The sequence below is a fragment of the Oryza brachyantha genome, chromosome 12, assembly GCF_000231095.2.
Source record: "Oryza brachyantha chromosome 12, ObraRS2, whole genome shotgun sequence".
In the NCBI taxonomy this organism is placed as follows: domain Eukaryota; kingdom Viridiplantae; phylum Streptophyta; class Magnoliopsida; order Poales; family Poaceae; genus Oryza; species Oryza brachyantha.
In genome coordinates, this window is record NC_023174.2 from 11,994,091 (window position 1) to 12,101,169 (window position 107,079).

The 107,079-nt window shown below is 40.3% G+C and overlaps 4 protein-coding genes and 2 pseudogenes across 6 annotated transcripts; 2 read left to right on the plus strand and 4 right to left on the minus strand.

Annotated features, from left to right (window-relative positions):
• The first annotated feature begins 24,829 nt into the window (after nt 1-24,829).
• LOC102721501 (ubiquitin C-terminal hydrolase 12-like) lies at nt 24,830-37,227 on the plus strand. Of its 3 annotated transcripts, none has more exons than XM_015843174.1 (32): nt 24,830-24,951; nt 25,187-25,283; nt 25,413-25,563; nt 25,671-25,828; nt 27,565-27,830; nt 27,909-28,127; nt 28,197-28,305; nt 28,391-28,506; nt 28,794-28,892; nt 29,596-29,705; nt 30,118-30,192; nt 30,819-30,897; nt 31,015-31,161; nt 31,248-31,328; nt 31,412-31,531; nt 31,785-31,907; nt 32,119-32,196; nt 32,307-32,395; nt 32,485-32,593; nt 32,848-32,916; nt 33,032-33,130; nt 33,574-33,629; nt 33,717-33,894; nt 33,976-34,077; nt 34,155-34,226; nt 34,375-34,440; nt 34,552-34,617; nt 34,719-34,802; nt 34,937-35,053; nt 35,739-35,813; nt 35,917-36,003; nt 36,635-37,227. In XM_015843174.1, exons 1-32 carry the CDS (start codon nt 24,922-24,924, stop codon nt 36,674-36,676), a joined length of 3,369 nt encoding a protein of 1,122 aa, XP_015698660.1. In that variant the 5' UTR covers nt 24,830-24,921; the 3' UTR covers nt 36,677-37,227. The 3 variants fall into 3 exon arrangements, with proteins under 3 accessions (XP_015698660.1, XP_006664029.2, XP_015698661.1); XM_006663966.2 differs by having other exon boundaries at nt 34,940-35,053; XM_015843175.1 differs by having other exon boundaries at nt 25,190-25,283.
• An 8,027-nt stretch (nt 37,228-45,254) lies between these two features.
• On the minus strand, nt 45,255-47,597 carry LOC102704761 (uncharacterized protein At2g34160-like). Its single transcript, XM_006664501.3, has 5 exons — nt 47,205-47,597; nt 46,370-46,418; nt 46,134-46,196; nt 45,902-45,966; nt 45,255-45,769 (listed from the first exon to the last, which is right to left on the minus strand). The coding sequence occupies exons 1-5, from the start codon at nt 47,493-47,495 to the stop codon at nt 45,671-45,673; spliced, it is 567 nt and encodes a 188-aa protein (XP_006664564.2). The 5' UTR covers nt 47,496-47,597; the 3' UTR covers nt 45,255-45,670.
• Nucleotides 47,598-58,920: 11,323 nt separating this feature from the next.
• On the plus strand, nt 58,921-60,301 carry LOC102705031 (serine/threonine-protein kinase STY13-like). Its single transcript, XM_006664502.3, has one exon. It carries the CDS (start codon nt 59,031-59,033, stop codon nt 60,138-60,140), a length of 1,110 nt encoding a protein of 369 aa, XP_006664565.2. The 5' UTR covers nt 58,921-59,030; the 3' UTR covers nt 60,141-60,301.
• A 1,165-nt stretch (nt 60,302-61,466) lies between these two features.
• LOC107305373 lies at nt 61,467-67,365 on the minus strand (annotated as a pseudogene).
• An 8,535-nt stretch (nt 67,366-75,900) lies between these two features.
• Nucleotides 75,901-77,803, minus strand: LOC102705586 (pentatricopeptide repeat-containing protein At3g29230-like). Its single transcript, XM_015842821.2, has one exon. It carries the CDS (start codon nt 77,801-77,803, stop codon nt 76,130-76,132), a length of 1,674 nt encoding a protein of 557 aa, XP_015698307.2. The 3' UTR covers nt 75,901-76,129.
• A 3,566-nt stretch (nt 77,804-81,369) lies between these two features.
• On the minus strand, nt 81,370-95,296 carry LOC102706152 (annotated as a pseudogene).
• Between the last annotated feature and the right edge of the window lie 11,783 nt (nt 95,297-107,079).

Consider the following 107,079-nt stretch of genomic DNA (forward strand, 5'->3'; position numbering starts at 1 on the left):
ATCTACTCCAAATTTAAGATTGAATAAATTTGGGCTTATAAATATAAGTAGAAGCCAAAAAATGTGAGGTCGTTATATTTTATGAAGGATGTATGATAATATGAGCTTTTTAAATTTTTCTATATATATGAAATTTACAGTTACTAAATTATTAATTTATGAAGTTTAGAATAAGATAATTTAGGTTTACTACTAGATAATTTGAGAGTAGATAGAAAAAAGAAGAAAGAGAATAACTCTCCATCTAGCCGTGATTTATTATTCAATGGATGGATGGAATGACTGCAAAAGTTACAGCCATAGTTACAACTTCATTGGATCCAGATCCCACAAAGACATGACAAATCCATGTACAATTGTATGTAACTTGCCAGCTATTATTCTTAGCCTCACACTATCTAGTGGCTGTTTGGATCAAGAAAGGATCTTTTTTTGTCACTTGTCACATCGGATGTTTGGACGTTAATTAGTGGTATTAAATATAGATTGATAACAAAACTAATTGCATAAACTAAGGCTATTTCATTAGACAAATTTTCTAAGCCTAATTAAGCCACGATTAACAAATGTTTACCGTAGCACACATTCACTAATCATAGACTAATTAGGCTCAATAGATTCGTCTCGTAAAATAGTCTAGGGCATAGGGTGAGTTTTATTAATAGTCTATCTTTAATATTTCTAATTAGTGTCTAAATATTCGATATGACAAAGACTAAAAAAAGTTTGCAGGAAACAAACAGGCCCTTACTTGGTACACAAGACTTATTTTCCTAAAGAAATCATTATAGAATTTTTAAAAATAATTGATAAAGGTTTGAAACTTTAAAAAACATCATAAGTTTGTGTCGGTAGGCTCCATTCTTCCTCCCAGATTTTCGGCTTTTTGATAGTTTTTGTGCTTATGTTTTTCAAGCCACTGAACGGTGTATTTTTTTCAAAAAATTTCTACATGAAATTTATCATCTCACATTTTGAGGTAGATTTTTAACTCTATGATAGCTAATTCTATCATTTATATCATTAAATAACTCTTATAAAAATCGAGAAATATTTCATCTTTCATTTTTCCAGTTATCTAAAAGCACAAACATAACCTAAAACCATTCTCGGTGCAAGATTTCATTATGCAGTTTTCAACAGTGTCATATTATAGAATATTTGAGTGAATAAGTAAAACAAGTGCTCTTAATGCAAAATTCTATTTTACTGTTTCATAAAGTAAACATATCACTTAAATGCTAAATTCAAGTAGCTAATAATAGTTGATTAAATATATGGAGATGAAACAAATTACTAAGGTTTCAATCCAATTTCATAACATAAGTATATGTGTATAGTAAGTTTTATCCTCATGAAACTCAACTCACATCTTTCATCATAAATTCTATGCTGCATCACCATTTTATTGACTATAGCCACGTTCGTATGGGTGGAGGCTAGTTAACTTAGCCCGACGTGGAAAACATAGTAGATTAATACATGATTAATTAATTATTAATTATTAAAAAAATATAAAATAGATTAATATGATTTTTTTAAACAACTTTCATATAGAAAATTTTTTAAAAAATACACCGTTTAGTCGTTCGGGAAACGTGCGTGTGAAAAATAAGTTAACTTGGAAGGACTGACGAACGTGGTTGATGTGGCATATCATTTAATTAGGTTAAAACCCTATAAAACCCCTTAGACTAGTCTAAGAAGCTAAGGGCATTTCATCCCTCGATATCTCACCTACCATAGTACCATGGTATCATCCCCCTCAACCACCTCCTCTGAAGTTCATTTTTAAAAAAAATGACTCTTGTGAAGTTATTATTGTTAGATGGCTCATGCTGTTTCAATGACACTCTTCTCTGCATCCATGTCCATTAACTGCCCCTGCCGAAATACTCCTACAATACGCAATAATTAATCGACTCAAAGTACTGCCACTTGAGATTTCTACAGAAAGCCTGTAACAAAAAGATTTGTTTTTGGATCTATTTTTAAAAGATAAAAGAAAGAAAGATCACTGAGCCAGGACACAAGCTGAACCCATGTTCTGACCGATTCTGAAGTCATAACTCAAATGAAGAACAACACCAACCATTTGCTGCCATCAAGCAAATAAAATCCTGAGAGCCTCACTGAATTTGTCCACATAAGAATTGATCTCTATAGATCAGAATGCTCTGTTCTGATTGACTACCTGATGCCAAAAAATAAAAAAAAGTTGACATCCTGGAACAGAGTCACATCAAATCCTGGAACAGAGTCGATCAGGAACAATGTCAGGAGGTCCATATAACATTTTTAAGGTGCAAAACTTGCAAGTTTTTTTTCCCAAAATCATTAGGCCCAGTGTAGTTCCCAAAAACATCACATTAAATTTTTGAACATCTAAATAAAGCATTAAATCTACATAAACATTAAAACTAATTATACAGTTATGTGGGAAATCGTGAGACGAATCTTTTGAGCCTAATTAGTACATGATTAGTCATAAATACTACAGTAACCAACATGTGCTAATGACGAATTAATTAGACTCAAAAGATTCGTCTCGTAGTTTCCAGGCAGAATCTGAAATTTGTTTTATAATTAGACTATGTTTAATACTTCAAATGTATGACCGTACGCGTCGACGTGATCTCTCCTCCAAAAAATTTTGGGAACTGAACGAGGACTTAGCCAGAAGAACAGAGAACTACAAGAACAACTATTATGGAGAACAAAAACATATCAGTGTCAATTAAGTGTTTTCTACGTAACGTGGTCACTGACATATGGGCCATCTTGACTTTATGTTAGAGAAATACCATTTCGTTTCGTATTTGCTCATGTGGTTCAGGAAAGAAATAAGTTCATTAGAGGTCACTCACATTAACGTAAGTTTACAAATCAAAACCGTAATACCAGAAATGTTAGACCTTAAACTTACAAATCCCGTTTAAAATAGGTCCTAGGGCAGTATGGAAGGGTGGGTTTGCTGACGTTGCATTTTAACCAGGTTTGCTCATGTTGACTAAGCGGTTACATGCTAAAAAATAAATATGACCCTACATGTCATCCTCACTCCCAACAACTTATGTCCTCCATCTCTCCTGGTGAAGAGGATGTCGCCGGAGCTACATGCAACGGTGTCCAGTTTGGGGGAGAGAACGACAACGGCGAGGTGTCGGCCGACGAATCGGGACGAGGAGCAGCGGCGCCGACCGCTGGGGGCGCGCGTAGGAGCCGCACAACGCAACGTGTAGACGGGGCAATCTTCATGCTCGGCTTCCGCTTCATGCCGTCAACTGCCTCCTGCTCCCTCTTCAATCTTCTTGCTCGGCTTCTCCAATGGCCGCCGCCGCAGCCGCCTCACGACTCCATTGACACCGCCTATCGCTGTCGCCGCCTCCGACAAGGCTGCCTCCGCCACAATCGCTGGCCCGACCGTCGCAAGCCACCGCCGCCTCGGTCATCGCCAGCCCGGCCGCCGCAAGCCACCAGCCCAACCGCCGCAAGCCACTGCCGCCTTGGCCATCTCCACCCTCGCCCGGCTACGTTGTCCTCGTTGGAAAACAAAGAAACTCACGAAAATACAGTGGACACAAATCACAGCACACAGAGTATTTTTGCGGCACCGCGCGCACGCAACTTGACACCTTTTCTCTTGCTTTTCTTGTTAACTTAATATGATGATACAAAGCTTTAAATAGACCACCTGAACATACACGTTCAGCGGTAGTGCCTTGCGCCTCACGAGCAGGAGCACGTTGCTACTGCATGCAACTCCACGCACTAGAATCCAAAGCACACTAACTATGCATGCATGCACTGCCTACACCACTGCTTGCTCCAAACGAGCACATAATCAAGACTTGGCTAATCACCATGCATGGCCGCTAATCACCTACATGCATGCATGATTTACGTATTTGGCTGTCAATCTACTACAAGCACTCTCTACCACTTAATTTGTGCTTCTCGGGAGATTAGCTCGCTACGCCACAGCCAACTAATGCATGCAGCTGACAACTTAGTCTACTCATATGACTAGTGCCATGCAACAAAATAAACATGATAATCTACAACAAGATTATTTCTAACAGTCCTGCTGCCTCGGCGACGTTCAAGGCGATCAAGACGCCGGTTCCCGTGGTGCTGGATTGCGCGGTGGCGTCGACCGGCCTAGTGGTGATACTGAACGCCCGACTCACGAGATGGGGCGGCGGCGGGGGCCAGCGAGATGGGGCGCGATCGGTGGCTAGCGGGCTAGGGGTGGCCGGCGTGGTCGTCGGGTCGCGGACTGGGGCGCGCCGACGACGAGCAGTGGCACTAGGGGTCGTGGCCATGCCTTTGCCATCTGCCTTGTGGCGCTCGTGGTTGTGGCCGCCGGCGTACGCAGCTCGGCCGCTCAGGCCGACCGCCTGGAATGCGCCTGCCAGCGATGGGGAGGGTAGCTGCTACTCGCGGGAGAGCCTCGCTGCCTCACCTCATCGTCGTCGTCGTCCGCTGCCTCTCCCGTCCTCCACGACGCCGACGATAGCATGCCCCGTCCGACCAACGCCAACGCCATCAGCGCCGCCGCCCTAGCCCAGACAGCCAAGCTTCGCCAGAGGGAAGCAAAAGAAGAAGAGAAACGAAGAAAAGAAGAAACTTACATGTCGTGTTGGTACCATGTTTTTTTAATTTTCTCCTTGCTGACTAGGATGTCACATCAGCGAAACCATTCACGCATACTGTCTTTAGACATAATTTATATGGTTTTGAACACTTAAGCGACTAGGATTTCTGATATTAATGCTCAGGAATGTATCATACACTCCACGTAGAGTTGAAGGACGGCAGGTGACTTATTCCTTCAGGAAAGCGAAGAGAGGACTCGTCGACGGGCGGGCGGCAGCGGCGCTCATGGATCATGGCCGTGGAGCTATTGGGCCTCAATGGAAGGGGCGAAAGCGAAGGGTGGGCCTGGATCTCGGCCCAGCATATGAAGTGGGCTTGTGAAGGCCCAAGGCCAGGCCCATTCATGGAGGCTTCTGTCCTGTGTTGGGCATGGCATGGGCGCCATGGCAAGGGTTTTGGGACAGTTGGGTCCATAGTTGAGGCTTTCAAAGTTTTATTTTATTTCCTTCTTTGTTTCAGATTATAAGTTATTTTAGACCGTACTTAGTTGCCAAAAATTTTTGGCAAAAGGGTCACATCAAACGTTTGACTGGATATTAGAAGAGGTTTTTAGACACGAATAAAAAACGAATTTCACAGCTCGCCGGAAACCGTCGTAGCACATGTGGTTACTGTAGCACTTATGACTAATCATGGACTAATTAGGCTCAAAAAATTCGTCTCACGATTTTCTCCATAACTGTGCAATTAGTTTTTATTTTTATCTATGCTTAATGCTCTATTTAAGTGTTCAAAGATTCGATGTGATATTTTTGAGAAAATTTTGGAAATTAAATAAGGCCTTAGTTTTGGCTGTTTTAAGATTGATTAAATCTATAGATAAAACTAATAATATTTTTGACCCTAGACAAAGAAATTACAAAAACAAATTCATTTGTGAACTTAATGAAACTAATTTGATGTCATTAATGTTTGTATATTTGTCTATAAATTTGGCCAAATTTGAAGTAGCTTGACTTTGACAAAAGCCATAGCTACTTACAATCTAAAAGATATGAAGTTCTAGTGGGAGCTAATTAATCTTACAGCTTTCATTCTAGAAAAAAATAATATTCGTGGCAAGAAAACAGGTTATTGATTAAGCCAGTTCTCATTGTTTGCTTACTGATTTATCGACTGAAGTCAAAATTTGAATATCTAGACTTAATTTTACAGCTGATTTTGGATTTTTTGTCTTAATTTATTTTCTAGAACTTACTTTAAAATTTCTAGGTATACACATGATTTTTTATCGACATATTATTATTTTTGTCGCTAATAAACAGTTACGGCGTATAATCAGCACTGGTGAAATGATGACGCATATAAAGATGTTTATCTAGTTGTATCCCTAAGTATAAGCATTGGGATCATTAAGTTTCAAACGATATAAACTTGCACCTGAACACATCGACATCGGTCATGCAATTTATCGTAGTTTCCTATAAATTCAGACCTGATTCAAAGCACGTGAATTCGTAGGAATTTCATAATTCATTTCTCATAGGAACATGGACTCTCGCTGATGAGACTCTCGTTGTAATGTGAGAACGAGAAATTGCTATTTTAGCTATGAAAAAGAGGACAATATTATAGCGATAGTCGCACCAGGCCTGTTTGAAATTTCTCCCACTCACATTATAAATCAACTTAACTATTTCAAGTAAAGTTTATTTGAAACAATGGACGAATAAATTCCATTATCTACAAAACAAATCTCCGGAAAACTTTTGTGAAATCCCTATAACGTTTTCCCAGTGGGACCTGGTCCGCGTTCGGCCGGGGGCTAAGTTATCTCGTTTTACAAAAATTTCCGCACACACGCTTCCCAAAACCGCTAAACGGTGTATTTTTTTAAAAAAATTTCTACAGGAAGGTTATTTTAAAAAAATCATATTGATCTATTTTATATTTTTTTATAATTAATAATTAATTAATTATATTTTTCACGTAAGATAACTAACCCTCAATCTCACCCCAAACGAACACGGCCCTAATCTACAATTCATGCATGACGATGCCTGTGCTTTGGTGGCCAGACACACCATGAATTAGGTGATCCGCACACAACTGATGTCTATCGGAAACATGTTATTTTCAGCTTATGTGCATGCGGTTTATCAATCTATCATTTATCTAAAATTTGTTCTAAGCTATTTTTTAAAATTTATAATATATGATATTAAACTCATCCATACAATTAATTTATGTCCAGTCATCCTAATCGCAAGGCAAGCGCCTTTTTGCTTTCTGATGTTCACCTGCATCCTGCATATTCCCATACTATCATGCGACATAGAGTGGCCGGGTGAAAACATTCACGAAAATTCACAATCAGCCTAGCATTGTTTCCTACCATTTCTGTTTTCACACACATATATATGAAAATTAGATCCTACTACTAGGTGTAGTTACCATGGGTGAACGCAGAGCATGTTGAGTGGGGCTCAAATTTAATACTTAATGTATTACTAATACGTAATTAAGTAAAAAAAATTTGAGCATATTATCAATTCTATTAAGGTGTCCCGCTCGATTTTTAGGCTAGATCCGTCCCTGGTAGTTACTCTTTTCATGCTTAAGGTGTAGAAACACATTGAAAGTGCATCTAGCCCCTAAACGAAGTTTTGGATGATTAATGACAATGCTATCCAAGCATGTGTGCGCTAATGAGTTGTGATTGCAAAGAAGATGAGAGATCATTTTGATTGAAGGATTACTTGATCAAACTTAGAGCATGTGTGACCCGAAGCGATGGCTCTACGAAGACAAAGGTGCTTGAAGACGTATTTTATTTTTTCTTTTTGAGTCGTAGGAACTCCGTACTACTAAAAGGGGTCACTGGAATCTCTGCATGCATCCTGGAGTAAGCCTAAGCCGAGTGGAGTAAGTTTAAGTCCAGTTGTAGCCTATGCCGTTTTTCTTGAAGCAGGGACAGGACGGTTCGGTACTTGGTCCGGTGACAGGATGGTTCGGTCCTTGGTCCGGCCCCTGCTCAAGTCAAGTGTGTGGACGGTCCGGCCCCAAGCCGGATAGTTCGGTGGCAGGACGGTCCGGACCTTGGTTCGGCCCCTGCTCTGAGTGAGTGAGTTAAGTATCGGCCGGACGGTCCGGCCCCCTAGCCGGACGGTTTCCAACGGCTAAGTGACGTCTGCCAGCTTATAAAAGGGGCTCTTGAGATCTAGCCGTTGGTGAGGCTTTCTGATCGAGTTTTCTGGTTGCTAGGGTAAGTTTAGCACCTCTCAAGCCTCCCCACTAACCCAATACACCTCGCAGAGAGATTACTCGTTGGATCATGTCTTATAGAGAGTGTTAAGGTTAGTGAGTGATAGAGTGTTCATTCTCGGGCGTTGATGGATGCATGTGGAGTCAAGGTGGCCTATTACTCTTGGAAATTGATCTCCTAGACGGATAGGCGTCACCCGCGAGCCTCCGATTCATGTGGATCGTCCGGGAGCAAGTTGTGAAGGTTGGTACCTAACCTCCGTATGGGAATAGGTAAGATTGTTAGTGGATTCTTGTGTTTTCTCGTAGAAGGCTGCAGGGTAGAGCGAATTGCAATCTAGGGCTGGGCAAGCCGCCTTGATCTTGACCTTGGTGGTCGATCGAAGGGGTTGTTAGTCCCTAGTTGTGAATTCGGAGACCCGTGTTGGTCTTGTGGGAGGAAGCCAAGAGAGGGAAAGGATCGAGAGATATCCCGCTCGCAGGAGCGCCTCAACGGAGAGTAGGATCGAAAGATCCGAACTTCGGGATAAATCTCTCGTGTCCTTGTTCTTATGATTTCGTGTTCTGTTTGTTCCTGCAATCTTTCTGCTATTTTATTACACACATAATCACATCACGTTCCTAGGAACATCACCGAAAAGGTAGACTGTCAAGTTTGCATTTTTCACTGACCGGACGGTCCGGTGTTCTAACCAGGACGGTCCGGCCAGAGCTCTCGGCCCAACCCGAGAGTGCTGACCGGACGGTCCGGCCATAGGCCCGAACAGTCCGTCCCCTGTACTGACCGCTGTGATTTGAAAGATTTTTTCAGGACACCTATTCACCCCCCTCTAGGCTGTCTCTCTGGGACTTCAATTGGTATCAGAGCCTATTCTTCTCAAAAGGCTTAAAAGCTTGAAGTGATCCAAGATGGGAGACAAGACTAGCGATGTTTCCAACAACAACAACCGTAAAGATGAAGATGGTAGAGAAGGCTCTACCAAAAAGGGAGCCTCTATTGAGTTTGATTACTCTAAACTCAATACTTCATCATCTAACATTTCTATCTCTTCCGGCCGTGCACCTTCCTTTGATGGTACTCACTATGGGGCATGGAAACATAAAATGAGACTTCGTCTAATCTCCTTGCATCCAAGTGTTTGGAAAGTTGTGTGCACAGGTGTGAAGGATATGCCGGAAGATGAAGAAGATCTCACTCCGGCGCAGAGCTCCTCATCCACCGCAATGCTCAAGCGGTAAGCGTGATTGTCAACTCCTTGAGCCCGGAGGAATTCAATAAGGTTGATCAACTTGACGAAGCCAAGGAGATTTGGAACACGCTCCGCATTGCTCATGAAGGATCAAGATGGGTTCGAGAATCCAAGATTGAACTTCTTGAAGAGAAGCTAGGGAGGTTCGTGATGGAAGATGATGAAATACCTCAAGAGATGTATGACCGGATGATGGTCATAGTGAACAAGATCCGTGGCCTTGGGAGTGAAGACATAACGGATCATGTGGTGGTGAAGCGCTTGCTCCAAGCAATTTCACCAAGAAATCCTACCTTGGTGACTTTGATCTGTGAGTCAAGCGGTTTCAAGAGAATGACTCCAAGTGACGTGCTCTCAAGGATCATCTCGCATGAACTCTTGGAGGAAGATGCCAAGGAAGTTAAGAAATACGCCACCAATGCCGCCCAAGCCAAAAACAAGGAGATTGCATTCAAGGCAAAGAAGACTAACTCCAAGCTTCAAGAAGAGAGCTCAAGTGACTCGGAGAGTGAGGATGAAGAACTCGCTCTCTTGGTTCACAAATTCAAGAAATTCCTCCGCAAGAAGAGCTATGGGAGAAAGAATGAGGACCGGTACAAGAGGCAATCCAAGAAAACATGCTATGAGTGCAAGGAGTTTGGGCACTTTATAGAGGATTGCCCCAAGCTCGCTAAGAACAAAGAGGGCAAGGGCAAGGCCAAGTATTTCAAGAAAAGGGTGGATCGTGGTGTACTCTGGCTCATAGGGGTATCCTGCCGTGAATGAGACTCTTGCCAACTCTGCCATGAATCCAGCCATTCCAAGTCCACGATGATACAAGGGGTGGTTGGCCATCTAAAGAACACAAGGATTTAGAATCAATGGATGCAAAATTTTATTTCAAGATAAACAAATCATAAAAGAAACAAAGTAAATAAAGTTTTACCCGTAAATCGATTTACTCACGCTTTTCAACCAAAGGGGTTTTGTCTTTTTAAATGACTCACGCTTTTGAAAAGCACTAACCCATTTTCAAAGCGCTCTGACTTTCGCAAACAATGCATAAACATGAAAAGCAGAGGGCTCTTAGGGTTTCCATTGGGCTGATCCTACGGTCAAAGGAGGCTCTGATACCAACTTGTCACGCCCAGAAATTTCTCACACGAATTTCTGAACTTAATTGTGTATTAAAATCCCTGTCTAGGACCAGCCAGGGGACACAAAAAGATAATGTTAATTACATAACCATCGTTCTTAGAAACAACTGAAAATAACACTTATTCTAACGAAAATGCAGCGGAAAGAAAGGTAGACTAGCTCCAGCGGGTACGGCTCCAGTCCACAGGCAAAGCTTCAACGGCAGACCAGCTCACTCCTGAGAGTCACCTCCATCGGACTCAACTTCTAGCTCTGGGGGAAAAAGTTGGGCAAGGCTGAGTACAAACCACCATACTCAACAAGTAACACGGAAAAGAGGGCAATAAATGATGTATAGGGATCATCAAGGACAGGCTAGGGTTAGTTGCAATAAAGCAGCAGTTAAACAAATAACAGAGATTAAAATGAATAAACATAATTGAATCAATTAAAGGGTAAGTAAATAACAGTTGTAAAATACCACAACACTGTCCAACGTTACACCACGTTGCGACAGGCCCAACCCCTACTCAATGTTACACCACATTGCAGTAGTCCCGAGTGAAAACCAGTTTACTCAAGTTATTAAAGGTTCACTAATCACAGTGAAGCTGGGAGTTCGCCCGTAACCGTGGGCACGGCTATTCGAATAGATTATACTCTAACAAGAGGTGTACTACTGTACCCACAAGACACGACTCCACTACACTTGAACGTGCGCTGACATACCACCATGGCATACCGGAAAGGAGACCGTGATAGGACCCGTCACATAACCCTCCTTATTTAATCGCACCGCACTTCAGGTTTCACCCCCTCCTTTACACCAAGTCGGACAGTCCTCTCTTGTGCATTGGTAGATCCGGAAGCAGCAGAGGCTTTCGTTACACCACAATTGCCCGTCCATACTCCATCACACCTACCCTTGCCTTGGTACGTCAAATAGTTCGAAGCCATGCTTCAAATCCCACCTTACCCATTTCGGCATGTGGTTAGCACTTAATTACTTCTAGGGTTTCCCGTGAATCGGTCCTTAATTGCCATGGGCGCGACTCGCAAAACCATGCACCCACAGCCCACCATTATCAATATTTTAGTTGACATTAACCCAAACCGGGTAATGAATCATTATCACAGCTATTCAGAACTAAGCATGATTAAATGTGATCCCATGAGCTACTTGTTCTAAGCACAGCTAAGCATTAACCTAGGCCTAACTCTAATCAAGTTACCCCTGGTCTAGCATGAATAAAGTTGGATAATCAACGCCATAATAATAAGGTTTACCCGAAAAATAAATACAGTAAATACTTTAATTAAAACAATGCATATTTGAATAAACAAAGCAGGGAATTTGCAATAACGGGTTCAATATGATCAAAGATGAGTGCCACTTGCCTTGCTCTGGCCCCTGGGGAACTTCGGCGATGATCTCGAAGTAAACCGGCTCGTCGGCGGGGTCCAAATCTAAGCGACAAAGCACAAAAACAAATAAAACAGGCACAAACTCTACTGAAACAGCAAAAGAAAGTATTTTTAATGGTTTCTTGACAATTTTATGAATTTAGTGAAATTTGAATGGACCTAAACGGAGACTAGATGAATTACTTATGAATTTTAGAAGTTTTCTGGTTTTTTACCTAAACAGAAAAGTCCTAAATCAATTATTGCGTAATTAATGGGGTTGCTGACGTCAGCGAGGAAAGAGGAGGCGGCGCTGACGGGTGGGGTCCACCTGTCGATGAGAGAGAGGGGAGGATGAGGGGCTGACAGGTGGGGCCCGGGGAGGAGAGAGAGGAGGGAAGGGGCAGTCGACGGCTGACGAGTGGGACCCACACGTCAGTGGCCCAGAGCAGAGGAGGAGGGGGAGGCGGCCTCGGCCGAGAGGGGAAGGCGACGCCGGCGACGAGCGAGCGGCAGTGGCGGGCGGCAACGGCGCGGCTCGACGATGGCCACGACGCGACGAGCGCGGCGGCGACGGCGCGACCGGCGGCGACGACGGAGATGGCGGCCGCACCAAGAGGAGGGCAACGAAGGACGGCGCCGGCACGGGGAAGAGGCGGCAACAACGCGCCGGGCCCGGCGGCGCTCCGGCGGCGGCGGGGCCACCACGGCGACGGCGAGGCGACGAAGATGACAGGCGGAGGGGCGACGGCGACGCCCAAGTTGCGCACGCGCGCGGCGGCGACGGCGACGAGCGACGCAAGGTGACGGGCGGCATCGCACGGTCCGGGGCGATGGCGATGGCGCCGGGAGGTGGAGGCGATGGCGGGCGCCGGCAGTGGCGGCTTGGCGACCGCGTGGCGACAGCGACGCCGGGCGGAGATGCGGCGGCGAGCGTCGGCAACGCACGGCACCTGGCAACGGCGCGGCGGCAAGGAGACCCAGCGACGGTGGAAAAAGAGAGGAAGAGAGGAGGGGAGGGCTCACCGACGGCGACGGAGGACGGCAGCAAGTCAGCGTTGAGGAGGAACGGGTGATGGCGGACGAAGCGAGGGCGGCGTCGATCCGAGCGCGATCGGCGACGCGCGGACGGCGAAGTCAGGCACGACGGCGAGAAGGGCGAGGAGGCGGCGAGGGTGCTCGGACGTCCTCCGGCGGCGGTGAAGATGGCGGAAAGTCGGCGAAGCCGAGGCGGAGGTGGTGACGTGGGTGGGCGGCGACGTCCGATGGTCAACGGCGAGATCGATCGACGGCGGCGAGGAAGCGGCGGTGTACGGGTGAGGCAAAAAGTGGCGGCGGGGCGGAGAGCTGGGGGTTTTATAGGGTGGCGGCGCCGGCTAGGGCGGGGCGGCGGTTGCGGAGGAGACCGAGTCGGCGACGAGCCGGATTCGGCGGCGACGGTTGCGGCGGAGGAGTTGGAGTCGGCGGCGGCGCGGCGCGGGCCCGGACTCGGCCTACGCGGGCGCAGGCGCGGTCGCTGACAAGCGGGCCCCGCCTGTCAGCGGCGCAAAGGAGGAGGGAGGTGGCGGCGGACTTCGCAGGCGGGCGTGGGCGCGCGAGCTGGGCCGGCGGCTGGCGGCCCAGGCGGATGGGGAAGGCGCGCGGGAGAGGGGAGGAGGAAACGGGCCAGGCGGCGGGAAGAGGCCGGCTCGGCTGGGCTGGCCTGGATAGGGAGATGGGCCGGCTTGGCTGGGCCGGCCCGGGAAGGAAGAGGGAAAAAAAGAAAAAGAGAGAGGAGGAAAATTGGACTTCGGCCCAATTTGAGAAGGAAGGGAAAAAGAAAGGAAAAAGGAGGGAAAAAGGAAAGCCCTACTTTTGCCGAGTTTTAAATTAATTTGTTTGGCCAAATTTTATACTTCTGCAATTTGAGTTTAAATCCTGTTAATTGATTTGCGAACCTCGATTTAATTAAATTAATTTCTTTGAGAGGGATTTTTCTGAGTTAATTAAGCCAATGGTTATTTACGAATTTCTTTTACGAACGTAGGCTTGGGACAAAACTCAGGGTGTGACATCTCTTCACCAAGAAATTTAAAAATGATCTGTTTGTATGCCAAATTTATGTCGACGACATAATATTTGGCTCAACTAATGTTTCATTTAGTGAAGAGTTTAGTAGGATCATGACCAAAAGGTTTGAGATGTCCATGATGGGAGAATTAAAGTTCTTACTCGGCTTGCAAGTAAGGCAACTCAAGGATGGCACGTTCATTTCGCAAACAAAGTACTTGAAAGATATCCTTAAGAAGTTTGACATGGACGGCGCCAAGCCCATCAAGACGCCAATGCCGATAAATGGACACCTTGACCTTGATGTTAATGGTAAGGAGGTAGATATCAAGGTATATCGCTCAATCATCGGCTCCCTCCTTTATCTTTGCTCATCTAGGCCCGACATAATGCTTAGTGTATGCATGTGTGCTCATTTTCAAGCTGCTCCAAAAGAATGTCATTTAGTGGCCGTTAAGAGAGTCTTGAGGTATTTGTTTCACACTCCAAACCTAGGGCTTTGGTATCCGAAAGGATGCAATTTTGAGCTACTGTGCTACTCCGACTCGGATTATGCCGGGTGTAAGGTTGATAGAAAAGTACCACAGGGACTTGTCAATTCCTTGGGCGGTCTCTAGTCTCATGGTCATCCAAGAAACAAAATTACATCGCCTTATCCACCTTCGAAGTCGAATACATAGCCGCCAGTGCGTGTTGTGCCCAACTCCTATGGATGAAACAAACTCTCCAAGATTTTGGATACACCATGACTAGGATCCCCCTCCTTTGTGACAATGAGAGTGCTATCAAAATAGCCAACAACCCAATCCAACACTCAAGAACCAAACATATCGATATACGACACCATTTCTTGAGGGACCATGAAACCAAAGGAGACATTTCCATAACCCATGTGAGAACCGAACACCAACTAGCCGACATCTTCACCAAGCTCTTAGATGAGAAAAGGTTTTGTGAGTTGAGAAATGAACTAAATATCTTGGATTCTCGCAACATTGCATGAAAAACGGCTTGACTTTTCAAATAGTCAAGTCAATTTCATACACATGTTAGAACAACATGAGTCTTCGTATTTCTAGAGGTCAATTCTTAAATAGAATTGGTCTTAAATACCAGGAGCAAGGCTCAAACATTCCCAAACAAAATTTCAAAATTCTTGTTTTTCAAACTTGGTTGCGAAAATTGTTGAGTGCTTTGCGAAAACTTGATTTCTAGATTGCAAAAATGGTTGCTGACTTGAGAATCATAGTTTTGTACTGATTGCTTGATCTGATTCTCAAGTTGAATAGCCAAATCTTCTTAGAGTCAATTTCGCTTTAGCCTCTTTTACTTCCACCAGAGTCCAGTCTGGACCGGACAGTCCGTCCCCAGCTGGACTGTCCGGCTAGCCCCCTTGGCATGCTTCGCAAAGTCTCAGCCGGACGGTCCGGCCGACGACTTCCTTATCTGCCCCTAGGCCGAGTAGAGAGAGGAAATCTCTCTCATTTCCTCTCTCCCTCAAACCCTAACTCCCTCTCACCCCCATAGAGGCGATTTTGGGTTTGCACCGTTGAAAAGGCTTTGGATTCCATGTTTTTCGCTGCATTGGTGGTGAGGAACTCGCCCCCAAACGCGGAATCGACATTCCCCAACTCCAGGTATTGGTTTCAATCTCTTTCTAGGGTTCTCACATTGTTTTAGCCCGATCTCTAAATCTGTTAGGTTCTAACAACTTTCGACCATAGAAAACCACTTCGTTAGATGTCTAGTTTACCGATCTACTAGCCAAAATCACATACTCAACCACCTGTTCTTGCCCGGACAGTCCGGTGTTCAAGGCCGGACGGTCCGGCCGGCCCTCTCGGTCTGGCAGAGCACTTGGACCGGACGGTCCGGCTCAGTTTCTCTGGCCAGACAGTGAGCTCCGACCGGACTGTTGTGTGCTTGTCCGGACTGTCCGACCCACAGCCAGTCCGATGAATTCTTTGGCTCCACCTTCCACCATACTTCAATTCTTTCATGCTTCTTGATTCTTGCATTTTTTTGTCCTCGGTCATGACTTCAGAAAAACGTCAGAAGGCTCGTCAGGAGCTATCTACAGAAACAGACAGTGAGGATTCCTCTCCTGTTGAATTGCCAAGAGGGAAAATGACAAAAGGAAAGAAGGTGGCAACCAAAGGGGAGGCAAGTGAGCTGCTATCCGTAAGCGCTCCATGGGGATTGTGATTGAGTCTCCTCCGTATCCCCGCACTCGCAGTTAGACAGGTCGAGAGACAGCTTCACCTGTCTCCCCCTCATCCCCTCCTGCCAAGAGCAAGAAAGCCAAGAAAGCTAAAAAGTCCAAGAAATCCAAGAAGCAGAAGGGGAAGGAAACAGTTCGTGGTAGCTCCTCTCGACCTTCCCGTCGTGAGTCGAGCGGCCGCCCCCTTGAGCTAGAATGGTTGTGATGCACTGTAACCAGTTTGAGACTCCAAGGAAGAGCATTGACTACATGAGGTGCATGGGAAAGACCAGAGTTGATCGTTTGAAGGCTCCAGAACAGCAGTACCTGTGTGAAGCAGATTACCGTTTCAAGACCCAAGTGCAAGTGGATTGGTACAACTCAGTATTCCTCGGCAGGACCAATTCCCTCACAGAGATGAAATGGGTGGATTGGGACTACTTGCAGGCTTCTACTAATCCGGTAGCTAAGCAAGTGATCAAGATGTGCATCGACAAGGATGTCGGTGGCATCATGTGCTTGGAGAAGGATTGGAATGAGGAGCTGATTGGACAGTTTTTTGCGACTGTATTTTTTGAGGAGACAGAGGATGAGACAGAACAGCAGATGCGGTGGCTGAGTCAAGGGGAAGAGTATACAGTGACCATGTCACAATTTACCACCATCTTAGGACTCGATGCACTCGATCTGAACCAGCCCAGCATATACGCAGAGTCCCCAATGTCTTCAAAGGTGGTTCGCACCTTGTATGCAGACCAGATGTCGGCAGGGGCACTTGGCTCGACCAAGGGGCTCCTTCCTCACTACGATCTGTTACTCAAGCTTTTGAAGACTACTGTTTCGCCCAAGAGCAGTGACAAGACAACCCTTACCTCCAGGCACCATACCTTGCTGTTGCGCATGAGGGAGAATGCACCTCCTTTCAGCATCATGAAGTATATCTGGTATGAGCTGCAGCAGATCATCCTGATGCCTCCCGTGGACTTGCATATGCTCCATACCTGCATCTGATGATTGAGACAGTCACTGGTCTGCGTTTTGTAGCTGACTGTGCTCACCGCAGTTACAAGCACATTCTCCCCAAAGTCAGCAAAGCGAAAGGAAAGTCCAGTGCCTCAGCTCGCCCCTCCTCTTCGCAGATTCCTGAGCGCCTATCTTTAGGATCGCTTTCTCTTTTCAAAAAAGCGCTCTCTGCTATCTTTGGGATCTGCAAGAAGACAGCAGTGAAAGTAAAATCCAACGAAAGAAAGATCGATAAGCTTCTGCGTGAGTCTGGGCATGAGATTCCCTCTGAGTCCGAGGATGAGGTCTACGAGGATCCCTTTGCTGCCTATGAGGCTGCTCGTACCATCGTCCGTGACGTCGGCGCGTCCTCTTCTCGCTCTGCTCCTGTTGATAGTGATGTCGACACCGAGGAGTAGGAGTACGTTGAGTAGGACGACGAGGAGTCCAAGGTGCCTGCAGCGGAGTCCTTAGAGGAGGCCGAGTCTGATGAGGGTGAGGTAGTAGACGATGAGGAGGGAGACGCACAGGCAGAGAGGGAGCCAGAGCAGCAGGCATAACAGCTACCAGAGCAGGCGGCCCCAGACCCTTAGGTTTCAGGTGGCCACTCTACTCAGCAAGAGTTTGTGTTTGGTGCACCTCAGATGGAAGAAACAGCTCAGCCAGAAGTAGCTGCAGAGGCGGAGGCCACTGAGAGTGATGGGATTCAGACAGAGGACGACACTGCGAGCATCGCCTCTGATGCCACTGAGATTGTCCCGTCAGATGAGGATTGACCATCTCATTCCCCTGCTTGCTCCCTTTTCTGGTGTATTGATGCCAAAGGGGGAGAAGTTACAGAATTGAGAGGGGGTCAAAATGATTCTGAGTCTGTGTCGGCCGGACCGTCCGCCCTGAAGCCGGACTGTCCGGCCCCTCCTTTATCCTGTGTTCTGAACTTTTGTGTTGCTGGGATGTATTGACTGTAGGCTAGCTCGCATTTAATTTCCTTGCTATGTATTGTGTGTTCGTTGCATGAACTCATATGCCTACGTTAGAAAAATTCAAGTTTCATGCATAATTGCTTGTTGAAGATAGCACACATCTAGGGGAGCTAGATTTATTGCATCTCTGCATGTATGATGTTTTATTGTCATGCGTTGATTAGTATTGTCTTCAATCACCAAAAAGGGGAGACTGAAAGTGCATCTAGCCCCTAAACGAAGTTTTGGATGATTAATGACAATGCTAGCTAAGCATGTGTGCGCTAATGAGTTGTGATTGCAGAGAAGATAAGAGATCATTTTGATTGAAGGATTACTTGATCAAACTTAGAGCATGTGTGACCCGAAGCGATGGCTCTACGAAGACGAAGGCGCTCGAAGGCGTATTTTATTTTTTCTTTTTGAGTCATAGGAACTCCGTACTACTAAGAGGGGTCACTGGAATCTCTGCATGCATCCTGGAGTAAGCCTAAGCCGAGTGGAGTAAGTTTAGGTCCAGTTGTAGCCTATGCCGTTTTTCCTGAAGCATGGACAGGATGGTCCGGTCCTTTGTCCGGTGACAGAACGGTCCGGTCCTTGGTCCGATAACAGGACGGTCCGGTCCTTGGTCCGGCCCCTACTCAAGTCGAGTGTGTGGACGGTCCGGTCCCAAGCTGGATAGTCCGGTGGCAGGATGGTCCGGACTTTGGTCCGGCCCCTGCTCTGGGTGAGTGAGTTAAGTATCGGCCGGACGGTCCGGCCCCCTAGCCGGATTTTTTAGGACACCTATTCACCCCCCTCTAGGCTGTCTCTCTGGGACTTCAATCAACACTTATTTCTGCTCTCACCCAGCAAAAAACACAGACACCGTTAAATCTCATACGAATGGTGCAACTACGTATGAAGTTTGTGGTTTCTGCTCTCAAACATGTATGATGTGTTTATGTATCTTAGACGTGAAGGGAGTAACTATATCTAGTAATATATATTTCTCAAAAAATTTTTAACATTATCGTTCTCGCCCAAGTAGGTAAATTGGTAAATATGTTTGATTCGTAACCGGCCAAATGTCGTTTCCGTACACAAGCGACCGGTTCCGACCATTTTTATACACAAATGCACACATTCAGTCACTCATCACTGGACCTCATGGTTCATGACAGTCTCATGCAAATGCAAAGCTTAGCACCAAACCAGGGCAGAAAAGCATCAAAGCAAGTCAGGCAGACACAACACACAGCAGCACTCTTTTTTCTGCAGGAGGGCATCCATGATCCATCCATGCAGCATGTGATCCCAGCCCTCCCTTGCCTCCCCAACCCTAACAACCACATGCAGCTAGCTAACCACCATCCCCTGCTCCTGCACCAACAGTGAGAGGAGGCTCCATTAAAATTGCCTTGAAAGGACAGGCAATGCTACGGTACCTCACACTCCTAATGGTATTAGTGTAGTAAATTTAAATCTAATTATGTAATTTTAATAAGTATATTAAAAATTTTATTTGAAACTTTGGTAATATATATCACCGATTCATCTATTTTAACATGATATATGACATACAAATTTATTGTAATGTTATATACTCTAGTTCCTATTTGCCCCTGTAAAATTTCTACTGCCGAGCCTTGGATCTAAAGTAATAAAGGATCACAAATGTTAAAAGAAATCCCAAAGGACCATGCATCAGCTGGCTCCCACCCACAACTTCAGCTCATTCCCTTTGTCCTGAGCTGCACAAAGAAGAAAAAAAAAATCAAAGCTTACACATCCATATTTATTTTTCCATTCTGCCAGGGACAGGAAGAAGACAACATCTAATGCAGCAACAAATTAAAAGGGGCTTATAGTGGTACAGTGGAACAGCTAATCACCATGTAATTAGGTGCTTGTTTTGGCCCTAAAAGTAGGCCTCCAGGACATGGGCTTGCCCAGGAGGAGGAATCTTTGAGGGCTCCTTTTAAAGAGAGGCTGTGCTGTGTGTGTGTATACCTTGCTTGCTTGCTGTGTTGATTGGGGAATCATGAGGTCCTTGAGAGGCTCAGACTTCAGAGAGAGGTGTTTGTGTGGTGTGATGGAGAGGAGGGCAGGAAGCAGGGTGTCTGGAATGGAGGCTGATCCAAGATCCTTGGTGCAAAATACCAGGGCATTGTAGCATGTGCCATTGGTATTCCTTTTGTTTTGTCTTTGTTTTTGATTTCGAGTTTGTTATCGAGGATCTCGGACCAGGCTTCATTCCTCACACCATGCTTCCAGTGGGAGAAATGGGAATATTGTGTCTCTGTGAGGTAGAGAAGTTGTAAGTGAATCAGAGTTTTTCGATGAGCTGTTTTGAGTTTTCAGCTTAAGGTTGTGTATTTTCTGCATACTGGGTTTTGTTTCCAGGTTCTTCTTAGCATGCAGGTGGGATCTACTTAATGTTATAAACATAGATATATGTGTTAACTGTGTAAAAAAATGTTAGCCATGCTTTGATATTCTTTTACAGATATTTTTCCTGTATTTTCACATATGCTTGTTCTTCGCTGCAGGGCTAGCACACTTTATCAAAATAGCAGGGAAGCCTCTTCATTTTCCCTACTTTCCACTTGAATTTAGAATGCCTTTTCATCTACATACATATGATCTTACCATAGTACTGTTCCTCTGCTCCTTGTTGTGTATGGTGCAAAACTGCAGTGTTTTCAGGCAGGAAATACCGAGCTGCAGGTCGCAGCAGTTCAGCCAGTGGCACATTTTAGCTGCCTGACAGTGTTTAGCTTGCCACTAGCTAGTGTGTCAGCTGCCAAACCCATAGTAATCATCCTGATGTGTATATTCATCAGAAGCTTGAAGTTCAGAGTTCAGAAGTGCTTCAGATGTGGATTTAATCAGAGAAGAGATTGCAAACAGGAGGGTGTGGAATGTCTGAAATTTGACTGGAGTCCTCCAGATGTCTGAATGTAAAAGTGTGAAGTTGCTCCATTTGTAAGATGGGAAGGAGATACTTAGGCAAGTTATTAGCACTTGTGTAGGCTATCTTCATGAATATATATGCTTGTTTTTGAATTGATGTGGTCACTTGGAGACCTGTACTTATGAGACTGCTTGACTTCATTTATTTATCTCCAAATTTCCAAATAGCAAGTTCACCAGTTTTTGTACTGAATGAGTAGTTAGGTATGGGAGCCTCATGGGAGATTGATCTCAAGAGGTAGAACAGTAGAAGGTCCAGATTTGGTCCTGAAATTTTTTGCTAAGCCCTGTGGTGAAGAAGAAGAAGAAGAAGCAATCAGTACACGTAAATTTTCATTTTGCACCTCTAATTAAAAGTTAAAATACTTTATTCTTTTTCCCAAAGTATTAATCATACAACGGCACTGTTTTCTATCATTACCTATCCTTAATTTTTCTTTGTATTCCGCATCATTATTTTTTCTGAAAGATCACGAAAACTTACTCTCGTATGCAATTGATTGAAACTTTCTGCCCTTCCATGCCTCAGAACGTTGCCGTTAGCACCTAAAAACTGTCATATTTTAGTCAAAATGGCCAACTTACGGTTAAACCATTACATCGGCTAATTCGTACTGTCGCCTCTTTTGTCTTCGTTATAACTAAATGAATGTTCATGTTTTGCTACATATAACAAAATATATAATAATATTCTCTAAAATAAATAAAAATATGTTTTTCATGAAACATCTTACACACCTTTTTTGGGTAAATATTCACCTTAATTTGATTTTATATGTAGCTATTTATTTAGATTTGATTATTTTCTAATATTTAATAAGGGTAAGAACCACTGCACCCAGTGGATTAACAAGGCAGCAGCCCCACAGTAAGTGGACATCACTATTATTAATCATCTTGATGTATGATATTGCCAGAAGAGAAACTTGATGTGATGGCCCTAGCTACTCAGTGACAGATTTGGACACTAAAACTTTAATTAAAATTATATAATTATGCTAACCATCCTCAGTAACATGAATTATAAAGTAGTATATAAATGTTAACATAACACTACTATTCATTAAAAACAAGCAAATTGTCACTAGTAAAGGTTAATTTATAACCAATTATGCTTCGCGTTCTCCCTCCGTTGGTGAATTTAGAGGGAATATTACCTGAGTGGAATAAGCCAACCCCATCGTGTGCTATTTTCATTCAAAAAAAAAAGGAAATACATGAAATTAAATGGATTGAGCAAGACCTTATCTCGGAACATTCTGGTTCTATCCTACTTGATTCTGAAAAGCAAATACTATCTTAAGGGCAACACAGACATTTAGGGCACGTATAATAGTGTTTATTATCCGACTATCTTAATTACTTCCTCCATATTTTTATGCATGACATCATTGACTTTTTAGGATTACGTTTGACCGTTCGTCTTATTCAATATATCCAAATATGCAAAATTATAATACATACTTAAAGTTCCTATAATAATAAATTATATTATAACAAAATAATTAATAATTATATAATTTTTTTGAATAAGACGAATGGTCAAACATGAACCTAAAAGTCAACGATGTCGTATAAAAAATATGGAAATATGGAGGGAGTACCACACAAGCGATTATAATGGCATGGATGAAAGAGAGGATGGAAAAGAAAAAATGTGATACACATGACAATGGCTCTAAATCTACTCTTAACATTCATTAAAGTAATTTTATTACATAAGGTGGATATAAGAAATGAGAAAAACAACACACAAAATGTTGTATTGATTAAGAGATCATACCTAACTATACCTTTGTATATGACCTTAATAAGATAAGTTCTTGTTGTTAATATGGATCATAAAAGATCTGACCCTATTCTCTAACTTTGAACATGAACTTATTAATTGACGCTATATAGTCTACCATCATCCAAAACATGTTAAACTATTTCGTACCAATCTATGAATGTGGGACATACTCATGCGACATATAGACATGCTACAGACGTGTTCTTTTGTGGTTGTAGTAACCGGTGCATAAAATATAGCAGCAACTTAGTATATGATTAATTACTTATTACCTATAAAAACTTGGAAAAGGGAATGATATGATTTCTTAAATCAACTTTCATATATAAAATATTTACAAAAATAAAGTTTAACAGAAGCGTGCACGCAAAGAAATAAGAGAATCTGAGTTAGTTAACTTGGTTGAAGAACGTGGGCCTACCTCCGTCCCATATAATTATATTGTGAATTTCTGTGTCCAACATTTGATTGTTCGTCTTATTTAAAATTATATTTTTTTAAAAAATAATTACATATAAAGTACTATTCATGTTTATCATTTAATAACAATCAAAATATATAACTTTTTAAATAAGACAGATGATCAAACGTCGAATATAAATAGTGTAAAACTGCACTTATTATGAGACAGAGGGAGTATATTTTTGTACTCCATCCGTTTTACGATATAAACATTTCTCAAGTTTTATACCGTAACATAAGCATTTTTATAAACTGCTATAACTTTAATCATTCCAATGATTCCAGAGTAAATTAGATGCTTACAAAGAAAGTCTAATCAATTTAAAAATTAAAAATTAACATCCAAGTGATTAAACGGAGTATTTAACATCTTCTTTAGTATATATCTTAAATACACTGTAAATACCTATATTTTGGAACATAGGCAATATCTAGGTAAAAATATATTGCCAACCTAACAAAATTAGAGTTTGACGCCTTATTTGTTGCACAAGAGTCATATTCTCCCCTTATTATTTTTCGTATCGATTGTGTTCAGTTAAGAAGGGAAAGAATTAAATTTTTAACTGCAAACAAATTTAAGATGGTTAAAAGTGAGTTCTCCTCTTATCATAGAAGAGGATAGTACGAAGTATGGTTGGCTACGAATCACACCAAAACAACCTAACAACTTAAACAAGTCTCCCTCTAGAAGTATAAACCAAAAGGGATAATAAAAGTCTTCCATCTAAATAGTCATGCATGTAGAACCAATTAGCTATTAGAGGACAAATAATTGCACAAAGATAGATCATATAAAACCATAGAAAAACGAGAGTTTGTGCACTGACCACCTTCAGTCTCCGTTCTTCTTACGAGAAGCTGGGAAACACCAGAAGGAAAACAAAAGATGACATCATAAACACACAAACTTTCCTTTCCCAGAACTCTTTCTTGCCGCCAAAACCAACTAGTACAAGAAAATGAAACCAGAAAATAGTGCCATTATATATACCGACCTTCCTTTTCACAATATTAGCAGCATGAGAAAAAAATAGTAACATTGGAACACATTTAACAAAAGAGCTAACTTACTGGTTATATGTTAATATTTATAATACATTTGCTGTAAGATTCGCTCTAATTTTCATCTCATATCTCTTCCTCCCACATATACATATAATATATTTTTCAAGAGTATGAGAACCGACCTTACATTTTTTATTCACTCACTTCTCCAAATTAGCTTATAATCAATTTATAATCCACTATTATACTTGTTCTTATAAATACTGACCATAGAAATGCGACATCATAGATACCGACTTTCCTTTTCCCAATCCTTACTAGCATAAAAGGAAAAAAAACAACATATATGTGATGTCATAAATGCCACACTTTTCTTTTTCCCAATCCCTTTATTAGCACCACAGAAAAAAGAATGCACAGAAATACGACATCATAAATACTGATCTCTCTACTAAAAGAAAAAACAAAAATGAGTGACGTCATTAACACCACATTTCCTTTTTCCCAAACCCTTTATTAGCAGCACAGAAAAAAAGAACAAACAGAAATACGACGTCATAAATACCGATCTCTTTACCAGCATTACAGAAAATAACAGAAAAAACATAAAGGGAGTGACGTCATTAATACGGACTTTCCATTCATACTATTCCCCGATCTCTTCCTTGGTGGAGCCGGAAATCCCCGAATCGCCCCTCGTCACCACCACGACCAATTTCCTCTTCCCCCCGTCCTCCGTCCGCATCAGCAACCCCCCCCCCCCCCTTCCGCCTCACGCCGCCGCCGCCGCCTCACCAGAACCCACCACCAGCGTGTGGGCGCCACATCCTCCGTCGCCGCGACAACGTCGACGGCTCCATGACTATGATGACCCCTCCCCCAGTCGAGGTACGTGCTGCTGCCCTTCTCTCCTTTCCCTGCCCCCCCCACGCGCGCGCGCTTCCGCCGCCGACCCGATCTCCGCGGCGTGTTGCCCGCGGGGGTGCCGCGTGTCCTCCTCCCCCCTCCTCGCGCCGGGGTGGTTGTCCGATCGGGGGGAGGGGACACGCGGTGGGTTCGCGCTAGGGTTTACGCGCGGTGCCGGATCTGGGCTCACCATCCTTCCCCTACGCCTCTCGCGCAGCAGCAGCAGGAGGACGAGGAGATGCTCGTGCCGCACCAGGAGCTCCCTGCCGTCACCGCTGCCGCCGCCGCCCCTGATGCTGCCCAGCCAATGGAAGGTGATACTGGAGGGCGCGTCACGCGCGTGTGCTTTGTTTTGGGTGGTTGATGGGTTAATGCGTTTCTAGCCCTTTTTTTGTGCCGCTGATCTAGTGTACGTGTGCTGCTGCTGTTGTTCCCGCTGCTAGTTGTGGCGCAGACAGAGCCTGCCAACACGGCGGAGAGCCAGCCACCGGAGGACCCGCAAACTTCGCGCTTCACGTGGACGATTGAGAACTTCACCAGGATCAACACGAAGAAGCACTACTCAGAACCGTTTGTTGTTGGAGGATTTAAATGGTAGGCTTCAGGTCTCTTGCTGTTGCGGTTTCTAGTGGAAATGCAGTGACCGTGCGAATTACCTCAAGTGCGCAGGGTTTTGATGGATGTTCTGGTTTTGCGTGTAGGCGTGTGCTAATTTTCGCCAAGGGGAACAATGTGGACCATTTCTCTATGTACTTGGATGTTGCGGACTCGGCAAGCCTCCCTTACGGATGGAACCGCTATGCTCAGTTCAGCTTGGCTGTTGTGCACCAGATCATTCCAAAGTATACCATTCGGAAAGGTATTATCTTTTTTCGTTTAATGTTATATTTTCCATGTCCTAAGAATGTCACTACTCAATGAAATAACATGGATTGAGGTGGTACACAACTGATCATTTTCTTAAGGTTGTCACTGGTCAGATGTAACTTCGATTGAGGTGATTGTCAGCAACTGTCAATGCTCTAATTTGATGGTCGTTGTGTGTCTTTTTAAGATGCTATGTGTTTACTGCTGGATGTAGTTTGTTGGCAATGGTATTTAAGCACATGGCTAGTTTCTAAAGCGATACACTAGTCAAAAGTTGCCCTAGATGCATGAGGGGTAGTACGATAAGTGGAGATGCGCTAGTCTACGAGCAAAAAGACTTAGTTTATCAGATCACACTGACAACTAAGCCACAAATAAGTTTATTATATCAGGATACATATATCATTAACACATGTAACATGTGCAAGGAACATAACTTCCTTTTGGAGTGTAGTTACTTTTAAGGGGCAGTTTTACTTCCTAGGTAAGTATGTTTTGTTTATTTTTATTATTTGTCTATTTGCATCTGATTATTGTCATTGGCCTGTCTCTGTTGGCCTTGCACTTCTGGCAACTAATGACCTAGCATTCCAACTCAAGTATGATTGCTAGTTGCTGCAGTTGGGTTTTAGTCGATGAACCAAAGCTCATGGAATTCAATTATTATGTTTACTGTCAACTATTAGTTGGACTGTTTATTGGTATTTAATGGTGATGATGTTTTTTCCTCTACACCTATGCACAATTCTTAGTATGGATTTTGGCTGAGTGCAACTTTCTCATGATGTTTATAAATCATAATTTCATACAAATTTTAATATTTTCATAATGTTTCATGGACCACATTCCAATTATGAGCAAATAACACCTGATATTTTTGCCTTACTTTTATTTTCTGTTCAGTTACGAGTGTTTTTTTTTTCAGTTTGAGCTGTTAAATTTTAAGCATGTATTTAGGAGTGTTGAAAATTTTCTGTATGGCATTGGAAAGTTACTTAAAATGCCAGTGCAATACGAGGACTCCTTCAACACCACTGTTTTCCAAAAGCTTGTCCATATTTGCCATGGCTGCCACTGCTATTAGTTAAGCCCAGAAAGCCTACCAGATATTCACCCATCTTACACTTTCTCCTGTCTTAATCCTATACTGGTGCCTAACCATCTTGTTTGCCTTTGGCCGTTGAGCAATTTCCAGCACCTTCACCATCTCCTCCAGTTGGCTAGAAGCCTAGAACACTGTATGAGGGACATGGACTTTGATGACTGCCTAGGACACCATCCCCACAAATCGGCCTGTTCCTTCTGTGTCTACTTGTTGCAATATAAGCACATCCTTTTAATTGCCCTCATCACAATGGCCTGAGATTTCCAACTTGTTTCCTCTCCTATAGATGTACATGAAAGGGAAAAGGGTCTCTTCAAAGCCCCTTTGTACCGTCGTACCCTAATTCCCAAAATTTGGTGAGTATTGACCACAAACAGGTTTAGTTTAATAGAGGAATAGAAGGGAGCGAACATACTTTTCCCCACTGGTATAATGGACATTACCACATGGGCTTTATACCTGAAAATGTATTTCGTTTCATGTCTCCTTTCATAGATTCTTTTGGGCCTATTATTTTCTGTATGAAGTGATGAAGTCTTTTGTGATTGAATTACATGAATCTTTCCATTATTTATGCAAATTTTCTGTGGTTTGAGGCTGTATGTTGGTTACATGTTCGGCAGATACTCAACATCAATTTAATGCACGGGAGAGTGACTGGGGTTTCACATCATTTATGCCTTTGAGTGATCTGTATGACCCAAGTAAGGGCTACCTTGTTAACGACACCGTTGTTGTGGAAGCTGAGGTTGCTGTTCGCCGAATGGTTGATTACTGGACTTATGACTCAAAAAAGGAAACAGGATATGTTGGTCTAAAGAATCAAGGAGCTACCTGTTATATGAACTCTCTTCTACAAACACTGTATCATATACCATACTTCAGGAAGGTCAGAGATCATTCTTTTTCCTAGTCTACATATTTTTTTAAGTATTTAAAGTTTGGACTAATTGAAATTTCCTCTCAGGCTGTATATCATATGCCAACTACTGAGAATGACATGCCATCTGGGAGTATTCCTTTAGCCCTGCAGAGCCTTTTTTACAAGCTCCAATACAGTGACAATAGCGTAGCTACAAAGGAGTTGACCAAATCTTTTGGATGGGACACTTATGATTCTTTCATGCAGCATGATGTTCAAGAGCTCAACAGAGTTCTTTGTGAGAAACTTGAAGACAAAATGAAGGTTCATATTATAATAAACATTTTTATATGTATATGTCTATGACATACGATTAACTCTGTGTTGACCCAGGGAACTGTTGTGGAAGGAACAATTGAACAATTATTTGAAGGGCACCATATTAATTATATCGAGTGCATTAATGTTGACTATAAATCCAACAGAAAAGAATCCTTTTACGGTAAGCTTTGTCATTTTGATTATATTCACATTGAATATGCGGTATCATTTGTTATTTAGCTGATACTCATGTTATGACATTGCAGATCTACAGCTTGATGTTAAAGGTTGTCGTGATGTTTATGCGTCATTTGATAAATATGTTGAAGTGGAGCGTCTAGAGGGTGATAACAAATATCATGCAGAGCAGTATGGCTTACAGGTACTTACAAATCCTGCATTCTGAAGATGAGTATTTAGATACATATGCAGTCTATTTGGCATATCACCTTTGTTTTTTCTTTTACTTAAAGAATAACTCTAATGCTGGTATGTACTTGCATACAATCTATTCACTGAGGAAGGGTTTCCTTCAACGTCGATTTAAATTAAAAGATGCTGGTCATCTGATTTCCAAATTAATGAATGACAATATAACATAGATGCTATGATTATTTTTTTGATCTTGTTACTGTAATGGCACTTGACATCCTATTATAATCATTTCAGGATGCAAAGAAGGGTGTCCTCTTCCTTGATTTCCCTCCTGTTTTGCAACTTCAACTGAAGCGTTTTGAGTATGATTACATGCGAGATACAATGGTTAAGGTTGGAATTGTGCCACCTTACCTTTAAGTTTTAAAATGTTCATATTTTCTTTATATCTGTCTGTACCACTATTTAATTATCCTGTTTCAAGCAGATTCTGCAACATACTGTTATTTTCTTCTGCAATAATAACAATATTATCATTTTTTTGGGGGTGGGAGGTTTGGCATTGACCTATTTGTTACTCTTTTTGATGAAGACATCAACCATGTTTTCGTATGTTTTATCATATGGCACTGTACTTCCCAAAACATACCCTTTTTTTGCTGAGCTGAATAACCCTTTGAAGAATTTGTGAAAAAAATAAAATAAAAATTGTATGTGGGATTATATCTAACTATCACCTCCTCATAAGCTATTGACAACAAAACTCACATCCACTACTGGGTTTTGCACAAATCAGGTAATTCTCACCTCTGGGAGAAAGCATGTTAGGGTGGTGAGGATGTAAACACTTGTTTACCATGTTGTAGTTTTGCTTGAGAACTCTACTAGCATCATAAGCAGATAGTTATAACAGTTTATTTTGGGCAGTGTTTGTTACCTCTTTTGCTAGGAGCAATCTATGTTTCACACCTTTTTATTTGCAATCTTACGCAATTAAGTAATTCACGTGATACATACCTGATACCCTCTTCTCATGTAAGAAATTATGGAAAGTTCATCAATAAATCGGTGATTGATTGAACACCCATTCCTGCAGATTAACGACCGGTATGAGTTCCCACTTCAACTTGATCTTGATAGAGATGACGGGAAATATCTTGCTCCTGATGCGGACAGAAGTATCAGGAACCTTTATACTCTTCACAGGTCTGGTTTTTTATGTTATATTTTTGTTAATTTTATGAGTTCTATGAATGTTTCTATGCTAGCCACAGCAGTCATATTTTTTTTTATCTATATATGTACAATGAGGAATTCAAAGCACTTGCATACCATGATATAGTTGAGGCACCATAAGGAGACTAGTTTTTGCCTGATTTGATATTTAGTATACATCATAGATTACATAAGATATTGAAGGGAACCTCATCTGTTAATTTGTATATTTGACTTGTGAGCACTGCCATATCACATGGGAGTAGATGAAACTGAACTGAAGAAAGCTGTATGAATTTGAAAAAATAGTTTCACACAAGTCTATTCGTTTCTATGACATGCCTCAGATAAATGTGGTATGTATTTTTTTGGGTGCTGATGTTGTTTTTGTGGTTTTACTCAGCGTTCTTGTTCATAGCGGAGGAGTACACGGCGGTCATTACTATGCTTTCATACGGCCTACACTCTCAGATCAATGGTGTGTATTATACCAAACAGTTTTTGTCTCATGTATCTCTGACTCTGTACTATCTTGACTTCTTGAGTTAAAGATATTCTGGGTTTGGTTTGTTTGGTTATGCTACCATCACAGCCATTTAGTGGTAGAGTAACTAGATTAGTTGCAGCTAGGGTTGATGTTGTTGTTTTGCATAACATTTGGCAGGTTTTTGTCACTGCACACCACTGTTTACTCATGGATGGGCATATAGTTTTTACTACTTAAGAAGAACTATAGTTAAATCTCCCCTGTTCACAACTACACATCCTGCCCCCCTGTTCACTACTACCCATCCGGCTTCATCCATCATCCAAGTCCTGTCTCTTCAATATGTAATCCCCAATTGTATATTTGCCAGCTTATATTGCATGATAAAATTAATATTTGAACTTTGAAGCATGCTAAATGGTCTGCCTGCACATCAACAGCTTAATCAGTTGCAATACCAAGCCATTTTCTAGTTCCTGATCATAATTTGTTATGCATGATAGCTATATATCTAGAAAACAATTTTGAAAATGCCATAACACATATTCTTTTTTTTCTTTGATGGGAAACATTGCCACAATTTATGTAGTCCTTTGGCTGTGTTGCTGTCAATTCAGGTATAAATTTGATGATGAAAGGGTAACAAAAGAAGATACTAAAAAGGCCCTTGAAGAGCAATATGGGGGCGAAGAAGAGGTCATTTTATCATTAACCTGTCATTTAAGTGCAATTTACTGATTTAGTGGTTGCAATGATTTCCCTTGTATTGTATATATATGCTCATCTTTTTTTTTCCTCTTTTGGATGGAACAGTTGCCTCAAATAAACCCTGGTTTCAATAACACCCCATTTAAATTCACTAAGTATTCAAATGCATACATGCTTGTCTATATTCGTGAAAGCGACAAGGATAAAATAATGTGTAATGTTGATGAGAAGGACATTGCTGAGCATTTGCGGGTAAGTAATGTGCATATTCTCTCCTACCTTCATATTCAGTATGTTCATTTTTTAGGTCTTGAGGGAACTCAACTGTGCTTTTGCAGATAAGGTTGAAGAAAGAACAAGAAGAGAAGGAACACAAGAAGAAGGAAAAGGCTGAAGCTCATCTCTACACCATCATAAAGGTCTTGATAAGTACTTGTTTCAGTTTTACTGGCTTAAATCTCCTAGTGAAGTTTTATAATGGCTCTATGTGCGTTGTCCCTAGGTTGCTCGAGATGAGGACTTGAAGGAACAGATTGGTAAGAATATATATTTTGATCTGGTGGACCATGAAAAGGTTCGCAGCTTCCGCATACAGAAGCAACTACCTTTTACCTCATTTAAGGTAATTATTCCTAGAACACCTCCTAGTTTTTCATGAAAAGGTTACATGGTTAAGTTTCTGGGATGTAGGCGTATAAGTTATCTTAGGATATCGCACTGCTATTTTTTTTTGTGGTTTTGAGCTCAAGTTCAAGGCCCTCCAAAATTAATTTTTGTTCCTTTGTTATCCAGAACAATACTGTAGCTTCCTATGTTATTTAAAATTGACTAGGCTTTAAAATTATTGTCTCATTTTTGTATGGTCTGTTCAACAGGAAGAAGTCGCAAAGGAATATGGGATCCCTGTACAGTTTCAGCGCTTCTGGCTTTGGGCTAAGAGGCAAAACCATACATACCGACCTAATCGTCCACTGGGCCCTCAGGAAGAAGCACAATCAGTGAGTATACATTGTTTACTGAAGTTCTTAGCCCTTCCAACTAATTAAATTAGTTGGAGGATATTCTTTCACTACTATTCCTAATTTGTTTAGTAAAATGAATTGTTCATATTTATTGTTTAGTCATAAATTATAATTTGTTAGTTTACTTTGTACCATTCTCTTTTGTGTGTGTAATTCTGTTTGTGATCGTCTTATTACTTATTGCAAGGTGGGGCAACTTAGGGAGGTCTCTAACAAGGCACACAATGCTGAGTTGAAGTTGTTTCTGGAAGTAGAGACTGGACTGGTATTAAAACACAACAATACCTGTTTATTATTTCTTTATATTCCTGTTTTGCTATCAATTATCTTTTCCAGATTTTAGATACTTGACCATGTCTATTTATTATTGTATAGGATCTGCGGCCAATTCGTCCTCCTGAGAAGAGCAAGGAGGACATATTACTCTTCTTTAAACTTTATGACCCTGAAAAGGAAGAACTTAGGTATATTCCCTATATATTTGATTTGTAAGCACCTTTTTTTTAAAAAAAATAGTACAAGACTCATGAGATGGAATCATTTTGTTGTACAGTTTTGTTGGCAGGCTTTTTGTGAAGTCTACAGGAAAACCATCTGAAATCCTGACAAAATTGAATGAAATGGCTGGATTTGCTCCAAATGAAGAAATCTGGCTATATGAGGTGAGTGCCATATCCAATTCTCCACAACTATTTGTTAATATCTTTATGCTACACAAAACCTTCTTATGTCAGAACACAATTGCATGGTCCACTAGTGCTCCTTTTACTTCCATAGCTTCAGTCTCCATGTGGTTATTATTTGAGTATACATTTGTTATTTTGTTAATATATCATAACTTTATGGCTTCAAAGTGACACAGTGATGCTCTTCCCATGATTAACACTTTGTGCTATTTGGCATTTTTATGCTGCAGGAAATTAAGTTTGAGCCAAATGTGATGTGTGAGCATATTGACAAGAAATTAACTTTCCGTTCCAGTCAGGTCTGAAAAATTCTCACTTTTGTACATCCAACCTTTATTAGCTTTTTAGTTCAAGATTGTAATTATTTTTCTAAACTTGTCCCATGCTCTATTGTTCTTTCTGATGCTGCTGCAGCTTGAAGATGGAGACATAATATGTTTCCAATCAGAAGCAAAGACCCGAGTTCGGTATCCAGACGTTCCTTCATTTTTGGAGTATGTACATAATAGGCAGGTACGGTCAGATGCACATCAAGTTTAGTATCTTAAACTTGGTCCTTTGCTTTATTAAACTATAATGTGCCAACGCCCCTTTTGTCCTTTAATTGACATCTGGTGAGCTGTTTAGCATTTTCTAGTCTCTCGTCTACTTATTTTTGATGTATTTGGTGTTCATGTTAATTATGATCCTCCAAACACTATAGTATATCTGGTTAATCAAGAAAATTTTTGTGCTTTTTTATTTATTCTTTATAACAATTTTGGAGGTGTTGCTAATTGCTATATTATGATATATGGATTTGTTCCACTATGTATAGCTAACAGCACTGCTATGATTTTTTACATTACTTTTTTTGTCATGTAAAGATATATGTGCATGACTGTTGCTTTCCATATGCAATACAAACTTGTTTACTATCTCTGAGTACTCTAGTAACTTTTCTTTTGTTCATATAGGTTGTGCACTTTCGGTCTCTGGAGAAACCGAAGGAGGATGATTTTTGTTTGGAATTGTGAGGGCTTGCAAATCTCTTTGTTTTTAAGTTTAAGCTGTTGTTTTGCAATAAACTTATATTTCCATGTTTCTTGTTTTCACTTAGATCGAAGCTTCATACTTATGATGATGTTGTTGAGAGAGTTGCACGCCAACTTGGCTTGGATGATCCATCAAAAATTCGTCTTACCTCACACAACTGTTATTCCCAGCAACCTAAACCACAACCAATCAGATACCGTGGAGTAGAGCACCTATTGGATATGCTTGTCCATTATAATCAGGTAATATTATTCTTTATTTGCTGAAATTAGCACTACAGGATTATGACAATTGCCTTTTGGTTGCATGCCTGGTATTTGCAGACTTCTGACATCTTGTATTATGAGGTTCTGGACATTCCACTGCCAGAATTGCAGTGTTTGAAAACTCTTAAAGTTGCATTCCACCATGCAACTAAGGATGAGGTTTGTCTGCCTGCATTGTACTAGCACTTATTTTCATCCTTGTTTCTAAAGTATATTTCTGATGAAAAACTTGCCAGGTTGTAATCCATAGCATAAGACTACCAAAAAATAGCACCATCAGTGATGTGATTGCTGACCTAAAAACCAAGGTGATCACTCATCTGTTTATTGTCTCTTCTCTCTTTTACCCTGATAACTGATAACTTGGTGCTAGCTATTGAGTTCCCTTTATCTTGTTACTATAATCTACTTTATTTTTTATGAAGAGTGCCTACAATCTCTCTCTTAATCTCACAGGTTGAACTGTCCAATCCTGATGCTGAACTCCGCTTGCTTGAAGTATTCTACCATAAGATTTACAAGGTCCATGCTCATTCATTTTTTTATTTTAAATGGTCCTTATTTTCTAAACACCGTTTTGAAATTATTGTTATTTTCCCCTACAATTATAAAATAATTTAACTTTATCTGTAGATATTTCCACCTCATGAGAAAATAGAGAACATAAATGATCAGTACTGGACACTACGTGCGGAGGAGGTTCGTGATATTTAACGTTTTTCTTGTTGATGAAATTGAAATAATGCCGTTTAGTGAGTATACTACTGATTTGCATAACTTTGCTTCCACAATTAAAACAGATCCCAGAGGAAGAGACGAATCTTGGCCCACATGACCGGTTGATTCATGTTTACCATTTCATGAAAGATCCTAATCAAAACCAGGTATTGCACTTTCCATATGAGCCTTTTTAATTACTAGTATAAAACAAATTGCATATGGAATTAGCTACAGCCTACAGATATGCTGATGAGCTTTTATACGATACCACTTTTGACATTGCCTTTATGACTAACAGCAGATTCAGAATTTTGGAGATCCATTTTTGCTGGTCATCCGTGAAGGTGAGACTGCAGCAGAGATATTAGAACGTATTCAAAGAAAACTTCGAGTTCCTGACGAGGAGTTCTCCAAGGTAATCTTTATTTTTATGTTTCCTAACTGTTCTTTTACTATATGTCCTGCGTGTATTGCTCTGTTATAGAGATGGAAGTGGAGGTGGCATAGATTAAGTTGGTCTATTGCTCAAAGAAAGAAAAACATAAATCCTCCACAGTCTGCATGTCTAAAGACGTTATCGGTGTCGAATTCAAATTTCAAAAATATGTAATGGTTTCACATTCAAGATCCTTAATTATGTTTATGTAGGAATATTAGCTGAAGGGTTAATACCGATGAAAATTTTCCTGTCTACTGATGTGCCTGTGGAGTTTCTATTTTCTCACAGTACAGAAATGTATTTCTTATTAGATCGTAAATAAAAACTGGGTAAAATTTATCGAAGAGAAGACATCCTAGGTTTGTATGCACTGCCAGGATTACCCATAACAAGGGCTTCTTTAATATTTCAATCTCAAGAGACAAGAAATGTGGGAGATAATAATTCTAATTTAGTACGCCTGAAATAAAGTTATAAGATCACTTAAACTTGATTATTGGTAAAAAGATTCAGAAATTTGGTAACCGCTGTAGGCCTTGTTTAGTCATTATTGTCTAACTGTAAATGTTAGTACCTTTTCTACTGTCTTCCAACTGATCATCTTTTCCCTTTAATTTTACTGTCAACTTGTATCTCCTGCCGGTAATGCATATGTTATCAGTGGAAGCTTGCTTTCATATCCATGAATCGGCCTGAATACCTCCAGGATGTTGATGTTGTATCTGCACGATTTCAGGCAAGTGCTAATTTTCAACATGTTAGGCAGCTAGGCGTGGCTAAATGCGTACCTCCTTTTCTTGTCCACTGTTCATTCCATGATGTATCTTCTGATTCTGCAGAGGAGAGATGTTTATGGGGCTTGGGAACAATACCTTGGCTTGGAGCATACTGACACAACACCGAAAAGGTCTTATACAGCCAATCAGGTAATCAGTTGGCATATTGTGAAATAAGCAAAATGCTATTATATATTTTCTTTGCTCTCAACTTGTCTTGGTCATTGATGTGTTTTTGACCTCTTTCGGCAACTCGTTCTGTTTTTTCTAACCAAGCCTGTATGGAAAATCTTCACTAACTTCTGCTGAGTATGACTTCATCCTTAGTAATGAAAACAGTCTGCGGGTCATTGGAGGGCTACTTGTGGGTTCCTGTATAATTCAAAACTGGAAAGAAATAATCAGAAACTAAGATTTGATGAAACTGTAAAAATGGTCTTGTGAATTTCATAAGGAATTTAGGAAATTTTGGTGGGGATTTGAAATGCCTTTTTTCTGAGAAGAATTTACTCTGGAACTAAGTTACATGACATAACAAACAATCAAATTTATTTGTGGATATTATTTTTGAAATAAAAGTCCAGATTAGTAGTACAATCATACACATTTTTCCTTTTCTTTTCTTAAAAAATATCATTACAGGTTATCTTGTTCTTTTCATTTTTTCCATTGAATGCAATATGCATGCATAAAAGTAAGCTGGCGGTGATTAATTGTCTTATGGAACTTACCTGTATTACTATACTAGACATCTTTCCATGTAATTGTTCTTTACGTGCAGAATCGTCACACTTTTGAGAAGCCTGTGAAAATTTATAATTGAGAAGATTTCTAGCTGGGCTTGAAGCCTGGAACAAAAGGCCTTGTCCGGACAGCATGCCAAAGAGGATGACAAAGTAACACGACCTCGACAGAAGAAAAATGGCAACAGAACATATGGCCACTTATGTGCCAAGGCCTATATTGTTCGTCGCTGGTTGACGGTGTTGGTTCAGCTTACTTGCGATGTAGTTGGCAGCAGGGATTTTTTTTCAAGGCTTTCCATCTTGTTCCCAGGGAAAAAAACGATTGTGTCGAGTGTGATGGCTCCTCTAGGATAATGTAGATGTTGCTTTATTTGTGTAGAGCAAAGCTGGTATATAAGAAAAAAAAAGATTTTGGTAGGGGCATGTATACAGAATTATAGCCGTGACTGATTGCTTTATTTGCTTCTCCTGTTTCTGGTAGCCTGGAGCATTGGGAGATCTTGCTGGTAGGCTGGTAGCAGTGGGAGATCGCATAATGGGGTTTGATGTTGGTTCCAATTTTCCATGTCTATTGACAAATGTAAGAGAATAATTTGCCAGATAGTGTAGCTTTGAGTTCCTGTCAGCAGAACCTGAGTCTGGCTGTTCTATTGGTTAGATTCGACAATCCGTGAAGGCCATTTTACAGTCTCATTTGGTTATAAGAATAACATTACCATATTAACAGGTTGAAAAACTGGAAATTTATTTCGTTGCTTCCGTCCTTCGGTTCATCGCCTGGCCAGCTCTACGTGATGTAAAAGAAAGTAATCATATGAGCGTAAGTTGGAGCTGGTCACTGTTGGTCGAGAATTTAACGCATTTAGAGAGTATACATATACAATGCTCTATTCGGGATAACTCTTGTTTCTTGTGTTAAACAGTTTTCAAGTTGAAAATAAAGGGTTCATGATTTTTTGGGGGCAAGAGATATCTGTTCCCAAGAATTATTCATTTCACATGGTCTAACAATGAAGATGTGCTGATGCTAAGGCTAGTCTCAACGACGGTTTCGTGGAGGCATCATTCATATTAATTAGGTGACACATCAATAAAAAAGTAGAATTGCATAAAACTATGAGAAGAGAGAAATAATTAGTTTTATGACCATGAAACATTTAATCACTGTTACCAAGTTTTCGGTAATACAGTGAAACTCGTATTGATGGGCTTGAGGCGTTTTATGTAATCAAACATTGTCTATATGCAATTAAACTTTCAGCAATTAAACTTTCAGCAGTAATTAAATGTTTTATTTAGTTTTGGAAATGGTACAATGAAATATTGTTGTGAGTAGCTGTTTCATGTATCGTTTCATCGAGTTAGCTGTTTTGAAAACTATGTAGTAAAACTATACATTAAGAATGGTTTAAGAGCCGTCTTAGGAAGAATGTATTGGTCTAAGAACCGTCTTAGGAAGAATGTATAGTAGAAATGATAAATGAAATTTTGTTAACATGACATCTAATGATAATGGGATGGATTAGTTTTATTTTTTTGGTTGAGGGATATATTGAGCCTAATTTTTTGTTTGACTATTGGAGAGAGAGGTGGAATAAAGTGACATGGTTACCTCCACATGGGGCGTTGGTAAGGTTATCTCCCACAATAATAACTTCAAATAAAACAATGCACTTGGTTCATGTTTAACAAATTAACTTAGAGTAATTATATAAAAAAATCAATACAAGTAATCAGGGTTCCCCTTACCGCGTAAGCGCCAAAACCACGGTATCGCGCTCTCGCGGATCCCGCACGGTAACCGCAAAATCCGTGATGAATTTGAATCCAAAAAATTTTAATTTAAACTCGTGCGGTTTTCGTGCCTTACCGCACGGTTTGCCGCGGTTATCGCGCGGTGAGCCGCGAAAACCGCGGTAACTACTTGCTGGAACAACACATGAGAACCGCGGCTTACCGCGTGGTTTTTGTAGCCAAAACCGCGGTTACCGCGAGAAGACCGCGGATGTGATGTCAAATGCAAAAAAAAGCTTTAAAAAATCTAAAAAATACATGAAAAATAGGAAAATATTTTGTGACTATATTTATGATAATAGGACATGTTATAGGGAAAACAAGAAAATTTCACATGATATTTTCTAAATTCTTGATATTGTAACATACAAACATACACCGGCATATTACCCTTCACCAAATAATTTACTCCAATAACAAGCAAAGACAACTTCATTTTGATTACTGCGTCACAACTATACCAACTGCTCATTATTACAAATAAAACTATTATGTATGTAGTAAGATGCACGTATAATTTTTCTCTATATATATTTTTCATATATCCATCGTTGTATATTTGTATTTCAACATTATATACCCAAATGTCTAGTGTAAATTAATAATGACTCAACACAATATATTCTTGATCATCTTCCTATAAAATATTACTTGCAATAGGCTATTTTTTAATTTTGTTTTCTGAAATACTCGTTTATGATTTTTAATTACGCCGGGAATACATTTTTTTCATTAATTTCTTTGACAAAACTGCACTATATATCAACATATACAACATATATTTTTCATTAAATTTCCTCAAATTTTTTAAATTCTCCTTAAATTTAAACTCGGTTACCGCGGCTTACCGAAGCCGTGCCTCGGCGGAGGGCGCGGTTACCGCGGTTACCGCGGCGGTAACCACCGTAACACGAACCCTGCAAGTAATATGGCTATGTTCTTTTTAGCGTATTATTTCTCGGCTTTGTGCTCACGCTTCCTGAATGTGGCTCAACGCCAACGATGTATTTTTTGTAAAAATTTTATATATAAAAGTTTATTATCAGATAGTGATTTTTAATTTTGTATAACTCCATTGTTTATACCACTAAATAGCTATCAAAATTAGATAACTTTTTTTAATCTTATATTTTTCATCCATGGAAAGAACAACCTATATATTAAATTGCACGTGCCATATTATCAACAGTTAGAGATATAATTAATAAAGTGAATTGCATATGCCATCTCACCAATAATTAGAGCCATAGAAATAACCAAGTGCCATCCAAACAAACATAAACATCACATAATTTAAAGCTCCAAGTCTCTCGTAGAATAATAGGGAATTTCTAAGTCTTACACATAGAAGAATATGCTAAATCTTACGCATAATAGTACTATTTAGTAGTACACCTATTACCAAATTCATGGTTGACATATAATGGCAAATGCAAGCTAACATTTGGTTCACAATAGCAAAATAACTACACATGTTTAAAGAGAGAACCCTACGTTTGACCGGGGAACTTCTCACTAATATATATAGCAATCGAATCCAGTTTGTTGGAAAATAGAATAGTATTGAAAGATATAGAAATGTGATGATTGGTCACCAAATAATGATAGTAGAAATATATGTGATTTTGCTCAAAACCTAGAAAGCTATTTGAGTTATAAAAATAAACCCGTAAAACTATAAAAGTTGTCAAATAGATCGGTAGAGACACGTTTTCACATTGCTAGCCTTATTTATAGCATTGGCTAGTTTGTCACTAGCACGATCAAATGCACTAGCCATCCCTTCATCATAATGGTCATTTGTCTTGGTTTTCTTTGGCGTGCTCGCTGATGATCTCCTGCATGATCTGTTGTCGCAAGGCCTTCATTCACATATTCATTTTCTGCACCCTCATATTTCTTCTGTAGCTAGAACTAAGCTTGAGTTCTTTGCATACTTTCTTGTAGTCATGGTGCTACCAACAATAGCAAGCATAAATCCTGTTTTGGCTCCATATCCAACAGCAACTAGGTAGAGTTTATTTATAATGTGATGAATATCTTGTCACCTTACATTCATCCTACATAAAAAGAACCGAATAGATTTGACCATGCAAACAATTAATCAAGTACGTTAATCTCACCTTCAATCAAAGTAGTAGCGGTCAGTGGAAGAAGATGGCGCGAGGGTGAGTACCTAGGACATTTGTGTCTTGTCTACAAAGAAACAACATCCACATTGTAGGATACCTATACCGCGGTATTCGTAGACTACACGAATACGTACGGTCAATAGGGTACCGAATAGGAAGTAGAATATATCTATATGGTGTCCGCTAGGAGTCTGGTGCATACCGGATTGCATGCCGTGTACTCCGGACCCGGGCTGTAACCGAATTAGGATAGATTTTAGTCTTGTTAGATTAGGACTCTATCATATCTGTAGCCCTTCCCCACTATATAATGGGGTACGGGGCACCCCCTTGAGGGCAACCAAGATTCATCTACGCAATACGATTGCCAAGCAGGAGTAAGGTATTATCTCGTCACGTCGAGAGCCTGAACGTGGGTAAATCGTCTCCCTCTTCATCTTAACCATTGAATTCCGAGCTCAATAGCCACACTGTAAGTTTATTGCCAACATGAATCGTCAACACACATGTTTTCTCCCCTCACACCACCCATAAATGCTCTGTCAACTCTTCTTCATATTCCACTGTTGCCCACCCTATGCCAAAGTCTACTATTGTCTTCCCCCTCGTTGATACATCAACATGCCAGACACCATAGTGGAAAAAACCGGACCATCACTGCCCACCCTCTACCAAAGTCCACTATTATCTTCGCTCTCGCTGATCCATCAACATGAGAAGACAGCCAGACACAATCAAATGAGCACAGAGGATTGTAGAGGGAGAAGCAAGAACAAATTCACTGCCAAGGTCAACTCTTGCCTCCCCTGACTCACTGATCCATCAACACGAGCATTCAAAATTACTACACGAAGAACTACAGAGTGAGATGGAAGAACATGAGTAGTCATGCATTGGCGCTCTCCCTGGGATGCACAGAGTCCACGAGTCGCCCTACAAATTCTTCTAAACACGCCATTGCACTCTGACTCCACCACAACTCCATTTTCACCGCTTCGAACCGAAGCCGTTGACATGTCAAGCCATAGGAGTCATGTCCACGAAGGTAGTGCCTCTCTTTTTTTTTTGGTTTCCCCTAGACGCTCAGACCTACCGCGGAGCAAGAAGGCCTCCTTAATCACCTTCTGGACCTATATTTTGGATTAAATATTTTGATTGCAAAATTGCATGTTTAGGTTGCATTGTATTTATGGTTTGTCCATGACTCACGTTTGGATTTGTCGGACTTTCCTAGTAGTCACATTTATATTATATAGGTCATTATTCTTAGCTCCACCTACACGCACATCACCGGGTAGTTAGCCTATAGGTTGTGGCTGTACCGTTGTACAGGTAAATGTTTGGTTACTCGATTACTTTTATTTACAACAAAGCAGGAAAGATCCTTTGAATGGCTTTAAGTGGAAAATGTTTTGTAAAACTTGGTGATGTGGGAGTTAGTGCATTGGTGGATTGACTAAGCATTGTCCATAAGGACCGATTCCTTTGGAAATTTATCCAAAAATAAAGCAATGCGACCACACGAGTTGAATAGGATGCCCCTGGTGGAGCAAATAACTAAAACATGAGTGTCTAGCAAGTTGACAGTTGAGGCATGCTGAGAGAGATAAAGTCACTCTCCTAACATAGGGGTTTGGCTTGGACTGTGAAATATGGTTGGTGCTATATGGTGTGGCTTGAGTAGAGATTGGTCCAACTGTTTGGTCCAAGATGTTTATGGTTTGGTTATGTTAAAGCCTTATAATGAATGCTCCTTTGCCGAACGTGTGTCTGATCCACACGTGTGGTTAAAGCATGATGTTGGTGACGTGAGTAAAGTATCGAACCTCTATAGAGTTTAGTAAAACTGTCTAAACAACCATTCTCATGATCATGGGTGATGCAAGGTTTTTCTCATAGTGTAATTTTAATTTTAAAACCCCTATCTTGTGGAAATAGTGTTAGGGAATGCATATTTTTGTTCCGAGAGATTGCCTTTGCGGTAAATCGTCAACTTTTGTGATTGGTAACGAGTATGTGTGACTCGGGGTGTTGGTTCATACTGAGTTGGCTAGGATGGCCGTTTTGTGAGCTGGGATGGCTCGAATGTGTTACACTTCGGTGTGCCGAGGGGGCACGGTGTTCATTTTCCTTTATAACTTAATGTACAAGGTGTTGCAAAGCAATATGAGAAGTAGAGCGAAGTGTGAACCTCCTCATTCAAGAACTAAAATTTGACTCATTAGCATTTTTGTATACAAACACCTTTACTAACTTAATGTGAAAACAACTATATCCTCATCTCGTTTTAGCCGGCATGTCACATTTTCCTTGGCTTGCTAAATACACTACTATTAACCCCTGCTTATATTTATATTTATAGAGCTAGAGGAGGGATACCTTGATCCCTCTGCCGCAAAGTACTTTCACGAGCAGTCAATGTGCATGTTTTGTACATGTGTCTATTTATTAGTACACATATAAATTTAGGCAATACTAAAAAGTCTTATCATATGGAACGAATGGAATGTCTTAATTTGGTCAAAGTAGTGAATCCAACGTACTTTTCTCCAAACACAATATTGGGCTTGTTTTACCCTCATGCTCATTAGACTTTACAACGGCTTCACCATCCCCCCTCCCCCTAAAAAAAGACTCTAGTTTCAACATGTTTCATAAATTCATGTGTGTCTCTAGTCGAGCGGTGAAAAATTTTAGGTGCTTCCTCATAATTTACATATAACTTGTCTTTCATTTTGGATAGACACTTATAGTTTTTTCACCAAAGATCTGTGGGGCATATTGTTGACGTCAAAATATAAACAATGACATGTTATACACGAAGGCGTGGGAGTCAATCTTAGACAGCTCCAGTGCAGGACCTAAATTCTTAGAAGGTGCGCAGGTGTGCCAGTCAATTTGATCCTGCAACTGACAAGATAAATAGTAAACCAAGCCAATCGGCTATCGAGCCAATTGGCAACTAAATATCCAACTGATCGAATGTTGGTGCTACAATATTTAGCCGATGGGATGAACGATCGGCTGTTGAAAGCCTGGATTGGCTAGAAACATATTAGACCAACATAATACACCAAGCTACTTATTAATCTTAGTCGATCAGACGAGTCCCTGTAACTAGATCGAACCAAACATATATAGATCGGACTTAACCAAGACAGTATGTAGTCGAACACGATATAATTATATGAAACATGAAGATCGATAAGGCTAATAAATAAACCGATGAATTACTTGGAATAATTAAACAAACAATGAATACTTTGCTGCGATCGGCTAAAACCAATTTGCATATAATTCTTGCAAGCCGATGTAATATAGATAACTGTTGATCTAACTAAATCAAGCCGATTGGTATAAAAATAACATAGTAAGGTAATCAACTACTTTATTGATACGAATATAATGAACATGTAGATCGGGAAATATCATCGGCTATAGACGGCGGACAATCAATCAAGATCTATGAAATATCTAGCCCAAATGACTAAGAATAATCATAGAAGATCGGACATAACTGAGATAGTTCAAGATTATGCCTAGCAATGTAGGACTTACCCCTCTGCCGGCGGAATGTAGAACGATTACCTTGGCCAGCGGAATGTAGGACTTACCCCTCCACCGGAGATCGAGACGATGCAAGCACGCGTCAGGTGCCAAGTTCCGCCGGAGTTGAAACCTCGGTTAGGAGAGTGACGATGTGCAAAGAGTAATTGATTTATTAATTAAGAAGTAGATGATTTACAATGACCCTGGGCACACATATTTATACTCTTGGGTGGATGCTAGTCCATGTTGGATACGACATATGACTCCTAATAGATAAAAAGAAATAACAAGCTTCTGTATAGATTTCATCTCTAACACACAAGTCCCGATCGTACTCTAACTCTCTTAGAGATAAAGAAAAAAAATCTAAACTAACTCTAATTAGCAGATAAAATTAAATTACACGGATTCTGATTATTCCCGAATCTATCTGTAATATTCTAGGCCCAATCGGACTCTATTTCTTATCCGATCCAGACTCCATCGGCTGAATCCGAGTTGTATTCCGCTTGGTCTTCTATCCGATTGCCCTGTTTCCTGTCCAATTCGGTCTTTAATCACAGTTTAATCTCCAACGATAATTATCCAAATTCTGGCGTTAACACATATGTCCTGTCTTAGGGGTGATTGTTTGGTTTTTTATGAAAAAAGTCAAACGACATATTTGCAAACAAAAATAATTTGTGAATAAAACTTTTATACACATACTCTTAGTGATTTAAAAGCTAATACTGGAAAATAAACTTCAGTAAAAACCCCCAAAATTAAATCCAAATTTAAAGTTAAAAATTTAAATTTTGGCTTATAAACATAAGCCGAAGCAAAAAACGGGGCGATTGTTCTTGTGGCTTGTGCATACGTAGTATAGAGGTCGGATGTGTAATACATCTTTTTCATTATGTAAAAACTTAGGATGTTCTTTTTTTTTTAAGCAAGTTAACTTTAAGCAAGGTGTTTTACTATGTTAATCCCTGAAAACAAGCTTCACATCAAGTTTGGTTATCTATGTAGTTACACTTTATAAGCAAGTTAACTTTGTGTACGATTGAATGAGAAGTTCATGTCATGAGATGGAAGATACAACTGAGAGAATTGCCAGAATAACTAAAATTTTTAGTAGGAGGCTCGTTCGGCTCGCTCGGTTGTAACAATGATCGTTAGCAAGCTGAAAAGTCAAGTGCATCCAAATTGACTAGCAGAAGCTGCACAATCACATAAAACCTTCATACATAAGCAAATGAACATCAAACTGAAAAGGTAAGATCTTATATAGGAGATCTCCAGTCCCACACTTTGGGAGCGAGATAAATTCTATTTCTACATCCATTCCATCATCATCATCATCATCATCGTCATCGTCGTCGTCATCATCATCATCATACTGACGCAGTTGCAAACTGTTGCTCAATTGAAGGTTTCAGTTGGACAGAGCTTGCAAGGAGAGAAAGGGAGACACACCCCATTTCATCCTTGACAAGGACTAAGGTACCCTAGTAGACTACTAAACCAGATCAATTCTGCTGCCTCCCACAGTCTCAAGCATGGTGTTAACCTCTGGACAGAGAGGCCCTGATCAGAAGAAGATGCTGCTGTTCATCAGACCTTGATCTCCTCCTCGGCTGATTTGGGGCGGTCCGATTTTTTGCTGGACATTATGCTGTTGAAGTTCTCTGATTTACACAGGAGAATCTCAATCTGAGACCAGAAAACACAGGTACAGAGATTAGATGTTGGTTCTCAACATTGATTCAGGTAGAGATTTGGAGATGGTGAGTTCAGACAGAAAAGGGAGATTGAAATGTTGAAGCCCAGAAATCTTTCTCTCACCTTGGCTTTACGGACAAGACGTCCCTTTGATTCATCCTTGGTGCCAATGGTTGATGTCAGGATCTCTGAACAGGGAAAGTAAAAGAAGGGAACAAATAAGTTTACTTCACTATTTTGACAAGTTTGACAGAAATTCTATGTTCCAGAAAAGAAAAAAAGCTTGCTTTGTCAGAAGATAACAACATCGATTTGATTGTTTTCCGACAAGTTACAACATAGAAAGGATGCTTACTCTTTTCAGTGGCCAGGCCATTGTTCTTGAGGATCTCAGCAACAGTCACAACAGTGCCAATTGCTGTATGAAAAGATGACTCAGAAAGATTCAGAGTGGCTACTAACTAAAAGATAATTTGAGAGGATGTACCAAAAATGCATGTTACCTCAGATATGAGAATAGAATGCATGAATCCATGCATTACATAATCAGAAGGAAACTTAAGAACAATTAAGTAGGTATGCCTGCATTACCCATTCCCAGTGCAGAGAGCTCGACCTCGTCGTAGTTCTGCATGTACCTCTGCATCCAGTATTCACATGGGTTAGAAATCTCAAACAATTCTTTTTCTAAAACGAAAAGGATGTACACAAGTTCAAAGAACTGAACTAAAGCTATGTTTAATGGTCAATACTGCTTGTTCTCAATAGCAACAGGCCGTCGAAAATTATTATTTTTTGAATTCAATCCATTGGACCATACTTGTTGAATTTAAAAGTTCTGTTACACAGGGTGAAAAAACCCTGATATTTTAACTTCATAGAACTGGGCTTGATAAATGACAAAAGGGATCACCATTTCATAGAGCAAAATAGCACTAAACGGTCAACGAAACTTGGATAAAATAAAATTAGATGTCCCACTATTCGGAAAAAAAAATGATGTCTCGAATTCCCAATTAGCTTATCCAATTAACATTTGCTTGCTTCCCATATATTATTTTGTCGTTACATTGATAGTGAAAACAAATACACCTTCTGTATTTTAATAGATGAAGTTGTTAATTTTTTTGACACACGTTTAATCATTCATCTTATTAAAAAAATTACATAATTATCATTTTTAATTAAACTTATTACTAAATATATTTTAACTATAAGTTACATTTTCCTAAATTTGTAAAAAACAATTTAAACAAGACGAATAGTCAAATATATGTCAAAAAAGTTAATGACATCATCTATTTAAAATACCGAGGGAGTACATAATAACGTCTGGGTTTGAATTTTGACTGCTATTTTCATTTTTTTTTTGAAAATATTCCATAAATTTCCACTATTAAAAAAAAAATTCAAAACTCCATTGTACCTTGGCAAGGTTGACGTAGAAGTAGAGCGGCTTCTTGTTGGTGGACACCTGGATCCGGTTCTTCTTGGCCGACGCCCCCGCCGTCTCCTCGTCGTGCTCCACCTCCTCCTCCTCCTCCTCCGCCTCCACCGCCGCCTTCTCCTCCCCGACCACCGCTACCTCCTTCTCCTCAGGCCCCACCTCCTCCTCCACCACCTCCTTCGCCGCTGCCTCCACCGCCTCCTCCTCCTCCCTCCTCAGCTGCACCTGCGCCGCCGCCTCCTCCACCGCCGCTGGCCTCACCGCCTGCATGGTGTCCCGCTCGCTCGCTTGCCTAGGTGGAGAGAGAGAGAAGAGAGATGGAGGGATGGAGAGAGGGCTGCGAGTGGGGCCATGGGGCACGGGCGGTGTACAAGTAGCGATGGCGCCGGCGGTCGCATGCACGGGGAGGGGGAGCAGGAGTCGCGCGGTTGCCCGGAGGCGGCGGTGGCGCGCCTGTGGTTATTTTGGGACCTCCTTGATCTCCTCTCTCTCCCATGCGATTTTTTTTATTTTTTAAACTTTTTAATAAACAATTTTACTACTAAACCTCCGGGCAAAATATTTTCACCATGTGAATTTTTTAATCATGCCACCACCATCTTGCCATGTCATTGGCAACATTGTCTTGCCAAGCCATTGACATTGACGTAGCAAGGCTGCCACGCCACGCCATACCGACTAGGAGACGTGACAGCGTTGTTCTGCTACGCCATCAACACTGGCGTGACCAAAAGATTCAATTTTGAAAAATTTTGCGTGGTAATTTCGTAGTAAAATCACTTGCTAAAAAAATTTATTTAATAAAATTTTTTCCTCCCGTACATACATGCCCGAGCTTATGCGGTCGAGCGCTCTCTCTATCAGACGTAGACCCTTTGAGCTAAATGAATTGTCCGATTAATGTTCACATGTTGCATTTTAGGCCAGTCTCAAGGTTTCATCGTGTTGTTTCCGATAGCGCCATGTCATCCAAATATATTTGAACGATTGAACAAGACACATGCTCTCAATTAATATAAAATTTTACCTCACGGTTTCAAAGGCTAACATATCACTTAAATATTAATATAACCAAGTGACCAATATGAGTTAATTAAATGACCGAAGATAAAACAAATTACTCTAACAGAAGGTTTTAATACAGTTTGATAGTCTAGGTAACTATGTACACCAAGTTTCATTTTCATGAAACTTACCTCATATCTTTCATCATAAATTTTATGCACATCACCATTTTGCTATGTGACATATCATTTAATAAGGTTAAAACCCGTATGAAACCCCCACTGAGACTAGCACAACTCTTAGTGGAGTGGAGGTTTGGATGGATTTTTTCTCACACCAAACATGGTGAGTCATTGGCACATGATCAATTAATTATTAACTATCGCTACACTTGAAAAATAGATTTATTTGATGTTTAAGAAACTTATACATAGAAAGAAAACATCATTTAAATTTTTTGGAAAACATGATAATTGAAAAACAACGAAACATCCGTCCCTCCCTCGAGAAAAAAACGGTGCCTATGGGTTTTGACGCAACCTCACAAGTCACAAGGGGGCAAGAAGAGGATTAATTCATGCAACCAGTTTTAACATTGTACAGTCACACATTCAATCGTATTACAATGAAGTGTCATTTTGAAATTTGTTATACATAGAGAGAACAAGGAAAATTCTAAAAGATTTATACCCATAAAAACTGTTAGATTTTATCATTTTTAGGCCAAAATACAATGAATTTGAATACGAGACTTTACACATAGGTGGAATACTATTGACAGTATGTGTAGAATTTTTGGTGATATTTGTTAGTTGCTATACATGGGAACCTTACGTGCACAAGATACATGCACTAAGATGAATGTAAAGCAATATAATAACAAAAGAACAAAAACTAATGTAAAACCACAAATGTATTATTAATTAAAAATATCTTCAATATTATACTAAAAAAGGATTATTCCACCATTTGTGAAATTAAGCACAAGGGAAATGTCTTTTTAATGACTAAAAAATATTTATGGCTGAAACTTTTATATAAATTTTCTTAACAATCTAAAAACATTGGCTGGGAAAAAAACAACGGTGAAAACTCCTCAACAAATTTCAAATTTAAGTTCTAACTTATAAAGATAAACATATATATATATAAGCGAAAAGATTTGCCGAGAGGGGAGGGGGGCGCTAAAGGTTCCTCTACGTGCTGACCTTTTTTTTTTCATTTTAACCAGTCAGTAAGTGCTTAGCATGGGCCTAATCCATGTTAACAATATTTCCAGACAAATCCAACCGGCCCAGTCATCCATCGTGTCTACCTGGTCTCTATGTCCAACCGGATATCTAGCTGGCATAGTACTAAGAACAGGCTTAAGCATGGCGACCGGTTTATGTATTACTTGGAAATAGATTGAAATTTTATTTGAAGTTTTTTATATCTATTATGCTGTGCGCATGGTTTTGAGGGCAACTGTATAGACCCGAATATTGCAATGGCCTTATATTAGTAGGACTGGATTGGTAATTTCTTTTACGTGTTTTGTTTATTCTCTTAAGAGGATACAAAAGGAGAACAACTGCTTAAGATAAGATATGATAAAATAGTTAAAAACCCATGTGTTATACGACGATTCTTCTTAAGGTTTGGGCTGTTCGGTTGCTAGAGAATATTCCAGTGGATGCATGAGAGATGGACGATAGAAGTCCCTATTTTCTTATGGATGATCAACAAATGCTTGCATTTGGAACAGAAGCAGTACTTATCTATCCACGCTGCACACATATATATACTCTCATAGTGACATGATGCATTGTTTTTTTGGGACTAGCTATTCATTTGTCAAGAGGTTTTCAAGTATTGGATTACATAGTTTAAACCACTCTATTCCTAACTAGCGGCTTATACGAGTACATATCAAACACGTAAAAACTCCTTAATTAGAATAGATAAACGACTCAAAATTACATACAAATATAATAAAATTACTAAAATAATGTGTTTATGCTTTAAATATCTCTAGTGACGGTGGGTGGTGTCAGCGAATCTGCCACCTCATTGTTTTTTTTGTTTTTTTTATAATTTAGCTTTTGTTTTTCTTGATATTATGCAATAATCTAGATTCAGTTCAAACTAGTGATATTTGCATAGTTGATAAAAAAAATTTATGATATTTGGTAATATGTTTCCCTAGAAAAGCATAGATGGTTCTTTTCAGACCAAACAAAATTTTCTCTTATCCTATTGTCTATTGTTTCTGCAGGCTACTAAACCCCATCTTTTCATGTTTAGTTATGCTTGTAAGACAATTTTAATTTAAATCTTAAATTTTGAGTTAATTTATAAATTTTTTCATCATAATTTTTTTAGTATTTGCTTTTAGATTGTTAATAAACACAGTAGCAGTTGTTTTGTGTCAAGAGATAAGTGTTTGTTATGATCACTACTTGTTTGATTTTTTTTTTGCAACTCTAGAGTATATATGTGTGCAATATTTCTTTTTCTCAAATATTAGTTATTTTTTTGCCACTTTTTTCTTAGCTCTGAAATATTACAAAAATTAGCTTTTGTTTATGTCCCATTGGAAAACTTGATCTTCTAAAGTAACCCTGCACACGTAGACAACACAAAAGTGTATACAATGTGACAATCAATCCACCCACACTGGTTTGTGTCGTCCCCCGATTTCGCTAATTGGTAACCTTTTGTGTTTATATGTGTTTATATGTACCAATCATCAGTAGTTGGTACACACATACATAGTTGGATCATCATATATCACGATAAAAAGATAGGGTAGAAAGAGTTTAATTACGAAACTTTGGTTAAATCAAAATCTTTACAACAGCAACAACAGAAGCGAAAGGAAACAGGTGGGCACATCTGACACGACACAGGCGGTGACTGGAAGACAAAAACCGCTAGATGACTGCTTCAACTGGGACAACTCCGCAGCTCTACAGTGGATCTAGAGCTAGACCCTCTTGAGCACTCGAGGTTGTATTTAGCAAGGGTGAGTACGGGGTACTCAGCAAATCACCACGGAAATATGCACATGCAAAGATGTAACAACGAAGTCTATATGGTTTTTTTTGCATAAAAGCAGCTACTCAAATAGTTTTCATAAGACCTATTTTCTAGCAGCAAATTCTATAACATGAGTGTAATTAAATAGCCATGAAGTTTCTGTCAGCCATCCATCGATGGTTTCCCTTCCTGGCAGCCATACCATCTTCTAGCATATTCAACCTCTTGCATCTCAAGGAGTGAATCAATTAGACAACACACATCATCTTTCATTCACATCACCATACTCATCTTTTAGGTTTTATGAATCTAGCCAAGTGTATGCCATGTCCCGGTGCTCATATCCGAGAGCGCGGCTATTGTCACGCCCAGAAATTCCTCACACGAATTTCTGAACTTAATTATGTATTAAAATCCCTGTTCAGGACCAGCTAGGGTACACAAAAAGACAATGTTGATTACATAACCATCGTTCTTAGAAACAACTGAAAATAACATTTATTCTAACGAAAATGCAGCGGAAAGAAAGCTAGACTAGCTCCAGTGGGTACGCTCCAGTCAACAGGCAAAGCTTTAACGGTAGACCAGCTTACTCCTGAGAGTCACCTCCATCGGACTCAACTTCTAGATCTGGAGGGGGAAATTGAGCAAGGCTGAGTACAAACCACCATACTCAACAAGTAACACGGAAAAGAGGGTAATACAAGATGCATAAGGATCATCAAGGGCATGCTTAGGGTTAGTTGCAATAAAGCAGCACTTAAATAAATAACAAAGAATAAACCGAATAAAGGTAATTAAATACATTAAAGGATAAGTAAATAACAGTTGTAAAATACCACAACACTGTCCAACGTTACACCATGTTGCAACAGGCCCAACCACTACTCAACGTTACACCACATTGCAGTAGTCCCAAGTGAAAACCAGTTTACCTAAGTTATTAAAGGTTCACTAATCACAATGAAGCTGGGAGTTCGCCCTTAACCGAGGGCACGACTATTCGAATAGGTTATACTCTGATCAGAGGTGTACTACTATACCCACAAGACATGACTCCACTACACTTGAACGTGCGCCGACATACCATCATGACATACCAGAAAGGAGACCGTGATAGGACCCGTCACATAACCCTTCCTATTTAATCGCACCGCACTTCAGGTTTCACCCCCTCCTTTACACCAAGTCGGGCAGTCCCCTCTTGTGCCTTGGTAGATCCGGAAGCAGCAGAGGCTTTCGTTACACCACGATTGCCCGTCGATACTCTATCATGCCTACCCTTGCCTTGGTACGTCAAATAGTTCGAAGCTATGCTTCAAACCCACCTTACCCATTCCGGCATGTGGTTAGCACTAAATTACTTCCAGGGTTTCCCGTGAACCGGTCCTTAATTGCCATGGGTGCGACTCTCAAAACCAAGCACCCACAGCCCACCATTAGCAATATTTTAGTTGACATTAGCTCGAACCGGGTAATGAATCATTATTATAGCTATTTAGAACTAACCATGATTAAATGTGATCCCATGAGCTACTTGTTCTAAGCACGGCTAAGCATTAACCTAGGCCTAACTCTAATCAAGTTACCCTTGGTCTAGCATGAATAAAGTTGGATAATCAACGGCATAATGATAAGGATTACCCGAAAAATAAATACAGTAAATACTTTAATTAAAATAATACATATTTGAATAAATAGAACGAGGAATTTGCAATAATGGGTTCAATATGATCAAAGATGAGTGCCACTTGCCTTGCTCTGGCCCCTGGGGTACCTCGGCGACGATCTCGAAATAAACCGGCTCTTCGGTGGGGTCCGAATCTAAGCGACAAAGCACAAAAATAAATAAAACAGGCACCAACTCTACTGCAACAGTAAAAGAAAGTATTTTTAATGGATTCTTGACAATTTTATGAATTTAATAAAATTTGAATGGGCCTAAACGGAGACTAGATGAATTAGTTAAGAATTTTAGAAGTTTTCTGGATTTTTAACTAAACAGAAAAGTCCTAAATTATTGCGCAATTACTGAGGCTGCTGACGTCAGCAAGGAGAGAGGAGGCACTGACGGCTGATAGATGGGGTCCACCTGTCGGTGAGGGAGAGAGGGGAGGAGGGGCTAACAGCTGGGCCCGGGAGGAGAGAGGGAGGGGGGCCGGCTAGCGGCTGACAAGCCGGGCCCACCCGGCGGTGAGAGAGGGGAGGGAGAGAAGGGACTCGGCCGGTGGGGACCACCGGTTGGTGAGGGGAAAGAAGAGGGAGACGCGGGCGTCGGCTCCGGCCCAGCCGACGGCGGGGCGGCGTGCGGCGACAGCGGCCGGGGAGCGGGAACGTCGGCAGCACGAGGGGTGGCGACCGAGCGCGGCGCACAGCGACGACGGTGGCCGATCGCGGGAAGTGGCCACGCGGGAAGGCGCGGGTGGCGTGACAATAGCGTGACGACGGCGGAGTTGGGCGACGGTCTGGCAGGGACTGCCGGCGACCCGTGGCGTCCGACAACGGCAGCGAGGTGAGAGCTCGGCGGCGCCGGTAGCGAGAAAGGGAGAGAGAGGAGAGGGGAAGCTTACCGACGGCGGCAAAGGCGGAGGAAGCATGGCGAGGACGAGGCGGAGGTGATGATGCGGTCCCGCGGGAACGACCGATAGCGAGGCGCGTGATCGGCGGCGGCGGAGACGACAGCGACGCAGCGGCAGCCAGGTGGTGGGAGGAAGCGCGGGCGCTGGGGATGCCCGCCGTTGACGACGAAGGCGTGGTTGCGTCAGCGAGGACGAGGCGGCGGTGATGACGCGGTCCCGCGGTGGCTAGCGACGAGGCGCTAGTTCAGGTGGCGGTGGCGAGGTGATGCGGCACAGCGGCGGCTCGAGTCGGACAGGGAAAAGCGGCGGCGGCGCTTGGGAGAGGGGGATTTACAGTGGGACGGCTCCGGCTAGGGTGGGGACGGCCGTTGGAGGAGATCGGTTCGGTCACGGGCGAAGGACGCGACGATGGTTGCGGGCGCGGTGGCGCGATGGAGTCGGACTCGGCCGGCGCGGGGAGGCGAACTTCGGCGGCGCGGCCCGAGCGAACTGGGCCGAGTGGCGGCCCAGGGGGGAGGGAGGAGGCGCGCGCAGGCGAGGCCGGCTCGGCTGGGCCGGTCTAGAGGGAGCGGTGGGCCGGCTCGGCTGGGCCGGCCCGGGGAGGAAGAGGGGAAAAAGAAAAAAGGAAAAGGAAAAAGAGAGGAGGAAAATTAAACTTCAGCCCAATTTGAGAAGGGAGGGAAAAAGAAAGGAAAAAAAGGGAAAAAGGAAAACCCCACTTTTACCGAATGTTAAATTAATTTGCTTAGCCAAATTTTATACTTTGTAATTTGAGTTTAAATCCTGTTAATCGATTTGGAACCTCAATTTAATTAAATTAATTTCTTTTAGAGAGATTTTTCCTGAGTTAATTAAGCCAATTATTATTTACGAATTTCCTTTAGGAATTTAGGCTTGGGACAAAACTCCGAGTGTGACAGCTATTCGAATAGATTTAAACACACTGCAGTGGTTGTATACTTTCCTCGTGCTCCACGACTACCCAACACATGAGCTTTGTCCCAACATATGAGACGGTCGTGGCAGAGCCTTTCGATAACCTTACTTTGGTAGTGCCCGCTCCATAAACTTTAATCCCCATTGCACCTCTAGACGTCCTTTACTAGGAGTTTGGGGAGTTCTGCCATTCCTAAGGGAGGAGTAAACCAATAAACACATACACAACACATCACAACTCACTAGGACTGACCTACCCGGTCATCCCCTATGCAACAGGCTTCCTGCCTACTTGCACACTCATAAGAACCACCACGGCTTGGGCACCGCCTCCGCTTGGCTATTTACTAAGTTAGATCTATACTCATTTGAGAAACACGGTTGTACGGTGGTCGTTTTTGCATGGCTCGGTCCTTAACTGATTAGGGCGGGCTAAGCATTCCCTAGAACCACCCATATTCTTTCCATTCCGCCTCGATCGAAAACAATTTTTATCTCAACAATTCATTGACAACATGGTTGGATGGCGCTCATGTCTCCACCCGCCATCATGCAATTACTCCCACTGAGTAATGTCTCAACATCATCATAAATATTTCAAAAGTGTAATATTGAATAAAATACAGCTAATAGTATGGCTAAGCAATGTCATTAATTGACTAGATTATAATTGCAACATAAGGCGACAAAGGTTATATGGTAATCAAACGTATGACATGTTATATCTAACTAAAGTGGGTCTCTACTTGTTCTGCATGCAATTTTAAGTAAAAGAAACATTTTTGCAATATAGGTATAACATATTCAATGGGGGTGATGACTTATTGGTTCGAAGTCCCGCGAAGTTAGTCCCTCGCATGACTCGCTTGCTATACCCGGGTCCTCGCACGACTCGCTGCTACTCCCAAAACTAACAAAGCGAACGGTCGGCTTAGACGTGAGATCGCTAGTAATAAAAAGGACTCGTCGTGACTTCTATAAACGACGAGGAGAAGACAAATACTTTTTATAAATATTTTGAAAACACACTTTTATTTTAGAAACAAATAACAAATAAAATGGCTGAAATCAGATAAAGGTTTTGAAAGCAACTAGAGGTTTTTGAAATAAAATAAATCTCTTTTAAAAAGGAAACAAATAAACTAATTAAAACAGAGGATGATGGCTAGAAGGAGTTTGTAATAAAACAGAGGTCTTTGCTAATAAAATATTTATAGATAAAATATGAGTTTTAAATAAATAGATACACTTATTATATTTAGAAAGTAGATATATATTTTTAATAGCTAAAAGGTTTTCAAATAAAGGGGTAAACAAGTATTTAGCCATAATTAATTAGTTTTGAATAAATAAACACTTTATTTCGAGTATAGATAATTATACTTATAAATAGATTTTTAGATAAAGGTGGAAATAAACTAGTATCTAATAATAGTTTGAATAAATACTTGATTCGAAATAATTATTTTAGTATTAACTAAATAATAAAGGTAAATAAATATTTTTAGAAATAAATAGAACAATTTTAGCCCGGTATTACTCTGGATCGCTCGATGATTAGGACGGAATAAATATGGAATCACTGAAAAAGATTTTGAATAGAAGGAGACGTGATTTAGACTCCGAAAAATAGCGAAGTATATCGATGGGCCTAATCCCCTCCTATTTTCCTTTTTTTTCTTTCCTCCTTTTCTCCGATCTCTCTTCTTTTCTTCTCGTAACATCTCTTTTTCTCTCTCTGTTTCTTTTGTATGTTAGAGCAGGGGACTGCAAAAAGGGATGGGGCCGGCCTGGGTGGGGCCCACCCCATTTACTCCCTCTCTTTTCCTTCTCTCCCTCCTCTCTCCCGTATCCTCTCCTCTCTGTTTCTTTTCTTTCTCACACAGCCATGGCAGGGATGAGGCAGGGAGGGCGCCGGCGATGAGGAGGTGGGCTTCGGCTGGAGGAGCGGTGGAAGCAGCGCCGGAAGGAAGCGGCGGAGGCAGGCCCGGCTGGCGCGGCGGCACCGGCAAGGTGGGGAGGCGGCCGGGGAGGAGATTGGAGCGGCTGCGACTTCGGCGGAGGTGAGGAGGGCGCCGGTGCCGGTGGTTGGCGGCGCGGCGAAGTCATTTGGTGGCGCCTGGAGCAGAAGAGGGCGCAGGCGGTGGCCGAGGCAGAGGAGGCAGGAGCTGGGAAGAGCGGCGGCGACGCCGGTGCTCTGCACCTCCCCTTTTATAGGCGAGGCTTGGCGGCGCGAAGGCGGCGTGACGGCATGGCGGCGGCAGGGCGGCTGGCGACGTGGTGGCGACGTGCGGCTGCAGCATGGTGGCAGTGGCTGTGCGACGTGCGGAGGCTGCGGCGGCGGCATGGCGGCAGCAGCAGAGCGACGTGCGGCGTGGGGCGACAGTGGATTTGCTGTTGCTTGCTTGTCTGGAAATGTATCCGGCTTCCCCGAAAAATCTGAATCATGAAATAGAAATGAAGGAAGTTTATTTGTCGCACAGAAAATATTTGGATACTATGGATAATTGATTTACTCCGGAATAAATGAAGTTGGAGGTAAATGAGATAGTCACGTCGATTAATATTTAATCGGATGACCGGAATTTGGAATAAAAAAATAGATAATGGACGAGACGAATAATATTTAGTCGGTCCACTGAAATTGAGAATGAAAAGGGATAGATAAAGGATGAGACAATATCCATTTGGACGATCGAGGTCCTGAATAAACAGAAATACTTGTAGGATAGATTATTGGGATAGATCGAATGTAGGAAAAGAAATTTAATTTATCGGTTAAAGTTCAGAATAAATATTCTGAACGGGGATTAGCTAAGACGAAAATAATCCATCGGGACAATCAGGGACTGAAATAAATTTCAGATGACAAGAAATCTTATTTGTGCGATTAAATTCTCCGAAAAAAATTTTAGCCGCACGGTTCTTTGGAGACACTGAACTCGGGGTTTTGGTACGATAATCGGGATTTTTTTAAAATTGGGATTTTTGATTATCGAAATTTCTAGGCTCAAAAAATCCGGATGTTACATTCTGTGACATGTCTCGTATCTGAGTTGATCGGATAGTTTTCATCTCCTATAGGATAGGGGATGGAAACTATCACACTCAATAAGATAGTTGGTTAGATAGTTAAAAATAGGTCACTAAAATCCTAACAAAAACAAACGACAAGAGGTGCAGCTTTTCTAGTTCGGAAATGTGATGATGATTAGTGTTAGATGAAAGAAGACATACCATCCAACATATTGAATTGGAACTACGGATAAAACAACAAAAAATAAACAGAAACTTTACATCTTGTCTTTTTATCAGCCGAATACGAGATTCCACCTAACATTGAGAATCAATTAAATCGACTTATCGATATTGTTGTATCAATGATTTGTTTTGTTTTCCTTTGTGTGGAAAACAAACTTGTTGGTTGTTTTATCAGTGTTTGGTGACAACTGGTAAGAGGTCCTAAACTCTATCTTCATAACAAAACGTTATTAACAACCGCTTGTGTCAAATATCCATCTATTTTCATCACAACAATCTTGATTTACCGTCTTGCTATCCTCTCGTGACAAGAAGACCCATCTTTTATCTTATACTTATGCTTATAAGACAAAATATTAATTTTAACCTTAAAATTAAAGTTGATTTTGATATTTTTTTATTAAGTTTATTTTCTAGTTTTGACTTTTAGAACAATAAAAATACAAATATAAAAAATTTATTCAAAATTTATTTTTCGTTTATTGATATACTGATCAACCCCATTGTTGAAATGCATAGCTTAAAACCTCCATTGTCTCCAGCAAGATATGAAAGTTAAGTAGGCCGCGTTCGGTAACACCCTCCTACTAACCTAGATTCTCTTGATTTTCGCGCGCACGCTTTTTAAACCACTAAATAGCGTGTGTTTTGCGAAAAAATTTTATACAAAAGTTGCTTAAAAAACCATATTAATATATTTTTTAATTTTTATAATTAATAATTAATTAATCATGTCCTCCGTAGTCATAGAGAAGTTTAGTTCTCATTGCATTCAAAGTGCTCAACCGCACTGGCCCGGCCCATCCAGCCAGCCTAGTTCTACTTGCAGTTTGTTTCGGAAAAAAAGAAACAAAAAAAAAATCATTGCACGAGTAGGAGCAGTATCCTGTATCCCTAATTCGACTCGACCATGGCGGCTTGGCGCCTATAAATATGGCGACGACATGCTCGCCTCTAATCACGAAACAAACCAGGGCGCGTACGTCTGATCGAGCACCCGGCGATGGCGACTACCAGCGAGATCTCCGAGGCGGAGGAGTACGTGCGCGCCGACGCGTTCGACGACCTGATCAGCATCGAGGAGACGCTCGCCGCCAAGGCGTTGGCCGTGCGCGGCGGCATGGAGGAGGAGGTGGAGGAGGAGCGGCCGAGGGCGGCGTGGGAGGTAGATCTGTCTAGGCTACAGATCCGCCGCCTCGTCGCCACCGGAGTGCACGGCGCGCTGTTCCAGGCGGACTACAGCGGCCAGGACGTGGCCGTGAAGCTGCTCGACTGGGGCCCCGACGGGTACTCGACGCCGGAGCTGGTCGCCCGCATGCGGGCGTCGGTGCGGGCGCTGGCCGCCGTCTGGCACGGCTTCGACCACCCCAACGTGGCCAGGCTGGTCGGCGCGTCCATGGGCACCGCCGGCCTCGAGCTCCCGCGCAAGGACGGCGCCGCCTCGCCGCCGCCGCCGGACAGGGCGTGCGTGGTCGTGGTCGAGTTCCTCTCCGGCGGGACGCTCAAGGAGCACCTCATCGCCCACGCGAACAGCAAGCTCCGCTACGGCGAGGTCGTCCGCCTCGCGCTGTGCATGGCGCGGGGGCTCGGCTTCCTCCACGCCAACAAGATCGCCCACCGCGACGTCAGCACGGACAACATGCTCCTCGACGGCCGCCGCAACGTCAAGATCGCCGACTTCGGCGTCGCCCGCGTGGAGGCGCGCGACCCGGGGGACATGACGGGGACGACGGGGTCGCCGGCGTACATGGCGCCGGAGGTGCTCGAGGGGAAACCCTACGACCACAAGTGCGACGTCTACAGCTTCGGCATCTGCCTCTGGGAGATCTACGCCTGCGAGATGCCCTTCTCGTACGACCTCAGCTTCGCCGAGCTCACGTCGGCGATCGTCCACCAGGGCCTACGGCCGGTGATCCCGCCCTACTGCCCGATCGGCCTGGCGCGCATCATGCAGAGGTGCTGGGACTCCGACCCGGCGGCGCGGCCGGAGATGGCGGAGGTGGTGAGCCTCCTCGAGGCACTGAACCCCAACTCGGCCGGCGGGATGCTGCCGGTCCGGACGAAGAAGAATGCAGGGTGCTTCTGCTTCTTCGGTCGCCGCCGTCGCTCGTAGATTGTTTCCATCGCCCGAAGCTTCGTTGCTCTTCGTTTTCCTCGTTGTTGTCCATGTATTATTAGTTGTTTTACGGGAACAACATATTCAATATACTATCGTATTTGTTCTATATAATAAGACTTTCTGATGCTGCCTAAATCACTTATATAGAACCATTTATCGGGAACCTTTATCGGTAACAGCTTATTTTTTTCGAGAAAATACGGTCTGTTATGAAGAACTTATCTGTAACAACTTTTAGAATGTAGCATGTTTTGAATATGCCACTAAGAATGATTCGTAAGGGGTCCGGATGGTCTGTACCGAGCTAAAATCACGAGCCGGATAAGAATATATCGGTAACGGCTGTTGTAGGACGAACCGTTATAGATAACTAACCTTACCTGTAACGAGTCTTAATTATGATCTGTTATGGATAATAACATATTGGTAACGAGTGTTATAGGATGAACCATTACGGATAACTAACCTTACGAGTCATAATTATGGCTTGTTGTAGGAAATGGTTATCTATAACGGTAGGTGGTTATGACCCGTTAACGAATGAGAAAATACTCTTTTTAAAAAAAACGAAATTTTTATTTTTAAATTATTCCGGATGGAAATATGTCTAATAGAAAAAAAATTGTAGATTTCAATAAGATCTACTACTTTGTAATTCACATTATTTTAATTTGATCGGCTCAGCGCATTTTAAATCAGTCCGTGTCTAACACTCGGTTAGCAGACGACAGAAAACTGAGCCGTTCAGGAAGCACAAACCGCGTGCAGATTTCGCGAATTTTGTTCACGTTCTGTTCTGGTCTATTCTTCCCCTGTTTTGCACTGTTATGTGTTTTGTTCGTACTCCAAATGAATGCTATATAATTTATATATATGTCTAAATTTATTAGCATCCATATAAATTTTATATTATGAAAATAAAGAGAGTACCACACGTAGTGCTCGACGCTCAACCTTTGACAAACAAATTTTCATGACTTATAATTTTAGTTATGATTTGACTTATTACTAAATACCCTTTAAGTACCATTTATAATTTTGCATATTTCATAAAAATATGAATAAAAGAAACGGATAAACGTTGCCTTGATCATTTCGCTTCTGTTTATATTTATAAGCCAAATTTTAAATTTTTAATCTTAAATCTGGAGTATTTTGATGTTTTTTCACCGAAGTTTATTTTCTAACTTTAGCTTTTAGATCGCTAAAAATACATATATAAAAATTTTATTCAAAAATTATTTCTCATTTACAAATATACTGTTTGACAATCATCCACATATAGGTAAAAGTGAACTGTGTGAAAAAAACGAAGGGAGTATATAATTTCCACAGTAGATAAACCATCCCAACATACAAACGGTTGACATGGCACAAGAGAGTAGAGAATAGACGATTTGTTCCATACATCCAGAGGACCATCCGAGTTCTACAGGTAATTGAGAGAAATAATTTCATGGCAGAAGACAAGCGGTAGCATTAAACATATGTTTCAAGGCACAGGTATACAGACACAATGAGAAGGGCTTTTTTACATCAAGAATTTTAAGGTACCAAAAATTTTTAGTATAAATTTTTAGTTTCTCAAGATACAATGTATGTAACTTAAAGTATCATACCGTTTAGTGTAAAAAGTACGATACTTTGATATACTTTTTAAAAGATGGTAAAATTTTTAGTGTAAAAAGTATGGTATCTTGATGTACTTTTTTAAAGATGCTAAAACTTTTTCAAAGTTACTAAAAAAGCTCGTACCGGAGATGACAGTTTACGCATCCTGGTAGCTTGTGGCTGATACGAGGCGTTGAGCGGAGCATACTGCTATTTGTAACGGGGTAGTGGTGGTAACGCTACTGCTATCTGTAGCGAAGATACGAGGCGTTGAGCGGAGCATATTCCGATCGATCGCCGGGAGGAAGGTGGCCACCGGCATCCTCGTCGGTAGGCTCTGCAGCGGCGCCTCCTGCCGCAGCACGCTGACGGCCTGCCTGATGGAGGCCCTCATGGCGCGATCAGGGTGCGCGCACCAGAGGCCGACCACCAGCACCCGCTCCATCTCCGCCTCGTCGAACTCCCCGTTCAGACGTGGATCCGCCGCGTCGAGGAGGCGGCCTCGGCCGTAGTACTGGTCCCAGACCAGCTGCACCAGGTGGACTACGGCGGCGGCGTCCGGCGAAGCCACGGCGGGCCTCCGGCCAGAAGCGACCTCGAGCAAGACGACACCGAAGCTGTAGACATCCGACTCGGCGCAGGCCTTCCCGGTGTACATGCACTCAGGGTCCATGTAACCCATCGTTCCGGCGACCACCGTGGTGTGCGAGCTCCGGCCATGGTCGACCAGCCTGGCGAGCCCGAAGTCACCGAGCTTGGCGTTGTAGGAGGTGTCGAGCATGATGTTGCTGGGCTTGATGTCCCGGTGCAGCACGCACTGCTCCCAGTCCTGGTGCAGGTACAGCAGCGCGGCGGCGACGCCGAGCGCGACGTCGTGCCTGACCGGCCACGGCAGCGGAGTCGCGCCGGCGGCGGCGGCGGCGGCTGCGCAGTGGAGGTGGGCGTCCAGGCTGCCGTTGGGCATCAGCTCGTACACGAGCAGGAGGCTGCCGCCGCCGTGGCACCATCCGATGAGCTGAACCAGGTTCCGGTGCCGCAGCTGGCTAATTATCCTCACCTCGGAGACGTACTCCTTCTTCCCCTGCTTCGACTCCTTGGACACCTTCTCTATGGCGACTTGAACATTAAGCTCGCTCAGGAATCCCCTGTAAACGGAGCCGAAGCCTCCTTCGCCAAGCTTGTTGGCGGCGGCGAAGTTGTCCGTGGCGACGACGAGCTCGCTGTAGCGGAATCGCTTGGGTCCGGCCCCTCTCTCGAAGTCGTCTTCGTCATGGAACAAGCTTGATTCTTCCAGCTCTTCGTCGGCCATCGTCTTGCTGAGCATTTTCTTCCGGCGACGAGCGAGCCAGGCCACGACGGCCAATCCGACCACGACTGAGACAGCGCCGGCAGCAGTCAGACTAGCAGCCATCCCTTTGTAGCTTTTGCGAGGTGGATCTGCATGCGCGGAAAATGATGTTGTGCATTGCCTCTTAAATCAAGTCCAATAATACTCCCTCTGTTTCACCACGCAAGACTTTCTACTCTTGTCTACTCTTCTTGTCTAGTACTCTTGTCTAGGAGGCGGTAGATATTACAAGCCATGCTTTTCCATGCCACCAAGGGTTAATGCTAGCACTAATACATACTCCCTCCGTTTTTTTTATGCCGTTGACTTTTTATTTACGTTTGACCATTCATCTTATTTAAAAATTTTATCCAAATATACAAAATTATAAATCATACTTAAAATTACTTTAGTAATAAATCAAATCATAACAAATTAAATAGTCAATAATTATATAAATTTTTTGAATAAAACGAAGGGTCAAACGTAGATCGAAAAGTTAACAGCGTCAAAAAAAACGGAGGGAGTACAATAGTTGTCTCATTTTTAAACATCTCTGATGTGTTTTATTCTTTTCAACAGCTAAAAATTAAACTAGCTTTGTACTAGGAGTTTTTACCTCGAGTACCATGTTTTTGAGTGAAAATGTTTGGTGAGCTTTTTTACTGTACTTAAAAAATATCTTTAAGATATCATATTTTTAGTGTAAAAATTAGTACCTAAATATACCACGTAGGTACTAGAATTTTACAATAATTTTTTATACTTCATCATGATGATAAAAAAAGTCTAGGTTTAATACCTTGTGATAACAATGTAACTTAAGTTACCAAAATTCTGTACTAAAATTTTTTGGTACCTTAAAATATTTCTTAAGGATGGAAGAAAACCATTTTTCATGTGAGACATATTTTTTATTTTTCTTTATTTACTTACTTGTCACATTATCTTTTATTCTATATGACAACTCATATTTAATTCTATGAATATCATCTTAGTTATTGTATTATGAATATGGGCCAATTCCCTACATGCCCCCGTAATTTCACCCAATCTCTTCTACGCCCCTGAAATTTGTTTGATCTCTTATATACTCCTGAGTTTTTATTTGGATCCCTTACATACCCATTCAATTAGTTGACCGTTAGTTTTGGTAGAAATTACTTGATTGTTCTTGGTATATTTCTAAAAGCTTGAAATATTTATATGTAAATTATCTGAGTTGTGAAAACTAATAAGGAATAAATTAAAAAAAGATTCATTGTGAGAAAACAAAGGGGATGTAATTAGTTTATCACAAATTAGAAAACATATTTTAATTTTTAAAATAAATTTTAGATCAAATTTGATGAATTTTGTATGTCTTCCCAAAAATTTAAACCTAGATAACATTTAGTTTTACTTCTTAATTTTCTGGTGAAACTAATGTATGGATTTAATCAGAATTTTTAAAAAATAAAAAATAAAAAATATATTTTTTAAGTTGGCATTAAATGATTATATCACCTGTATTTTAATATAAGTTATTTTTTCATATGAAAATTTATTAGGTAGGTAACACATATGTATCGGAGGGGTAATATAGTCATTTAAAAATATTTAACGGTTAACTAATAGTCAACTAACGGAGATGGGTATAGAGAGGATTAAAATAAAAACTCATGAGTATATAAGGGATGAAGTAAAATTGAGGAGTATTGAAGGGATTGAGCAAATTTTTAGGGATACCTAGGAAATTTTCTCTATGAATATAGTAAGTCTGTCTTCCTGATTTATCTAGAGGTCGGTGAGCTCCCACTTTGAGCCGTTGCTTCCATCTACACCATTCTTCACCGCCACCCCGACCGCGACGCGACTGCCAACTTCGAAAACGTGATTAGAATCTTGGATGCCGCTACCCGCCCCTTATTTGTCTTGTCTCTCGTGTATTTTTTCATTACTAGTCCAAAGTTCAAATGGAGAGAGAGGGTGATTTAAAGGGGAGAGAGATGGGGAAGGAACAGAATGAGGTAGGCTGGATAGCATAGGAGGATCTTGAGGGTGGTTCTGGTGGTCCTATAACCATAAAAAAAAATCTCAGCTTAAGAGTATATATATAATAAAAATAAGAAAATATCTATTACATATAGAAAATACATTTTTGAATAATTTTATATTTCTATTATATATATTGTATGTTATATTATAATAATTAAAAAGTATGTAAGTTGGACCGCTTGAAATAAAATCTTGGATATGCCATTGCCGCAGAGCCTATGTCGTCGGTGGGTCTTCGCGCGGAGAGAGATGGCAGCAAAACTTGGGTTTAGCAGCAGAGGCAGAGAGCGAGAGTGCGAGGCTGCGAGGAGGGAGGCCATTTTCTTTGCTTTGGTAAGAAATTGGCGTGAAAAACATAGCAACGGATTAATTTATAATTAATTAATTATTAGCTATAAAAACTTGAAAAATAGATTAATATTAATTTTAAAGTTAACTTTCTTATATAAAACTTTTAAAAAAATATGTTGTTTAGCAGTTTAGAAAGCACGTAAGTGAAAAAAAAAATCTGGTTGACTTAACTAAATGGAAGAACGTGGCCAGAGTGGGATTGTGCGAATTAATGGGAGGTGGAAGAGAAATGATCAAGGGAAGGCTCATAGGTTAAACGTATAATTTGAAAATTTGCAATTTAATTACCCGGTCTATCCTAAAATAACTTCATTCTGGCACCTACATTGCTCATACTAATAAAACATAAAAGGACTAATAAGCCGTCAACTTTATCATATCTGGTGCTATTATCCATACTTGATCAAGTCCTAATGCATTTATTCCCCACTCCGCAAACTCCAATACAATAAAACTATCAAGTTAAAAAACATTTGAATTAAAAACATGGTAAACTAATTTTAGCCGATTAATGGTCAAACTTTACAGAGTTTGTTCCGTGCGTGGATTCCAGACAGAGAGTAAAAACGAAAATAGCATGCCTTGTGATATCATCTTTTGTTTTTTTATTAAACGAAAAACATACAAAGCATTTTGTACGCTCACCAAATTTAGTCAACAGTGAATAGCTCTCCTAGAACATTCTTAAAAACACAAAGCCACCAGCAAATCTTTGAGCTTAATATTTATGGCCGGGCAGGAGGATTTAAACTATTGAAGTTCTGTGCAGGCCAATTCATGTCGCTTTGGTGCTTTCACATTCCTTTCTAATTCCTTATGCTCGTGGAAAAAAACAAAGAAGCAAAAAAAATAGGTCCGCCTATTGATCAAATGTTTAAAAATTTTAATTTTATTAATCAAATTCGATCATTTTTATTGAATGATAATTTAAAGACATGCATGCAATTAAGTCAAAAATCTCATAATACACGTCTTTCCCTCAACCTCGTATGTATTGCATGTCAAACCTCCGCATGCATTGCGCGTGTGTTTGACAGAAAAACAAAAAACCAATAACAAATGTGAAAAAGAACCAGCACGTACCTAATACCGGCGACGTTGTTGATTTGGTAGAGGGAGGCTGAGCTGGCGGCGGCGGTAGCGGCGGCGGAGGCTGGATGAGTTGCAACGGAGATAAGGAGTACATGACATAGCAGCTGTAGCACTTGATGCCGCCATAGCTGCTGTTCGGGAGGTAGTAAGGCAGCTTGTCAACGATTGAGGTGAGGCACCTGACGCATTCGCCGGCGCTGAGGTCGCCGGTGCACTGCGCCAGCCCGTATATCACCCGCGGGCTGCCCTGCGAGTCCGTGTACGCGAGGCTCCCGTTCGCCGTCCGCAGCGGCGACGGCGAGCCGGCGGCGCCCTCCATGAGCCCGGTCATCAGCTTCCGCCGCGCGCCGCCCATGCTGGACGGGTCGGCACGTTGGTGTTGGCCGTGGAGAAGGAGGCGCTGGAGCCGGAGTAGCGGAGGAGGCAGGTGTCGTAGACGGCGTCCACCGTGCGGCTGTAGGGGCACCACAGGGATATCCCGTTGGCCGCCGCGTACAGGCAGTTCTCGCACTGCGTCCAGTTCCTGTCGGAGTAGCACATGATGAGCGCGAACACCTCGTCGGGCGCCGCGCCGAGCGACGTTCTGTAGAAGCCGCCGTTGCTCTTGGCTTCCACGGGCAGGATGTTGAGGAGCTGGTTCAGATTCAGCTGGTACTGGCTGTTTCTCGTGTAGTTGTCCGTCGTCGAGCAGTTTGGATAGGCTGGAATGTAGCCACGGGAGTCGTTGTCGCCGCCGCCGAAGGCGGCCGGACATAGGCCGCAGGCCACCAAGATGAAGACGATAAGGTGCAGGTTACCCATGGTCGCGGGCTCTCACACCGCTGGTATGGATACTTCACTAATATCTAGCTAGCCCGAATAATTATGTACCACACACCTGTTGTCAAGGAGTAGGAGGCTTAAGATGTAAGGATGGTCACGGTTCTAACCCATGGATAGTTTAGAGTCAACTTAGTTTAATAAAATGAATTGAGTTTCACCATAAAATAAAATCTAGTTTATTTAGTTGAACTAGAGTCGATCCTAAAATACCGGGTCGACCCACAACCATCCCTACTAAGATGCCACACAATCTGGCGAAAAATTTCTAAGCTTTTTCTAGGGATATCTCTTGTATATATGCACATCAAATTTTGGCTAATCTCTTCTATGTCCTCGAATTTTGCTTACTTCCTTGTATACCCTAAAAATTTGGTTTTAATCCCTTACATACCTCATGAAACACATAAATGTATGAATTACATTATTGAAAATATGTAAAAGTTTATCTCATGAAATTATTAGTATTTATGAATTTGCTATGCGATACATTATTTATGAAAAAATATTTATAGATAATAAAATAAAAAATATGTATTTATTTTGTTTTTAAAAATACATAAAAATAAGGAGTGTTCATATAAAGACATGACTACCAATGTTCATGATATCTTTTAAGAGTATTCCCGATAAGAAATATATTGTCCTATTAAATTTCAAATAAAATATAATTTATTATATTGTTTTATTTTAAAATTTATGTCAAAATTTTCTGCACTAATTATGTTTGTCTCATTAGTTACGTAAAATGCACATACTATAAACTCAAATAAAAATTCCAATCATTTTTCAAGCTTATATATATTCAAACCTAAATCATCGAGGGCATTGAAGTAATTTGTCACAAACTTAACAGTGAAATAAAGGACAATCTACCGGCAGGGGCATGGAAGGGATCAAGTTAAAATATGAGGGGTATAGAAAGGATTGGGTAAATTTTAGGGGTATAGAAAAGATCGAGTGAGTTTGCACGTGTATACAGAGAATTTACCCTAAATTAAAAGAATGTTTCATAGAACAACAGATCACATATAACTTATTTTTGAGTAATCAGGGATGAGCATGGTCGGCCCATGGGTACTTCATAGGCAACTCTAGTTAAAATAAATGAGCTATGTTTCATTATTTTTAAATAAATATTTCAGAAAAATAAAACCTAGTTCATTTATTTAAACTAAGCCGGCCATAGAGTATCCATGGCCGACCCGTGCCCATCCATGTATAAGGGCACGTACAAAGGGCTCTAATTACCGTCTCTATCGTTGCATGCTTGCTAACGTGGAGGAGAGAGACGATAGGAGAGAGAAAAATTGTTTCTTTGCATGGAGTTAGCAAAACATCGAACTGTTGGCATATAAAACGAGGAGATAACCATAAAATCTACTTTATACATGCGCTGACTCTAATTAGAGACGCTGACCAAATAGAATGCAAACGAAAAATTAATTAGTCTAGAGTTAGCTTGAAAGATTCTTCTTTGTATGAGAAGTTTTTTCTGCCGATATGACTTAGATAGAGCCCATAATAGCCTCTACCATTGAGCATTCCCTATGTATCATAACAAACAATAAAGATGCCTAGTTTGCATATTTGTTGCTCGTAGACATATGGGCAGCCTGTCATGCTGTCGTGCGTCCAACGTGGAAAAAAAAAACATGTGGCATATTTTTTTTCTAGATTTATATCCTCGAACAATTTGAATGACTCGTCCAAGCAATTTAATTACAAGATGGGTAACTAAATTGTACCCGTTCTACAAGCTGCGGTATCTGCAATTGTTGTCAAATTTCGGTAAAAGAACATATGTGGGGAAGTATCAATCTACCGAAGCCTGCAGCCACTTGTTGCTTGGTCAACAAGACATTTTTAGTTTGACGATGGTTTAATTTGTGAAGTCTAAAGGTCTTATTTTAAAACTGGTTCCTTATATATTAGTGTAGGTATTATTATATAGAACCAAACCTATTCAGCAGGAATAATCTAATAAAGCCTGGAGATATGGATCTCGGAGTAGTGTAGTAATTTTTTGGGAAAAATCTAAATTATACCCCTAAACTATTGGGTGAGTACAAATCACCTCGTTGAACCCAAAGAACTAGACATTTATAATCCTCAATTGGCAATACTTCACGAAGAATCCCCTTGAGTAGCTTTGAGGCTGATTTGGGCTTATGTAATTAGTACACATGACCACTTTTTTGAATAGCCACATGTATGGTCATACATACTAATCTAAGCCAAACTGACCTCAATTCCGCTCGAGGTGGTTCTTCGACCGGTATTGCCAGTTGAGCATAAAAATCATCCAGTTTCTTGGTTCAAGGGGTAATTGATACCGACACTCAGGGGTATAATTAAGACGTTTTTCTTTTTCTTTTCTTTCTAGAGAGAGCTGAGGACAAAATGGCAATCTCAAATAGATGGCATGTGGAGATTTATGATAGTCTGACAGTCGAGAGTAGTCGTTTTCCTGTTCATAAGTTTAAGGATAATATATGTGACATGGAATTTCAACTCCTTTTGGTCAAAAAATTTCAACAAGAAATTGAAGGGTATTATTAGTTGTGAATTTTTATATTATTAGGCTCTCTTTGATTAAAGAAGTACGATTGGAAAAATCACTTTCATTCCGTAGGAATACAGGCAAGCTCATAACTGATGTTTCCTTTTTCCTTTTAGAAGTCCAATGAACACACACACTCTCTCTCCTTAATTCTCTCATCCATAAACAAGTTTCTCTAAAATCCGTATTTTATTTCTTTGAGCCATTTAAAGACACAGCACAATCTTTAGAATTCCCCTATATATTTTGGGTTCGTATATATGTAGTTCTATAATGCACGGCATTATATTTATGTTTTTTTTATGCTCCCACATTTTCGAAATTCTATGCTTCAAAGGATTGGATTTTTGACAATTAGTACTTATAGAAAACTTATTTCAGAAATATACCTCCAACAAAACTTGTTAAAAATGATCATAGTCTCAACGCCAATGATCTTGACGTTGATATCTAAATTCCAACATCTCAGCACCAATAATCCTCAACATGCACATGGGACGCAACAGAGCGGCTACAAAGATGCTCGGCGCTGAGCTTTTTGATGCCGAGCTCATATCTTAAGAAACTGACACCCATTAAATAAAGATACGTACTTAGTGTATTGGTGTGATACAGACATTCCATCGTTTTGTTTTGCTTATAAACCAAAATTTAAATTTTCAACATTAAATTTAGAGTTGATTTTCAGGCCTTTTTTGCTAAAGTTTATTTTACGGCCTTGATTTTTAGTTCACTGTAAACATATATATATAAACGTTTATTTATAAATTATTTTTGTTTGTAAATATATCGTTTGATATTTTCTTTAAAAAGATGACCCCTGTAATCCCTCACCTAGTTGTGGTGAGGTCGATGCTTCCAGGCTAGGCAACCTTTTTTTTAGAATGACAGGTCATTATTTGCAGGCACTAGCTTTTTGATGCATGCACACACGAGAAGAATAAAAAAGAAAAAAAATACCAAAGTCAACCCATTGATTTCTTATATTTAAATCACTCGAACACCCATCAAATTAATATAAATGGACTTTTTTTAGTGTACTCCAAATTTATTTTGGACCATTCATTATGCCTTCATCCAATGGTTGATAGTTGTTTTACCTCTTCGGTGGTAAGATCTTATATAAGGTAATATTTTACATGCCATTAAAACATCATTTTGGATATGTAAGTTAACTATTAACAAGATATCATACACTGCCTTTTTAAATTTAAATTATGAACTGCAAAAAAATTTTTATAAAAATTTTTATGCGTCGTCTTTCCGAATCATCTTTAAAAACTATCATGAAACTTGATGCTAAAATGTTAAAATAAATTTGACAACAACTCAAATTTGATGATCAGGACAAAATAAATGACTTGTTACTTAAAACTGCAGTAAAAATATTGAATAAACCATATATTTGAAACATATTTATTTGAATTCCATGGATTTAAATTTATGAATTAAAATTAACATGAAAAACCATTAATAATTGTGCTAAATTTATTTTCCTTAATTTCAGCCATGCATGATTAATTTTATGAAAGACTGCACGTTTACTTTCCATTCGTACCTTCCTCTCATTAATTGACATGCAATGTAGTTTTTTATTTAAAAAAATAACATTAACAATCAATGGTTGAGATTTATTAGTGCTCTTACCCCTACGAAGGTAAGATGGAGCACCTTAAGGTGGTGTTTGGTTTTTTAGTCCTAGGACTAAAAATTAGTCTCCGGACTAAAATCATTAGTCTCTACTGTTTGGTTAGAGAGACTAAAGAAGATTAAAAGCACATCATATATAGAAATTTTGGTTAGGAGACAGGTGTAAAAGAAAATTTTAGTCTCAATAAATACCTCTAGTAGGGACTAATAGACTAATACGATTTTAGTCTCGTTTAGTCCCTCTTATTTGAGTTTTAGGGACTAAAAGAGACTAAAGTGGAGGAACTAATGTATTAGCACCTAAACCAAACAGGGCCTCAAAGGGCTCAATATAAATACAATACTTGTTTACTCCTTCAAGACCGGTGTCTTTTATCTCGTTAGGTTCTTTTAGTGGTCATTTTGGTCGTGTGTGCATGTCTCAAGAGTGTTTTAAAAAGAGTAAATTAAAAATAAAACATGTTTTATGGTTAAAGTTATATATAGAGAATTATGTATATATATGGCTCAAGACAAACAAGCTCGTGTATTCTCTCAAAAAGCCAAACAACCAGGATAAATAACCCTGGTGTTGAGATTTGGTCCATATTAACATAAGCTCCACTATATGTTCTTTTTACAAAATAAGTTTTCTTTGCCAAAAAACCAGTTCCAAACGAGTTCTTTATATTCCAGAGTCTGAGATGACAACTTGCAATCACTGCCTCTCTCTGTCCTAACACAAACAATTGGGCATTGACTTTGGTGTTTTATGACCGTTCCCAGTTCTTTTTAGAAAGGAATAACTCAGGATACACACAAACACACACCATACTTGCATCATAATACATGAACACACATGTGTACGTTTCTACCATATGTTTAGGATTTAGAGTACGTACGTGTGTAAGGAAAAAAAATCCTCAGGTGACACGTGTGAGTTGTGATTATAGGGATCAAACTCACGTGAACTGTCCGTGAGCCGGCGCGGCTAGCCATCCTAGTTCTCGATGGCCGTTCCCAGTTAACAAAACACAACTCCATTCCTACATATATGATATATCGTCGATCACTCTAGCCATAGCTGAGCTTGCTCCAATGGCGACGCTGAGAATACTCTGCCACCAACGGCCGACCTGAGCCTGGCTGACGTAAACGGCACCGTCGTCCTCGCCAGCACCGACGGCAATAACTCTCTCAGGTTCGTCGTCTTCAGCCACTGTGGTCTGAGTTTCCTGATGATTGGTTTCATGTACTCCCTCCAATATTTTTTAATTGACGCGGCTGACTTTTAGATTTACGTTTTTAGATTTACGTTTGATCCTTCGTCTTATTTAAATGTTTTGTCAAATATATGAAATTATAAATCATACTTGAAGTTACTTTTATAATAAATCAAATCATAACAAAATAATCACTAATTATATAAATTTTTAAATAGAACGAAGATCAAACGTAAATCCAAAAGTCAACGGTGTCGATTAGAAAAAACCAGAGAGGGAGTACCAATTAAGTAAGAGTTTGCAGACAATTTACCTGATAATAACTCTCGCAGCACTGGAAGAAGGTCGAAATAGATGTACAGGACAGCCAGGGCCGTCCTGCTTTTGCTACAGTGAATGCAGCTACGGGAAAAGTTCTGAAACACTCTTTTGGACATGATTATCCGGTATATATTCATCTAAAAAACATATGCTATTTAAATAACAAATTTATAAAGTCCTATAGGTATTTTGGTGCCTTTTCTTTTGCTACGGGTAACAGATTTCTGGGTTAATTTCATCGATTAATGTTTCACATATGTCTTTTCTATGGTGCGCAGGCGAGTGGGGACTGGGGAGGCCAAAAGTTTAGGGCGTTTGTAGGATTATTTTTTTTAAATAATGGAGGAATTCAATACTTGATTCGATATGTTCATCGATTTGGAACGAAGGAATGGAACATATGAAAAATATAGCAAAGTTTTGTTATAATAAATATATAATAAAGTTTTTCTTTACCATACATTCTATAGTAGTTGGAACCATTTGGCTGTGTACACCTGGACAAGGTGCAGAGGCAAGATTTAATATAATCCATTATGAAAAAAAATTGAAACTTGGAACATTTATTAAGACTTCTTATTTTCTAAGTCAAGGCGAATCAAATAAATGAAGCACCAAATTAAGGATAATTGACCGAAATTCAGTCTTATGATTGTTTTATGAGCATTTTTTTCATCCTTAAAGAGCTACCATGAGGTATAAGGTACCACCCGTATATTCAAATCCATCCGTTAAATTTGTTGGGACACGATAGGGAAAGAAAAAATAGTTGTGTTGTTCCCGTTCAGTGTAGGGGTTGTTTAGTTGGCAAAAATTTTTGCTAAAGGGGTCACATCAAACGTTGGATCGAATGTCGGAAGGAGTTTTTAGACATGAATGAAAAAATGAATTTCACGGCTAGCCTAGAAACCGCGAGATAATTTTTTGAGCCTAATTAATCCGCCATTAGCACATGTTGGTTACTGTAGCGTTTATGGCTAATCATGGACTAATTAGGCTCAAAAGATTCATCTTAAGATTTCTTCCGTAACTATGCAATTAGTTTTTTGGTTCATCTATATTTAATACTTTATTTAAGTGTTAAAGATTCGATACGATGTTTTTGAAAAAAAATTTAAGAACTAAACCAGGCCTTAGCTTGCAGGTATTATTGTGTTCGCATTACCGCCAGACGTCTTCTCCTAGCCTGTGTTGTCCCCGTTCTTCATGCCCGGTGGCAACGCGTGGCGCACCCTTGTCCCTGCTCTCCCTGCCCTCACCACTCCCTTGGCACCGCTCTCCTTTGCCCTCATGTACTCACGATTCTGCTGCAACAGCAAGCACCCAGTAGGCAGGCATGGAGCTTGTCCTCATCCCGATCTTCTCGGCTTCCTTAGGTTAGTCCAAGCTTGGGTACCTCAGGTTAGTCCGATTTCACTATATCTCACTTTATTGTCATGTTGCCGCCCCTTCTTTTTCCTCGCGCATCTGTGGCGGCGGCAGGTGCAGTGGCAGCAATGGCCGTGAGGTTGACCAACAACGCACATTTGTTGGCCAGCGGTACTCCCTGCTTTGGGTATTGTCTCTCCCTCTGAATTCATCCAGAGGGCAGCATTGCTGCGGCAATGCCCATGGAGGTGCTGGCCTGCTACAACTAACAACGCACAAGCCATTCCCATATGACTTGATTTCAAAAAAAAAAAAAAATTGTCTATGTTTGTCTGTTCATTCAATTGGCTGATTAGATCTTTTGAAGAATGTAGTCGTGTGGCAAGTTTGTAGTAGATAATGAAGTTTTGACCACGCTGCATGCCTTCGATCAGTAACCAAGGTGATGGTGGGCAATGGCAAGCACACCGCGTTCTGGCACATCTAGATCAATGAAGAGTCGTTGGCTTCAAAATATCAGGCTTTTTATACATACAATACAATACCAGGCTGCTCTGTCTACCAAGAGGACACAACATCTTCCTGGTCCCTTGGCTATCAAACCAAGTTCAGATTCAGAAAGCCTCCCTGCTATCAATCCTGCAGAATTTCCAGCTTTCACATTTGCAAGACACTCATGTATGTTGGTGTAAATAGATGATCGTTTTGTCCAGCTTTTGCTGCTATGCTTTTGGATTGTAAAACCGGTAATCCCGGTATACTCTGTGTGTTTCGAACCAGCTTTAATGAAAAAGCAGGGCTACGGCCTTTCTCTAAAAAAAAAAAAAAAAGACACTCATGTATGTGTCCTCACCTCAGCAGATGGAATCAGCAATAGTTCTGCCTTGTGCAACTATTCAGAGTCAGATTTTCAAACCTGGAAGCCCTGGACTTTGATCTGGAAAAATGCAGCTCTGCCCTCACTTGGCTCCTGCTACATGATAGACTTCCAACCAGGAAAAACCTACTCAAGAAATCAATAGTCGACACCTCAATTTATGAACTCTGTCAGAAACTATCTGAATATGCGGATCACCTGATCCTGATCCTACACCTCAATTTATGAACCCCTGCTACAGTTGACTTCTGGAACTCCATCAGAATCCAATATTGCCAGCCTAAAATCTGACAGATATACAGCCTTCAGGGAGCCTTCCAGTAAAACATCATATATGCTTCTTCCTCCTATGTTTTTGGAGAATCTGGCATTATCAGAACGAGGTTATCTTCAAACACCTGCCCCCCTCAATTCCCAGGTTACTTAGAAGTTACGTGGAAGATGTGCAGGACTTTAGTCCTATCGACTTAACAGCCAATAAACTTTTGTATCCATGCCATGGAAATCGATTTTCTCACACCCTCTACAGCTGTTGCAGTCCCTTTATACTTCTTCCCTGTATTGTGACTTCCCTCTTGATTTAATATAATTCAGGTGGGGATCCCCCCTCAATTTTTTTTAAAGAAAAACATTCAGCTTCTCACAAAAATAGTTTGTTTTCAAAACAATGGATATGAGCTGCTGATAAATGATGATTCCACTTTCCAGTTATTATGTACAACAATATCCAGACCACCATATAAATCCTTCAAAGCAACACGAATCTTACATCAGTTGACTCAGTTCCATATACAGGTGCTCCAGGATAGTAGAAATCCCCACAAAACTGGGATGGCAGAAGTCTCCCGCCAAGAACTCATGAAGAACACTATCCACTTCAACCCAGCTGCACCCTGCTGTTTTGTCAATACCCTTTCCCCTCATCGATTGATGCACATTCTCAACACCATCCCATTGTTGGCCTCGAGCTAGGGTGTTTCTCAGAAGAACATAGTTGCCAGGATTCTTCGGTTCAATCCTGATGAGTTCTTTCGCTGCGATCTCACCGACATCAACATTGCAATGCTGCCTGCAGGCACTGAGCAATGCTCCCCACACACCTGCATGTGGTTTCACTGTCATTGTCTTCACAAAGTAGTGTGCTTCTTCAATCAGCCCAGCTCGACCATATAGATCCACCATACAAGCGTAGTGGTCTGAGGATTGCGGAACTGCGTAGGTCGTTCTCATCGATTCAAAGTAGTGCTTTCCATTGTCCACTAGCCCAGCATGAGCACAAGCTGACAGTACACCAAGAAATGTGATGGCATCAGGTTGCAACCCAACATCAACCATCAAATTGAAAAGCTCCAGTGCATCTCTTGCATGTCCATGGTGTGCAAAAGCAGTGATCATCACATTATAAGACACTGCATCCTTTGGATATGTCTCATTAAACAAGAATTGAGCTTGGCTAATGCTACCACACTTGGCATACATGTCAATCAACGAGTTCTGTACATGGCAGTTCATCTCAACATAACACTTCTGTAAAAGCCCATGTACTTGCCCTGCAACTGCCAAAGAACCAAGTTGCGCACACGCAGACATCAACACAGCCATGGTTGCAGCATCAGGCTTGAACCCTATTACACGCATCCTGTTGAAAACCATAACCGCGTCAACCCACAATCCTTCCTCAGAGCATGCAGCAATCATTATGTTCCAACTGTTCAAATTCCTCAACGGCATCTCATCAAACAATCCCCTCGCAGCAGCAGCATCCCCCGTATGCAGATATCCCGACATGAGTGTGTTCCACGAGATCGGATCCTTCTCTGTCATCCCATCAAACACCTCCCGTGCAGCTGCCAAATCACCGGCCCTCACATTGCAGGCCACCATAGTGTTCTCAACCACTATATTCCTCTGAGGCATTTCGTCAAACACCCTCCTTGCATCTCCCACGTAGCCAATGTTCCCGTACAAATCAAGCAATGCAGCGCCAACGTGCACTGAGCTTCCTACTCCAGCCTTGGCCAAGAAACCGTGCACCTGAAGCCCCTCATGGACGGCCCGCAGCTTGGAGCAACACTTGACCACCGAGGTCACGGTGAAGGCGTTCGGCCGCGGGCCCGACCGGAGCATGAGCCCGAACAGCACGACCGCCTCGGCCGCGACCGCAGGGGAGGAGGAGGAGGAGGACGGGGCGGCGCACCTCGCGTAGGCGGAGATGGCGGCCGTCCAGAGGTACACGTTGGCCGAGGCGGCGGAGACGCTGTCGAAGACGGTGCGCGCGTGGCGCGGGCACGAGGACGAGGCGATGAGGGTGACGGCGGCGCGGGCTGGGAGCGGGAGGCCGCGGAGGAGGAGCTGCGCGTGGAGCTGCCTCGCCGCCACCGGGGACGTCGCGCGGCGGGAGAGGCCGGCTAGGAGGGCCGAGAGCGTGGGCGCCGGCATCGGGGACCGAGCTCGCGTCCGCGTCTCGCCGCCGCCGCCGCCGCCGCACGGCTTGCGGCATGGCTCGGTGGCCGTGGGCGGAGGTGGAAAGCGAGCGAGAGTTCCTTGGCGTTTCTTTTGTCACTGTAGCATGTTTATATATTTGATTTTCCATGTATGCATAACGTGGGATGCATGGATTAAACGAAACATCTAAGACTGATAAATACTCAGAGAGGTTGTATTGTTCGCTACCCTAACTTGTCTAAGCTTGATATAACTTATGTTATTCAAATTTAAACAGATTAAATATGTATTTGGATGTATCATCCTCGTGACAAGATTTGTTTTTAATATATATGGTTCGCATATCAACAACACAATAAAGTGTGATAAACTTGTCACATGTTAGTTAAACTGTACTCAATTTTTTGTTAGTCAAAACTTAGATAAGTTAACTAAAATATTATGATAATCTTAATCACATTAAATATATCAATTAAACAACCCCTAAATATTCTAACATATAAACCATAAAACCACAAACCACTAGGTTAGTGATTCACGTTAGAAGATAGACAACTCCTCCGGTGCTTTCTTCTTTATCTATTTACTGTGCCATTTGTAACAAAAAAAAAACTACTCTATTTATCACTGAAAGGAAAAAAAAATACTGTTTTCTAAAAATCGACCCTTCAAAATTTCACTCCTGGAAAAATAAAGATCAATTTACTCTAATATTTTGAAATATTTTTAAGATAAAATTAGTTTATTTGTAGATCTTCATGTAATATGTCAAAAACTTTGCACACTAAAAGTAGATAAGATAGATCCAGAACATCTGTCCATATAAACTCTCCTTGCAACATGCCATCAAGTCACCAGGGAGATCCACGACATCAAGATCCGACTAGGTGAGACAGCTGACAGGCATAAGAGGGATTTTTTATTTTTAAAAACTTTTTAACAATAATTTTATTACTAGATCTAGAAAAAAAATATTTTTACCGTATGAATTTTTTAGCCAAGCAAGCAACATTGGCGTGGCAAGAAACGCTTCCACACAGAGTGTTTGGTATGGCAGGCTTACCACGGTGGTGACACTGGCATGACATGACAGCGCTGTCATACCAAATTTGGTAATGTGGCAAGCCTATCACGCTAACCAGCTACGTGATAGAGTTATCTTACCACAGAACCAATACTGATGTTACCAAAAAGTTTATCTAGTAAAAATATTTTCTTTTGAGATTTAGTAATAATATTATTCATTAAAAATGTTTAAAAAATAAAAATATCTATGAGGCACAGTACTAAGGCCGGTAGCAGCAAGGTGGTAGTAGATCCTCGATTATGCTTATACATAAAATTTAAATTTTAAATTTAAACATTAAGTTTATTTTAAGGTTTTTTATGATAGTTTATTTTTCAAACCTACCAAAATATTTAAAAGATATAAATATTTTTTAATTATTAATAAGTCGTTTTATTTATACTTAATTTTAGCGAAACAACCAGGCTAATTAATGTGTTCGAAGATGCCTAGGTCCTGGTGCTCCCAAGAACCATGTCATTGAGCTTAATTCTAACAAACAATGATGTTTTGCCTAAGGAATAGAAGGTGGTGCCTATCGTTAGCCCTCGAGCAAGGGCGGATAAAGTGAGGGCTATAAAGAGCGTACCCTAACAGTGCTCTGGTTTACTGTTTATCGCTGTTGGTGCTATAGCCCTCTGATGAAGATATGATGCTAAAAAATATATGCTAATGTAAATCACTGTGGCTCCTTTGTATTTTGTTCTCTAACGCAAAAAATCTTATTCCGTGAACGACCTGGAGACTCTATTCTCTAGATAATAGATTCCTATATAAAAGGATATGAAAAGAAAAAGGATACTCGAGAAGGTAACTAGTCGTCTACTTCTGTTTTATTATTGGATCCATCTTTATCTTAAAGGGCTAGGAAAGACGACCTTTGCATAGGGTAAGGTAAGCCAACCCTTTGCCAAGATAGTGTATGAATCTTAGAGGTAAATTTGATTGACAAACTTTGGATGTGACGAGGGTCATGAATCAAGCCAGCCGTGCTCCAACACAAAAGCAGGAAAGATACCTTAATGACAAAAGGTAATAAGCAGTATGTTTGAAATAACCAGTAACTTGGAGGAGAGATTTTAGGCCCCGTTTGATAGAGCTCCGAACTCTAGCTCCTAACTCCAAACTCCCACTTCAGTGGGAGCTAACTCCTGTAGGAGCCAGAGAGCGGCTCAAAAGAGCTTGATTAGATGTGTCAGCTCTGGAACTCCTAAAAAAGAGGTTATGGAGTATGTTGATAATAATACCCTTGTAATTTATTGTATTCATGATGGAAGACATTCTTTTGGATGTAATCTAATACTAATTATTTTTTATTTAGACTTAGAACCATATAATTATATGGTTGTTATGTTCATCGTAGAGAAATAATAGCACAAAAAGAGGAAAAGAACATATTAAGGATAGGTGGGTGGCAATTTCACGTAATTATATCTAAAAACTTAAGGGTGGTGAGTCTTTTGGTGTGAAGTGGAGCAGTAGAAACCCAGCTCCACTCCTATAGTTCATTTTTTTGGAGCAACTCCGTTAACTCCGCTGCAAGAAAATTAGAATTTATATCATTTGGCAGAACTCTGGCTCTAGGTAAATTGGAGTTGGGAGCTGAAGCTGTGCCAAACAGGGCCTTAGTTTAGAGTAACACCTTCTACAATCACTGTTTGAGAGAATATATTTTTACTTGTACAACTTATTGTTTGCTAAGTACGTCTTGGCCTTCTACGTTAGTAGAGCATTAGAATACATATATACATACATACGTACACACGTACATACATACGCATGTGTGTATATATATATATATATATATATATATATATATATATATATATATATATATATATATATATATATATATATATATATATATATATAGAAAGAGAGAGAGGGGGTTAGTAACAACATTTCTGTATTTGTGTCCAATCATATCCGAGCCTTATTTGTAAATAATTCCTATTTCTATATGCCTACGCATTTCAACATATCCATACAATTGATGATAGACTGTACAAGTCTATAGAGAAAGAAAACTGCATGGGCATATAAATAGAAGAAATAGTTTTCTAAAAGAAACCATTTGATTTTCTTTTTGAAGCAATGTTTTTTTGCATGATGTGGGATAAGAGGAGGACGAACAATTTTGCTTTTAAGTTGTAAAGCTATACGGGTTAAACATATATGTTTTTATATTCTATTAAAAATATAAAAACAAATATGCTCCATCCATATCTGATCTGTTTTCATCCCTGATCTTTATTTATAGATAATTCGTATTTGCGTATTCTACTTAAAAATATGATTGTACGAACATTAGCCATCCATATGTGCTCAGTTTTCATCTCTGTTTTCATTGTCTGCTTTCATCCCTAAATACGCATATTCAGCTCTAGAACTTCAGATATTCAGGGATGGAGTATGAGATCATCCCTAAATACGTATATTCAGCTCTAAAACTTCAGATATTCAGGGATGGAGTATGAGAATGAAATATGGATTCTAAAAGTGTCACTTCAAAATGCTATTTTGTAAATTAATTTACTCGTGGATCTTCCCGGAGAAATCAGTGTGACAACATTACACACTATAGATTCAAGATTCATAACATCAGGCTTTCTTCATTACATTATAAACCTAGTCACTGATCCATCAATCAAAGGAAAAGCTTGCACCTTTGTTTATCATATATATGCTAATCGCCTCAAACTGGTATGTCTGAACTAGTAAGAGACTACTCAGTTTATTTTCGACCCATATACATGGCATTGAAACCTTGTCAGTGTGGCATTCTTCCATTGTCATCTCACCCATCTGTTCAAGTTCTCATGATTTTCGATGCAACTATGCAAGAACATGTATACTAGAGAGACTGGCAATTTATAACGCTGATCACAAATCCTTCTGTTCTTTTCTTCCATCATCTAGTACCCTCAGAGTGCGGCGAATGGCGGTTGTTTGCACCAGAACCAGGGTAATCGTCAAGCTGGAACCCCATACTTCTACTACGGGTGAATTTCGATTCTTCAAAATCGATAGCCTGAATAAATTCAAAAGCTCCTCAATTCAGCAGAGTTGTCGAATTCAGAGAAACAGACTAAAACCATGGAGTTCTTCAATGAGGCCCTGTTTAGTTCCCAAAACTTTTCTCCTAAAAACATCACATCGAATCTTTGAACACCTAAATAGAGTATTAAATATAGATGAAACAAAAAACTAATTGCACCGTTATGGGAGAAATCGTGAGGCAAATTTTTTGAGCCGAATTAGTTCATGATTAGCCATACGCGTTACAGTAACCTACATGTGCTAATGACGGATTAATTAGGCTCAAAAGATTCGTCTTGCGGTTTCTAGGCGAGCCGTGAAATTCATTTTTTTATTCGTATCCGAAAACCCCTCACAACATCCGGCCAAACGTTTGATGTGATACCTAAAAATTTTCTTTTCCCCAACTAAACACCCTATATAGCAAATCAGACAGTGTCCAAGATCTTCTTATATATTATATATAGTACCATGCAGATAGTTTTTAAATCTATTCAAACTGGCACATAAGCTACAAAATTATCTCTGAAATCAAATAAATATGACCCATAAACTAGTTCAGACATGAGCAGAATAGCATTATACTCTTTAGGCTGCAAACATGGTTTGCCTAACACAAAAGCTGAAGCAAGAACAAGCAGCTAACATTTCTTTGATATAAACCGAACAAAAATGAGGATTGAATAATAGATAGCGCGACATTATCTGAGTTCTGAAAACAAAAAAAATCTGTATTACCTCAGCTGTTGCATAAGAGGTTGGAGTTGCTTTGCTTTCCTGTAGCACTCTCAAACCTATTGAATACACAAACCACCAGAATTAAGAAGAGATTAAGGTTGTTATTCACTATAGCACATAGTAGAGCTTGAGAATATTGCCATTGGAAGGTTCACTACTTGATACATGAATGAAACAACACAAGACTAAAAGCACCACGGCTATATTTGATGAAGATAAATTCCTCATCCTCCTAGGCTGTCTTGTGAATATATAGTTGCTTCTCTTATTTCTATGATGTTTTCATAGGAGAGTGAATTCTTTGGTCTTATATAGCTGCTTTTCATGAATTAAAAATCATTGCTGAAAAGTTGTCCACGATGATGTGTAGCCCATCAATCAAAAGTCTTAACTATCCCCTTTACTTCTGATTGCTTGACTAAAGCTGCTTGATCCACTTTCTTGCAAGTGAAGTAGGAAAACATTTTTCAACTGAGACAATAAGAATTTTGTACACATATGGCATGTCTCTGGCAGTTCAAAGGGAGCTTTCTTTTTTAGATAGCATGTATGTTTTGTTTTAAAAACTAATTGTAGTGAACAAGCTCTTTGGTGATTACAATTCTTATGTGCCTTGATTATGAGATACATGTGCCATAATGCTACAGCAATACTGCAATGCCTTAGTGCAACAATATACTATTACCTCCATTTCACATTATACGATGTTCTAGCCCTCCCTAGATTTATATAGATAATAATGATTCTGAATGCACATATAAACATATACATTGACTGATCCATGAATGAATCTAGGTATGGTCAAAACATCTTATAATATGAAACGGAGGGAGTACAAAATTCACTGGTTTATGACATGGCCACTATTGTGCTGGAACTTCTTTAATTATCAACGACAAAACATTAGTTGTCTTTCCAGTATTGCTACCTTATTGAGAAAAAAAAAACTGGGTTTCTGCTGCATCATGAGTGTAAAGTTAGTACTAGTCATTTTCAGTACCTATCAACTTACTACTTGCTTCATTCAATATGCTAGTGGTGGGTTCAGCACCAAGCTTACAGAAAAGTAATGTCTCATTAGAAAAATAAAACTGAACCTAAATCAAAATCTCCAAACATTAACAATGCAAAGGACCTACCAATATCTAAAAAACTAGACATCTTCTCCGTGTCTTAAGTCAAACACATATTAACTTCTAGATGTAAACTGGGAATATTCTCGAGCACCTAAAAAGCATCAAATAAGTATTGTGTTGCTATTGGAAAAAAAAAAGGCATCAAATAAGCATTGTGTGTTGCTATTAGGAAAAAGATATAGTTGCACCATATCACAGATATAGGTGATTCTGGTTTCTCTTGTTCCAAAAAGGATATCAGAAAGGTAACTGACTAAAATCATACCATCAAGATTTCGTTCACTGCATGCTGTCAACTTTTGCCAGCTCCAAGTCATATTCCACAGAAGCATATGCAATTAGCTAACAGCCTCATCTTTTCGTTTCTACTTATGCTTATAAGCCAAATTTGAATTTTCAACCTTACATTTAGAGTTGATTTTGGAATTTTTATCGTAGTTTATTTTTCAGCCTTAGCTTTTAGATAGCTAAGAACACATATATAAAAGTTTTATTTAGAAATTATTTTTCGTTTGCGAATATGCCGTTTGGATTTTCCCCTTAAAAAGCACAATCACCCCCTAAGACAACTTTCTAACTGCACCCCATACTGTGGGGTCTATCTGTATTGCACTACAGTAAATTGGTAATGTTGTAAATTACTTCAATTACACTACACAGGAATCAGTTGGAATGTTGGATACATTGCAAGAATATGAATGAAAAAACAGCTCAAACAATCTATGATGAAGTGGTCCAGAAACTTTTTTAAGGTTCATGTTAATCTTAGACAAGAAAGAAGTTAATTTAACAACAGAAAGCAGTCAAATTTACTACGAAGTGTAAACTAACCACGCATACACAAGAGAGCATTCTGGTATACTTCTCATGCAATGAAGATTGAGATCATCCTTCCATAAGCTGTGAGCTCTCATCAACATGTCATTTTGCACCTTGATTTAGTTAAGCTTATGACTTGTGGCAGAATGATTTGCTCAGCCATGTTCAAGAATGACCAATGTGCTTCATATTCTCTCAGCGCAACTTCATTATCACACAGCATCTCCATCGAACCACAATATCCCAAAATTGACGCCAATTGGTTTTATCCTGGTCAGAAGAGATCTAATGAAGTGATTTCATCACAATTTTCATATTATTCACATCTTCCTTCGAACTCTCGTATTTCGCTGGTTTAAACAGCTTCCACAGCCCAACAGGATGCCGCCGCCTCACCTCCTTCTCCCTCTCCCTGACTTCTCCCCCAAATATCCTCTCACACTCTGGATACGGCTTCACAAACATATTGTAGAACCTCCTGCGACTGAACCTCACATAGTGCTTCATCTCAATGGGGTCACCGAGGCCGCCGATTGACCTCAGGTGCTCCACTACATTGTGCCGCGGAACGATCCACCTCTCAAGGTTCACCCCCAAGAACTCCGGGTACTGCACCAGCCACCCAATCTCGAACCCCATCCTGCCCACCAAGAACTCCACCTTCCTCTCCACATCCTCTGGGCTGTACAGAATCACCCGCGGCTCGACGGCGAGCACCCGCAGAGCGTCACGTCGGGTCAGCCCGCGCGCGTGGAGGAGCTCCACCCGCCGCCGCGCCGCGACGGCGGCGCTCAGCGCCCCGCCCGCGAGGACCCGGTCCCTGACGGCGCCCCGGCAGCGGAGCTCGTCCCGGAGGAGCCCCACGAGGCGGGACGGCTCGCCGGGGGCCATGGAGAGGAGCCCCTCAGGGTCGGACGCGAGGGCGGCCCTGATCTCGCGCTCCCCGAGGCGCAGGCCGCGGAGCTCCTCCTCGAGGAGGCGGCCCAGGCGGCGGTGGCCCTGCGGCTGCTGCGCGCTGGGGGGCAGGGGCAGGCCGCGGAGGAGCGAGGCGGACTCCGTAGCGGTGAGTCCGGCCGTCTCGTGGAGGAGGCGGGGTAGGCTAGAGGCGGAGGCGGCGGCGGCGGCTCGCGGGTCTTCTCGGCGTTGCGGTGGAGGGGTGCTGGAGAGGATGCGCTGGATGCGGAGGAGCTCGCGGTGGTGGTCGGAAGGCGAGGAGGAGAGGGGCATGGAGCGGTGGAGAGGATGGCGAAGGAGGCGACGGGGGAGGGCTCGGAGGGCGAGAGCCATGGCGGCGCACGCCGGCGGCGAGCCGGAGACGAGCCCCCGAGTCGATCCTGACGCTTGGAAAGGGTGAAATGGGGGGAGTGTCTCTGACTCTGAAACTGCGTTGATGGGCCCACTTGTCGGTGGATCATCGTGGGCTCGGTGTTTCTGCTTTCGAATTAATTTTCCTCGGCCCATGATGTCATGAAGCCCGGAACGATGTGCGCTGAGCCTCGGTAGCGCGGACCTTTTGGTTTAATTTTTTATGTTTATGTTTATTAAATTAAAAATGTTCAAAAATAGTTTTAATTTCAAAAATAGAGAGCATAACCTCCCAACGCGGCAACGCCCAACTAGTGGACGCAAAATATAAAATATACACTGGCTAGGCAAGAAATTCAATATGGCAAACGTCTGCTGGAGTAAGTTTGCAGCGGCTCCCTTCCGTCTAGCCAGGGTTCACGTTACCATCGGAGGCATAGAAATCGACTGGCAGTGAAGGCGCGATAACAACGCGGTTATCGCAGATACCATGAAAACCGTTGTAAATTTAAATTTAAAAATTTTGAATTCAAAATTGGCAAAAACTGTGACTAGGAGGCGAAAACCACAAATTACCATCCTAGGTTATAAAACAGAAAAAATCAGAAAAATAGTGTAAAATTATAAAATAATACTAAATAAGTAATATGATATAATTTTAACATGGTTAGGACATATTATTAAAAAAAGAAATTTTTGGCATGACATCTATCAAATTAGGAACATTGCAATATTTATATTGGACAATGGATAATTGACAATTAATATACATAACAATTCACGTACTAACTAACAACTATATTTTTTAATTTTTCTACAAACTTTTCCCTATAAAGTGCAAACATACGCCTACATCATTTCTGACTAACAACAATTGTTACACGTGAAAGTCACTGCAAATTTTATTACGCCTGAAAGTCACTACAAACAAATTTAAATGCATCTATTGTTTTCCTACTCTACAAATTAACCTCAGAAGACCTATTTGAAATATTTCACAAAATCTCAACTCTACATCAATAAAAAAACTGATGGTTTTTAAGTCAAAAATTCATTTTTCTCATTGTTCTTGTCTATAAAAAAGTTTATTTCATCCATTCCTTTCACCAAACATATCTAAAAACAATTATCTATCACATATAATTTTTCCGAATTTTCTCTTTTTCTTTTGAATTTTGCCAAATTTTTTGGTCATATCGCAAGATATCGCTACCACGCTCCGATGGAGCATATGGCTACTGCGGTGGTAACCACGGTTTCGTTTACCCTGCATCCAGCTACTGGACACTTTATCCCTTAGGAGGGGGCCGCCTATAAATACCAAGCTGGTTGAGAGAGGGTTTGGGGGCTTGTCATTTTACACGTGACCCCCTTGCCACCCAATATAAGAGCTTTTTGAGCCCCAGTAGGGGGTCACATGCAAAAAACAACAAAGAGACTAAAAAACTGATTTGAGTGCTCTTCACTAAAACGACAATTACTTTCCTATACGAACTCAGAATCAGGCAAAAATTCATATCCACGTACATAAAAATTTACATCTATTTCTCTCCGGCTTCGGAAAAATTAGAATCATGAAATTACACTTACAAAATTGAGTTTTTTAGACGAGAAGCTTCAAATACATGTTGGATAGAACTTTGAAAAATTCTACGGGTCACATGGTTTCGTTCATTTGAGCTCGGATTTTTTGTGGTTGGTTTTTGTATGCTTCTAGGTGAACAGAAAATATCAAAGAAAAAATTAAATTAAAAAATGATTTCTCTCTCCTCTCCACTGTAGAGAGAAAGCGCTTCAACCCTATCCCTATGTGTTTTGCATACAACCCTTGGTTGGCCTTAAAATACCCAGCAATACCATGTTAAGTGGGTCGCTTATAAAATGGCTAGGCCCCCTCCACCTACCCGTCTTGGCAATTTGGCGAGTGGCCTAGGGATAAAACGCATAATAGTTGGGAGGCAAGGGGCGCATGCAAAATTCACACTCTCTGTACAACGATCATCCCTTCCTCTCGCCATTTGCCATGTAGGATATCACACCCAACTTTCCTGCCTACTAACGGGGGGTTAGATTTGCTATTTTCGAAAAAACAAAAAAATATTTTTGAAATTTTTTTATAAATAAAATAAAAATAAAAATCCTTTTGGTTTACCAACCTGAACAGTTGTTAGCCCACCATCTGATATAGCAAGCTCTATTAGCCATTTGGGTTGTACGGGGACTTAGACAATCGTATTTTAAGATTGACAAAATCATGGCAAACATCTCATCTGATGTTTACATCAGCTATTACTGAAAAAAAAATTCGTAAATACGAACACCGTGTCAACTCAAACGAAGATGTTATACCACAAGAAACCTAATAACTAGATGACCTATGTTCGTATCGAACTTATTCAACGGTACGATTTATATGTGAGTATGTCATACTAACTTTTCTTTTTGCTAATTGTCATATTTATAGCTAGCTATTTGCCAAACTTTTTGCAGGTTGTCTAACCTTTGGCAACATTAAGGCTGTGTTCGGCCACCCCTATAAATTAACTTATCCCCTTATTTTTCACGTGCACGCTTCTCGAACGGCTAAACAATGTATTTTTTAAAAAATCTTCTATAGGAAAGTTATTTTAAAAATCATATTAATCTATTTTATATTTTTTAATAATTAATAATTAATTAATCATGTACTAATCTATTACTATATTTTTCGCACCGAGAAAAATTAAAGCCTTGAAACGAACGCGGCTAAGTCTCTCGTACATATAGGGTCAACCAATCAAGCCCTTAGGTCTCTCGTACATATGGGATCAAAACAAGCCCTTAAGTCTCGCAAATTAACTAACCTTTGGCGACCTTGGAGAGCCTCTAAGATATGTCTAAAATTGATTTCTAAAACCAAATTTTAGGAATTGGACTAGAAAATATATTTCTAATAGATTACCAAATACATTCCTAATATTTCGGCAAGCCTAAAATTACCCCATTTGTATTCTAAATTTAGAGCAGAAATATGTGTTCCTAATACAAGTTGTTCATTTTTAGATTTCGGTTCGAGTGTGTAATTTTTATGTCTAATATTTTTTAGATGAACCAAATTCAAGTTTTTGAATAACAAAATAGTAGCATTCTCTTCGAGATGCTCATGGGGGTCAACCAAACAAACCCTCAAGTCTCTCGTACATATGGGATCAAAATTAGTTACTCCTGTGAATTAAATAGAATTGTGTTTTCACGAAAAGTTAAAAGGGGTTAAGATTATCATACTCATCTTTTCGCTGTTAATTATGTTTATAAGTCAAAATTTAAAATTTTAAACTTAAATCTAGAGTTGATTTTGGGTTTTTATTGTAATTTATTTTTCAACCTTTGTTTTTAGATCACTAAGAATACATATATAAAAGGTTTATTCACAAATTATTTTTTATTTGGAAACAATCACCCCCTATTTCTACTACAAACTTATAGCTTACAAACGGATTACAAAATTGTAGCTTACAAAAGGATTACATTAATACGAAACCTAACTCCTACTTAAAGGAACCAAAAAAGATCATATCTGCATCACTGCAAAGGTAACTACTAACACTGGATTGGACAATATAGCATCCAGGAAGGAATGTGTACTGGATTGGACAATATAGCATCCAGGAAGGAATGTGTACTGGATTGGACAATATAGCATCCAGGAAGGAATGTGTGAGGAAAGCTTGGCACCAGGTAGAGAAAGAAGGAAGACTATACACTGAAGGAGTCCTAAAGTCCTGGTGGAAAGAAAGTAATAAACAGGTAAAAAAAAAGAAGCTACTCCCTCCGTCCTCCGTTTTATAATGTAAAATGTTTAATTTTTTACTTGTAATGTTTGATCATTCGTCTTATTCAAAAAATTATGGATATATCATTTATTTTGCTTATGACTTATTTTATTATCAAAAGAACTTTAAGCACGATTTGTCATTTTTTATATTTATACTAAATTTATGAATAAGACAAATGGTCAAACGTTATAACCAAAAGAGTCAAATATCTTATGTTATGAAACGAAGATAGTATAAGACATCTGTAAATGATAAGCACCCCACCTCACAGTAGCTTCAGTGTTCTTACGTACCTGGTATATATCAGAAATCTCCAGAAATGTGCAAATCAAATCACATACCCAACCTAAACACAAATATAGACCCCATCAGATTAATTTTATCTAAATCCGGATAGTGGTAAAATATCTGAATATATAGCCAGTACATCACAGTCATCCCTCGGTTGAACACGAGTAGTTTCACTTGGCTATGTGAAAATCTATTGGTTAATGGACGAAAATAACCGACTATCATCCTCTACCATCATATGGATCACACTCTTCTAGAGCCCACATGTCAGTAGCTATAATTACACTGCAATAACGATAGAGGATGTTGAATGCAATTAACATATGACCAGATTTGGGGAATATTAACTACTTTCTAGTAAAAAAAGTAACAGATATGCAAATTCAAATTCATCTTTTTTATAAATGGGTATGGAGGAATATATGCATGATCAAGTAGAGTAACTCCTTTTTGGTCGCTTTGAGAAAAAAAAACTAATTCTCATGCTTGTAGGCGAAACTATCAAAGGGTAAGAAACTCAATGAATCGTAAAAGAGATGTCAATATGGTAGAGGAAGGGCTTCATTCCTTCTTTAGATGTGAATTTTGTAGAGTATGTTTTAGTTGAAATATACTGGGAAAAAGCCATTCAGCTATTTGATATGCTGCAACTTGCTAGACACCCAGATCAAAAGCTGATTTATAATAAATCCTTCATTTTTCTTGAGAAAGGTGTTACACCCTGGCATGAAGGAATATCTGGGCACAAAGGAACAAATCTGTATTCGAAAATACCCCTCCTAACAAGGTCGAAAATGCTGCTGTGTTGATTTTCTATGGTTGAAAGGAATCCCACAGTTGATGATTCAAGTTTTTAACAAGATGAAATGGTTAGTAAAGGGTGGAAAGTGAATAACTTATAAGCCCCACCAGTTTATGAACTATTTTGATGTCATGTTGGCCTCCTTTTCTTGTATTTACTGTTATTTGTCTCTTAGTATCAAATAGAACCACTGTCAATATCTCCATATAATTTAATTTTGATGTGACATTCACTGTGTAGAATTTCTAAATTTTGCTGTTTATTATCATATCAGTTCGTGATGGCATTAAATTGAAAGAATCTAGTCCAAAAAAAACATAGGAATAGGAAAAACAAGTGCAAGAATAAAATGCTCTGTTATCTGGATGCGGAAAAAGGGCAATACACGTGAGACTTCATAAGACCCATATTTGGATGTCCCTTAATTCTATGATGGATACAAAAAAATTCCATAAGCACACCATTTAGTTCATCATTTTGAAGTATTCAAATCATTTAAGGAGTTAAAAGAGCTGATGAAAGACATAAGATATAAATTCTAAGAGGTTGTCCAGTTTTCAGGTGAAAAAGATAGTATATGCATACACAAAACTGCAGCAAAATAAAGTAAAGATTCCTTTAATATTTGACATTGGTTAGTTCAAAGTATAAAAAAACGGAGGGAGTACATTGCAATATTACAGACAACTGCAATATTAGGTGAGTGAATAATTAGAAACTTTTAGATGACTGCAAGTTAGCAAATCCAATTTTTAAAATGTAACGTGGGAGTAATTCAATCAATGAAAGGAATAGGTTAAGACATGTACCAATTGCTAGTTGGAATCCCCCATAAGAAGGTGACATCACCTTTAGAGAAAGGCTGTTTTAGTTCTTTCATCTTTGGGCACCTGTCAATAAGCACATTATTTATATTTTTAATCGCTTCTCGTGCACCAGTAAACTCAAGATGTTGGAAATTGCAGATCTCCAAGTAATCTAGCGATGGAAGATTATTCATCCTGATATTCCCAGGGATACATGTTCCCCCAGAAAGCCCAACCAACTGCAGTTGAAAAAGGGAGGATAGGTTCTGTAGACAGTCAGGTATCCATTTAGAAATATCCCCACACCTCACCAGTGAAAGGCTTGTGAGACATGGAGGCAACGACAGCCCATCTTCCCAACTGATTCTTGGACAATCACGGATCACCAAAACTTCTAAGGAATGAAAACCTCCAAATCTTTCAGCTGATATTGACACTAACTGTTGGCATCCTCTTATGCTTATCATTTTGATAACTGGCATGTGACATGGTTGAAGAAATTGTTTGATGTTTGATAGATTTGTGCATTCAATAATGTACAGGTTTGTTAAGGATTGGAATCCTGCAGTGCATGGTGATCTAGATAATGATATGTTCTTAACATTATGGCACTCCTCAAATATAAGCAATGTCATGTTCGGTAAGTTGGTAGGCAGGAACCAGCTAGGACAAAAATCAGCTCCTTGGTAACCAGTGACCTCCAAATGCTGAAGATCCAGATGAGGATGTAGGCTTTCATAGACTTCCAGTTGTTCCTGATCATTACTAGCATCCTCTGCAAGTGGTGATATCTGGAGAGAGTAGATATTATTCTCCTTTTTCAACACAGCAAGGCCAATATTCCTTTTACTCTTGACACCAGGCAAATTGACAAGCAAATTTCCCTGTATCTTATTTATATGCTTCAACACTTTAATTCTTTCTCCTCCTAGAAATCGGATACGTAAATCCTCTCCTGGGAGATAACTGAAATTTTTTGCTCTAAATTTCTGTAGGCTGATCAGATTTCCAAACTCACAAGGCAAGCTTCTGAAAACACATGTTGAAGCATCTAGACTTTGCAGATTATATAGACAACAAAATGACGAAGGAAGGGTGCTGAAAGTATGTTGGCTTGAGAAGCAAAGGTAGCCGACAAGCTTTATGTTGCCGATTCCCTCAGGTATATCTCCTGTCATGGGAAGAGAAGAACTCAACACACGGATGTGTTGGAGCTCCTTAAACCAGCTGTCAAGTACTGAAGCAAACTCTTTTTCTTCAAAAGCTTTACTGCATAGAAGGGTTCGCAGTTTCTTATACTTGCATAGTGCCATTAAGTGACGGAATCCAATATATCTTTTTGAGAAAATTGACAGATGGCGAACATTGGGAGGGATCTTTTGAAAGTCATCTGCTTTATTAACGATGAAGCATTCATCTTGCGAGACTAGTTGTGCCATATCATGCATCAAGTCATGTATGACATATTTGTTACTTGTCACTGAGGCTTTCTGAAAGAAGGATCGGCTTACGAGTTCGGAATGCTACTTGCATGTTCAACAAAACCTTCTGCCAGCCATATGTCGACTAGAGTATCCTTTTCAAACCTGTAATCTTTGGGGTACACGGCACAGAATGAGAAACACTTCTTAAGATGGGGTAGCAAATACATATAACTCAAACGCAGGGCAGGTAGAATATCTGTCCTCTCCTGCTCCAACTTCCATAGTTCACTATGCAGTATGTTATTCCAGTGTGTAGTGTCCAAATTTGTTCTCAACAGGCGCCCAATTGTTCTGGCAGCCAATGGAGAGCCCTTCAATTTCAGAATTATGTTTCTACCAATGTCCTCCAGCTCTGGGTAGCTGCATAAACTCAGTTCCAAATGCTTGTACAACGAAAAATTCCCAGAAAACAACTTCATCCAGACCTTCCAGTGGAAAACAATCCATTGTGCGCACCTTATCAGCAACTTTCTGTGATCGAGTGGTGATCAAAATCATGCTTCCGTGAAAAGCATTTGACAATGGTGCACAAAACCTTTGCCATTCTTGCCCACCATTTGCCATGACATCATCCCAGATGTCATCTAATACAAGTAAAAACCTTTTTGACTCAACAATATCTTTTAAAATAGACTGAAGGGAATCCAAATTGTCAAATGATGTTTCTTTCTTGGATGATTGGATTACCTCTTTCGTTAACCTCTTTGCGTTGAAGTCATCAGATACACATGCCCAAAGGATCATATCAAAGTGAGATTTCACCCTTTGATTGTTGCAAATTTGTTGGGCCAAAGTAGTCTTTCCTACACCTCCCAGTCCAACAATAGGCAAGACCTCCACTCTACTTCTCTTGCGTTTGTAGCCAGTGCTATCTTCTGGTGATAGTCCTAACAATTCCAGCACCGTTTTCTCTTCTTTTTCTCGACCAAAAACCTTTGACTCGTTAAGAAAAGAACTGGTTTCTGGCCTAACAAATTTATCAAATCTTTGTGTTGCACTCTGCAATCCCAAGTCAATAAACTGGCAATGCAGATGGTTTAGCTTCGCTTGGATTTCTTTCACTCTGGTGAAGCTTCCACGGATAACACTCGCATAGAATTCCTGACATCCAGGCAATGTTTGGCATTGCTCAATTCTCCCCTCTATCTTCGACTTGAGCTCATAGTAACTGAATTCATCAATGATGTCCTCAGCATCTAGCACCGCATCCTTGATATGCGGGAGGAGTTCTGCAGCTGGTTTTTTATAGATTTGCCACTCAAGTCTCTCAACTAGGTTGCGTATTTTTGGCAGAGTTGTCTGTAGCTTCCATAGATCGTTTTGCAGACACTGCATTTCTTCCTGAATCTGATGAACATAATTGTTGTCTGGTCTCTGATGAATGCCGATCCAAGAGCGTGTAGATGAAATGGCTGAGCTCACATAATTGAAGAATTCACCCCATGCATCGATGCTTGTAACAACCCCAGTGGCTGTTTGGAGCCCCTGGGCAGCAGCTCCCCAGCTCATGCTAGTGAATCTCTCTTGCATAGACTGGTGCGAAGAATGGGGATAAAACCAACAAATTTAACAGCTTCAGTGAACGTATTAGGAACATGGCATGATCGAACTTACAAGAAATTTCCTTTAAATGTTGGGTGCACCCTGAATGTAAGCTTAACTCACATATGCCTGCAAGAGTTGGTAAATTTTAATGTCCTCACAAAAGCAGAAGGAAGAGAAAATGTTCAGGAGGCATATGGAATTATGGAGTACAAAGTGCAAACCATCGACTACATATTTCATATTATCATACTCAGCCATCAAAGTAAACGCATAATGCTCCTGAAAAGTTTGTGGAGTTAGTTTGCAATGAAGCACATTCTAAATGACAGCCAGATCCAAAATAAAAAGGAACAGCTTGTAGTTGCATGGAATCCCAACCACAACATCAATAAGGATACTGCAGATTATACAAATTTGAAATTTTGAAGAGAGATAGACAGTATGTTATAAATATTCTGAATACATGGATGCCGACAGATTTGTAGTCATTTCTGTTAGAACTTAGAAGCTATCATTTGTTCAGTAAATCATATGGTAATCCATAATAACTGTTGTTTGTTTTAGTGGATTACAGCTTAACTGCCAAAATGAGGATTATAACCTCTCATTACCTGAGAAGCAGCTCCAAGCAAATCAGTCGACCCTTTGCCTTGAATGTGTCGCTCCCAATTCATACAAGTGATTAATGAACAAGGAAGAGCAAAGTATTGAGCAATCTCGAGTTTAGAAAAGTTGTGTAAAGAAAAGTCAATCAAAGGCTCCTTTACCCCCATTAGATCAATCTATAGATACCACTATAAATCACCATACCACCTTAACTAAATAATTGGCTCATTGCACAGTATATAAAATACTAAAGAGTCACACTCCATCTTTAATCATGCCTGACGTAGCTTCTGATATTATAAAGGAAATTGTTGTGCGTAAGGTAAGACCCAATCATCAATGTGGGCTCATAAGTCATACCAGCTCACCGTTTTGAGACAATTGGATAGAATACCACAAAAAGGATAAATCTGGTATCCAACAAATTGGAGTTACCAATCCCAGCATTCTCTGAACATTCAAAGAGCCAATGGATAATATCTCACCTACAAACAATTGATGAAAACAAATGCGCAGCAAAAAAGAACTGATTTTGCTGTAAAATGGCCTAGATCTTTATCATCCCACACTGAATCTTGCCCCCCTGAGCACATGCTCACAGCACCAAATCCTGACATACACAAATATTCAGCTGCACAGTGGTGTTCCCCCACCTAGAATACAACGAAAGCTCACCCACCGAGATTGCATCAGGGAAGTTCACTCCGAGGAACCAGTAGCCAAGATTCTTGATTGCTGCCTGAGAGAAAGCTAGATGCAAAGAAAGAAAGCCCCGTACCTGACCTTCATCTTACGTGATAAAACTTCGAGGCGCATCTCGATGCGAGGATGCTGAGAAGATCCGCCATTTTTCTGACGGAATAGGATTGAGAGGGGGCTGAGTGCCATCAAATAATGATGGATCCAACCTCTTCCTCCTTTCCATTTCTCTGTTCTTTGTTTCCATTCCACGCACGCATGTATCTCTACGGTGTATTTTAGTGGTATTGGTATTGGTAGTACTCTCAACCATAAATTAAAAAAGTATTTTATATTTTGTTAATTAATTGATGAGTAATATTTTATAATTTTATTTACCTCGTAATAAAGATCATAATAAAAATGATGATATTATCTCTTCAAATTTCTCATATACCTAATATTATTGGTAGTATAATTTAATCATGTGGTCCAACAAAAATAGATTAACGGTGTTGATTAAATTTTGTTGTCAATAGAATACATCGGAGACAGACCCACCTAAAGGATGTCGCCGTCCAATCGCCGCAGCCAACGGAAAAGAGGGGTGTTAACGGAGCGGATTCGGATGAATAGTGGTCAAACCATATCCTAAACAATAATTTTTCAGCGGATGCGGATCTTTTCGGATATAGATGCGGATACGGATTGTTGCGAATGTCAGAAATGGTGCGGAGTCTTGGAGAGATCTGCCGTTAGGGGTGTTAACGGATTATTATAACCGGATGTGATATGTACATACAATCACTACATTATCATTTAATATTAGATAAAAAATACTTGGGCTATTGATGTGCTTTTGATTGGGTGCTTTATGGACTAAAAACACGGATTATCTATCAAAATGACTATCAGATTATCCGGTAAAAAATTAGATAATCCGCATCCACCGGATATTAACGATACCACATCTGTATCCGAATCCGCAACTCAATATCCAAATCTAACTCTATATCCCCCGGATAGTTGCAAACCCCTACCACATCCTCAATTTAAGCGGATTCGCATCGGATCGGATCAGATATTATCCAATCCATTAACACCCCTAACGGCAGATCTCTCCAAGACATCTTTTGCCCCTAACAGCAAAAAAAAGATGTTGGGAAGAAAACTGCAACCTATCGTTTATGAAATTCACTGTTCAATGGTGGATTTTGAGTTTCCATGCCTTGAATCGTCGCATTAACAAATTTCGCTATTTGACATAAAATGTGTACATATTTTGGTATTCTAAACCTGATTTGTGTGACTTTTGAGATTTTACCATCCGGATAAAAACTTTTCTTTGTTTCAAGCCACTCCATCCATTCGACTCACCGTCCATGGATGTTCACCTTCCGCCACTACCACCACGAGAACATATTGGGCTAATTCCTTCCATATGGACCACTTCAACTCAGCCCATTGTAGCCCACAAATCCAAATAATTTGAGCCATTAATTCATATGTGGAATGGATGGTTGAGATTGTCTCATTCTTTTGAGATGGAAAGAAAACTCTAGCCTCCTTTGAGAGAGCAAGTGAGCATCCATTTTGAGTGTGAAGAACATAGCCAAGCAAGAACACAAGAGATGAGAGGAAAGTGGAGAAGAAGGTGTGCAGATTTTCAGCTTGGTGACTCTAACTTGGTCTTCATCAAGTCAGGGTCAAACGTGTTTGGATCAACACCGAACTTGGTGAGTTCATTCCTCACTTGGCGAAATTCAATCTGGCCAGGTTTGGTGAGATTTGGTTGAGTAGAGCATCAGATTTGAGTGAGACCTCGAATTGAGCAGTGGTTTGTTAGCTCGAGTGACTGCAATTTCAGCATGCACAGCTTGTGGTAGAATGTCAGTTTGAGGGGGTCAAACAGTGTCCAATGGAGCTGATTTTTGGTCAGTTTGTGGGGGACTCATAGACCATCATTTCTGCCAAGTTTCGTGCAATTTGTATCTGTGGTTTGGAAGATATTAGCCTATAACCGAAGAGGATAGAATTTGTCACTTCTCTGCTTGTTGCTGTTATACCTCTTGTTAGTTGCTACGGTTGATGTTCTGGACGCCAAGTGTATAACTTGATGATATTGTGACTGTTGTGATGTACCTTTAGATGTTCTAGAGAAAACTCCATTTGTACCCATTGTCGATTATAGCGGAAGTTTAGAGTGGACCGGTTAGTTCCATGATTTTTTACTTCTCACACCGAGAAGATTTTTCCACGTTAAATACTTATGTCATTCATGTATGTGATCATTGATATTCCGATGTTGTTTGCTAGTTGAAACTATTCTCAAAGTCTATGGCAAGATGAGAGGTTGATTGTGTGAAATGTGTTTGCCGGTTGGGAATTGTAGTTTGCATATTAGAAGGGTTTGGTTTAGCCCCAACAGAACACTCCTACCAGCACTCGAGAGAGCATGGGCAGCAAGAGGAACACCGTTTGCGGGAGTTGCTCGCAGCTGCGGGCTTGATGTCAACCTCCAGGGGGCGTCGCCTTTAGATTCGTGCACGGCAGAATGAACCCAATTGAAATTCGTGCATGGCAGGATAAAAAGAAAAATACCATGGCATGCAAGGCTCGATCTAAAAGCTAAATGATAGGTTTGTAAAATCATTGGGGAATGGTAATTGATAAATACGGGAATGTTAAAAGGGTCAGAAAATGAAAATGGAAACAACTTTGTTGTTTTGCCGATCTTGTTTGTATTCCGGCAAAAATTGCCCTTTCTATGAGAACTATTTACTGTATTTCGAAATGCCTTAATATCTACTATATGTTATATGTCTCTACTTGGTCCTCCATAGCTTAGAGGATAATTGACTTCTCAACCAGGTCTCTATCTTACGTACGTGGCTAACGGAGAGAGCTTACCTACTGTAAATTTATGTGGTCATAGTATCTATTCATGTTGAGTTAAATATGTGATTTTGCATGTAAATATTTCTGATATTAGTTATCAGTTTTTCCGACCGACACCGACATGTTTTCGTATATATAGTTCTATTTGATTTTTTGATATTTTTATACCTTTTCATTTTTGGCACCATTTTCAATGTTGTTTTCGAAAAAAAAATATGGTTTCAGAATTTGTCGAAGGTGTGTTGCAACAGTTCCATTCCTAGATACGTACTGCTGGTTCAGACAGTATTACAAACGGTTGTGGCCACTAACCGTCTGTACAAGTCCTACCCGACTGTAACATTTTGGGCTTTTGGGTACCTGCCCTCTGCAGAATACATCCACAATCATAGATTTCTCACAGGTCACAAATGTTCTAGTATATAATGGTACTTTACAACCACATGAAACAAATTTACATATCAAAAGCGTTCTATTTAATTCAGACTAGCACAAGAGTTAAAGAGTTAACCCTCATTCTACAAATGTTTCCCTTCTTTATTACACTCTGTTGCATCAATTGTTTCATCCAAATAATCAGGATCATCAAATTTTCCACTGGTTTCAGACCTCCTAGTTGGTATAAAGCAGTTCGATGACATGCATGACACTTAAAGGGTTATATGCTGCAACTAATTAAAATGAATATGGTTATTACAGTATGTGTCTACAGTGCAATTAAATTCGACTGGAATTACACCAATTATTAGTGGGCAATGGGCATCGAGGCTACACAATTCATGTTTTCTTTGGTATATTGGGCAATGTACTATCCACATCAATTGTTGCATGTTGACTACTTGTGCCATTATAAGAGTTCAATGTACGCAAAGATTATGAATAAAATAAATGATGAAGAGAGGAAGTATTACCAGGAATTGAAAATGGCTTCTCCATGTAGGTATGTATTTGTTGTGTCTTCCCCAGTTTGCCGCGTAATTGGGCAAACACACTGTGTGATTCATGATATGATTCTCAGCCAATCATGTTAGCCAGAAGAGTAGAATGAGCTGATTTGACTATGGAATGAATAAAAGTACGATGGTCATAAAGTATGGAGCAATGTGTTTAGCGGTCGAGCAATTATATCAAACATGTAACATCATATGCATGATTAATATTTTCTGATGAACAATTGGCTTGCGAATTGATTTGTCAATAGATTTGTATTTAGAAATATTTAAGCTGTTGGTGTGAGTGTGTATAACTAATATGGGTCAGGTTGCGATATCTATTTCCGGAAACGGTTGGTTTGCCTCTATGTGTGCGGATGACTTGAGGTAATTGTGGTCAATGCATGGCGACGAATGTGACTAGGTTCAGAGAGGAACTGAGGTCTGAATGGTCGGGATGTCATGCGACATGGCTGGACTAAAGTGGTGATCTTTGGAAGTCAATATCGGTCAGCGATGGCGGGATGGTGACTAGGCTTAGGGAGGAGCTGAGATCCGGACGATCGAGGATGTCAGGTGACAATGTTGAATACGAGGTAACACATAATAGATGAACACCGTGAGGGGTTAAAATCATAACGGGCTTCGCATGTTGCATGTGTAAGCGCCGAAAAAATATGGAACAACTGCAAAGAGGTACTAACCGGTTACTGTAGCGGTGTCGGATTACTGTAGCACCCCTTTGAGTTGCTGCATCTCACTATCACTGTACCGAGCCAGGTTACTGTAGCAGAAAGGCCTGATTTTGGAAAATTGAATTCTAATTGGAGATAATTTTGGAGACATGAGCTGTATTAGGATAAGAGTTATATTCCTAGTTAGAGAGATTTTTCGATGTAAATAGGTACCGAGGGGTATGTCCCCGGTGTGATTGTGGTAAGATTAATTTAGAATTCGAAAAATAGAAGTTTGGAATAGTTGTTGATTCTATATCGATAATTTTAGAGGAGTGTTTTTGGTGCACTTTGTAAATCTAGTTGATGCAATAAAGTCGATATCATTCAATCTACATCTTCCGCTTTCATCTGCTGGTGTTTCTCTGGGTTCCGACAATCTGATCGGCGGCACAGAAGCGGTGTGATCAAGGTAGCAAGCTTTCATCAATTTCTTCGACAGATGTAATCTTTTATACCGTAAAAGATTTTTGGGTTTTTGTTTTCCCTACCATTCATTCCCTGGTAGGTTTCTTTGATACTGTTCGATCATACAAGTGGTATCAGAGCCTCATTTTTCTATTCGATCTTTGCCGATCTTTATATCTATTTGCCATGGCTGAAAAGTTTTCAAACAAACCTCATGTCTTTAATGGAAGAAAAAGATGGAATCTTATACATCTCAGGGTTAGATATTTGGCATAAAGTTGGTCAACCTTATGAGATCTCTGACCACATTAACACTCCTTTAAAATTAGATTTTAAAAATAATTGCAAAGAACACAATATTATTCTTAATAGAATTTCTCGCTCTAATTTTGATCGCGTTTCGCATCTTGCAACTGCTAATGAGATTTGGAAAGTTTTATATGATTTTCATGCTGGAACTTCAAATATAAAAGAGTTGCAAAAAGATGTTTTCAAAAAGGAGTATATAAAATTTGAGATAAAACTTGAAGAAACTTTGGATGACTATTTGGCTTGTTTTAATAAAATTTTGAGTTATCTTAGATCTGTTGATGCTTCTTATGATATTAACTATTCTCAATATGAGATTGCTCGTCACTTTTTGAACAATGTTGATACGAAAGTTTGGGATGTTAAAGTTACCTCAATTCAAGAGTCTATTGATATGAATGCTTTAACTTTGGATATTCTTTATACTAAATTGAAAACATATAAGATGAATATTCTTTTAAAAAGAGCTGATTTGAAATCTACTACTTTAGTGCCCTCATCTGGATCTTCTTCCGAGTCTATTTCTTTGGCAGCTTTTTCTGCTTTTACCGCCTTTTCCGATGATCAACTGGAAGAGATCAGTGAGGAGGACTTGGTTTTGACCGCTAATAGAATTTCTCGAGTTGTAAGTAATATCAGGTTCAGGAGAAAAGGACCAATTCGGTGCTTTGGATGTGGTCAACCAAATCATATCAAATCTCAATACCTCAAGCTTGGAAGAGGTAAACAAGAAGAAGCTAAACCTCAAGATGCATCCAACGATGCTAAGCTGAATAAGTAGCAGCTCAAGAACATGAAGATAAAGAAATTCTGCTGAAGACAATTCATCAAGTTTTTGCAGACATCGAAGGATCAACCGACCTTGAGTTCGAAAGTGACGAAGACATTGAGACAAATATAATATTTTCGATATGTGTCTTATGGCTCGGAGCAACAATGACCTTGAAGATGACAATGAGGTAAATCACACATCTAGCGTCGATTACTTTCAAGATGTGATTGCTATACTTGGTTACAAGATCTCCAAATTTGAACAAAAAATTAGCCAAGAATGTACAATTGAATCTCTTACAACTGACAATGCTAGATCAAAATCTCTTATTCCGGATGATGATGATAGCAAATCTTGTGAGGTTTTGTTTGCTAAAGTAAATATTGTGAGAGAAGTTAATTGGACTAATTGCAAGAAGTTAGATGTTGAAACTAGAAAAGCTCGAAACATCGAATCTTGTCTTGCTCTTAGCTTTGCAATGAACACTAGATTAACTAATGAACTATTTTGACTAAGAGGGATTTAAACAAATGTTGAGTTGCTTTGTTTGCTAGATCTATGTTTAATTTGATCAGTTCTAAAAGAATCAAGCAATCTAGTGTAAAACCTTGCTTGACATTCCCTGCTAATGAGATGAAACTTAAACATACTTTGGAATGTGTTAAACAAATGGAGGAAGATGTTAAGAGAGATGAAGTGATTTCTTGCAAAAATTGTGCTAGTTTAACTCAAGAGGTTTCTTATTTAAAAAGTTCTTTGCAAAGATTTTCTGATGGTAAAAAGAACCTCAACATGATTCTTGATCAATCCAAAGTTAGCACACACAATCATGGTTTAGGTTTTGATCCTCATGTTCACTTCTCCAGACATCCCCTCCTGTTTTAAGTATTGCTAAGAATAGCGAAATTTTGACTAAAACTGAAACTAATGCCGTTGTGTTTAAATCTATTGGCATCATGTCTTCTTTGAGTGCACCTTCATAAAAAACTACAATTGATAAACATGTTGTGAATGATAAACTTGTTTTGAGTACTAAGGGGTGGTTTGGATCCAGGGGTTTTTTTTTTAGTTCTTGTCACATCGGATGTTTGGACGTTAATTAGGAGTATTAATATAGACTGATAACAAAACTAATTGTATAAATAAAGGCTATTTCATTAGACAAAATTTTTTAAGCCTAATTAATCCACGATTAACAAATGTTTACTGTAGCATCACATTCGCTAATCATGAACTAATTAGGCTCAATAGATTCATCTCGCAAAATAGTTCAGAGTATGGGGTGGGTTTTATTAATAGTCTATATTTAATACTTCTAAGTAGTGTCCAAACATTCGATGTCAGGGGACTAAAAAAAAGTCCCTGGAAACAAACAGGGTCTAAATCTATTGTGAAGGCTACACCTGTTGTGTCGACTTGTGCTTCAACTCATCGTGACAAGTATAGATGTTCTTTTTGTGGTAAAGATGGTCATATTGTTGGTTTCTGCTTTAGACTTACTAGAAAAAAAAGAACGAGAATTGCTTTTGCAAAACAAAGATGGCAAAAATTTACTTTTACCTCGAGGCAGGCAATTAGACCGTAGCAGCACCAGTAGTCAGACCAACAGTGTACCCCCCGTCAGACTGGTGGTAAAGCTTCGGTCAGACCGCAGGTTCCTAAGCAGTTAGACCGGTCTCGAGTGAATTTTTCTAACGGGAAACATGTTAAATTTTCTACCGATTATGTTCCTGTTGGATCTGGTCGTGTGTCTCAGTACTGGATTCCTAAATGTTTATTATCTAACCCCAGTACTTAGGCTTCTACATCTGCTTTTGTAGTAGGTTTTTTGATTTGCCTATTTCATGGAGAATTTGGAGTTGTTCTTCGTTTTGGCATCAATTGAGGGGAGTTTTTGGCTCTTTGTTGTATTCATATTTTCTTTTCTTCTTTTGATTTTGTTTTTGCACACGTGTTTAAATTAATGCCCCAGATGGTCATTTGGAAACGTTTGGTCTAGATTGAGGTGACCTAGACGACTGAACCTCCGACCGTACTGCTGGTGTTCCTGAATTGCATTGCAACAAGTGTTGGATCGTAGTTGTAGTCACCATTGCTTTGATCTTGTTGATGGTTTCAACCACCGGCAGATCTTGTTGAGGTAGCTATTGGATGACATCGCCTAGTAGATCTGCTGCCACTTGGACATTTTGTTGGGGTGTCTTGAAGACATCGTGCCCCTCTACTTGAGTTTGAAGTAGATTACGCTGTATCTTCTTAGATTGGTTACACAGCTCAACATGCGATTGACTCGCACTCCGTCTTCTTTCTTCCTCCTGTTGCTGTTGATGTTTGTAATCGAGTCGGTGCTCCTCAGCCAACTTGGTTGCCTCCTCCTCTTGTTGATGTTTCTCTGTGTTATTCAAGATTGGATGGATTGTGGCGAAGATCTCCCTCAACGCCACGAAGCTTCCCATGCTGCTCTGAGTGTCAGAGACACCAACTTGGGCAGTCGGCACCAACTCATGGTTGACCTCCACCTCCATTGGGATGACGCCGTCTTCAGCTTGCTGGGGTGCCGACCCGAGAGATGGCATCTCAGTGTCGTGGGACCCAGATTGGATTTGAGTCTGTTCTGGCATCGTCTTGTCAGGCTCGAAGTGGTAGACCTCATCGTCTGACTCTGATGAACTAGAGTCGGTCCATGAGAGTGCAGCGAACTAGTTGGTTTGATGCCTAATTCCGCTGAACTTGAAGGTTTGTCCCGGAGTGAACTTCTTTTTCATGATGCTAGAATTGGGGCCCATTGAGCTTCGCTTGAAGAGAAACCTTGAAGAAAAAATAGCACACCCCCTACTTGGTACGCCAACTGTCGATGATCGGTGTCGGTAATAAATTATTGGGTGGCTATATGGCTAGGAACTCGATGGTTAGGATGAAGACGAAGGTTTACCCAAGGTCAGCCTCTCGGCTGACGAGATAATACCTTAATCCTGCTGATTGTATTAGGAGATATATGATTGTGTGTCCCTCGTGGGGTGCCCCGTACCCCTTATATAATGGGGTAGGGCTTACAGATAAGGTAGAGTGCTAATCTGATAAGACTAAGATCTATCCTGTTATAAATATAATCTGGATCCGGTACGTGCGGCATGTAATCCGACAACTACCAAATTCCCGGTTGGGCCAATACAGATACGATTGTCTTCCTACTCGGTATCCCTATGACCGTATGTATACATGTAGACTATGAATACCCCTAGTACAGGTATCCCACACATTGTGTTCAGAATTAAAAATCTTGTTGCTACTAACTTTATTTTGCTCAAAATATTTCCAAGAGAATCATTTATTCTGCCATTCAGACTTCAAACATTTTACATCGTTGTACAACCACCAGGTCCTCCATAATGAAATATACCATCTAAATATGGACTAACTTGGTAGCATTTTGTATTAGTTGACATGCCAACAAGGCCAATAGGCCATGGAGCAGGATCATAGCCTTGACCATTAGCATCAACAAACTTGATATCTCTAAAAGATGCTGAATTTTTCCCAGGCCATTGCCCATTGCCCATAGGAGGACTAGGAGTCCCAACAACAGATTGTGTGTAACCACTTCATAGCACAACGTTTGCATGGTCAACCAAATGAGTTAACACACTCTGTGACCAATATCCTACCGGACTAAGATTGTTGCTATCATACCCAAATTACAACCACCAGTCACCATCATCCTTTTTCTGCATGATAATAAAAGTAATTAAATAAAGTTAGTTGAAATAACCACCAACTACCATGTCATTTGATATATTGAAAAAATGGAGAGAGAAAAAAACTAGTGTGAGCTAAATCATGTATTATATATGTGGATTGTGGATGTGCATAACACATAAATATTCAATATATATTCAACTAGAAACCTTGAATATCTTGATTGTGACACTCAGTGTGCCGTTAGTTGGCTCTAAAACATCTCCTGGAGTTATAGGAGCATTGTTTACGGGCACAAAACCATCACAGTCCAAATTATAGCATCCTGTCTTGATACCATTATCAACCTGTGTGCAAGGGCAAATTATCCTAGCCACATTATTATACATGACAGATATAATTAAGCATGCAGCAATTAATTAAACAACATGAAGAGGCAACAAAACTTGCTAGGTATATATATACCGTCCACATTGTGTAAAAATGTGTTTTGCTATCACCATGTACGTATGGGTGCACCTGCATATAATTCATAATTAAAAACAATCACATGAATGGCATTCATGCTTAATTATAAATAATAGGTTATATATACTTGTGCAAATGTTGAGAAACTAATTAGTTAATAATTAACATACCATCCATCCAGCTAATAAAAAATTCCTGTCAGTGAGGTCACGACGGTGCTCATTTACTACCCATATTTCTGCTGAGCTTATTTGGTTCTTGTTCAAGCCTGGGAATCCATGTACATCAAATGTTGCCATAGCACCAACAAGTACATCCCAGGGTAATGTGTTTGAATGACACGAAGCTAGCTGCGGAAAAGCTCACACATAAATAAGAACATTTAGACAATTTATGGCTTGCCAGGCAATGTGCACACATATTGCGTCAGATGCCAAGTAAATATGCTTTAAGATTTAGGGCCCCTTTGAATCGCAGAAATCGAAAAACAGAGTAATAGGAAAAATGTAAGATTCTGATAGAAATATAAGTGTAAAACAAAGGATTAAAAGGATTACAAAACACAGAAAAAAACGTAGGAATAACCGTTTGATTAGACCACAGGAAAAGCACAGAAATTTGATGAGAGATAAAGACTCATAGGATTTTTTCCATGAGGTTCTACCTCTTGTTATAATTCCTCCAAAATTTACATACGAAGAGGCAATCCATAGGAATTTCATAGGGTTCATTAATCAAAGAGCTTTGTACGAAAAATTCCTATAAACTTCCTTTGAATCAAAGGGGGCCTAAAGAGTTAGAAATGTACACAAAAAATATTGGACTCTACAATATTATAGCATGGTTTAATAAGATCAATGCAAATTAAATGTTTTCTAATTTTAAAGGGAAAAAAAAGGAAGGCATACAGCACAGATGTGTGT

Bases quoted from the DNA above. Each gene is read 5' to 3' on its own strand.
- LOC102705586 (XM_015842821.2), bottom strand. From the start codon at position 77,803: ATGCCGGCGCCCACGCTCTCGGCCCTCCTAGCCGGCCTCTCCCGCCGC.
- LOC102704761 (XM_006664501.3), bottom strand. From the start codon at position 47,495: ATGCAGGCGGTGAGGCCAGCGGCGGTGGAGGAGGCGGCGGCGCAGGTG. The intron at 46,419-47,204 runs GTACAATGGAGT...TACTGGATGCAG, and splicing joins TCTACGTCAACCTTGCCAAG to AGGTACATGCAGAACTACGA. The intron at 46,197-46,369 runs GTAATGCAGGCA...CTTTTCATACAG, and splicing joins GCTCTCTGCACTGGGAATGG to CAATTGGCACTGTTGTGACT.
- LOC102721501 (XM_015843174.1), top strand. From the start codon at position 24,922: ATGACTATGATGACCCCTCCCCCAGTCGAG. The intron at 30,193-30,818 runs GTGTGTATTATA...CTGTCAATTCAG, and splicing joins CCTACACTCTCAGATCAATG to GTATAAATTTGATGATGAAA. The intron at 33,630-33,716 runs GTGAGGGCTTGC...GTTTTCACTTAG, and splicing joins GATGATTTTTGTTTGGAATT to ATCGAAGCTTCATACTTATG.
- LOC102705031 (XM_006664502.3), top strand. From the start codon at position 59,031: ATGGCGACTACCAGCGAGATCTCCGAGGCGGAGGAGTACGTGCGCGCC.